At 37.9% G+C, this 144,179-nt stretch overlaps 1 protein-coding gene across 1 annotated transcript; it reads right to left on the bottom strand.

Annotated features, from left to right (window-relative positions):
• Positions 1–32,656: 32,656 nt before the first annotated feature.
• On the bottom strand, positions 32,657–138,318 carry LOC149156610 (uncharacterized). Its single transcript, XM_089444802.1, has 22 exons — positions 138,093–138,318; positions 110,397–110,518; positions 56,701–56,940; positions 38,659–38,703; positions 38,394–38,457; positions 38,165–38,294; positions 37,969–38,026; positions 37,429–37,683; positions 37,123–37,227; positions 36,936–37,025; positions 36,667–36,828; positions 36,480–36,539; positions 36,286–36,384; positions 35,921–36,099; positions 35,344–35,629; positions 34,949–35,065; positions 34,787–34,876; positions 34,511–34,672; positions 34,252–34,311; positions 34,059–34,157; positions 33,691–33,869; positions 32,657–33,400 (listed from the first exon to the last, which is right to left on the bottom strand). Exons 1-22 carry the CDS (start codon positions 138,316–138,318, stop codon positions 33,244–33,246), a joined length of 2,985 nt encoding a protein of 994 aa, XP_089300928.1. The 3' UTR covers positions 32,657–33,243.
• Positions 138,319–144,179: the final 5,861 nt, after the last annotated feature.

The raw sequence follows: 144,179 nt of genomic DNA, 5'->3' as shown, positions 1-144,179 counted from the left end.
ATCCTCAGCTAAAAAACCCACTACTTGTATTATCATACAAGGTGGAAATACATAGGAATTATACAGCTAGCCAGCTCTCAGTACAATCCTCACAGATGCTCACAGGCAAACTTGGCTTCTCACAAGCCTTCCTCTCTTCCCTCCAAGCCTCATATTTCCTTGCACAGTTTCTCCTGGGTGATCCTCCTGTTACCAAGTGGAAGACTCTCAACCAAGTGGAACACTGATCTCACACCCTGTCAGAATTGCACAATCCTCGAGGAACCTTATTCCTTCTACATGCATGAGTTTCCTTTATAGGAGAAAACATGCAACTGATAGTACACTTTCCTTGACTTTAATCTCAACTAGGTCTTTCTCATAATAGACATACATGAGTTTCTGATGAGGGAATCTTTAGTTATCTGGAGTACACTTGTTGAGTGCATGCATGCATCAACTCACTGATAACTCACAATTAGTTCCTCAAACAGTTTGGAACTAATTTAATGGACTTAACTGAGTAAACTAAGCTAACTAATTACAACTCAAATATAACTCAACCTTATCTCCTTAATTAAGGGATAATCTCCTTAATTTAAGGGATAACTATTGCATGACTTCACAAAGACTTCTAACTTGAATTTCTTCAACTAATTAATCCATAATGAATTAATTAATTATTTTTCAAGCAGCTGGTGAGAATAAATTCGAATTTTAGTTCACAATTTTAATTCAAGGAAAAATTAAAATTGGAATATTATGGATTCTATTTTTATCATTTCTTGTTGCTATTTTTAAGAGACTAATCGCAGCACCACTTCTTGTTACAATATTGATGCACAATTCATCCTACCTTGGCTCAATGGCCATCATTTGAATATTCGTTGCAAGCTACTGGTTTGTTTTCAATTGCATCTTCGCAATAAGGACGGAAAATTATTCTATCACATGATCAAAAAACTTACAATAGCTGCAGGTTGTCGTAGGGTTTTGACAGTCTCTTGCAAAGTGTCTTACTTGTCCATAGTTATAACAGATAATATATCCATGTCCTCGAGCAACTCCTCCTCCTCCTCCTCGAACAACATGCTAGCCTGGCTCCTCATGTGTATTTTTGTTAGCTTGCAGTCTATAAGCATTGGTAGTGTGCTCCATCATCAAGTCATAACTTCGACAATTTCTCTCATCATGGCCTATTGATTTACAAAAGTTTCAAAACAACTTCTTTGGGGCCTGTATGTACTTTCATAATAAATAACAATCTTCAAAGTGATGTTGGCCTCTCATTCTACAAATCTCACACCATAAATTTGATCCTAGTTTTATTGGATTAGGTACTCCACTTGCCAAATAATCTCTGAACATAGGGAATTGATCCTTATAATGGCCCTCTACTTTGCATTTTATACACCATACTTCTGATCTGGTTTCCTTACCTTTATTGAGATCTTGCAATTCCAAGGTCAAATTTGCTAGTTGGCTCTGAATCTATTGTACTCTTGCTTGAGTATCTCCAATCAGTGAAGCTTTCAGCTTCATCAGAATCTCCAATGCTTTAGCTTGAGTCACGATCCTACATTGCGTCAAGGGTAGCCAAATATGTGACAGTAGTGTAGCTATAAACCACTCTTTATGTTGTTTTATGGGTATGTTAAAGCTTACTTGTCCCATTAATACCTTGAGTCATTGATCCAACTCCCACATAGACTCAGTAGTTAACTGTTTGATTTCCTTCAGCTTCGTGATGCACTGTGATTCTAACTTCAGCTTCTTAAATTCTAATACCATCACTCTCTTAATATCATCCAACAAAGCTACTGGATTAGTCACATATTACTTCATGGACCATGTTAGCGCTATTACTTGCAACATCATGATGAGTTGCGCCTTCTTTACTGTTGGCATTATGATTCTGATATGGCTCTATGTTACAGGTGTTGTACTTGATGGCAACTCACTCAAGTGGCAATGCTCTATTCAGGCTCTCAAAATGATGGAAATTAAGAGGTACGCAGGTGAATGGTTCAAAAGGTGCGGACCCGCAGGTACGCCGGCCAGGAAGTGCGTTCATACCCGTAGGTTACCCGTTCATGAGGTGCGTACCCCCAGTTCACTCACTTCAAGGCAGAGAAGCGCGCTCACGTGGGGTTTCTTATTTTTGGCCCGTGGTATTTAGCCCGCCGTTCTCGATTCTATGGTTTTGGCCCGTGGTATAGGATCTAATTTAGCCCCGGTTTGGATCCCTTGTTTTGGCTATTTGATGGTTTTATCCCATGGTGTGAATGAGGGATTGACTATAAATAGGGAAGGAGATCACTTGGATAAGGTATCTTTTTCAAATTGAATATCTTAAGATCTGAAATATTGGGTTATCGGTTTAAAAGCTTGATCTATATAAAAGTGAAGTTGAAAGTGAATCTATGAAGTGTGATCTCTCGGGCGCATGATCAGATCTGGGCATCTGACTATCTGTGGCACACTGGTGGACTGCCAATTTGGCCCTAATCAGAGGTTCACAGGTGATTAACGGTGCAAGTGCGGGAGTACGCACAGCAGAAGAAGGCGCAGTGCGTGGGTACGCACAACAGAAGAAGGCGCACTGCGTGGGTACGCAGCGCAATAGAGGTTTAGGTGCGGAAGAACAGTAAAGGTTAGCGGCGTGGCAGAGGTTCAAGTGCGGAGGCACAGTGAAAGTACGCGGCGCTACAGAAGCTGCAGGTGCGTAGATACGCGGCGCGATAGCATCTGAGGGTGCGTGGCCACAGTAGTAGTACGCGGCGTGATTGAAGAAACAGTGCGTGGGTACGCGGTGCAGTGGAAGGCTCTCTGCGGGGATACGCAGAGACGCAGAAGGTGAAGTGCGAAGCCACGTAGTCCAGATAAAGAAAAATTGTGTATCTGTCCTAAAACATTTGTTGATCATCTTCTATTTATTGCTGCAGAGTTCTGGGTTTATATTTCTGGTACTATCTTTCTGTTTACAGCATTCTGAGAAGTTGGGTAATTCTTGGTTGATTGTATAAGGAGTTTGGGTAATTTGCATGTACTTGATGTTTATTTGACATTCTTGGATCCAGTTTGAAAATTTATGAAAAGTGGTCCTTGAAAGAAAAGAAGTAGGGGGTTGTAGCTCCCTTCCAGGAGAGACTGGAAAACGAGAGAGAGTTGTAGCTCTCTGCAGGTTGCAGCCTGCGTACTGGTAAAGGACTGCACCAGTACAAAATCATTGTAAAGGGAGTTTCTAATTGAAAGAAGATAGAGACATATTGCAGCAGGTGGTTTTCATCCACATTGGGTTTCCACCTTATATCTGGTGTTCTTTGGTGTGATTATCTGTTTTTCTTGTTCATGCTCATTGTTTTAAGGTACTGACATACAAGAATAATTCAAAGTATAAATAAGGAAGATTTATTAAAAAGAACTTGATAATACTGATTCACCCCCCCTCTCAGTATTATTTCCAACATTTACATCTTCGTCAGTGATTTGTCTCGCTTTCCATACTGCATCACCTACAAACCAGAACCGGTCAGGATCCTCTCATCCAAGCCCTTTATAGATAGGTAACTTAATGTCATTGGGCATTTTTCTTTTCGGGGGGCTAGGTGGACGGGGAGGGGGAGGGGGTTGTAGGGAAATTATGGGGAGGGGCCTAGGGAGTAAGGGGAGTATATGGATGGGGAATCCCAAATACGCCCTGATTTTTCTTAACTCCTAACTTCAATGCACCTTTAGAATGGGAGAGGGAATACTATGGGGTTGTAGGGTTACTTCCTTCTTCTTCACTCTCAAACCCACCTAACAAGGGACTATATTCAGTCTCAATAAAGTTCTTTGGTCCATGACCTACTCTATATCGCTTCCCATTTCGCGTAGATCTTAGTCCTGGTTCATACTTATTCCCTCTTTGTCCAAATATTAATTTGATTGCATTTGTAGTACACCCTTTTCACATAAAAGCATTTTAATCCACAACTTCAAATATTTCAAGTACTTACCTCGTGGACCCTTGAAAAATATTCACTCATATTCGTTGTAAGATTCAGTCATGTATATTGTGAATTCAGTAATAAATCCTACCAAGATACTGTCAATCCAAAAATCAACCACTCTTGAGATCATGTTGTTAGTTTTCCTTAGGTGATGTATCAATTCCAGGCTCCACATGGTAGGCTCATCATTCTTGAAACTAGTCTTATGCTTGGTCAACTTTGATACCCATTCATATAGTCCATTACCAAATGTCACGAAGAAGATCCCGCGTTGTTTTGTATAGAGATTCTTCTAAAACCAGGCTTTAGTCGACAATCACAGATATAAATTATCGCTCTTTTTGTTCAACCCACTCCTATATTTTATTCTTCGACAGACGCCAAAACATATACCTCAAATATATTCTGGTTCTGGCAACAAAACCATTTGTTGGTTTAAGGGGGCTTGACCCAGGTTCAAAGTGTACTACGAACCAACAAAACCCTCAACCATTGGCCCTTTTAGCAATGACCTGCAAGAAGATCGCAGTCTCACCCGAAGCGGTTATGGGAGGTTGCAGAATCATGTTTCTGCGGCTAGAGGGATATGCACACTGTGGCATCCATGAGTTTACTTATGTTTTGAACTTATATACAACTTGAGATACACAAATAACTTCGTGTTGATGATTTACTTCACATATTTGCACTTATCACATAAACATATCAGGGAATAGTATAATAAGTATTCCTTCACATAATTCACTAAAAAGCATGCATAATAGTATGTATAAACATAGATAATGAACAAATACACACAAGAATTTTCCAAATCCTCTTCTTCTTTATTAAGATGGATCTTTCTACACATGCACTTCTTTAGCCTGCCCACCCAGTTGTAGGTGGTCTGCGCACTTAGTTGCAGAATCCTCAAGGCCTCCTACGGAGCCTTCCCTTAAGGCCCTAAAATACATACCAAAGACATAAGATATAACTAATTTATCAACATCAGATCTGAATTATACTTCCTCGACAAAGTATTACATCTCCTTATACAAATTCCATTACTACAAAACTATGGTCCACATACTATGGATCCAACAAAACAATGAACTTACACCTAATTCCTGTTACCAAATAAGGGGCTTTGACCCACCCAAATCCCTTAGACACTACATGATGAATAGAACTATGTGGGCTCTACACTCTCTGCTCCTCAAAATGTTGTAGGTTTTAACCCTGTACAGAAATTACCTGCATACGAATCCTAAAAAATGGAAAATAAAAAATGGCAAGAGCATAAAACATAAAACATATATACACAGAGATTTTCCCTTAGATCCCAAAACTGGGACTACCAGATTGATTTTTCATTATATTCCTTTCAATGTTACAGCACATATATATACATTTCAAAGCATCCATAAACCCCAATCCATTAACCTTGGATTAGAACATAACCGTAGTTCCCTTAACCAGATCTACAAAATACCATGGATAAAAAACCATCATGCCCAAAACCATGTGCAAAATCCATGCCCAAAACCATAGGTAGGTCTGCTCACCTAATATAGGGTCCAAAAATATTTCCCAGGACACTGCCCCAAACCCATGCAGCGGGGCTACCTCCGCCCTACATACCCCCCAACAGGGGGGGAAGCCACCCCCCTGTGCGTGGGGTAGTTGTGGAAAGAATATAACACACACCAAACAAATGCAGAGACTTTGACCAAAAATGGACCAAGTTGGGTTGTGCACAACACCTTTGAATTAGATCTCTTTGGTGCCATGATTTTAGTAACTAATGAAGAGAAGTTCTCAGCAACTGCAATACCTATAGGAGGAAAATGCATTCATGGAAGACATAAATTAGCTTCAGCAAAATGACTCACAAAGAAAGATCACAACAACAAATACATGACTAAAGGGAAGGATTGCGTAATTATTGAGGTGAGGAGAGAGGGACTATCTTCCTGAACTGTGCATTGTGCAGTCTCAGCAACCAGGGGAGCAGCTTGACGCTAGAGACTGTGCAATGCGTAGCGCAAGCCTAGGCAGATTGAGGTAGAGACTACGCATTGCGTAATCTCAATGGCCAAGGGACATGCTTGAGACCTATAACTGCACAATGAAAATTTGGGCTAGCCAGGTAGTGTGCATTGCACAGACTCAGAGGCCAAGCATCAAGCTTCAAGCTTGGACTTGCACAATGCCTAGCTAGACAAGGTAACTTCTGCCCAAGGGAAGAGAAGATATGCCCGGAAAGAGTATGGGAAACTAGAAAATGTGAGTGATGGTGCATCTTAGAGTGTATATCTAACTAAGGATAGATGGATCAGTGCAAATCAAGTGCATAATATAAAGATGTAAAAGGGAAAACAAACATGCTTGGAGAGTTGCTGAAATGATGGCCACTGATGGGAAGCAATAAGAAAACTGATGCGACACTTATAAAAGGCGAACGATGGAATTAAACAACACTTGTACAAGCTAATATAAGTTCAAATGCCAGAAAACATGAAAAAAAACAAAAAAAAAAAACACTCATACAAGCGAAACAACAAAAAGAAACAGAGAAATCCACAAAAAACGACAAAAGAAAAACTCAACCGGAAAAGAATTGCAAACTTCACCAAAGGCTCCTTGATCTCCTTAGGAAGGTTGGAGCTCCATGATCAAATATACAAATGAGATCTATGGGCGTCCATTGTATAGATTTATACCGATTATGGTCTATGATGCACTTGCCTAAAATCAAGGAAAAAGAGACACTTAGCGAAATTTGAAAATAGAAAGTTGTGTCATCCTTTGAGAAACTAATTATCCACTCCCTAGTTTCTAGGGATGATTTTTTTTTTTCTTTTTCAGGAAACTGACTATTCACACTACTAAGGAAGATTATGTAGTTTTTGAGAGCAAGGATGCTTTGTGCAGTTTGTGAACTTAAGGTCAGAATGTCTCCCAGAATTGTGTAGTTTCTAAGCTCAAGGAAGACCTGCCATTATGGATTGTGCAGTTCAGATCATCAAGACTACCCTACCTTCCAAGATTGCAAATTTTCCAAAGGCAAGCCCAACAATGCTACAAGGTCAAGTCAAGAGATAACTTATGTCTGAAAGATATCAAACTGAGATCAATACATCACAAGTAAAACATGAAAAGATAAGTCTTTATTGTAGCATGAATAATGGGTGATAGTGAAAGGTAAGCTCCTGTGGATAAAAGGGAGGCTCCAAAATCAAATCACGGGAGAGATTTTGGAGGGTAGTTGTAGCGGCTATAACAAAACCATAATGCTAATCTCTATCAAAATCATTATAGAGAAGGTTCCGCATCCTATGGGAGGACCCATTTTTCCATGACATTACTCAAATACATATTATAATGGATAATAAGAGCACCCCCCCACACAACCCCCAAACCCCCACACGCTATTTATGGAGGTATCCTTCCTCCGAAATAATTTGGTCCTTTCCATCATGGTGTACCACAAGAAGGTCCATCTTATTAGGGACTTGCATTCCATAATTGTTGGAAATAATACTGAGAGGAGGGGGGGGGGGGTGAATCAGTATTATCAAATTCTTATCAATCTATCTTCCTTATTTATACTTTGAATAATTCTTCAAATATTGATCATTACTTTGTATGTCAGTATCATAAAATAATGAGCAGGAACAAGAAAAGCAAATAGTCACACAAAAGAACACCAGATATAAGGTGGAAACCCAATGTGGGTGAAAACCACCTGCTGCAATATGTCTCTATCTTCTTTCAATTAGAAACTCCTTTTACAATGATTTTGTACTGGTGCAGTCCTTTACCAGTACGCAGGCTACAACCTGCAGAGAGCTACAACCCTCTCTCGTTCTCCAGCTTCTCCTGGAAGGGAGCTACAACCCCCTTAGCTCTTGTACTAGCCAAGATACTAGTATGTAGGTGCTGGCCTACTGAAGGCTACAACCTTCTCTTTCTTCTAGGGACCACGTTTCATAAATTTTTAGACTGGATCCATGAACATCAATCAATCATCAAGTATATCTGCATCAAACAATCTCCTTTTCCCAATTAGCACTGAATCAAGTAAACACTTCTCTAACAGTTGTACCCAGAACACAGTAACAGTAACCACACACCAAATTCTAAACCCAGAATACTGCAGCAATAGACAGAGGTAGCTAGATCATAATTTAAAGATATACGCTACTTCAACAACCTGAAACCTGCGTGCAGATCTAGAAAGGATAATTCCTTCTTTCAAATATTCAGACACTAATTAACCCAGATTGTCAGATTTATAGATCAAGCATGCGCCTCATATAACAGATCAAAATCATGCAAAGATACTATTATTCAAGCATAAAGATTATGACCCATCAAAAGAACTTATCCTTCTTTATGTGCTAAGGTTCCTCCTTCATTCAGATCCAGATCTGCACCATAACCCAATCACAAATATTTCAGATCTAGCACTTATTAGATATTCAATTCATTCGATGATGCTTTGCAAAATGATCTCCTTCCTCTTTTATAGTCTTAGGCCTTCCACAATACCACAGTCCAAAACCATAGGATCAAAAAACTGTTGGACTAATACCATGAACCAACCATGAAAGAGCATGAGATCAATACTTTTGGATGCAATACCACGAGCCAAAACCATAGGATCAAAAACTATAGGACTAATACCATGAACCAACCATGAAAGTGCGTGAGATCAACACTTTTGGATGCAATACCACGGACCAAAACCATAGGATCAAAAACCGTTGGACTAATACCATGAGCCAACCATGAAAGTGCGTGAAATTTTCTCTTCATGAAAGGAACTTTTCTCTGCATGAAAGTGCGTGAACTTTTTCTCTACATGAAATAAACTTTTCTCTGCATAAAAGTGCGTGAACTTTTCTCTCCATGAAATAAACTTTTCTCTGCATAAAAGTGCGTGAACTTTTCTCTACATGAAATAAACTTTTCTCTGCATAAAAGGGAGTGAACTTTTCTCTACATGAAATAAACTTTTCTCTACATAAAAGTGCGTGAACTTTTCTCTACATGAAATAAACTTTTCTCTGCATAAAAGTGCGTGAACTTTTCTCTACATGAAATAAACGTTTCTCTGCATAAAAGTGCGTGAACTTTTCTCTACATGAAATAAAATTTTCTCTGCATAAAAGTGCGTGAACTTTTCTCTACATGAAATAAACTTTTCTCTGCATAAAAGTGCGTGAACTTTGCTGCACTATAATTTATCATCTGAGATGAGTGGGTTGCCATCAAGTACAACATATGTATCATAATGCCAATAGTCTCCCCCTTTGGACTTGATGGCAACAACAACCAATCACTCTCCCCCTTTGACATCAAGGGCAAAGGGTTATGCTCCCCCTAAGAACATGCTCCCCCTGACTATAAACCAGATCTGCAAAGAAGAACCATAATCCATCAAACACCATAAATGACCATGAAAGAGATAGAGACGTATTGCAGCAATATTCAGACCAGCATCCATGATCTCCTTCTGTACTTCCTCCATAATGCCAACAATGCATGATATGCTCCCCCTGAACCTGTGCCATTCGATCTTTGACCAATTCGCAACCCAGCACATGTACGCATATAATTCAGATGAACCTTGCGTACAAACAACAATCAGAAGAGATTCAACAACAAGATGATGCATCAACAACCCCCAGCTTTTTCCTGAGGTATTCAAAGGTCTCCCTAGGCAATGGTTTGGTGAGTATATCAGCAACATGTTCCTTAGAAGGAACATACTCCAACTTGACCTTTTGTTCAAGCACTTGTTCCCGGAGAAAGTGATACTTGATTGGTATGTGCTTGGTTTTTGAATGCATGACTGGGTTCTTTGAAATGCTAATTGCACTTGTATTATCATATAAGATGGAGATGGGTGGTGTACAAGTGATTTGAAAATCCTACAAGTTCTGCATCATCCAAAGGAGTTGAGTGCAGCAAGATGTAGCAGCAACATATTCTGCTTCAGCTGTAGACAAGGCAATCGAACTCTGTTTCTTGCTGAACCAAGATACTAATCTGGAACCCATAAAGAATGCACCACCACTTGTGCTCTTCCTGTCATCCACGCTTCCAACCCAATCTGCATCAGTATAAGCATGAAGTGTGAGATCTGTATCTCTAGGATACCATAAGCCATCATTTTGAGTCCCTTGAAGATATTTGAAGATTCTCTTTACTGCCTGAAGATGAGTTTCCTTTGGATTTGCCTGAAATCTTCCAACTATTCCCATTGCATGCATGATGTCTGGTCGGGTACCTATCAAATAAAGTAGACTTCCAATCATAGATCTGTAGGTTGGTTGATGTACTGCTGCTGATTCATCATTTTCACTGAGGCTACATCCTGTGACCATGGGTGTACACACTGGTTTGCATCTTCCATGCCATATTTCTTCAAAATCTGCTTGAGATACTTGGTTTGAGACAAGAAGATCCCTCCTTCCTTTTGTTGGATTTGCAGGTCAAGAAAATATGTCAATTCTCCAAGCAAGGACATTTCGAATTCTTTCTGCATCACCAAGGCAAAGCTTTGACTCATAGATTCTTCATTGCTGCCAAAGATAATGTCATCTACATACACAACAAGTATCAGCAATTTTTCATTTTCAATTTTTATATAAAGATTGCTATCTGCTGATCCTTTTGAAAAACCTTATTGATGAAGATATTTGTCCAAACGATAGTACCAAGCCCTTGGAGCTTGTTTAAGACCATAGAGAGCCTTTTTCAATCTGCATACAAGATTTGGATCATTTCCAAGAATGAAACCATCTGGCTGCTCAATGTATACTTCTTCTTGTAAATCTCCATTCAGAAAGGCTGATTTCACGTCCATTTGAAATACTTTGAACTTTTGAAAGCTTGAGAGAGCAAGGAACATTCGGATGGCCTCAAGTCTTACAACAGGAGCAAAATTTTCTTCAAAATCTATTCCTTCTTGCTGCGCATACCCTTTACAAATAAGTTTGGCCTTGTTTCTAATTACTTCCCCATTTTCATTCAACTTATTTTTGAAGACCCATTTTGTCCCTATAACATTCTTATCCTTTGGTCTAGGAACCAACTCCCAAGTGTTGTTCTTTTCGATCTGCTCAAGTTCTTCATCCATTGCTTTGACTCAACATTCATCTTTGCATGCCTCTTTTACATTTTGTGGTTCAGTGGATGAGAGTAATTCCAAATAGCTTGAAGCTTCTGCAATTGTTCTTCTTGTTTGTACACCTGCTTCTTTTTGCCCCAAAATCTGAGATTCTGGATGATTCTTCTGAATGTACCTGGATGGAGTCTTCTCTTCTACCCTTATCTGTTCCTCTGGTGCTTCTTGAGGTTCTTCTTCTTCATCATTCTTTCTTTGAGGGTAGTCTTCATCTTCTTCGATATTTTCATGATTTACTTGCCTAGGAATGTATCCTTTTTCATCAACCACTACATCAATGCTGTCAACAATTATTCCAAGTCTTTTATTGTAGCACTTATATGCTTTACTGTGTGGAGAATAACCAAGAAGAATGCCTTCATCTGCTCTAGGTTCAAGTTTGCCAAGTTGCTCATCAGTATTCTTAATATAGCATTTGCTCCCAAAGATTTTGAAGTGTTTTACCGAAGGAGTCTCACCATACCAGAGTTCATGAGGAGTTTGAGTGCTGTTCACTCGGACATTTGTTTTATTGAGAATAACAACCGCAGCATATGCAGCTTCACCCCAGAAAGTTGCAGGAGTTCCGGACTCATCAAGCATAGCACGGGCCATTTGTTGGACTGTTCTGTTCATCCTTTCCACCACTCCATTTTGCTGAGGAGTTCTAGCTGTAGAGAATTCCCTTCTTATCCCATGTTCTTCACAGAAATCGAAAAATTCATTTGAGGTAAACTCCCCACCTCTGTCGGACCTGAGGCACTTAATCTTGTAACCTGATTCATTTTCAACCAAGGCTTTGAAGGATTTGAATTTTTTGAATGCTTCGTCTTTGTGCTTCAAAAGTCCTAACCAAACAAACCTGGAGAAATCGTCAATGAATAATATCAAGTATTCTTCTCCTCGAGGTGACCTCGTCCTGAAAGGACCACATACATCTGTATGGACTAGTTCAAGAGGCCTGCTGGCTGATCCTTCCTTCTCCGGGAAGTTGGTTCTAGTTTGCTTACCAAACTGACATGATTTGCATATAGTGTTGTCTGGAATTTTGATATCTGGAAGACCACGAACTGCCTGATATTTTCATGCCTTCCTTATTTGTGAAAAGCTTAGATGCCCCAACCTCCAGTGCCATAACCAATGTTCATCATCCTTGCTCAAATAGCATTGTTGTTGTCCTTCTTCAAATATGTATAGATTATTTGGAGTTCTTCTACCTTTGATCATTGTTTTCCCTGTATCAAGATCACGAACGCTACATCCATTTGATCGAAATATTACCTTGGTTCCTTGATCGCACATCTGACTGACACTCAGAAGGTTATGCTTCAAGCCATCAACATACAAAACATTTCCAGCTTTGACCTTTTCTTTTAACTGAGCTGTGCCTTTTCCTTTTATAGCTGCTAGAGTATCATTTCCAAAAGAAACATTCTTTCCCTTTTCTAAAGCAGAATATGATTCAAGTTTTTCTTTATCACCTGTCATATGCTTCAAACATCCACTGTCGATGTACCATAGATTTTCCTATCCCTCTGCATAAAAGGCTATCCCACATCTTTCTGTTTGTGGTTCCTTTATTCTCCATGTTCTGGTGCTTGAGGCTTGTTCCTTTGTCTGCTGAAACCTGCTCCTGCATTCAGAATCTTCATGACCAAAGTTATTGCAAATAGAACATTCAACTTCATTTTCAAGAGTCGAAAAGTTGTTATAGGTCCTTTTTGTAATCCCGATCATACTTCTTTGTTTTTGAGCTTCTCTAGTCATGATTGTTTTATATGCAACACATTGAGCTGCTTTATGACCAAAGTTATGGCAAGAGAAACATTGCCCATTGAAGAAACTTCTGCGATTATCAAATCTACCGGCCAAATGATTGTAATTTCTATTGTCATCCATTCTTGAAGCAAATTGAGAAGATTTTACCTGTGGCTGGTTGTAGCTTTTGTTCATCCTTAAGACAGATTGCCCCTGGTTTACCTGATAGTCTTTGTTCGTTCTTGATGTAATTCGTCCCTGCTTTACCTGGTGATCTCCATTGTGCTTTTGCTCATTCCTTCTTGCTGCATCAAGATAACTCTTTGAGGTGGATGCTTGAGATGTTTCTCCATTATACCCCAGACCTGTCTTGTTTAGTGGAGAACGTTGTACATTGATGATCTCATCCAGAGTTTCAGATCCTTTGACAAACTTAAGATTAATAGCCTTTGTTTTCTCAATTTCTTTTCTAAGGCCAACAATTTCACCTTCTAACTTTTCAAGATATTTTTCTTTTTCATCAATTTGAAATTATAGAGTATCAATGATCATATTCTTTTCTTCTATACATGTCTTAAGTCTAGAAATCTCTTCATAAAAACTATCCATATCTATAGCATCCATGTAATCATCATCTTCAAATGCCATTAAAATTTTATAGTCATTACCTCATTCATCTTCATCACTATTTGATAGACCATCACTGTCTTCATGAGTGTAGTAGCTTTTCTTATTTGCATTCTATTTCTTGTTCCATCTAGCAGGTTCCTTTCCTTTGTCAATCTTATCCTTATGAGGACATTTGGTAGCATAATGACCTACTCTTCCACAAGCAAAACATTTAAAAGGTAGCTTACCTCTGAACCTTCCAGTACCCCGTTGAAGATTTCTGACAAAATTTGATTCTTCTTCTTCTTCTGGGACGTGACTTGATTCATAGTAGTCTCCTTTGCCTGAAGCCTTAAAAGCAGCTTCTCTTCTGTCTGATGGACCTCCTTTTCTCATTTCATAAGCAGTTAGAATTCCGTGTAGCTGAGACATAGTAAGAGTTCGTAGATTTTCCTTTTCTTCTATTGCAGACACTTTAGATTCAAACTTGGGGGACAATGATCTTAGGACTTTTTCAACCACAACAGCCTCTTTTATTTCTTCACCCAAGTTTTTCATACAATTAACAATCTCGTCTACCCGAAGGAAATAGTTAGCCACACTTTCATCATTATACATTCTGAGATTCTCATACTGAATCCTGAGGGTTTGAAGTTTTGCACGTTTTACCTGTTCATCTCCTTCGTAGCTCAAAACAATCTTGTCCCATATTTCTTTTGCGGATTTATATTGCATAACCTTCACAAATTCAGATTGAGATAGACATCCTAGAAGAGTATTAACCGCCTTTGCATTTGTTTCATATTTCTTCTTCTCAGCTGAATCTGAGGAGTAGCTGATGGAAAAGTATACCCTATTTCTATAATGTCCCATACTTCTGTACCCAAAGATTGAAGATAGGCAGTAACTCTTACCTTCCAATATACGAAGTTTGTTCCATCAAAAATCGGTGGCCTGATTGATGCTTCCCTCTCGTAGTTGCTCATGATGTTAGATCTTCCTTCAAGTGATCAAGCTTCTTCAAAAGGACCTGCTCTGATACCAATTGTTGGAAATAATACTGAGAGGGGGGGGGGGGGTGGTGAATCAGTATTATCAAATTCTTATCAATCTATCTTCCTTATTTATACTTTGAATAATTCTTCAAATATTGATCATTACTTTGTATGTCAGTATCATAAAATAATGAGCAGGAACAAGAAAAGCAAATAGTCACACAAAAGAACACCAGATATAAGGTGGAAACCCAATGTGGGTGAAAACCACTTGCTGCAATATGTCTCTATCTTCTTTCAATTAGAAACTCCTTTTACAATGATTTTGTACTGGTGCAGTCCTTTACCAGTACGCAGGCTACAACCTGCAGAGAGCTACAACCCTCTCTCGTTCTCCAGCTTCTCCTGGAAGGGAGCTACAACCCCCTTAGCTCTTGTACTAGCCAAGATACTAGTACGTAGGTGCTGGCCTACTGAAGGCTACAACCTTCTCTTTCTTCCAGGGACCACGTTTCATAAATTTTCAGAATGGATCCATGAACATCAATCAATCATCAAGTATATCTGCATCAAACAATCTCCTTTTCCCAATTAGCACTGAATCAAGTAAACACTTCTCTGACAGTTGTACCCAGAACACAGTAACAGTAACCACACACCAAATTTTGAACCCAGAATACTGCAGCAATAGACAAAGGCAGCTAGATCATAATTTAAAGATATACGCTACTTCAACAACCTGAAGCCTGCGTGCAGATCTATAAAGGATAATTCCTTCTTTCAAATATTCAGACACTAATTAACCCAGATTGTCAGATTTATAGATCAAGCATGCGCCTCATATAACAGATCAAAATCATGCAAAGACACTATTATTCAAGCATAAAGATTATGACCCATCAAAAGAACTTATCATTCTTTATGCGCTAAGGTTCCTCCTTCATTCAGATCCAGATCTGCACCATAACCCAATCACAAATATTTCAGATCTAGCACTTATTAGATATTCAATTCATTCGATGATGCTTTGCCAAATGATCTCCTTCCTCTTTTATAGTCTTAGGCCTTCCACAGTACCATGGTCCAAAACCATAGGATCAAAAAACTGTTGGACTAATACCATGAACCAACCATGAAAGAGCGTGAGATCAATACTTTTGGATGCAATACCACGAGCCAAAACCATAGGATCAAAAACTATAGGACTAATACCATGAACCAACCATGAAAGTGTGTGAGATCAACACTTTTGGATGCAATACCACGGACCAAAACCATAGGATCAAAAACTGTCGGACCAATACCATGAGCCAACCATGAAAGTGCGTGAAATTTTCTCTTCATGAAAGGAACTTTTCTTTGCATGAAAGTGCGTGAACTTTTTCTCTACATGAAATAAACTTTTCTCTGCATAAAAGTGCGTGGAATTTTCTCTCCATGAAATAAACTTTTCTCTGTATAAAAGTGCGTGAACTTTTCTCTACATGAAATAAACTTTTCTCTGCATAAAAGTGCGTGAACTTTTCTCTACATGAAATAAAATTTTCTCTACATAAAAGTGCGTGAACTTTTCTATACATGAAATAAACTTTTCTCTGCATAAAAGTACGTGAACTGCGTGAACTTTTCTCTACATGAAATAAACTTTTCTCTGCATAAAAGTGCGTGAACTTTGCTGCACTATAATTTATCATCTGAGATGAGTGGGTTGCCATCAAGTACAACATATGTATCATAATGCCAACAATAATAACCCTACTCCTCTTACCAATATCAATTCGACCCAAACTTCTCCATCTCAAAAGAACCAAACTTATAACCATCCCTATCAACTATATTAAAATAATTGAAAGGAGAAGGGTAAAAATTAAGAATATAATGCTCACAATTACCCAAACCAAATGTAGAAAGTAGGGGGCAATGAATCTAGTCAACGAAATAATGTTAGGGGCATCAATAATCAAAATAAGGAAGGAAATAGAACATTCATCAAGATGAATTTTTGTTGTGTCCTTTGTGGGTTATATGGACACTATACACATCATTGTTTATAAATACCTGAGATTCAATAGATGTAAGCAATGTGCGGCCTCTCAAACCCCTACTCAACATTCTAGGCTACTATTTTGTAGTAACCTTAGGTTCTTTAGAATCTATCTTCCTAAAAAATTAGAGTTTATGATTATAAGTATTGAGCCAAATTATCCTTTGACCCATCTCCAAATGGAAATACTATCAAGCATGCATCTAGATGGTTGCATCAAATGATATTCACCTCCACATACAGTCTCATGAATTTTGAATTCCTTGCCTTTAAATCATTTGGAAACAAAGAAACATACCACATGAATCCTCAAGTGTCCATGTGCACATATTTTGACCCATTGTTGATCCTCATCCACGTATACCTAAATCACCTTTGAAATAAATCGTACACAATTGACATGCAAGGGACCTACCACAAGTATGATATTGTGGATGATTTTTCTAGAATTTCCATCTCAACATTAGAGGTCCTTTTGACTTTCTCTTCCCAACAAAAGGATTTGTTTTCTACGTTATCACTCATTGACCCCTGAAATTTCTCAGTTAATGACTTATGATTTTCATAATATAGAGCCTTGGCTTCTCCTTTCAATAACTTTCCAGTTCCTTCTCACCATGCTTCGAAACTTTCTTATTCATCAATAACATGTATATGAAGGTATGCCTACTCATTAGGGGAATTTTGAGGTCTAAAAAGGCCTCCTAAGGAAAATAATAAAATAATATTAAAAATATTAAAATAAGATTTATGAATTTTTAAAGGAAAATAAAGAAAATTACTTTTTTATTTTATTTTTGACTTACATCATTATAAGTTAATTTAAATTTCAAGTGTTGTCACTCATTAGATGTAGAATTAAATTTTTCTTGTAATGATTACCCACTTCGCATAATTTTGAGTAGACCCACACCAAGAAAATGAAAATACATGAAAAAACATGTTTTTTTCAAGAAATATGGTCTTTTAATATATTTTCTTATTACGAGTCTACTCAAAAGTATGTAGAGTGTGTACTCTTAAACCAATGAGTGCCCACAATTGAATATGAGTAAATCTATATAGAGATAAAATAAAAATATGATTGAAAAAAGTAGTTTCCTTCTTTTCCCTCCAAAATATTTACCTCCTGAGGATGACATCGTCTTGAATGCTCTTAGTTCTTTTATAATTGAATTTTTTAGTACATTTTTCTTTTTAAGGTCCATTTTTTACTTCAAAATTCCCCTATTGTGTGCTACATCCTAATTTGTTTGAAATAAAATCATATCTTCAAAGTTAACCCCATCTACCATTACCCTACATTTTGATGATGATCACTCTTACCATCATATAAGACTTTACTAAAATGTTCTTGAAGATATGGAATTATCATTTAATTAAAACATATTAGAGAATTTTTGAGGTTTAAAATGAGCCTTGTAAGAAAAATTATAAAACAATAGTGGAAATAATAAAATTAGATTAGATTATCTCATCAAATTTTGGAGTGAAAAAATAAAAAAAACTACATTTTCAACTTATATTCCTACGATTTTACTCAAATTTCGAGCAATTGGATGCACAATTTTATTTCATATCCAAGGATTACTCATGTTAAATACTTTCAATGGATCCCACTACACAAAAATTGAGAAACAAATGAAAACACATTATTTCAATCATGCTTTTCATGTATTTCTCATTTTTCATGTAGTGGTTTTCATAAAAAATATTCAACATGGGTACTCCTTGGATGCAAAACTAAATCCTGCATCCAATGAGTGCTCTCACTCGAAATTTGAGTAAAATCGTAGGGAGATAAATTGAAAATGCAAGTTGAAAAAATAATTTTTTGTTTTTTTATCTTATTTTATCATTTTACCTTTTTATTCCAAAAATGGTGAATCATCCCCCATGGTTGACATCGTCATATTCAATTTTATTGGTTCTTATAAAGTCAATTTTGGTTGTACATTTTTATTTTGATGTCCATTCTTGCCCTCAAAGTTTCTCTAATGATCTTGTTATGTCACAGTTAAATTAGTCTTAGAAAGTGGCCACATTCTTGGTATTCTACACCATGCAATTCCTTCACGAAGGGAAAGTTGTTACTATTGATCAACCTTAGTCCTATAAACTAAATCCTACTTCCAATCTAGATCTATCTTTCCCACCATTGTTAGAAACACAACATTCTCAACATTGATGAACATTTAACATATTTATTGACTTGATGACAACTCTAACATAAAAATGAGAACTCTAGAACTAAAAAATGTAATTTGGAAAAAAATAAATTAAATCAACTCTTAAATCACAAAGTGATTATCCCAAAATCATATTTTTAAAAGTTAAATTACAACCTTTTGTAAGCATGGCCTTAAAAATCCATAATCTTATTAACAAAACCATAAAAATAATTCTTAAATTTAAAAGCAATGCTAACAATAGCACACTTCCCATTCCCCCTTGAGTAACCAAACCACTGTGCCTCCCTCTCCCCAATCCTTTTTTGGGCATGTGTGTGTGTGTTTGGTGGGTGCGAGATATTGCAACTTATTTGAAATCGTGGCTCTAACAACCAATAACATTACAATGAAAATTTTAAAATCAACACTTGAATTGAAAAGTGGTGCTACTAGCAACAAAATATTTCAAGGTTAAAGCTACAACTTTTTGAAACTATGGCCTTGTTAATTTGTACCATTGCAACATAAATATTACACACTATTAAAGGGAATATATTGCATTTTTAAACCTATTGATTTATAACCAATTTATTGAGTGTCAAGAGAAAATTGATACAAACAATTGGAATAAGCATATAAAAGTGCAATTAGTGGATATTATAGAAGAGGAATTCCCACGACTACACAAAGGAAGGGGTTGGGATTGCAAGGTTGGGCCTTATGTGGGTACATTCAATAGAATGAATTGAACCCTAAATCGAAAAGCAGTGTTACGAGTAACACAACATTCTTTTCAGGTTCAAATTACAACTTGTTTGGAACCACAACATTTACAACTAGTTCCACTACAACAAAAATATTAAAATCAAATCATGAATCATACAAAAATGCTATTAATAACACATATTTTTGGGGCTTAAAAATGGAGCATTTATACTGTTGCAAACCAAAGGAAAAAAAATACAAGAAAAAGAACTATAATAGAAGGGGGTGAAACTTGACCATAACTAGTGGAAAAAAATAAAACAAAATTATAATAGAAAAACACTTTTAGTTTATATAACACATATACAGTTTACAAAACAATTATAAAATAGAAACAAAGGTCTCTTTTTCCCTAAAAGAATGGGAAAAAAATCTCTCTCTAAAAAGGCTAAAAAATTAAAAATTAAAAAGAAAAAATAAATAATAAAATAAAATAAGATAATTTTTAAGCAAACTTTCAAAATAAAGTGAAATTAGACTTACCTAATTTAAAGTTTATGGAAATAGAAATGCATATGGTAAAAAAAATAACCTAAATGGGAAATTGTTATAGAACTTTGGGATTTGGACTTAAATCACTTGCAAAAGGAAAGAACTCTAATTAAGTTACAACCTCACAAAAAATATATCATTAAAAATGTGGATCTAAATTGAAAATGACGTGATCTATGCATTGCAAACAAGTCAATAATACAGATTTAAGATAAATGTTAAAATTTAATATTAAAGAAAAATTAAGTAATGAGAGATAGATAGGTTCTAGGATTTGGGTCTATATCTCCTTATAGGAATGCAAGGGCCTTCCTTAGGCCATACCAACAACTAGAACTATGCATTAAATTGACACCCCTACATGCTACATTTTTTTCTTTCCTCATTAAACTCGTGAAAGAAACAACAATTTTTTTTTAGCAAATTAATATACAAGCAAAGTAAAAGAGGAAGGAGGTACAAGAAGGGAAGGGAGAAGCCATTATCTTCCTCATGGAGGTTCCTTCATGAAACCCTAGCTTCGATACATGAAACACTAAACCCGCAAATACAAAAGAACATGCTATCAAATCAAGAAAGTAAAATAAAACTAAAATAGAAAGGAAGGAGGAGAAGGGAAGGAAGAAGCCATTACCTTCATCATAGAGTTTCCTTTGAGAAACCTTAACCTCTATGCATCAAAGCCTAGACTTACAAAAACAAAAAGACAATAACTATTAGTAATTAATAAAGGAAAAGCAATGTAAAAGTGGCAGAAAAGTGAAGTGATGGAAGAATCCATTACCTTATTCATAGAAGTTCCTCCATGAAACATAAGCCATAGCCTTCATGAGAATAAAACCCTAAGGGAGAAAGAAGAAGAGAGGAGAAGAGAAGAGAGAGGAAATGACAAAATAATGGGAGAGTATGGTTTGAAGGGTTTTTGAGAGGGAAAATAAGATAATTTACTTAAAATAGTAGAATCATAAGTGGTTTACTTTTATCCCTACTGGTTTCTTAAAATTTCTTCCGGAAATGTTTCTCCACTTTTGTTTAGTTCCTCATAAAACCCTACAATAAAGATTATGCTAATCCTGTTGTTAAATCCCTATAATTATGTTGGGTAATTTAATTGATAGTTAGGTTATGTAATTAAATTATCAAACTCGGGGATCATATTCTTATGAAGTATATGTGCACTATATGTGCTAGGAGGATTATTTTTTGTTAAGTGTTCTAAATATAAAGTGAAATGTAAAATGCAATTACTCAAAATTCATTCTTGTTAAATGAACACACATGTTGTTTCTTGAAAACTTTTGAAAACAACTATGCTAAGCGAAGAATCAAAATAATTATGTTAAGAACTAAATTGAAATTCTATTCTAAAGAGAAAAATGAAAGATAAAACTTATGCTATTGAATAAAATTGAAATCTTATTCTAATGAATGAACTTGAAATGCTATTTTAATGAGCATAATTGAAATTCTATACTAATGAGAAGAATTGAAATGCTACACTAATAAAAAAATTAAAATATTATGCTAATGGACAAAATGGAAATCTATGCTAATCATCAATTTGAAATCTAAAACTAAAATCAACTTGGAAAGGAAATTCAAGTCTTACTAAGATTACTAGTGTGCGCCATTTCAACTAGAACCAATCCAAAGTAACATTAAATCTGAGACTAAGCTATCAATTCAAGTAAACAATTGAGAAAGGAAATGTTTTTAGTGTTTTTATCTTTTAAATGAGTGCTCAACCTATTACATAACACAGAAACAAACTAATGCTTAATGGAGTGAAATGTAGTGAAACCATTTCAGAAATCAAAGCAAAATGAATCTAATGCTTGGTAAAAGAAATGAAATAGAAATAATACAGTCTCACACACTTTTTAGGGGGGCCTCCTGTCGAGTTTGAGTGTAGTCAAACTCAGATCAACAAGTTAACTCACAAATACATTTGCATCATAGTGAATAATATAGTGATTGTATTAAAAACAGTCTTAAATTCGAGAACCAACTAAAATATACAACCAAACTTTTTATTGTCTTTGCTTGCAAAGAAAAATATAATATCTTAATCTAACCTCTTCGAAGGCATTGAAGCTGAGAAACTAGTTTTTCAAATGACATATAAATATTCAAATGACAATAGGAAACATGCTTCTCGTGATTTGCTACGATAAGAGAAAATTATGAGAAGATTTCATTTTAACACATCCTCTGCTTTCGAAACAAGCTTTTCTTGTTTAATTCCATGCTCATTTGTTGATGACATTGCTCGCTTTCAAACTTCGCACAAGGATAGACTATTAGAACCATAGTTGACTTCTAGTTTGACCAACCAATTTCTCATGGTTTGTGATTTTCTAGGTAGGCTCAACAGGTGGTCACCCATACACTCAACATTTGGAATCTAACCATATTTCATGTTCACCTTCTAGCTCGGGGAAACCTGTTTAACCATGGGATGAGCTGCAAAATTTCTAGTTAGCTATGAAATTTGTTCATTTCAGTAGCTATAGGAATGTTTTCAATATTTTTCATAAAGAAAATACAAATTATAAGCCATGAATAGATGCTATCTTTTAATGTGTCTGAGCATGACCGAAATGACATGGTAGCTTGGAAATATAACAAAATTATTATTAAAAAGATGGAAGTAGTGGTAAAAGGATGTAAAAACTGAAGACAATTAATGACCTCAACATTCCCCCACATTGAGGATATTGCATGTCCTCATGAATCAAAATATCATAATTGAAGAAGTGTTGTTGTTACTGTGTTTCTTCCAAGGCCTGAATTAACACATCCATATTGCTTGGCATCCCTTTGCTCTTCACATTAATAGACCATATGGGTTTTCTCATCACAAGTCTCCCATCTAGTCCTTCAATTCTATGCTTGAGTATATTTTCATTTTCCTTCAAATTTTGATTCTTTTTATACTAGTTACGCATCCTCAATAACATGCTTTCAGTTTAAGCTTTCAGGATTTTGTTCTAAGTTTTAACAATTTTATTTTCTTCTTCTATGTGTCTATTTAGTTCTTTTAATGCATATATATCCTGTTTGAGAGTGTTAAGAATTTCTTGTCTGTCTCAAAAGTAACATTGATTTCAAGACTAATCTTAGGACTATTATGTAAAAATTCTTCACGAAGTTCTATTTCTTCAGGAAGACTCACCTTTTTTTGTGCTCTCTCCTCTAGGTTCTCTAAGTTTTCATACACTAGTTGTTGAACAAAATCAACTTCGGGGGTCCTTCTTGTTAAGGGTTCTTCACTGACTCTGTCTCAACATTATATTCTTCTTCAAGATTTATGGTCTCATGAGGTTCTTATTGTGTTTTATTAGTTGATTGTATAGAAATTTGCTTGCTCCTTCTCAACTTTTGATCAGATTGCACTACCTCTATCAAAATTGTCTTCTTTCTACCTTGCATATGTAATTTCTATGGAATTTCCTCAAGTTGTGTAGTATTTTGGCCAACTTTCTTTCTTCTAACATTATCTTGACTATTTTTCTATTTTACTTCTTTTAAGAACTGACCTAAGTGAACTTCATTCGTTGCATCTTCGTGTGGAATTCTTGTCTCTATTGATTCATCAATTGGCATATCTTCAATTCTTTCTTCTGTAGGTTCATGGCTAAGGTTCCAAAAAATCCTACATCAACTCTTCTTAGTTTTTGGTTGCTCTTATTCTTTTGAAACCTCTATTAAATGATTCCTTAATAACAATTCTTACCAATTATCATCAATAGACTTGAAATGTGATTCAATAAGTATCCTCACTAAACTATGGTGATAATAACCCTATCAATGTTTCTAGAATCTATATGTATGTTGAAGGTCGTTTTCTTCATGCTCGACATCAACTAGTAGAGAAGGTTTAATTATCTTCCTTTAAAAAAGTTCAATAACAAGATTTCATGATAAAAAAGGAGGGTTTCGTACATACTTTCACAAGTAAGGAACTTTTGGAGTACAAGCAACATGTTCCTCCATTTGGATTTGAGCATTGTGATCAAAATTCCCTTCTTGAAGGCCGAGGTGTCCATGCTTGGATCATGTAGAAATGTTTTCCTATGCTCATCTTTAAGTATTTGACTCTTGAACCAGCTTTCAGCATGGTGAGGAATATTTGTAGCCCCTATTATGAAAAAATTCATATTTTTTAGCCTAATGTTGCCTATCTCTGCCTCCACACTATCTAATGCTCTGGAAAATTCCCTAGTCACTTCAATTTCATAGTCATTGAATTTCTTAAATAATTTTAACCACCTTGACTTCTACAACTAATCCTTAGCTTGTGGATAAGCATTGACGAAATTCTTTCCATTTGGCTCGAAGCAAACAATGACACCCATTCTGTAGGGAAGTTGATCCTTGAATTGCCTCTTTTTGAGAGAGATGGATGAATATGGGTAGATGGTGATGGAATGAAGTAATTTCATGGTTGGAGTATGATAAACTGCCAAGGCGGTGGGTAATTCCCAATATAACTCTAGCTTATACGTTCATGATTTTCCATGATTTAAAAGATCTCATCCTTCAGGACCATTAGGAGTTCAAATGATTCAGAGAGGATTTTGACATGATGGATTATGATATGAGTATGAATATTGGGATAGGACTGTAAATCAGCTCATAATTTTGCTCATCATTATAAAGGATATATCATTATTATTCAATAGACTCATACATTTATTGTTCCTTTAATGAAAAATAATTTAACATCCTATTGCATACCTTTTAACATTGATGTCTTGTCTTTTTTGCTAATATGAAATGCCTTTGGAGACTTTAAATGTTCATTGATTTGCAGGTTCATTACTAGCTACATATTTTGAAATAAGTTGTAGAATATTGCAAATTTCGTAGCTAATTCCTCGATTTAACCATTTACTTGAAAACTTGTTGTTGTTGATGTGGTTGATCCTTAATCGTGTTGATGACGTTGATGACCTTTGATGACGATTTCTGACAATGTTGATGATGTTTCTCTGTTGATGATGTTGCTTCAAACTTACAAGTTTATTTTAGAGAAAATGTAGGATAAAAGAAAGTGGGAAAAGAAAAAGGGAAATGTGAAAATATACGCTGCCAAGGACCCCTTGTTTTTCAACTAATATTTTATGCATGGAAAATTTCATCAATGTTAGTTTTCATACCTATGCTTTTATTTTTTCTCTTTTTATTTTCTTTCTAATTCTAATTTTCTCTTTTATTATTATTATTTTGTTATGTAATTTGACCAATTCAAGATGTTTATATAACATAATAGGACAAGAAATTACGACATCTCTTTCATATTTTATTGGAGGGTGTCTCTCGATGCAATAATAATGTTAATAATAATTATAGTTGTAATATTATTGGTGTATTATTATTGGCACAAACATCTATATCATTATTTTTGTATGTATTTTAAAATGAAACTTTAATTTCAAAGGTTCATTTGTATCATTTTTAAGACACTTTTGTATTCACTTTTGCAAATAACAGTGGTTGTAGACTTCCCATGTCAAGGGAATACCATCATCATATAATTATTTAAAAAGTGCATTTAATGATATTTATTTTCAATAGAAGACCATCTCGTCTTTTTTTATATTGATCAACCATCACTCACACCATAGTTTCCATGGACTCTATTGTAAAGGCCACAAAATGCTCCTCCTTCAGATAACAGAAAGAAAACATTTCATAGCCACTCCCCTCCCACAATTAGGGAACGTCTATTCATTCATATAATTCTCATCATTCGATACTTTGACACCAATACCTACAATTCACTTCTAGCAAAAGAAAGAGAAGAAAAAAAGGAATAGTTGTAAATATAGATTCATATGGTTACTTGAAGAATTTTACTAGGGACCATAAATGTTTGGCTTTAATTATCCATAGGATTCTTCATTTTATATGTAAAATCATCCACTCCAAATATTTCCACATATCCAAATGTAAGGTAACTCCTCCCCCATCAATTTTCCACATATCCTAACCCAAGGTAGTCATTACACCATCCCTCGACCCCCCCCACCATGATTGACTACAACATTTGTAGTGATTTTAATGCGGGGAGGGCGTAGATGGTGATTTCACACTCAATTATTTATCTTTAATTAAAAAAATTCAAATACATCATTCCTCCAAAACCTCTCAAAATCTACATTAAATTCTAATTCTCAGTAGAATAAAGGACCATGTTCTCTTCTCTTGTGTGGAACTAAAGACTAGCTCCTCCCCTTTTCTATTAATCAATGATCGCCATTGTAATGGTTTCCACAAAATCTAAATAGAGGTGAAAGAAAAATACTCAAAGAGAAAACATTTCAAAATGAATCCCTTCCCCTCACTAGGAAAACTTTGCTCCTTGAATTAAATCTAATGATGTATCTAATATTACAAATCCACCACCCAAAACTCACCACCAAAAGAAGAAACAAAAGCAAAAAGTATCATCATCACAACCACACCTACTCCCTCCAAATATTTCCACGCATATAGATCTAGGGTAATTAACCCCTCATCACCACCCTCCCACCACACCATCCCCATACTATCCTTCCCACTCTACACCCTCCCGCCAAGGTTTTCCATTGATGCTCATCTCACCATGCAATAAATTAATAACTCCATTCACGAGGTGATCTACAAGGCCAACTCAAGGCAATATAGATAGATCTCAAAAGATCTCTAATAACTGAGCTTGTGCATTACTTGTAGTGTTAGTTGTGTCTCTAGGATGGTGAATTACAAGTTCTAAACTATCTCATTAGGATGATATCATGTTGCTTGGAAGTCCCCTTTAGCACAAATTTAGATTTGTCCCGTCGACTTTAGTGGGAATCAAAGCGCTATATTCCACATTTAACATAATCAAGTTTTCTTCAAAAGCACAAGTCCAAAGACTATTTCACTTGGTATGTCCTCCTTCTTATGAATTTTGTGGTTAACATCATCACTTGTTTAGAGATTCACGCAATACCTTTAAGAATTTTATAGAGTATAAAGACCATAAAATTATGCCTTTAATTATCCATGAAATGTTCTAATTTTGACATAAAAATATACCATCTAAATATTTCCATGATGTTGGATCCAAGGTTATCACTTACCCACCCAACCCCCAACATCCACCCACATATATGGATCTAGGGCAATCACCCCTTGATCCCCCCACACCTCAACTTCACGTCCTCACTTTCTCACTCCACACCCTTTCGCCAAGGTTTTATATTGATATTCATCTCAATATGCAAGAAATTAAGAAAGGAATTTATCAAGTGATATACAAGGCCCATGTGAAGTCTATATAATTAGATCTCGGAAGTCTCCAATAACTAAGTTCGTGCATTACTCCTAATTTTTAGTTGTATCTACGATGGTTGAACCCAAAATTTAGAGTATCTTAAGAGGATGATATCATGTTGTTAGAGTGTCCCCTTTAGCACAAATTTAGATTTGTCCCATCATCTTTAGTGGGAGTCAAAAAATCACATTCCACATGAGCAGGTTCTCTTCAAGAGTGCAAGTCCAAAGTATTTCACCTGGTATCCCCTCTTTTCTATGAAATTTGTGGATGCCATCATTGTTTGGTTAGAGATTCACATGGATCCTTTAAAAAATTTATAGAGTGCAATGGTAATATTATTTTTACTTTAATTATCCATATGATGATTAATTTTAGGCATAACCATCCCCTCCAAATCTTTCCACATATATAGATCTAGAGTAATCGCCCTTTGGTTCCTCCTCTCTCTTCTTACTCCACAACCTCCCCTTCTATTTGATGCTTATGCCATTACGCAAGAAATTCCCGATGTTTGTCACATCAACTTTCATTGAAATCAAAATATCACATTCGACTTTGTCTTCCTAAACCAAATCCATTCATTATTTCACTTCATAAATGCATTATACTTTATAAGTCCTTTATAAAATTCATAGGTCATCTGTAAATAAAATTCATAAGTCCTCCATAAAATTTGTGAATAAACCATTACATAATTAGAGATTTACATAATTCCTTCAAATAAATGATATTATATAACAATACAATCAATTATATTTTATAACCACAATTACTATTACCAATCCATAATCATTCTTATCTGCTCTTAAAATATGTCAGTGGTCTCGTGGTATTGATAAGCCATGGTATTGGCCCATCATATTATAACAAAGTCTATTTACAAATTAAGAATTTCTATGGTAAAATGGACATAAGTCTCCATGGATAATAATCTTGTTCCATGTGTTTTTTTAATGTAATTTATATATTAATTCTTTTTGTAAATAATAATAATAATAATTTAGTTTTTTTTTTTGGTTAATTTTAAAAATGTGAGATGTAGTATGAAGTAAGTTCTTTATTGCTTCTTATGAATTAATGCTTATGAGAATTTACCAACCATTTAATTTATATGGCTACCCTATTATTAGAATAAATATGAAGTTAATATAGTGAATACAAATTAATATATTGTTAATATTAGTATATTATCTTAAATAATAATATTTGGTTAATTAGTTAAGCTAGTAATGATTAACGTTAATATAATATTATTAATAAATTTAATATTTATTGTTGTTGTGTTATTATTATTATGATATGTTTATCCTAAATATTGATAATGATTACTCTTATTAATGATAATATTACAATAACATTGTTATTAAATTATTTAAATTTAAGATAATATTAATATTAGATCAATAAAATTTGATTAAAATAATAATAATATTAACATGAAATTATTAATCAATTTAATCATTATTTAGTATTAACATTATTATTAATATTATTGATGAAAGCCATAGTTTTAAACATTATAAAAGAAAGAACAACCATAATTTTAATCATTATAAAAGAAAGAACAAGATTACATTTTGTATATGTTGAATCCATTCAGGAGATACACCTCACAACATTAGTTCTTTCGATCTAGTAGATTCACCTAGGTAGATCGAGATTGATACCTAGTGGTGAAGGTAGCACCAAAGCAATGAGTTAACCTACAATATAGGGTCATAAGATGTTTCAGATATGTTATGTTGGGATGAAAGCCTTTCCTTTCACTACATCCTTGAAAGAGATGGATGTGTTGGGGTTTCTAGAGCTTGAAGCTAAGCACACAACCATAGATTCAAAATAATGGTGGCATTCCCCTTGATGCAATAGTCCTTCATTTTGAAGGAATCATGTCGCAATTTCCCTTCAAATAACATGCATTGAGAAGTTGCAGGGATGCCTAGAAAAATCTGGATGTTTTGTTTCAAGTTTTCCACCTGGTCCAAGTCTCTAATCCAGAAGATGGAGGTATTTCCATTTAGATTATTTAAGAAAACCTGAATATATTTCATATATGTTTATGTTTGTCTTTCAACTAGGTCAAAGAGGGGAAAACAAGGGAGAGAAATCCCAAGCACACAGATGTACTCTCAGTTGTGGGTTGCCAAAACAACTAGACTGTGCACACATAAGAAATCAAATATGTCGGCGAAAAAATTTATGAGAAGTTACCATCAAAGCAATCTTTGAGACACTTTTCAACACTTTGTAGATGATTTTCTTTCATAATATGGGCCCAAAGAGTGGAAGCTTCCACATAGTCGATCCCACACTTTCTCTCTTAGACCTTTGAGCATAACAAGAAGCTACCAAAACACCCTAATAAAAACCAAAAAACATCCATGGCTGTTGCCATGAAAGTAGCAGATCTTGACATCCCCATGCCTTGGCTCCCCTACATTGTTAGGAGTGAACACAAGGTTGACGATGGCACTTTGTGCAACACAACAAAGAGAAAGAACCCTAGCGTTGTGCTTCATTCTTCCAAACATCCCTATAATATTATTCATATTACTAATAATATTAATACAATAACATTAAGTAGTTAAGTTAATATTATGATTATTAATATTAATATAATATTATTAAAAGGTTTAATCATTAATTAGTATTATAAGTATTAACACTATTAATAATATATAATTGTTATAATAATAGATATTATTCCTATAAACTTATTAATATTGTTCATGTTAATGGTAATATTAAAATCAATCTAGATCCATCTCTAACTCTGGATCTACAAAGTGCCAAGAGGGATGAAATCTCTTTTCATTTTAAAAAATGTTTGCACCTTAAGAGATTTGATCCCTCTAGATGCTTGGTAGATCCAAAGTTAAGATGAACCTTGGTTGGTTTAATTATTATTAATTAATTAATTAATTTTATTTTTATTTTTATTTTTATGTAATTTGACAAGTCAAAATGTTTACATAACATAATAGGACAAGACATTACAACATCTCTTTCAGATTTTGTTGGAGAATGTCTCAACACACTAATAATGTTAATAATAACTATAGTTGTAATATTATTGATAATAATATTATTATAAGTATTATTATTATTAGTGTTTTATTATTGGCATAAATATCTATATCATTATGTTTGGATGTGTTTTAATTTGAAACTTTCATTTCAAAGGTTCATTTGTATCATTTTTAAGACACTTTTGTATTCACTTTTGCAAATCAATGGTTGTTGTAGACTTCCCATGTCAAGGGAAGAACACCATCATATAATTATTTAAGAAGACTTGCATGTAATGATATTTATTGTCAATAGAAGACCCTTTCGTATTTTTTTATATTGATCATCCATCGCTGACAACATAGTTTCCATGAACTCTAGGTTATCACTTACCCACCCAACCCCCATCATCCATCCACATATATGGAGCTAGGGAAATCATCCCTTGATCCCCCCACATCTCAACTCCACCACCTCACTTTCTCACTCCACACCCTTCTGCCAAGGTTTTATATTGATATTCATCTCAATATGCAAGAAATTAAGAAAGGCATTCATGAGGTGATCTACAAGGCCCGTGTGAAGTCTATATCATTAGATCTCGAAAGTCTCCAATAACTAAGTTCGTGTGTTACTCCTAATTTTTAGTTGTATCTATGATAGTTAAACCCAAACTTTAGAGTATCTTAAGATGATGATATCATGTTGTTAGAGTGTCCTCTTTAGCACAAATTTAGATTTGACCAATCTTCTTTAGTGGGAGTCAAAGAACCACATTCCACATGAGTAGGTTGTCTTCAAGAGTGCAAGTCCAAAGTATTTCACTTGGTATCGCCTCTTTTATATGAAATTTGTGGATGAAATCATTGTTTGGTTAGAGATTCACATAGCTCCTTTAAAAAAAATTACAGAGTGCAATGACAATAAGATTTTAACTTTAATTATTCATATGATGTTTAATTTTTGGCATAACCATCCCCTCCAAATCTTTCCACATATATAGATCTAGAGTAATCACCCTTTGGTTCCTCGTCTCTCTTCTTACTCCACAACCTTCCCCTTCTATTTGATGCTTATGCCATTATGCAAGAAATTCCTGATGTGATCTACAAGGCCCACTTAAAGCTAATATAGATAGATCTCAAAAAGCCTATAATAACTAAGCTCATGTATTACTCCCAATTTTAACTATGTCTTTAGGGTGGTAAAATCCAAGCTCTAGAGCATCTCAAGAGGATGATATCATGTTCTCTTAGAGTCTCCTTCAGTGTAGAGTTGATTTGTCCCCTTAACATTTGTGGGCATGCTAAAAGCACCACATTCCACATTCCATGTGAGTAGGTTGTCTTCAAAAGCCCAAGTCCAATGCCAATTTCACTTGGTATGCCCTATTTCCTATGAAAATTGTGGATGGAATCATTTATTGTTTAGAGATTCACATAGTTCCTATAAGAATTTTATAGAATACAAAGACCATAAAGTTTTGACTTTAATTATCAATGAAATGCTTCAATTTTGACATTAAGTCATCCCCTCCAAATCTTTACACATTTTTGGAGCTAAGGTGATACACACTCCCCTTCTCCCCTACCATCCCACTCCCTATAACAAAAAAAATCCTTCCCACATCCTTCCCCCAACAAAAGAGATCTTCCCCACACCCTCCCCAAAATGTTTTCTATTGATGTTCGTCTCAACATGTGAACGATTAATAAAATATTTATGAAGTAACACTGTTTTGAAAGAAAGAAACCCCTTCCCCACACTCTCCCACCAAAAACTCATATTGATATTCATGCATTAATCCCAATTTATATGCACTTCCAAAATGGCTAAATCCAAGCTTCAAAATAAAGAATGATGTTATGTTCCCTAAAACAACCCTTTCACACAGATTGAAATCAAAATATCACATTCAGCTTGACCAACATTATCTTCCTCAACCACTTCCATTCATTATTTCACTTCATAAATCCATTATACTTTATAAGTGAAAATAAAATTCATAAGTCCTCCATAAAATTCATGAATAAACCACTCCATGGTTAGAGATTTACATAATTCCTTCAAATAAATAATATTATATAACAATACAATCAATTATATTTTATAACCACAATTAGTATTACCAATCCATAATCATTCTTAGCTGCTCTTAAAATACGTCAGTGGTCTCCTGACATTAAGAGACCATCTTTATAAATAAAATTCATCATAGTTATTCAAAGTCTCTCGAGTCATATTCAGCGTCCATTCATTCTTAACTATAAATACATCACAGCTGTATCATTACCACAAATCCATCGTGTCAGACTGATCCTCGACTCATTCGTAACTCTTATTAAATGTATCATTGCTTCCCATTAAGTGACCATCTGTGACATATAAACAAATTTCATTTGAGTACATTGATGCACAAGTGACATTTATCGTCCATTTAGCAGTGGCTGGCATAGAATAATGCCTTGACGCCAACCTTATAATTAAAAGTAATCTGCAGGAGGCCAGGGGCCTGTACCGGGATCTTGTTCCAAGTTAAAATGCAACAGATATTGTATCCAAGTTTCCTTCATGCTTCTTGATTTTAGAAATTCACAATGGTTAGGAAAGGTTGAAGGAGTGGCCTAATACCAACATAAAATGCAAGAAAAATTGCATCCAAGTTTCATTCATGCTTCTTGATCTTTGAAAATTCACATTGGTTAGAAAAAGTTGAAGCAGCGAGCTAATTCCACTTCAACTCTGGACCCGCGCAAATTGACATTTAAACTGCTGGTCTATTGGCCCCTCTACTTTTATACAGAGATGAAAAACTCAACTAGAAGTTAACATACATTTTGTCAAGGGCTATTTACACGAACATAACTCAAAACAGCACCATCAAAACTGGGTTTCCACCCAAATTGAAGAATGGGCCACCTTCAATTAGACTCCAAAAGTAAATCTGGTGCACATTATTCATCAGTTGTTGGAACTGCAACTGTCTTCAGCAGATAACTTGGCAGGGCTTAAAAAAGCAACATAGCCAAAAAATGGATCTGAATACTTCTTATGAACAGCTCTCAGCTTATTTCCTCCCGCATTTAGGTGAAAATCAACCATGAAATACGCACATTCCCTGGAACAATGCACATAAATGTTATTACTTCAATGTACAGAGTTAACAAAATGTGCGTACGCCTCCAGACACTTAGTATGCGCATTAGTATTAGATAAAGATTCAATTCAGACAGGGTGTTAGTAACTGAGTTCCAACATATAGTTGATCAAGACACAATGTTCTGGCAGTAGCTGATCAACAATGCCTGCCTGTAATTGATGAGGAAATATAAAATGTCATTGGAGTAGGATTTCTCTAGAAGGATAAAATCACTAAAAGCATGATGCTTTAAAAATTGTAAGGCTTACTTCAGGTCTGCTTCAGAGTAGCCAGTATGAAGGGTAAGTGTTTTGTTCCAACATGGATCCTTCCTCAAAGTGCATCGAGCAGTGTAGACAGCAGCAGCAGCAAGCATTGATGGACTGTACTTGCTCATTATGTACTGAAGCAAACACAGTTCAACCAAGAAGAATGCCAGATTTTCCATCTGAAGCATTTTGATAATAGATAGTATGACTTGTCAGTACAGCAGATTATTATTAGGAATACAATGAAGAAAAGTAATTTAAAACATGAAGAATGCTAGATTTTATGAGGCATTTTTGAAAGCAGATTTGATCAAGGCCACACAAGCTGCTTTCAACAATATAAAAAGTGGTGTGATTCAAAACTTTACCACTTTGTCGGAACCAGCTGCCTTTAGAAACCTGAGGAGAAATACATATGGAGTGGGAACTGTAAGCTTGAAGTTCAGTTGCTTTAATATCGCAGACTCCTGCGAAGAGTTATTATCAATTGATCAGTCAATCTGAATGTTTGGAGACTACGTTGCAATCAATGACAAAGAATTATCAGTTAGAGCTAATTACCATGGCCACTATCTGTTCTGACATGCATTCATTTGGGAAGATGCGGATGAAGTCATTGACCTGTAGCCAAGTATAAACCAGCTCTTATCAATATTGTGTTACCCATTATAATATAACTTTTGTGCTGATTCCAGCATAAAGCGTAATCTTCTGTAGGAGTAGAGATTGCTGGTGCATGTACTTTTCAACAGCCAACAAAGTGTTCTTTTAATTAGATATATACACATCCTTCCTTACAGATGTCAGCAAGTCATCCTACCCGTGGAGGACAGACTTCTTCATATTTGCTAGCTATAAACATTGCAGCGATAGCCAGTAATGGCAAATTCTTCCTTGTAATACTCTGAACAGAAAGGTATCTGTCAATGATGTTCACAGTGAGATACAACGTCTCTGGCATTAGTTCCAATTCCAGATGCACCTGAAAATTTTAAGATTTTGATGTCAGGGCTAAGAGATGGACCATATAAATCTCTTTTAGATCTAAGTTTGACAGCAAATGGAAGTTGGAACTAGCATAGGAACAAAGTTGTACCTCAATCAACCAATCAATCACGATTGCCCTCATCTTTGCGTTGATTTTAACCTGGTTTCTCATATAATCTGGAGGTACGCAACTCATGTCCTGGGCATACATGAATACCAAATTTTAGTTAAGGAAAATAAAACTTTACCTTCACACTCACAAGAAACATACCTCAATTGTCCTGTAAAATTTGTATATATCTTCAATGTATTCAACAACTGCCAATTGGTTTTCAATGTTTCCATCATCAATGCTGGGGAGCACCTGATGGGAATCCCTGAATGCATCCTGAAATATACTTATCAAGATTATTAATCATTTTCAGCCAACTTACATCATAAATAAACACAACACTAACTTGAGGCTATCAAGATAACTAATCATTTTCATCCAACTTACAACATGACTAAACACAAAGCTATCTTAAGGTTATAAAACGTTGACTAAACACAAAGCTATCTTAAGGTTATAAAACTTACTAGTAATTTGGAGTGGACATGGATACTCTTTGGTTTGTGTATATTTGTTGAACAAGAACAAGAAAAGTATAAGAGAGTGACACAGACCTCACTTTGAGATGTTAGCATTGCAGTCAATGATGGTGCAGTGCGTTTCCTGGCTTTCAGTTGGCTAGGTCTTTCTAATCCCCCTTCTTGTGCACTTGAGTCTATGTTATCACTAATACAAATGACAGCGTCATTGCTGGTGGTGCAACTGTCATCATTAGGTAAGTTGGCAAGGCATAAAAAAGCAACATAGTCATGACATGGATCTGAATACTTCTCATGAACAAATCTCAGCTCATTTCCTCCTGCACTTAAGTGGAAGTCAACCATGAAGTTTGCACATTCCCTGGAACAAGTGAATCAAATGTTATTCCTTAACAATGTACAGGGTTAACTAAATGTGCACACACCCCAGACAGTTTGATGTGCATATTTGTCAATCTTTCCCATCTGCAGAATTAGATACAATTTCAGACAGGTTGCCAGTAAATTCGTGCTGTAGCAGGTCCACTAGGTTTTGGATATATAATCTACAGATTACGTAATTCATGGAAATTCCTAGTATATTTAAGAGTAAGTATCCTTTCTAAAGTTAAACTCATTAAAAGCATGGTGCCTTGAGAACTAGAAGACTTACTTGAGATCTTCTTTTGCGTAGCCTGTGTGAAGAGCAAGTGTTTTACTCCAACATGGATCTTTCTTCAAAGTGCATTGAGCAGTGTAGACAGCAGCAGCAGCAAGGATTGATGGACTGTATTTGATCATTTTGTAATGAACCAAACACAGCTCAACCAAGTAGAATGCTAGATTTTCCATCTGAACCATTGCGATAATAAATTTTAATTTTTAACAGTACAGGAGAGGATTATTAGGAAATACAATGAAGAAAAGACATTTAAACCAAAATCTCAATTTTCCAGAAGCATTTTGAAAGTCAATTTGATCAATACATCAGAAGATTATTCTGACAATACAAAAGAAACGTGGAGTTCATCACTTTACCACTCTGTCAGGACCAGCTGCCTTGAGAAACCTGACAAGGAATACATATGGAGTGGGAACGGTAAGATTGAATTCCAGACGATTTAATATTGTATGCTCCTGCCAAGTATCATTATCAATGTATCAGTCACACTGAATCTTTGAAATCTATTGTAATTTAATGAAACAGAAAGATATCAGTTAGAGATAATTACCATGGCTACTATCATTTTGGATGTGTATTGGTATCCTGAGATGCAGATCAATTCATTGACCTGTAGCCAAATATGAATTGATTCTTCTTATGTCAATATTCAACATCCAACGAGGTATTCTATCAATTAGATATATGAAAAAGGTTTCCTTACAGTCATGCTTATGGATGTCAGTAAGTCATACTACCTGAGGAGTGCAGGTATCTTGAAATTTGCAAGCTATAAACATCGCAGCTATACCCACTAATTGTAGTTCCCACTTTCTAGCAATATAAATAGAAAGGTATCTATCCATAATGTTTACAGTGAGATACAATGTTTCTGGCATTAGTTCACATTTGTGATGCACCTGCAAAATTTAATATTTCGAAGTAAAGCCTAAGAAATTGCCCACATAAAGTTCTTCTAAATCCAAGATTGACAGCAAACGAAATTAGGATAGGAACTAAATTGTACCTGTATCAGCCAATCAATCAGGGTTGCCCTCATTTTCTCATTGATTTCATCCTGTCTTTTCATATAATCTAGAGGTACACTGCTCATGTTCTGGACATACGGGACTGCCCATGATTACTAAATGAAAATTAAAAATTTACCTTCACATTCACACAAATCTAAATCTTTCATTGATAGAGAAACATACCTCAATCTTCTTATAGGACTTGTATATGTCTCCAACATATTCCGCAACTGCCAATTGGTTTTCAAGGTCTCCATCATCAATGCTGGGGAGAACCTCTTGCACGTCCTGGAATACCCCCACCAAAATTATTAATCATTTTTATCCAAACTACATCATAGATAAACAGAAATCGATCTTACAGCTATAAACCTCTTAGTAATTGGGCGTGGATGTGGGTACTTTTGGCTTATATATATTTGGATTTGAGCCAGTACATAAACCAAGAAAAGAATCAGAAAACTAATAAACTTAATCAATAAGACATACCTCACTTCGAGCTGTTACCACCACAGTCTGTGACTGTGCTATGGGTTTCTTTGCTTTGAGTTGGCTAGATGTTTGTAATCCCCCATCTTGTGCACTTGAGTCTACGCTATCACCGATAGAAACGACATTATCCTTCTTCCTAGCAGTGTCATTCTCAGCCTTCCTTCTGACAATCCGCCTCTGTTTGTTTCCCCAGACTGCCTTTGCCTCTGCTTTGGCTCCTGCCTTAACAACAATATCATCTGCTTGGAATTGCTGGAATCAAAATGGGAAAATTAAAGAGTGAGATTCCATGCTTGGGCTCACAGAAAATAGAGAACAGAATGAGTCCCGGAAATGAAAACAAAAAGCAACAAATTAAACATGCCCAGAAAAGCAGAATACTAGGCAGGAAGATCGAAAAAGCAGGTGGCTGAAAACAGAGGTTTTGCCTGGTTGCTAGTTCAATTCCCCAGGAGATTGTTCTTTATAAACGGTAGACCCAGTTCTCTACAAGAAAACAATAATTCAGCTTGCTTAATTGACTCTGATTAAACTTACCTGAGTGCTGGGATTGGCTCCCTTGTTGGCATTGACAACCAAGTTTACTTTAGGCCTCCTGAAACAGTAGTCAATCCAATAGTGTAGGACTTGACATTAGAAGCAGAGGCCACCAAATAGAAAGAAACAAAAACCCAGCAGCAGATTGATTCAATTTATACATCTAAAGGATAATAAATAACATAAAACAACATACTCCATCACCGCATCTTTGTTGATATCGCATTTGGGGTTCCGAGCTCCCACCACATTGCCAATGTCTCGTAAGGCCTTCCTATTATTCTTGCCTTGCTGTGCTTTTTGATTAGGTGCAACCATGGCAAGGTCTGCCATTTTGCGCGCACATATCATAGAAAATAAATAAATAAAATAAAATCTAGTTTAAATACTTATAAACACAAGATGTTTTCAATATACCCACATACCTTTTACTGCACCAGCTGGCTTGGGAACAGCGCACCTGTTCTCCATCTCACCGCGGTACTGTTTCTACAGCCAGAAGTACCAAAAACAAAATCATAAATGGTCTATATTTCCTATTGCGAAGGGTATTTAGCAGATCCAATTATGGGTTACCCTGGCAAAATTTTTATTTAGGAGTGCTGCAATTTGGTAATGTAGACTGTTTGGCAGATCAGAAAGCTGATATTAAGTACAACAAGAACACGTTTATGCTCCGTTTACTGATACCTGAGTTTTTCCAAAGACTGTCGCCCGTATCAGACTGATTATGCCCTACGTTCCAAAACGAAAATCTCCGGTATTAGAAAATCAGATGGTTGTTTAGTGATCTCAGTTACAAAGTAATTGCGCATAGGATGCAAAATGTACTAGGCCTGACTAGATGTTTAACCGCTTAGCACGCCTCTAATTTGAATCTCTAATAACATCATATCCATTCAAGTTCAGACTCCAAATTCAATAACTTCTGGCAAATTTTGCAGAGAGACACAAGGAATCTAGAATATCAATAATAAATCCAATAGCAGCTTTGTTCATGGCATGGAGCCAACCTGTGCTAAAGAAAAGGAAGCACTGACTGAGATTAAGTATAGAGACGTAGCTTGCAAGAGAAATGAAGGATTGATTTTGGATTGGAAATTCCAACGGGCATAACAGTCATTTACTTTCCATTTCCATGTTTCACGCAGTTCTTAACGGACAAGGCATGTTTATTTTTAAGATTAAGGGAATTTTTCCATTTCCATGTTTCAGGCAGTTCTTAATGGACAAGGTAGGTTTATTTTTAAGATTAAGGGAATGTTTTTTTGGAAGAATAATATTAATTTGAGATTTAGAATACTTGCGGCAAATGCAAGAAAAAAATGGATTTAACTATTTAAATATGCATATAGATCAATAGGCTAGACCCATATTGTTTCTATAAATAAAACCATATTGTTTGTATAAATAAAACAATTTCTTTTAGTGAAAATTTTTAGGAAAATAAATAGTAATTAATATATTTTAAAATATTATATATAAATTTTAATATATATATATATAGTATTATTAATATTAATTCAGTATATATTAATCACTGGTTTGAAATCCATTGGTAATTCCACCTGTTTAATTTAGTCAAAAAATATAATTGAAAAATTGTTTAAAGACAACTAATATTTAAGTGTGGGTTTCTCTTTTTGTTGTTATGTTTAAAGCTACTATTTAATATTCACATTCGCTATTTTTTGATATCCATTCACTTGCTTTATTTTGTGACATTATCTTCTGTGCTTTACAATTAGCCATATTGTAACAAGAGTAATTTTTGTGACGTAACATAGTCCATGTCACTATTGCTATTTAATTGAGTTTTTTTTGCATAGTGTTTTCTCGGTAATTGTGTATTCGTTTTCCAATAATAAAATAAAATAAATAGCTCTGCACAATGAGTTAAGTTCCACATAATACGTTGAGTTTGTCCCTTTCGCAAAATAGGTTAAGTTTCTCACACAAAAGTTATTAGTTGTTTTCTCGATATTGATGTATTCATTTTGCAATAATAAAGATAATGACGAATTCATTTTCCAATAATAAAATAAAATAAATAGTTTTGCACAATGAGTTAAGTTCAACACAATAGCATATAAGTTCTGCATAATGAACTAAGTTCCGCACAATAGGCTATATGCTCCGCACAATGAGCTAAGTTTCGCACAATGGGCTATAAGCTTCGCACAATGAGCTAAGTTTTGCACAATGGGCTATAAGCTTCGCACAATGAGCTAAGTTTCACACAATATGCTAAGTTTCTCGCACAATAGTTATTAGTTGTTTTGTGAGTAATGATGTATTTATTTTCCAATAATAAAGGTAATGACATATTCATTTTTCAATAATAAAATAAAATAATCCGATTTTTTTGCATAGTGTTTTCTTGGTAAGGACATATTCATTTTCCAATAATAAAATAATATAAATAGTTCTATAGAGTTATTGATAATATTTCAATTGTAAATAATTAAGTATATGTGCAGAAGTGCACATGAGTTGTATTATGCACAAGAAGCTTTCAATGTGTTTCTCGATAGCTTTCTCCGCATACCTAGTCATTTTCTTGTGTATATGTTACTAAATCCTTATTCGAGAGTGTTTATGGCACTTGCATTTTCTCCTTATTGTCGCCTTTGTTTTCTCGTATATAGATTATTAAATAATTATTCTAGAGTGTTTTTCACACTTTCATTTTCTCCTTATTTTCGCCTCCACACAACTTCAATTTCAATCATTTTTTACAATTTTTGTAGAGAGACACGAAGGAATCTAGAATATTTATAATAAATCCAATAGCAGATTTGTTGATGGTGTTAACACTCAGGTTGTCCCCTTTGACTCCTAAGGGAATACGGCCGAGGTAACCACTAACCAATCTTTTGGCCACAGGTCCTAGCCTACCTGTAACCAGAGAGGGCTCTCTCTTTATGATTTAACTTTGTTTGGATGATGTTTTAGGCTAGCTATGATGCTCAAGGTTTTGTTTTGAATTTGCTGGATGATGATTTCAGTCAGAACAGGTATATTTTTGCAGGGTGATCTAGGCCATTGGGCATGGAGTCCTTGATGTTGAATCGCTTGATATGTCTGTCTTGAAACACCAACGATGCTACAGAGCCAGATAAGTGTCCATGGAACAATTCTTTAAATATGTGATTGGATGGGATGGAATCAGGGCATGAAAGGCAACTAAGGATCTTTCAGTAAGTTGATATGGGGAACAGTGGGAACATCACTCAGGAGCATTGAAGAATTCCTGAATAACATTCATATTTATAGAACCAATACAAACATGAGAAATTAAGAATTCATGTCCATGATTAATTCTGAAGAAAACGTATTCAACAACAGAGATTGAGCACAGGGTGTAATCAAACATTTCCTATACTATTCTTTTTCTCTATTGCTAGACTAGTGAAACATGCATATGATTTAAGTAAACATAAGAAGACAAAACATAGTTCAGAATGACTTATTGTTCCAATAGACAGCACAGAAATTCTGTAACAGCACGCAGAGCATCATTTAGACATCAAACATTCAGGAGATAACAGACTGTTCCAGCCTTTTGCATTAGATCATCTGAAAATATACAACATATTGTCTCAGAGAGAAAATCACCAACCCCAAATACGTTGCCAGGGGAGGTATATATACAAAATTTAGATCAGAAATATCTAGCTGATGAATTAATGGCTCATAAATACTGTGCCAACTCCTGGAGAATTGCAGCTGAGAGAATAAATGTTGTAATAACTGCTTAGTGTATTAGCTGTCCAAAATTGTCAGAGAATTTTGACTTTGTGACCCATTGAGTCGGCTGGAGCCATATTGCCCAAAATCTGCGTGTTTCCTTTGACTTGGCTTTTTGTCGTGGTATTTACGCTGAGTCATCCTTTTTGGCCACCTTGCATGTTGTCCTGATTCTGCTTTTGACTTTGGTTGAGCTGAGGCTGACTAGGACAGACCAAACTGAGCTTACTGAGGCAAAATTTGCAGCATTTCCTGCCACCAATCTTCCTTGGGCAGTTGGTGTCTTCGTATCTTTATCAGGGTTTCATCTGCCTCTATATACCTGTAAAAATTTGGTGGGACCTCAAATAGGTGATTAATCTCATGCTCAATGTAGAATAGATTTTCAAGCTTGTCATAGAGGCTCTGCGCTGATGGAGGTCTTGTTTCTTCAGAAGTACTGGCTGATGCTGTGATCTGATTTTCAATAAAATTTGTCATTCTGGTGGCATATTGCTCACGGGTGAGCAGTCTCCCTGTGCCGGTTAATAGGCTGGGCAATCCTTTATCTTGCAATGCTCCCATTTTAAGCTTGTATTCATCCACCTCAGCCTGCATTTCATGACATTTTCTCTCCAGAGTTTGCACAAAATTTCTGAGGGTCAGCACCTTTTTAACTGTGAGGACAGCATCTGTTCTATTGATGATGTTCAGGGTTGCCAGCTCCTCCTTGGTCTGATTGTTAAGAAAATGTATCATCCTGTTGGCCTGCTCAGGCCTATTCCCTAGTGCTGTTCTGGCCTTCTGGTTTTCAACTTGTGCTTGGCCTATTAATTCCATCTGTTCGTGCACTGTTTTGATTGACTTCCACTGTCTGGCAAGGGAGTGGTCAATCCGGGCCCACAAAATCCTTTTTATTTCTGCCAGAGTATTTTCTAGTTTCAGTTCCTTCTCTAAGGCCTTTATTTTGTCTTTGAGGGCCTTAATCTCTCTGGTCTGTTATGCTACTGTCATCTTGGATTTTTCATACTTAGCTTCTAGCTCTGCCAATTTCTCCTTGGCTTGTTTGATCTCTGTCGCCTGAAGCTCCAGCTCTTTGATAACTTTTGTCAATTCCTCCACGTTTAAGCTGGACTCAGGAGCTGTTGTTGTTGCTGCTGCCGCATTTGTTGTTGTTGTAGCCGTTGCAGGGGTCGTTGTTGCCTCTGTAGTTGTGGCAGTGGTTGGTGCAGTCTGAGAAGGTTGGGAGGTTGATTCTCCCTATTTGTCTTGCAGTGCCCTTTATAGCTCCCTTTCCAGATCAATCACTCTTTGATTCAGCTGCATTATTAGGTCCAATTGATCTTCAGATTCCTTTTTTTTTTGCAATTCTGCTGTTTGAGGGTACTCAGTAGGAAGCAATTTCAGTCTCTTCTTCAATGTAGCAATATCATCCTCTTTCTTTTTCATAAGGGCCCTCACACCCTTAGAATCCTTAGGATCATGTCCTAAGTCCACAATGATGTCCTCTAGTGTTTTGATCCTGTTGTCCTTGGCCGTGGAGGACATTCTCTCCAAGTCTAGCTGAGTGTTGGTGTTCTTCAGAGATTCTTTTAATTCATGGGCCATTGTGGCCCTGTCTACCAGTGTGGCATAGACCATTTCCCCTGTTTGCTTATGCAGCTCTATCTGATCCATGGGGTGAATGTCTTTTGCCATGACTTCTAGCTTTGTTTTGACAAAATCTGCAACTGAGTGAGGCTGCGGTACCTTGGGTTTAAAATGGCTGAGGATTATATTTTCCTCTTGGATATCATATATTGACATCAGCCTCTCTTGTTTAGTCGGTGTTGCCTTGAGAAATTGTTTGTATACCTCCACTCTTAACAGCTCATTTTGTGCCTTAATCTCTTTGAAGGAAGCCTTGGTGTTGGATGGCTTCTTGCTCTGCTGAGTGGAGGAGGACACCTCCATGCCAAGCTGTACTCCTTGCTCTTATTGAAAAGAGCTTGTGGCTGTCTGCTGGCTGTCTTCTCTTTCTTTCCTTGGGCTCTCTAGGATTTCCTCGCTGATTTCTTCTATGACTGGAGAATCAAGCCTTTGTCTTTTGGCTTCGGGTTGCTGAGCGGATCCACTAGCAGGTGTGGACTCCTCTCGGTCCCGTTTCTTGCCCCTTTCCTTATGTGCAGGGGTCTGTAAGGCAGGCACTGTTGGTGCCTCTATTTGTGGTGGAGGAGTTTGCTCTTGCTGCTACCCAATTGAGGAGGCAGTGTTTTCTGTCACTACTTCTTTTTCTGCACCCATTATTCCCTTGCCTTTTTCTGTACCTGATGCTGATGTAGATGGCCCCTGGGTGACTGGTGCGGTTGCAGCAGTGGAGGTACCTTCTCCAATTGGATGCGGCTGCTTGAAAATTACCTCCTGCACAGAATCTAAGTCAAGAGTTTTTTCTAAATCCTTGACATTTCTTTCCATTATTTCTTCTTGAGTTAGTTCCTCAATTAATGTGCCTTGCAACCATTATTGTTGGTTGGCATACTGCTCAATTTGTGGATATTTACAGTGCTTATACCCTAGTAGCCTGTACTTGACTCTTCTAGCACTGATGAAGCCTTCGAGGTCATAAGGGACCCACCAGAAGCTTCTCAATAGCTTGTATTTATCTCTGAGAATTTGATCAGCCTCTTGCCAACCCTCTTTCTTATTCATGATAAAGGGGCCCAGGTGGTCTTTGAACTTGAGATGGGCTTTCTTCTTGGCACTATGAAAGTGGGTGAGGTCAGAGTTAATAAGTTGCCTATAGTATTCCAAGGCAAACATTCTCATTGGTACATATCTTGGGAGCCTATATGGACAGAGCTCACAGCCATAAATTCTGATGACTGTATGATTTTGGTATAGGTACCAATCACCTATTTTATAGTTCTTGGACAGCTGCAGAGTTTTATGGATTTCAAATGACAGTCTGGGAGGAGGGGATCTCATCAATAGGCAAGAGATCGGGTAGACAAATTGGTCAATAAATTCACAGTAAGAATATGGTGAATCTTGGACTTGGTGGAAAACTGATGACCAGAAGATGACAGACCTCCTCTCTCCCCTAGAATCTAGTTTCTTGATAGGGCATTGAAAAGCCTCAGACTGATAATACATGAACAAGTGGTAGATATATGATGAATATTTGAACACACCCTCCCTATCCACTTTCAAGAGCTGGTCATGTATTTTGTTGGCTATAAACTTAGCAAAGTTATATTTATAAGCAGGAGGCTGGCCTGGGCTGTAAGCAGCTAATAATACCAGCACTGTCTCATCAATGTGCTCACTGGTTTTGTAGCCCAACACATAGGAGATCATGTCAACTAGGAGCTTGCCCACATCAGTGAAATGGACATACAAGAAAGGAGGTGGCCCTGTAGGCTGGCGGTCAACTCTCATGAATGTCTTGGTGACCTTCTCAATGTTAGCAGTGGAAAGTTTGGCGCCTGCATCCAGTAAATAGTTCATGGAGAAGGGAAACATCAGCTGAGTTTGCTTGAAGTTGAGCATTTGGTTGATGGAGTCAGGATTGATGTGGAAGAGTATGCTCCCAGATGGAGACTTGACAGTTCTCTGAGTTGGTTCATAATTCTCAGCACATAAGCGGATGATTTCTGGAAAAATATTAACAAATGGAAGGAAATAGTAAGGCAGATTGGACTCCCATATCCCATACATGTCATTGTTGCTCAAATAGCTGTCTCTCAATTGGGGAAAGGTCTGTAAATGGTTCCTGTCAGCCACCAGGTCTTGGATGAGGTAATCTCTGTCAGCAAGAGGCATGGCCTCAAGCTCCTTGTTTGGTGGATTCATAGGAGTGACACTGAGAGCTGATGGTGTGGCCATTGGAGAAATTTGAAGTGTTTGATTATTACAGTGCAGATTCTTAGTATAGTCACCTGAATATGATAACTTATGAGGCTTAGAAGGGAGGTGGCAGAATGAATAGAGCTGGGGCCAAAGCTATCTTTTGAAAGAAGTAACTTGGATGATTGGACTATACTATGATTCCTTATGGTGAATTCTTCAGGATTTTATGGACAGTGAGGGCAAATTGCAGAGGAGAGCAGAATTACGACCTGGCGCAATGAAGTCTTTTTTAAATTTAAATACTCAACAAAAGGGAACAATGCCGGGCAGTCAGGAGAGTGAGTCGAAAATTAAGCCCGAGAACGACTGTGCAGCGGTGGAATTTTGAACAGAGGGTGCTTCTAGAAATTTTCAGGCTAACCATTAACTGCTTAACACCATTCTTAGGCAATTTAGTGGAGAAATTTGCAGACAATGGGAAGAATGGGGGCGAATGAGTTGGATTTGGCGAAATACCTGGATAAAGTAGCGCCGAGGGCTGCCAAATTGACTTGAAGACGGAGAATGTGGTTGAATTTGCAGGCGGCAGCGTCCAATCTGGTGAATTTTGAAATCTGGCGGCAGTTGGAGGTGGTCAGCTGAAAAGCGCGGCTACGTTTGTGCAATGAAAATGACAAAAAACAGTCTTTTTTGGCCTTTTTAACAACAAATTTGGCGCATATGCGCTTTTGGCGCTTTCTCGAGATGACATCAACATGACATCATTAGCGGGCCCTGGGTACGGATGGGTGACGTGGATGCTGACTGGGATGCCAGCGTGGCGGGACACGGTGGAGGCATGCGAAGGTGGCAAGACAGTGTGGAAGGCGACGTGGCGCAGCGGCGGGGGCCTCGGGCGTGACGTCATAGTGACGAGGGGCTGACGTAACGGGGGTGATGGTTTGCGGGGAGGTGGTTTCTGGTTTCCCCGCACCGCCTTTGGGGAAAGGTAGTTTCGGGGGGGGAGGGCTCCGAACAACCCCAGCTGCCGACGTGTGTCCTGTGTACGGGAGCAAAACCGCCTGCTCCTCGGACGCTAAACATCGACACCTCCACCGCCCAGATTACCCGCCCACCGTTGGATCAGGGGCGGTAGAAGATCGACGGTTGGTGGGTGCCCCGACGCGGCGTGCAGGTTTGGGTTGGGACCCGCCTCTTAATTAAATAATATTTAAATGCTGTGGGTTTAGACCTTAGTCCTGGTGGGTTTTGGGGGTTTAAAAATAGATGCGGGTTAATGCGAAGGGTTTAACAAAATATTTAAACATTGGGTTTGACCGCGGGGGTGAATTTTCAAAGGTTTTCGGGTGAATGGTGGGTAAGGGTTTAGTTATAGGCTATTAATCTTAACCAGGGGTTAGATTAATTCCAAGGTAAGGGTTGACTAAAGTCCCAGATGGACTAATGTCTCCCATGACAATGCTACTTAGCTATAATGCTAAGGGGGGGGAATATTTACATATTTTTTGGGTTTTTGCATAAAATGCTATAATAGTAGGGGGAGGGGGGGCACTTAGGGAGCTATATAGTAAGTTTAGAAATTAATATGGATTTGGGATGTGAAAGAGGAACAGAGAGCTAAGTTTAATGAGTAAACTTAGATTTAGAAGCAGATGAGAGTGAGGAATGATTTTACACAAGAAATGTGGCTTCTTTTCGGAGAAGAAGGTCACAACTTGACATGAATTTCACAAATGAGAAATGTAAGGAGGACTGTTTAGGCAGATCCTACAGTCCTCAAGGGGATGTTAGTAAGAAAACTTTTGAAGGGAATGAGGGAAGTTAGAGATGGTTTGGTAGTTTTCCATATAGGTCATTTCTCTTGCCTTTCTCTTATTCGTGGGATCATATATGATTTTCATATATCATGTGTTTAGATCTTGTTTTCTGCAACCTCCAACTACCTACCCTACCTAATATGCCTAACATTCTTTCTTCTTTTGGATGGGTGCACTTAGCCTTGCAAACCCTGATAATCCTCTTTTCTTTTTGCTGCCCTCCTATCTAAGTCTACCCTTATGTCTTCCAAGGGCCCAGATTAAGCAGTTGGGCTCCTTCCTTTCTCTATCCAACTAGTCATCTGCCAAGCTTGAACTGTTTGAGCAGGTACTTTCTCTCTAGTCTAGAACAGGCAATTTAAAGCATGGTATGGCCCAACTTGAACTGTTGGACCATCCATCAAGATAGCAGTGGCATTTTGGCTTAGCCACTTTCATGGTCTTTATTTGGGGTTCATTTCATTTATTTTTTCTTTTGACCAATTCATTTTCTTGCCTTTTGATTATTCTTTTAAGGCATACCCTCTTTACATTTTTTAACTGTCTGTTTCTTTCACAAAAATGGAACCTTTGTATCATGGAAGATGAACATTTTTGGCACTTCCACTGTCAATCATGAAAAATGAAAGCCTATTGGTATAGGAGGCTAACAGTGGCTCCACTTGGGGATGGCTTTTCCAGATGAAAAGTCAAGAACAACAGGTCAGATTGCCTTATTTCTCCATTCTTGCTGCAGTCTGAATGTTTCTTTTGTTGGAGACCATTGCTCTGACCCCTAGATACTTGTATGAAATACTCACTAAGCTGATTTGCTGTGAAATTACAGCTCTGTTTTTTACCTGTTTCTTTAAGTTTTCCTCATCACCTTGATAGTTTCCAAGTGTTTTCTCTTGCTTTCCAATGATAGGATCAAAACATATTTCAAAAATGGTGCAGTACCCTGATCTTTCTCAAAATCTGCTTCACTTGGTGCTTTATTTATCTGCTGTAAATGAAAATACTGAAAATACAAATATTTATGTACAACATATGACTGTGCAGTGTTTCATCAAAGGGGGTCGAAATAATGCTTGAGCATCCTCCCATTGACTGGGCCCTCCTCAGTGTTTGAGCCATCCAAACTCTTTAGAAAATAGGTGTTATTACCTTATACAACATAAATTACATAAGGCCCCTTCCATAAGAAATCAAATTTACCATGTTTCGCTTTGTCCTCCCTCATGGAATCCCATCTCAGCACTTTGTTTCCTATAAAGAAGTCTTCAGCTTTGGTTCTTTTGTCAAATATTCTTTTGAGCTTTTCTTGCAGTACTTGGGTTCTTTGATAGACTTCCTCTCTTGTTTGCTGTAGGTAAATTGTCTGATTGATCCTTCTTTGAATGTCATTGGGTTCAGCTTGTATTTCTTGCAGCAACTTGATTACAGGAATACCTAAAGATGAAGGAAACCTTGCTTCCATTCCATAAACTAGTTCATATGGACTTGTGCCAATGGATCTCTTGGTGGTCAGTCTGTCTGCCCACAGTGCATTCACCAACTTCTTATGCCAATTCTTTCTATTTTCCTCCAAAACTTTTTTAATGATGTTGATGAGGCTTTTATTGGAAGACTCAGCTAGGCCGTTGCCTTGAGGATAATAAGCAGTGGAATGACCTAAGGTCATATGATATTTGTGGCAAAAGTTGATCATTTTCTTGGACTTGAAGGCGGCAGCATTGTCTGTAATAATTTTGTCTGGACAACCAAACCTGGACAAGATGTTGGTTTCTAGAAATTGTATAATAATGGAGTCATTGGCTTGCCTACAAGGGATGGCTTCTATCCATTTTTTAAAATAGCCTGTAGTAGTCAGAATCCACCTATGCTGGCCAGAGGATGGAGGGTGAATTTCACCAATAAAGTCTAAACCCCATTGCTAGAATGGTCTCTCAGTTGAAACAGGCTTGAGCGGTAAAGGCAACAGCTTTCTCTTGCCTTCAAAAATTTGGCATTTGTGACAAGACATTACAAATTTTCTCACATCAGTAAACAAGGAAGGCCGATAAAATCCAACCCTTAGGATTTTATCAGCTGTGGACTTCCAGTATAAGTGTCCTCCACAGTCACCTGCATGAAATTCTTTGAGGACATTGTCAGTTTCATCCATTGTTAGGGAATTAAGTAAGATTCCTTCGTGATTTGTCCAAAACAAAACATTGTCTATGATACAAAACTTCGATGCTTTCATTTTCAAGAACCTTTTCTTGGTTCTGGACAACCCTGGAGGAGCTTGCAGGTTTAACAATACAAAACATATCTCAGCATACCAGGGAGATTGCATAAAGGCTTGGTTGATCTGTGGAGTCGCCATCTCCTGTTCGTTGTCCAGTTCATTAATGTCAAGGGCTTGAAAGTTGGTTTCAGTCATCAGCTTGGCTAGACCTTGTCCTTTTATTAGTTTGGTAGGCTTGATTTCGATGTCATATTCTAAGATATTGGCAATCCATTTGCCCCTTTTGCCTTCAATTCCTTCTTGGGTTAGAATGTCCTTGACCACTGCATTAGGGACATAGGCAATTATATGAGAGTACAGGATATAGATTCTAAAGTCCTTGATGGCTTTTACCAATGCATAGGCTTGCTTTTCCATGATCTGATATTTCAAGGGAGCATCTCTAAGGGCCCTACTGAAAAATGCAATGGGTTTTTCACATCCTTGGTCATCTTTCTGTAACAGAATAGCAACAATTGTATGCTCAGATGCGAAAGAAAAAATGATGAAATCTCTATCAAACCTAGGGCTTGTTAGGACTGGTGTGTTTGTCAATGCTCTTTTAATATCCTCAAAGGCTTGTCTAGCTTCCATGGTCCATTTGACCTTGGAATCCTTTTTCAACATATTGTTTAATAGTCTTATAAGATCGGCCAAATTAGGGATGAATCTTCTCAAGAAATTAATCTTACCTAAAAACCCTTGCAGTTCTTTGATATTTCTTGGATGGGGAACCTGAAGGATAGCTTGAATTCTGTCCGGATCAATCCTAATACCATCTCTTGAGATTATGTGCCCTAAGAGTTTACCTTCCTCCAGGCCGAACAGTGATTTCTTTGGATTCAAAGATATGCCATATTTTCTGCAAATTAAGAAAATTTTCCTTAAATGTTCTAAGTGTTCTTGATCTGATTTTGAAAAGGCGGTAAGATCATCGAGATAGACAACTAGGAAATCATGGATTTCTTTGGCAAAGGCAATATCCATTGCTCTTTGGAATGTGGCCCCTGCATTTTTAAGCCCAAAAGGCATTTTGACATATTTGAAAGTTCCCCAAGGTGTTGTAAATGCAGTTTTGTCTTGATCATCCGGGTGTACTAAAATCTGATTGAATCCAGAGAATCCATCTAATAATGAGATCCTAGAAGCTCCCACTACCCTTTGTAGGATATGATCCATTTTTGGTAAGGGGTAATGGTCTTTGAGAGAGACTTTGTTTAAATTCCTTAGGTCAACACATAGTCTAATCTCTCTCGTCTTCTTCCTAGTGGGCACTAGGTTTGAAATCCATTCTTAGAACCTGATTGGAGCAATGATTCCTGCTTCATACATATGTTTAACTTCTTTTTCAATGAGGGGAAGGAGGACCGGATTCACTCTCCTAAGCTTCTGTTTAAAAGGTTTTTGGTTTTCTTTCAAAGGTATTGTGTGTTGGATGACTGTGGTGTCATAGGACTTGAGGTCTTCGTAGCTCCAAGCGAAAATATCTTGGAATTCTTTGAACAGTTCAATGTATTTCAACTCTTGATCAGCTGGTAATGCCTTGGATAATTTTATCATTTTGGGACTATTTGTGGTTCCAATGTTACAGTCTTCAATTTCAGCATTCAGAGGTTGTATTTTTGGTTTTCTTGAGATGTCGTTTGAATCAAACAAGTCCTCTAAAGGGGTTAAACCTGTGGGCAGAAAATTGTCCTTTAACTCAATTACTTCGGCTTCTGTTTCAGCTGTTTCATCAAAATCTGTTTGCTTCAGCTTTTGTATACTTTCGTTGTTAAAGGTGATATGATGCAAAACCAGATTAGCTATTTCAGCTGATATATTCTGTGTAATTGTGTGTGCCTGTTGTTGATCATCTCTAGTGGTTGAATCAATGTTAATGCCGGAGAATTCCTCTTTCAGAGTAAGAAAGTTATTAATCTGTGTGTCACTCTCAAAGACTTGCCAATTCTTGATGTTGTCCGGAACTGCAGGTCTATGTTTGATTTCAGCAGTAAAAGTGTGATTGGGTTTGAAAGGCAGCTTGCAAGTGCTGGCGAAGGTTGCCAAGCTATGAGCATGTATATTGAGCTCTCTAGAAATTTTAGTTAACTGGGATTCTGAGAAGGTATCAAGTACCTAGATAGCTGCTGTTTTATAAGCTCTTAACCTTAGATAATTTGTGATAAAGTTTCCTTTTATCTGTTATATGATCAGATCTGAATCTCCTAAGATTGAAACTTTGGTTGCACCCAAATTTTTTATTAGTTTGAGACCTAATAGAAGGGCTTCATACTCAGCCATATTATTTGTGCATCGAAAATTTAGCCGATATGCATGACCTTCAGCTCTGTCATTATGCATATTGTGGATCCAGACTCCTGCTCCAGCTCCTAACTTGTTTACAGAACCATCAAATTCTAGGTACCATAAGGTTTCATGATCAAGATTTGGATCGAGATTTTTAGAAAGTGGGATCATGGGCAGATTGGCTTCTTGCAAGTTACTTGATACATCATGTTCCTTTGTTCTATCAGCTATACCTACAGTCCTTTGGTCTTTGGAGGCACATTGTTCATTCAACTCCTCTGTCTCTGCTGCCATTAATAGTTTAGAATAAGCTTTGTTGCAGATGTCGGCATTATAGAGAATAAATGAATCCATGTCAGAGTGTATTGAATAGATTGGGAAGTTTTGGGGCTTCTCTTGACTGCTTACCACATATTTCATTAATGTTTCGCGGTATAATCTCTTTGGCTATCCAAAGATTGAAATGGTAGCGTAGGACATATCTAATTGCAACGATCCTTGGAGTTTGGCCCCCCAGGATCTGGACAAAAGCATACCATACTTAGGAGGTATGTCAGCTACCACTACATCCATCAAAATTGTTTTGGTTGGGTATTGGACCAGGGAGACACACAAATCTTTAATCAAGCCTAAGCACCTGACTTGGCTTGAATCAAATGAGAATAAATCATTATAAGGTCTTGTGATGTCTAAGTCGAGTTTTTCCATTACAGATTTGGGCATTAAGTTGTGTGAGGCCCCGGAATCAAACATTGCATTGTGTAGAACCTTATCATGAATGTTTAAGCTGACATAGAAGGGTGGAACCCCTCCATTTGTTGTTTTTCCGTTTACCTCAGGACCAAACAATAACTCAGGTTGATCATCTAGGACATTCACAACATCTTTATTGTCTGATATTTGGAGTGACCTGTTAATCTGCTGTTTGTACACTTGATGTTTGGCCAATTCAGAAAGAGGGACCGATATCTTTAGCTTACTTATTTCTGTTTCCAAGTTAAAGGGCTTTTCCATTTGAATTTTGGCATTAAGTGCAACAGATTTTTCCCTTTCAACTGGGTTTTCAGCAGTCCTTTCTTCATGGTTGGTATGAGTTTTAGTGAAATTGGTACCATATTTATTTTCAGGGATGGTATCTGAGCTTGCCTTTCAAGGATGGGGTGGGGCTGGCTGGTTTTCAGAGGGCTGTTGTTCTGAGATATCCTCCACAGTGACTTCTGTGGTATGTGGGTTTGAGTTGCCAACGGATTCTGGAAGAACAGTCTTGTCATTGGTCTTTTTTGGCTGCTTACTGTCCCTTGGTTTAAGAGGTTCAAGTACATCTATAGTTCTACTCCTTAGTTTATACTGTTTATGTACCTCATAGACTGCTGCATCATAACCTTCTCTAAAATCAAATGATTCTCCTGACTTAGTGTGAAATTGATTGTCATTATAAACCTCTTGATCTTCTTGTGTTAAAAAGACCTGATGTTTACTGTCTAAACCCATTAGGTTAATGTGAGGCTCCTCAGTTGGTTCGCTAGATGTTGAGGCCTCAACATAATTTTCTTGGAAAGGAGGTCTATTGTGCTGGTCAAGATCAGTCCTTCCAACATTTGGATTTTGATTCTTTCTGAAATTTGGATTTCTAGCAGTGCTTGGTTGACCTTCCCATGATGATTTTCTTTCTATGGTTTCTACCCTGTCCCCAAGTCTATCCATACCTTTGAGGATTGCATCTAGCTTTTGCTCAAATGCTGAGAGTTCTTCCTTAAAAGTAGTTCTTCTTTCAGCTCTTGCCCGATTTCTTTTGGCAATCAGATTTGCCTCTACACTGACAGCTATGTTTTGCATGTCTGCCAGGGTTGCAGGGGCTCTTTCTCTTAGTTGATATGCCATATCAGCATCAAACCCATCCGGAAATTTGATTAAGGCTAAATCAGGTGGAGGCCTAAGATTTTGAGGAATGGCATCATAAACAGTATTGAATCTGGTACAATAATCTAGGACAATTTCTTGTGGGCCTCACCTTATGGTGTCATACTTCGATAAAATGTGTAGAGGATCCTTTTTCTTTTCCCATCTGTTTAGGAAGGATTGATAAAGAGGACCCGTATTGGCTATGGAATTTGCAGCAAGTGCTCTGAACCAAGTTCTTACTTCACCTGTTAAACTTTGGACAAAAATTTTCATTCTCACATCATCATCGTCTATTTCATAGTTTTCAAAGTAATCTTGCATTTTCTTGGTATGTTGTAAGGCAGTGTACGTATTGGTTCCATCAAAATAAGTGATCTTACTTTCATAGTCCTGAGGCATAGCCCCAAGATTAGCAGGTAGCTGAAGGGGGGCATAACGATTAGCCATATTTGCAGGGATCAATGGGACAACAGGTAGAAGGGGAACAACTGGAACAACAGGGGCAACAATAGCAGTTTGTGCATTGGGTGGAAGTGTGAATAATATGTTTTGGGAAGTGGATGAGGAAGAGGGGGAAGACTAGGTTATGTGAGGATGAACCGATGGTTTAGCAGGGGTTGGGATATAACTCTGCTGAACTGCCTCAGGGCTGGAATCAGCAAAGTCTTCTGGTTCCTTTTGGTTCCTAAGAGTCTTGGGAATCAAATTAGGATTATCGAAAATAGGTGGAGGATTTGGGTCAGGATTTGACCTGGTATGCCTAGTTCTCTTTTGAGAAGCCAGCTTCCAAACTTGTTTTTGGTATTTTTAAGAGTATTTTCAGAATTGTCAAAGAACTGCTCAAATTTTGGAACAACAATCTAAATCAGACAACAGTTGAAAAATTCGTTCTGTCCCCAGTGGAGTCGCCAATTATGTTAACACTCAGGTTGTCCCCTTTGACTCCTAAGGGAATACGGCCGAGGTAACCACTAACCAATCTTTTGGCCACAGGTCCTAGCCTACCTGTAACCAGAGAGGGCTCTCTCTTTATGATTTAACTTTGTTTGGATGATGTTTTAGGCTAGCTATGATGCTCAAGGTTTTGTTTTGAATTTGATGGATGATGATTTCAGTCAGAACAAGTATATTTTTGCAGGGTGATCTAGGCCATTGGGCATGGAGTCCTTGATGTTTAATCGCTTGATATGTCTGTCTTGAAACACCAGCGATGCTACAGAGCCAGATAAGTGTCCATGGAACAATTCTTTAAATATGTGATTGGATGGGATGGAATCAGGGCGTGAAAGGAAACTAAGGATCTTTCGGTAAGCTGATATGGGGAACAGTGGGAACATCACTCAGGAGCATTGAAGAATTCTTGAATAACATTCATATTTTTAGAACCAATACAAACATGAGCAATTAAGAATTCATGTCCATGATTAATTCTGAAGAAAACGTATTCAACAACAGAGATTGAGCACAGGGTGTAATCAAACATTTCCTATACTATTCTTTTTCTCTATTGCTAGACTAGTGAAACATGCATATGATTTAAGTAAACATAAGAAGACAAAACATAGTTCAGAATGACTTATTGTTCCAATAGACAGCACATGAATTCTGTAACAGCACGTAGAGCATCATTTAGACATCAAACATTCAGGAGATAACGGACTGTTCCAGCCTTTTGCATTAGATCATCTGAAAATATACAACATATTGTCTCAGAGAGAAAATCACCAACCCCAAATACGTTGCCAGGGGAGGTATATATACAAAATTTAGATCAGAAATATCTAGCTGATGAATTAATGGCTCATAAATACTGTGCCAACTCCTGGAGAATTGCAGCTGAGAGAATAAATGCTGTAATAACTGCTTAGTGTATTAGCTGTCCAAAATTGTCAGAGAATTTTGACTTTGTGACCCATTGAGTCGGCTGGAGCCGTATTGCCCAAAATCTGCGCATTTCCTTTGTCTTGGCTTGCTGTCGTGGTATTTACGCTGAGTCATCCTTTTTGGCCGCCTTGCATGCTGTCCTGATTCTGTTTTTGACTTTGGTTGAGCTGAAGCTGACTAGGACAGACCAAACCGAGATTACTGAGGCAAAATTTGCAGCATTGCCTGCCACCAATCTTCCTTGGGCAGTTGGTGTCTTCGTATCTTTATCAAGGTTTCATCTGCCTCTGTATACTTGTAAAAATTTGGTGGGACCTCAAATAGGTGATTAATCTCATGCTCAATGTAGAATAGATTTTCAAGCTTGTCATAGAGGCTCTGCCCTGATGGAGGTCCCGTTTCTTCAGAAGTACTGGCTGATGCTGTGATCTGATTTTCAATAAAATTTGTCATTCTAGTGGCATATTGCTCACGGGTGAGCAGTCTCCCTGTGCCGGTTAATAGGCTGGGCAATCCTTTGTCTTGCAATGCTCCCATTTTAAGCTTGTATTCATCCACCTCAGCCTGCATTTCATGACATTTTCTCTCCAGAGTTTGCACAAAATTTCTGAGGGTCAGCACCTTTTTAACTGTGAGGACAGCATCTGTTCTGTTGATGATGTTCAGGGCTGCCAGCTCCTCCTTGGTCTGATTGTTAAGAAAATGTATCATCCTGTTGGCCTGCTCAGGCCTATTCCCTAGTGCTGTTCTGGCCTTCTGGCTCTCAACTTGTGCTTGGCCTATTAATTCCATCTGTTCGTGCACTGTTTTGATTGACTTCCACTGTCTGGTAAGGGAGTGGTCAATCCGGGCCCACAAAATCCTTTTTATTTCTGCCAGAGTATTTTCTAGTTTCAGTTCCTTCTCTAAGGCCTTTATTTTGTCTTTGAGGGCCTTAATCTCTCTGGTCTGCTCTGCTACTGTCATCTTGGATTTGTCATACTTAGCTTCCAGCTCTGCCAATTTCTCCTTGGCTTGTTTGATCTCTGTCGCCTGAAGCTCCAACTCTTTAATAACTTTTGTCAATTCCTCCATGTTTAAGCTGGACTCAGGAGCTGTTGTTGTTGCTGTTGCCGCATCTGTTGTTGCTGTAGCCGTTGCAGGGGTCGCTGCTGCCTCTGTAGTTGTGGCAGTGGTTGGGGCAGTCTGAGAAGGTTGGGAGGTTGATTCTCCCTGTTTGTCTTGCAGTGCCCTTTCTAGCTCCCTTTCCAGATCAATCACTCTTTGATTCAGCTGCATTATTAGGTCCAATTGATCTTCAGATTCCTTTTCTTTTTGCAATTCTGCTGTTTGAGGGTGCTCAGTAGGAAGCAATTTCATTCTCTTCTTCAATGTAGCAATATCATCCTCTTTCTTTTTCATAAGGGCCCTCACACCCTTAGGATCCTTAGGATCATGTCCTAAGTCCACAATGATGTCCTCTAGTGTTTTGATCCTGTTGTCCTTGGCCGTGGAGGACATTCTCTCCAAGTCTAGCTGAGTGTTGGTGTTCTTCAGAGATTCTTTTAATTCATGGGCCATTGTGGCCCTGTCTACCAGTGTGGCATAGACCATTTCCCCTGTTTGCTTATGTAGCTCTATCTGATCCATGGGGTGAATGTCTTTTGCCATGACTTCTAGCTTTGTTTTGACAAAATCTGCAGCTGAGTGAGGCTGCGGTACCTTGGGTTTAAAATGGCTGAGGATTATCTTTTCCTCTTGGATATCATATATTGACATCAGCCTCTCTTGTTTAGTCGGTGTTGCCTTGAGAAATTGTTTGTATACCTCCACTCTTAATAGCTCATTTTGTGCCTTAATCTCTTTGAAGGAAGCCTTGGTGCTGGATGGCTTCTTGCTCTGCTGAGTGGAGGAGGACACCTCCATGCCAAGCTGTACTCCTTGCTCTTGTTGAAAAGAGCTTGTGGCCGTCTGCTGGCTGTCTTCTCTTTCTTTCCTTGGGCTCTCCAGGATTTCCTTGCTGATTTCTTCTATGACCGGAGAATCAAGCCTTTGTCTTTTGGCTTCGGGTTGCTGAGCGGATCCACTAGCAGGTGTGGACTCCTCTCGGTCCCATTTCTTGCCCCTTTCCTCATGTGCAGGGGTCTGTAAGGCAGGCACTGTTGGTGCCTCTGTTTGTGGTGGAGGAGTTTGCTCTTGCTGCTGCCCAATTGAGGAGGCAGGCTTTTCTGTCACTACTTCTTTTTCTGCACCCATTATTCCCTTGCCTTTTTCTGTACCTGATGCTGATGTAGATGGCCCCTAGGTGACTGGTGCGGTTGCAGCAGTGGAGGTACCTTCTCCAATTGGATGCGGCTGCTTGAAAGTTACCTGTTGCACAGAATCTAAGTCAAGAGTTTTTTCTAAATCCTTGACATTTCTTTCCATTATTTCTTCTTGAGTTAGTTCCTCAATTAATGTGCCTTGCAACCATTCTTGTTGGTTGGCATACTGCTCAATTTGTGGATATTTACAGTGCTTATACCCTAGCAGCCTGTACTTGACTCTTCTAGCACTGATGAAGCCTTCGGGGTCATAAGGGACCCACCAGAAGCTTCTCGATAGCTTGTATTTATCTCTGAGAATTTGATCAGCCTCTTGCCAACCCTCTTTCTTATTCATGATAAAGGGGCCCAGGTGGTCTTTGAACTTGAGATGGGCTTTCTTCTTGGCACTATGAAAGTGGGTGAGGTCAGAGTTAATAAGTTGCCTATAGTATTCCAAGGCAAACATTCTCATTGGTACATATCTTGGGAGCCTATATGGACAGAGCTCACAGCCATAAATTCTGATGACTGTATGATTTTGGTATAGGTACCAATCACCTATTTTATAGTTCTTGGACAGCTGCAGAGTTTTATGGATTTCAAATGACAGTCTGGGAGGAGGGGATCTCATCAATATGCAAGAGACCGGGTAGACAAATTGGTCAATAAATTCACATTAAGAATATGGTGAATCTTGGACTTGGTGGAAAACTGATGACCAGAAGATGACAGACCTCCTCTCTCTCCTAGAATCTAGTTTCTTGATAGGGCATTGAAAAGCCTCAGACTGATAATACATGAACAAGTGGTAGATATATGATGAATATTTGAACACACCCTCCCTATCCACTTTCAAGAGCTGGTCATGTATTTTGTTGGCTATAAACTTAGCAAAGTTATATTTATAAGCAGGAGGCTGGCCTGGGCTGTAAGCAGCTAATAATACCAGCACTGTCTCATCAATGTGCTCACTAGTTTTGTAGCCCAACACATAGGAGATCATGTCAACTAGGAGCTTGCCCACATCAGTGAAATGGACATACAAGAAAGGAGGTGGCCCTGTAGGCTGGCGGTCAGCTCTCATGAATGTCTTGGTGACCTTCTCAATGTCAGCAGTGGAAAGTTTGGCGCCTGCATCCAGTAAATAGTTCATGGAGAAGGGAAACAGCAGCTGAGTTTGCTTGAAGTTGAGCATTTGGTTGATGGAGTTAGGATTGATGTGGAAGAGTATGCTCCCAGATGGAGACTTGACAGTTCTCTGAGTTGGGTCATAATTCTCAGCACATAAGCGGATGATTTCTGGAAAAATATTAACAGATGGAAGGAAATAGTAAGGCAGATTGGACTCCCATATCCCATACATGTCATTGTTGCTCAAATAGCTGTCTCTCAATCGGCGAAAGGTCTGTAAATGGTTCCTGTCAGCCACCAGGTCTTGGATGAGGTAATCTCTGTCAGCAAGAGGCATGGCCTCAAGCTCCTTGTTTGGTGGATTCATAGGAGTGACACTGAGAGCTGATGGTGTGGCCATTGGAGAAATTTGAAGTGTTTGATTATTACAGTACAGATTCTTAGTATAGTCACCTGAATATGATAACTTATGAGGCTTAGAAGGGAGGTGGCAGAATGAATAGAGCTGGGGCCAAAGCTATCTTTTGAAAGAAGTAACTTGGATGATTGGACTATACTGTGATTTCTTATGGTGAATTCTTCAGGATTTTATGGACAGTGAGGGCAAATTGCAGAGGAGAGCAGAATTACGACCTGGCGCAATGAAGTCTTTTTAAATTTAAATACTCGACAAAAGGGAACAATGCCGGGCAGTTGGGAGAGTGAGTCGAAAATTAAGCCCGAGAACGACTGTGCAGCGGTGGAATTTTGAACAGAGGGTGCTTCTAGAAATTTTCAGGCTAACCATTAACTGCTTAACACCATTCTTAGGCAATTTAGTGGAGAAATTTGCAGACAATGGGAAGAATGGGGGCGAATGAGTTGGATTTGGCGAAATACCTGGATAAAGTAGCACCGAGGGCTGCCAAATTGACTTGAAGACGGAGAATGTGGTTGAATTTGCAGGCGGCAGCGTCCAATCAGGTGAATTTTGAAATCTAGCGGCAATTGGAGGTGGTCAGCTGAAAAGCACGGCTACGTTTGTGCAATGAAAATGACAAAAAACGGTCTTTTTTGGCCTTTTTAACAACAAATTTGGCGCATATGCGCTTTTGGCGCTTTCTCGAGATGACGTCAGCATGACGTCATCAGCGGGCCCCGGGTACAGACGGGTGACGTGGATGCTGACTGGGATGCCAGCGTGGCGGGACACGGTGGAGGCATGTGGAGGTGGCAAGACAACGTGGATGGTGACGTGGCGCAGCGGTGGGGGCCTTGGGCGTGACGTCATAGTGACGAGGGGCTGACGTAACGGGGGTGGCAGTTTGCGTGGAGGTGGTTTCCGGTTTCCCCGCACCGCCTTTGGGGAAAGGTAGTTTCGGGGGGGAGGGCTCCGAACAACCCCAGCTGCCGATGCGTGTCCTGTGTACGGGAGCAAAACCGCCTGTTCCCCAGAAGCTAAACATCGACACCTCCACCGCCCAGATTACCCGCCCACCATTGGATCAGGGGCGGCGGAAGATCGACGGTTGGCGGGCGCCCCGACGCGGCGTGCAGGTTTGGGTTGGGACCCGCCTCTTAATTAAATAATATTTAAATGCTGCGGGTTTAGACCTTAGTCCTGGTGGGTTTTGGGGGTTTAAAAATAGATGCGGGTTAATGCGAAGGGTTTAACAAAATATTTAAACATTGGGTTTGACTGCGGGGGTGAATTTTCAAAGGTTTTCGGGTGAATGGTGGGTAAGGGTTTAGTTATAGGCTATTAATCTTAACCAGGGGTTAGATTAATTCCAAGGTAAGGGTTGACTAAAGTCCCAGATGGACTAATGTCTCCCATGACAATGCTACTTAGCTATAATGCTAGGGGGGGGGGGGGGAATATTTACATATTTTTTGGGTTTTTGCATAAAATGCTATAATAGTAGGGGGAGGGGGGGCACTTAGGGAGCTATATAGTAAGTTTAGAAATTAATATGGATTTGGGATGTGAAAGAGGAACAGAGAGCTAAGTTTAATGAGTAAACTTAGATTTAGAAGCAGATGAGAGTGAGGAATGATTTTACACAAGAAATGTGGCTTCTTTTCGGAGAAGAAGGTCACAACTTGACATGAATTTCACAAATGAGAAATGTAAGGAGGACTGTTTAGGCAGATCCTACAGTCCTCAAGGGGATGTTAGTAAGAAAAATTTTGAAGGGAATGAGGGAAGTTAGAGATGGTTTGGTAGTTTGCCATATAGGTCATTGCTCTTGCCTTTCTCTTATTGGTGAGATCAGATATGATTTTCATATATCATGTGTTTAGATCTTGTTTTCTGCAACCTCCAACTGCCTACCCTGCCTAATATGCCTAACATTCTTTCTTCTTTTGGATGGGTGCACTTAGCCTTGCAAACCCTGATAATCCTCTTTTCTTTTTGCTGCCCTCCTATCTAAGTCTACCCTTATGTCTTCCAAGGGCCCAGATTAAGCAGTTGGGCTCCTTCCTTTCTCTATCCAACTAGTCATCTGCCAAGCTTGAACTGTTTGAGCAGGTACTTTCTCTCTAGTCTAGAACAGGCAATTTAAAACATGGTATGGCCCAGCTTGAACTATTGGACCATCCATCAAGATAGCAGTGGCATTTTGGCTTAGCCACTTTCATGGTCTTTATTTGGGGTTCATTTCATTTATTTTTTCTTTTGACCAGTTCATTTTCTTGCCTTTTGATTATTCTTTTAAGGCATACCCTCTTTACATTTTTTAACTGTCTGTTTCTTTCACAAAAATGGAACCTTTGTATCATGGAAGATGAACATTTTTGGCACTTCCACTGTCAATCATGAAAAATGAAAACCTATTGGTATAGGAGGCTAACAGATGGCATGGCGCCAACCTGTGATAAGGAAAAGGAAGCACTGAGTGATATCAGGTATAGAGATGTCACTGAAGATAAATGAAGGATTGAATTTGGATTGGAAATTCCAACGGGCATAACACTCATTTACTTTCCATGTTTCAGGAAGTTCCTAACAGATACGGTATGTTTATTTTTAAGATTAAGTGAATTTTTTTGGAAGAATTTTATTAATTTGAGAGTTAGAATACTTGTGGCAAAAGCATGAAAAAAAATGGATTTAACTATTTTAAATATGCATATTAGGCTAGACCCATATTGTTTCTATAAATAAAAGAATTTTCAATTTGATATGACAAATTACATGATAATAATTATTTATTGAGTAGTAACATGTTTTTTACATAAATATTATATACTAATAATATAGTTTTTAGTGAAAATATTTAGGAAAATAAATAGTAATTAATATATTTAAAAAAATTATATATAAATTTTAATATATATTTAGTGTTATTAATATTATGTGAATATACACTAATCACTGGTTCGAAATCCATTGGTAATTCCACCTTTGTAATATACCTAAAAAAATAATTGGAAATTGGTTTAAAGACAACTAATATTTAAGTGTGGGTCTCTATTTTTGTTGTTGTTATGTTTCAAGCTCCTAGTCAATACTCTCATTAGTTATTCTTTGATATCCATTCCCTTGCTTTATTTTGTGTGTCATTATCTTTTCTGCTTTACAATTCGCCATATTGTAACAATGGTACTTGTTGTGATGCAATATAGTCCATGCCTATACTGCTATTTATTTGAGTTTTTTTGCATAATGTTTTCTCGGTAATTGCGTATTCATTTTCCAATAATAAAATAAAATAAATAGCTCTGCACAATGAGTTAAGTTCTGCACAATGTGCTATAAGCTTTGCACAATGAGCTAAGTTCCGCACAATAGGCTATAAGAATGAATTAAGTTCTGCACAATAGGCTAAGTTTCTTACACAAAAGTTATTAGTTGTTTTCACGGTAATGATGTATTTGTTTTCCTATTTAATTAAATTTGTTTGCATAGTGTTTTCTCGGTAATGACATATTTTCTTCCCAATAATAAAATAAAATAATTACCTCTACACAATGAGCTAAGTTCTGCACAGTAGGCTATAAGCTTTGCACAATGAGCTAAGTTCCACACAATAGGATATATACTGTGCACAATGAGCTAAGTTCCACTCAATAGGATATAAGCTCCGCACAATGAGCTAAGTTCCACACAATGCGTTGAGTTTGTCCCTTTTGCACAATAGGTTAAGTTTCTCACACAAAAGTTATTAGTTGTTTTCTCGGTAATGATGTATTCATTTTGCAATAATAAATATAATGACGAATTCATTTTTCAATAATAAAAAAAAAAAAATAGTTTTTCACAATGAGCTAAGTTCCGCACAATAGGATATAAGTTGAGCACAATAGGATATAATTTTTGAACAATGAACTAAGTTCTGCACAATAAGCTATATGCTCCACACAATGAGCTAAGTTCTGCACAATGGGCTATAAGCTTCGGACAATGAGCTAAGTTTCACACAATATAATAATTTTCTCACACAAAAGTTATTAGTTGCTTTCTGAGTATTGATGTATTTATTTTCCAGTAATAAAGGTAATGACATATTCATTTTTCAATAATAAAATAAAATAATCCGATTTTTTTGCACAGTGTTTTCTCGGTAATGATATATTCATTTTCCAATAATAAAATAATATAAATAGCTCTGCAAAATTATTGATAATATTTGAATTGTAAATAATTAGGTATATGTGTGGAAGTGTGGATGAGTTGTATTATGCAGAGGAATCTTTCAATATGTTTCTAGATAGCTTTCTCGGCACGGCTAGTCATTTTCTTGTATATACGTTACTAAATCCTTATTCGAGAGTGTTTATGGCACTTGCATTTTATCCTTAGTGTCGCCTCTGTTTTCTCGTATATAGATTATTAAATAATTATTCTAGAGTGTTTTTCACACTTTCATTTTCTCCTTATTGTCGCCTCCGCACAGCTTCTTTCGCACAATTAGTAATCATCTTGTCTTTTGTTCATAATTAATATCTATTTTAGTTGAAATAAATTAAAATGAAACTATTTATTGGTAAAGGATAATAGTGTGGATCATATGCATTTGTGTGCATAATGAGCCTTATAAAATAAGTTCATAAGCTATGAAACTGGCAAATGTGAATCAAAAATCGGCGAAGGTGAATTGTTAATGCACAATTGATATTTCATTTTAATCATATCTAATATTGTAACATATAATGTAATCTATAGCATATTATGTTACATCATCTACCATTAGTTAACACACATAGATTAGTTATGAAAATATAATGAATCAATACTGTGAATACAAGAGGATCACAACATCATGGATCCTGTGGTTAAGCTATTAGGATAATGCTTTGGTATGACATCAAATAAGAACATACTAGATTAGCTTAATTTTATAGATTAGTGTTGAAAATAGCAACAAGAAATGCTAAAAAATGAAGTGCTAAAAATAGCACTGCTATAAATAGCATTTCGGGATACATTCTAATTTTAGTTAGTCCCTGAACTAAAATTGAGAATTAAAATTCGAATTTGATTTTAGCAGTTGTTTGAAAAATAATTAATTAATTCATCTTGAGTTAATTAGTTGAAGAAAATAAAATGTCATGAAGTCTATGTGAAGACATGCAATAGTTTCCCCTTTGATTGAGGAAGTTATCCCTTGATTAAGGAGATCAGGATGAGTTGTACTTTGAGTTGTAATTAGTTAGCTCAGTTAACTGAGTTAAGTCTAGTTAGATTAGTTCCAACAGTTTGTTGAACTGATTGTGAGTTTAGTTAGTTAATGCATGCATGCATGCAACTACTGTACTTCAGATAACTGAATATTCTCTCATAAATAACTCATGCGTGTCTTTTTAGTTAGAGACCCAGTTGAGATCAGATGATGGGACAGTGTACTATCAGTTGTAGGAATATTCCATTGAGGATATCTTTTGCATGCAGAAGGAATTCATTCCTTGGAGATTGCACAGTTACTTCTGAGTTTGGTGAGTTGTGTGAGAGGCCAATTCACATAGGTGGCAGCCAGAGGACTCAGGAGAAACTACACAAGGAGATAGGAGGCTTGGATGACTGAAGGAAGGCATATGTGTTGTCTATTATGTCTATGAGAAACATTGAGGGATTGTACTGAGAGCTTGATAGCTTGTGAGCTAAAGCTTTGTGTAATCCAGACATATTTCCACTTGTATGATAATATAGAGATCAGGGTTTTTAGTTGAGGCTTTCCCCAGAGTATTCTTCTGTGTTCATGTGTGATTGATTTCTCATTCTCTGTTATGTGTGTTTTATTTAATCTTGCTCAAAATTGATTAAGCTTCCACAAGTTTGCTTGTAGAAGTAGATAAAGTATTTTTCTTTAGTATATTGCATCATCAGGTGAACTACAGTGAGAAATTCTACATGGTATTAGAGCAAAGGTGATCAAAGAAAAGAACAATATACAAAGAAGGGAGAAGTTCGAAGTTTAAAGTTCCTGATTATAGAATTCAAATTCTTATCACATCTCAAATTTCACCAATGGCGTTTAACGGTTTGAGACTTGAGTATGCCCTTGATGGTAGTTCGAATTATATAGGCTGGAAGGATCGCATGGAAGCGGTATTAATGGTTTGAAGGACTTTATTGATCAAGAAGTCCCAAAGCCAACAATTGTTAATGCCCAAAAATTGGCGGAATAGAAGAAATGGGTGGCTAGAGTGAGGAGGATTCTTCTGGAGGGAGTTCGAGACCACATAGTCTCGAGTCTCCATGGGAAGGAGACACCGTTTTCAATGTGGAAAACATTGAAGGATCTATATCAAAACAAAAACGATCAGAGGAAGTTGGCATTGAAAGACAAGCTTCAGAAAATCAAATGTGAAAAGAACGACATGATCTCTACATATCTGAACAAGCTCACCACCTGCAAGGATGAGCTTGGAAGTGTAGGGATCACAATAGTCAATGATGACATGGTGAGTCTTGCTCTCCTCGATCTTCCTAAGAGATGGCATAGCTACCAAGACTCGGTAAATGGAAGAGAGAAACTGCTAGATTGGGAACGACTTTGGTCAGATCTGATGTAGGAGGAGATAAGGAGAAGCACCAGAGATGGATCTTCATCAAAGCAAGATGATGAAGAAAATCTAGCCTTAGCGAGTAAGGTGAGGAAAGGGAAAGGGAAGAAGATTGACAAATCGAAAGTGAGATGCTTTCATTGTCTTGAGGTGGGCCATTATGCTACGAATTGTCCACAGAAGAAATCCAAGAAGGGATCCTCGAAGGGATCAGATGGTGAGGAATTGGCCTCACAGTTCGAATTGGATTTCACCCTCATCGCATGTATGGTTTCATTGATGGTGGGGTGTGTTTCGTACCTCGACAGTGGAGATTCATTCCACATGACTGGTGACAAGAATCGTTTCAGTACCTTGGAGGAGAAGGACCTCTAGATGCGGGTTGAGATGGGCGATGATGGAAAGTACTGTGTTTCAGGTGAAGGTACGGTTGTGTTTCGGAGGGAGCATGGAGCTCTTCTCACCCTAACTGATGTAAAGTATGTGCCAGGTCTGAAGAAGAATCTTGTGTTCATCACTATGTTGGAAGAAAAAGGCTATGATGTAGTCTTTAGTAAAGGAAAGGCATTCTTGAGGCATATCGGCACTCGAAAAACCAAGAGGATTGGGATTCGAGTAAATAATTTCTACAAGATGGAGGTAGATGACTGTGCTGCATTGAGTTCCAAAGCAGAGTTGGTGCAGAGCCAAGATGTTGGCGAGCTATGGCATAGAAGATTGGGCCACTTGCACCATGGGGCCTTGAAGATAATGCAGCAGATTTCTACCGGACTTCCCAAAGGAAAACTTGAGAAAATGGATACATGTAAAGGTTTTACCTTGGGTAAGTATGTGAAATCATCCTTTCAGGATCGAGACAGTAGAGCTGGAGAAATATTGGAGTGAGTTCATACAGATGTGTGTGGACCATTCTCTACAGCCTCCACCGCTAAACAAAGGTACTATGTTATTTTTATTGATGATTTTTCTCATAGATGTTGGATCTACTTTATGCAGAAGAAGGATCAAACCTTCTCAAGGTTTTTTGAGTTCAAAGCCTTGGAGAGTATGTATCCCAACAGTTTAAGGACTTCTGTGTAGCAAAAGGAATTAAACAGGAGTTGACGACACCCCATAACCCACAGCAGAATGGGGTGGCCGAAAGGAAGAACAGATCGATTGTGGGAGAAGCTCAAGTGATGTTGCATGACCAAAGCCTACCACTTCATTTATGGGCTGAGGCATGCAATACAATATTATACTTGCAGAACAGAAGACCGCATCATATACTGGGAATGAAGACACCAATGGAGGCATTTTTCGGGAAGAGACCAAATGTGAGTCACTTCAGGATCTTTGGATCATCGGTTTATTTCCATGTGACCAAAGATGCCCGGAAGAAGCTAGATTCAATAACTGAGTTGGGGATACTTGTGGGGTACATTGATACATCCCACAACTATTGGGTGTTCTTACCTACCAGTTAGAGGACAGTGGTACGCAGAGATCTAAAGTTCGACGAGTAGAAAGCCATGCGAGTATCACATGAGAGGGAGCTCAAGTTGCATGCAGAGGAGGAATTTTTAGTTCCTAAGGAGGAGGAGCCTCAGACTGATGTGGAGCGGCCACATGCAGAGGACTCGGGAGTGGAGACATCCACTCATGCAAAGTCTTCCAGAGATGGGCGGAAATGCTCAAGGGAAGCTGACAGGTTGATGCTAAATGCGAGAGAGAATGTGAGACAACCATCTTCTCAGCACAGACAGAGGAGGTCACTCGAGCGGTACACTGGTTACATGGCCTTGGTTGGGGAGTGTGTAGAGACCGAACCTTCTTCATTCGAGGAAGCAGTGCAGCAACCAGTTTGGGTTGATGCAATGGTGGAGGAGTATGACTCCATCATTCAGAACTGTGTTTGGGATGTTTTCCCAAGACCGGAGGACAAGTCAATGGTAAGTTCCCGATGGCTTTACAAGGTAAATCAAGCAGCTGATGGTAGTGTTGAGAAACATAAGGCAAGGTTTGTTGCCCGTGGTTTCTCACAGGTCAAGGGGATCGACTACGATGAGGCCTTTGCTCTTGTAGCAAGGTACTCATCTATCAGATCGATGTTGGCACTATCAGCTTAGATGGGTTGGAAGATCCATTAGATGGATGTGAAGACTGCGTTCCTCAATGGGAATATTGAGGAAGAGGTGTACATTGAGCAGCTGGAATGTTTTGAGACCTTCGATCGTGAGTTACATGTGTGCCAACTCAGGAGGACTTTGTATGAGCTGAAGCAAGCACCTCGTGCTTGGTACACCAGGATCGACAGCTATTTCACCGGGTTGGGCTTCACCAAGAGTGAAGTGGATGCGAACCTTAACCACATCATGGTAGAAGGTAAGCCATTGATCATTGTTCTTTATGTTGATGATCTGATATTGACAAGGTGATGATCAGTTGATCAAGTCTTTCAAGGAAGACCTTGCAAGAGAGTTTGAGATGAACGACATGGGTCTTATGCACTACTTTCTAGGCATGGAAGTGTGGCAAAAGGTTGGGGAAGTGTTTGTGTCTCAAGGTAAGTATGCCAATGAGATACTCAGGCGATTCCACATGGAGAAGTGCAAGCCCATGTAGACTCCTCTAGCTAGTAACTGGAGGAAGGAGGATACTACTTCAGGTGAGGTAGTAGTTGCTACTATTTATCGGCAACTTGTGGCTTCATTAATGTATCTAGTGAACACATGACCAGATTTGTGCTGAGTCAAGCTATGGTTCAACCTACCAAGCTGTTTTGGAAGGTAGCGAAGCATGTGCTTAGATACCTTAGAGGCACATTTCAGTATGGATTGTGGTACATATGGATAGAGGGAGTGAAGCTTCAAGGCTTCCCAGATGCAGATTGGGTAGGGAGTCCATCAGATCAGGAGAGCACTTCAGGAGGAATATTCAACCTTGGTTCAACTACAGTTTCTTGGTACAACAAGAAACAGGGGTTAGTTGCACTTAGCTCAGGAGAGGCTGAATACATGGCTGCCAGTCAGGCAACATGTGAGGCCATTTGGATGCGAAAGATTCTAGTTGGATTGTTTGGTCAGAGGATGGATCCAACTGTGATCTATTGCGATAATCAGATAGTATCAAACTCTTTGAGAATCTAGTATTTCGTGATAGGTCCAAGCACATTGATATCCAGTGTCATCATCTTCGAGATTGTGTGGTGAAGAGGATCATGTTGTTGCTATATGTTTCGACCGAGGAACAGGATACAGATATTTTGACTAAGGCATTGTCAAAATGCAAGTTTGAGTTCCATAGAGACAGGATTGGGGTGACAGATAATCCCTTTCTTGTTGAGAGGGAGTGTTGAAAATAGCAACAAGAAATGCTAAGAATAGAAGTGCTAAAAATAGCACTACTATAAATATCATTTCGCGATACATTCCAATTTTAGTTAGTCGCTGAACTAAAATTGAGAATTAAAATTAAAATTTGATTTTAGCAGCTATTTGAAAAATAATTAATTAATTCATCTTGAGTTAAGTAGTTGAAAAAAATAAAACATGAAGTCTATGTGAAGACATGCAAGAGTTTCCCCTTTGATTGAGGAAGTTATCCCTTGATTAAGGAGATCAGGTTGAGTTGTACTTTGAGTTGTAATTAGATATCTTAGTTAATTGAGTTAAGTCCAGTTAGATTAGTTCCAACAGTTTGTTGAACTGATTGTGAGTTCAGTTAGTTAATGCATGCATGCATGTAACTACTGCACTTCAGATAACTGAATATTTTCTCATAAATAACTCATGCATGTCAGTTCAGTCAGAGACCCAACTAAGATTAGATGATGGGACAATGTACTATCAGTTGCAGGAGTATTCCATTGAGGATATCTCTTGCATGCAGAAGGAATTCATTCCTTGGAGATTACGCAGTTACTTCTGAGTTTCGTGAGTTGTGTGAGAGGTCAATTCACACAGGTGGAAGCTAGAGGACTCAGGAGAAACTACACAAGGAAATAGGAGGGTTGGAGGACTAAAGGAAGACATATGTTTTGTTTATTCTGTCTATGAGCAACATTGAGGGATTGTACTGAGAGCTGGATAGCTTGTGAGCTAAAGCTTTGTGTAATCTGGACATATTTCCACTTGTATAATAATACAAAGATCGGGGTTTTTAGCTGAGGCTTTCCCCAGAGTATTCTTTTGTGTTCATGTGTGATTGATTTCTCATTCTCTGTTATATGTGTTTTATTTGATCTTGCTCAAAATTGATTAAGCTTCCACAAGTTTGTTTGTAGAAGTAGATCAAGTATTTTGCTTTAGTATATTGCATTATCAGGTGATCTACAGTGAGAAATTCTACAATTAGAATATGTGCCTAAGAAGAGGCTCCTAACTTAGGAGGTCCTCATTGTCCTTCCTCACATTTCTAGTCCAACAACATTACCATTGCATCAAATCATAAACTGAATTTCAATAAACAATTCAAGAAATGCAAAAGGATGATTTTTAGTTGTGATTCATAATTTGATAGAAAGAGAATTTAACTTAAATCCTTGGTTTTCCTTTCGTACGCAAATTAGATTTTAAACCAAAATCATCCAAAAATCATACATAAATCATAATACATCTAAGTAACTGAATCATAAAAATAAAACAAGAAATATTGAATCAAAAGTATGCTAATTTATACAAAATTTAACCAAAGTGTACTTAGCTTGGTATGGGGACCCTCCAACCTTTCCTTGTACACCTGAAGAACTCTTCAGCTACAGCTAACTTAATAAAGCATCCACATCATGAACAACAGATAGAACAGTACAAATGATTCTTCAAATTATCTCAAAAGTCTTCAATAATCTTAATACAAAATTACACTCCCTTGAATGGTCCATAAACTCTATTTAAATAAGAAAATCATAAACAAACTTTGCTATAATGGCTCTAACAACCTTATCAATCCTAATCCATCCATACAGGTCGAACTCATCAATTCTGGTTTACAAAATCAGGAAAAATCCCACAAAATAATAAATTTTCTCCTCTTTACTAGGAATTCCTCAATGACAGGTCAAGTTTGACTATCATTGACCGGGCCTCTTTTTTCTCAATTTGACTGAACCAATAGGTGTTTCTTCATTAGTGGTTCCCAAGCTTTCCAAATATGCACTTAGATCTCACCCAAGTGTCCTGAAATAGAACAAAAAAATGGAAACAAACGAAAACCCAATAGCATATTGATTCAATTTATACATCTAAAGGATAATACATAACATAAAAAAACATACTCCATCACCGCATCTTTGTTGATATTGCATTTGGGGTTCTAAGCTCCCACCACATTGCCAATTTCTCCTAACGCCTTCCTATTATTGTTGTTGCCTTGCCATGCTTTTTGATTGGGTGCAACCATTGCAGGGCCTTGCATTTTGTGCATACATATTTTAGAAAAATAAATAAATAAATAAATGAAATGAAATCTAGTCTAAATACTTATAAACACAAGAAGTTTTCAATATACCCAGATACCTTTTACTGCACCAGCTCGCTTGGGAACAACGCACCTATTCTCCATCTCGTTGCGGTACTATTCCTACAACCAGAGTACCAAAAACAAAATCATATATGGTCTATATTTCATATTGTAAAGTGTATTTAGCAGATCCAATTATGGGTTATCTTGGCAAACGTTTTATTTAGCACTACTGCAATTTGGTAATGTAGACTGTTTGGCGGATCAGAAAGATGATATTAAATACAATAAGAACACGTTTATGCTCGGCTTACTGATTCTTGAGTTTTTCCAAAGACTCATCTCCTGTTACAGACTAATTATGCCCTACGTTTGAAAATGAAAATCTCCCGTATTTTCTCATTAAACATAGGAAAATCAAATGGTTGTTTAATGATCTCAGTTTCAAATTAATTGTACATAAGATGCAAAATGTACTAGGCCTACCTAGATGTTTATCCGCTTAGCACACCTCTAATTTGATTCTCTAATAACATCATATCATTTCAAGCTCCAACTCCAAATTCGATAATTTTAGACAATTTTTGCAGAGAGACACGAAGGAATCTAGAATATTTATAATAAGTCCAATAGCAGCTTTGTTCATGGCATGGCACCAACTTGTGCTAAGGAAAAGGAAGCATTGAGTGATATCAAGTATAGAGACGTAACTGAAGATAAATGAAGGATTGAATTTGGATTGGAAATTCCAATGGGCATAACACTCATTTACTTTCCATGTTCCAAGGAGTTCCTAACAGATACGATATGTTTATTTTTAAGATTAAGTGAAATTTTTTGGAAGAATAATATCAATTTGAGAGTTAGAATACTTGTGGCAAAAGCAAGGGAAAAAATGGATTTAACTATTTTAAATATGCATATCGATCAATAGGCTAGACCCATATTGTTTCTATGAATAAAACAATTTTCAATTTTATATGACAAATTACATGATAATAATACTTTATTGACTAGAAACATGTTTTTTAACGTAAAGTTTATATACTAATAATATAGTTTTTAGTGAAATTTTTTAAAATTTGAGGAAAATAAATAGTAATTAATATATTTTAAAAAATTATATATAAATTTTAATATATATTTAGTATTATTAATATTATGTGAATATATACTAATCACTAGTTTGAAATGCATTGGTAATTCCACCTTTGTAATGTACCTTAAAAAAATGGTTGAAAATTGGTTTGAAGACAACTAATATTTAAGTGTGGGTTTCTCTTTTTTTGTTGTTATGTTTCAAGCTCCTAGTCAATACTCACATTAGTTATTTTTTGATATCCATTCGCTTGCTTTATTTTATGTGTCATTATCTTTTTTGATTTACAATTAGCAATATTGTAACAAGGGTAATTGTTGTGATGAAACATAGTCCATGCCTCTACCGCTATTTAATTCAGTTTTTTTGCATAGTGTTTTCTCGGTAATTGCGTATTCGTTTTCAGTTAATAAAATAAAATAAATAGCTCTGCATGATGAATTAAGTTCTGCACAATAGGCTAAGTTTCTTGCACAAAAGTTATTAGTTGTTTTCTCGGTAATGATGTATTTGTTTTCCTATTTAATTAATTTTTTTTTGCATAGTGTTTTCTCGGTAATGACATATTTTCTTCCCAATAATTAAATAAAATAAATAGCTCTGCACAATGAGCTAAGTTCTACACAGTAGGCTACAAGCTTTGCACAATGAGCTAAGTTCCACACAATAGGATATATACTTTGCACAATGAGCTAAGTTCCACCGAATAGGATATAAGCTCCGCACAATGAGCTAAGTTCCACACAATACATTGAGTTTGTCCCTTCCGCACAATAGGTTAAGTTTCTCACACAAAAGTTATTAGTCGTTTTTTCGGTAATAATGTATTCATTTTTCAATAATAAAGATAATGATGAATTCATTTTCCAATAATAAAATAAAATAAATAGTTTTGCACAATGAGCTAAGTTCCACACAACAGGATATAAGTTCTGCACAATGAACTAAGTTCTGCACAATAGGCTATATTCTCCACACAATGAGCTAAGTTCCGCACAATGGGCTATAAGCTTTGCACAATGAGCTAAGTTTCGCACAATATGCTAAGTTTCTCTCACAAAAGTTATTAGTTCTTTTCTGAGTAATGATGTATTTATTTTCCAATAAGAAAGGTAATGACATATTCATTTTTCAATAATAAAACAAAATAATCTGATTTTTTTTCAAAGTGTTTTCTTGGTAATGACATATTCATTTTCCAATAAGAAAATAATATAAATAGCTTCGAAAAATTATTGATAATATTTGAATTGTAAATAATTAGGTATATGTGCGGAAGTGCGGATGAGTTGTATTATGCAGAGGAAGCTTTCAATGTCCTTATTGTCACCTCTGTTTTCTCATATATAGATTATTAAATAATTATTCTAGAGTGTTTTTCGCACTTTCATTTTCTCCTTATTGTCACCTTTGGACAACTTCTTTCACACAATTAGTAATCATTTTGTCTTTTGTTCATTATTGATATCTATTTTAGTTGAAATAAATTAAAATGAAACTATTTAATGGTAAAGTATAATAGTGTGGAGCATATGCATTTGTCTACATAATGAGCCTTATAAAAGAAGTTCATGAGCTATGAAACTGGAAAATGTGAATTGAAAATCGGCGAAGGTGAATTGCTAATGCAAGATTGATATTTCATTTTAATCATATATAATAGTGTAACATATAATGTAATCTATAACATATTATGTTGCATAATCTACCATTAGTTAACACACCTAGATTATTTATGGAAATATAATGAATTAACATTGTGAATATAAAAGGATCACAACATCATGCATCATGTGCTTAAGCTATTAGGATAATGCTTTGGTATGAAATCAAATATGAACATACTATATTAGCTTACTTTTATTGATTAGAATATGTGCCTAAGAAGAGGCTCCTAACTTAGGAGGTCCTCATTGTCCTTCCTCACATTTCTAGTCCAACAACATTACCATTGCATCAAATCATAAACTAAATTTCAATAAACAATTCAAGAAATGCAAAAGGATGATTTTTAGTTGTGATTCATAATTTGATAGAAAGAGAATTTAACTTAAATCCTTGGTTGTCCTTTCATATGCAAATTATATTTTAAACCAAAATCATCCAAAAATCATACATAAATCATAATACATCTAAGTAACTGAATCATAAAACTAAAACAAGAAATATTGAATCAAAAGTATGCTAATTTATACAAAATTTAACCAAAGTTTACTTAGCTTGGTATGGGGACCCTCCAACCTTGTCTTGTACACTTGAAGAACTCTTCAGCTACGACTAACTTAATAAAGCATCCACAACATGAACAACAGATAGAATAGTACAAATGATTCTTCAAATTATCTCAAAAGTCTTCAATAATATTAATACAAAATTACACTCCCTTGAATGGTCCATAAACTCTGTTTAAATAAGAAAATCATAAACAAACTTTGCTATAATGGCTCTAATAGCCTTATCGATCCTAATTGATCCATACAGGTCGAATTCATCAATTCTGGTTCACAAAATTAGGAAAAATCCCACAAAATAATAAATTTTCTCCTCTTTACTAGGAATTCCTCAATGATAGGTCAAGTTTGACTATCATTGACTGGGCCTCTTTTTTCTCAGTTCGACTGAACCAATATGTGTTTCTTCATTAGTGGTTCCCAAGCTTTCCAAATATGCGCTCAAATCTCATCCAAGTGTCTTGAAATAGAATAACAAAATGGAAACAAATGAAAACCCAATAGTATATTGATTCAATTTATACATCTAAAGGATAATACATAACATAAAACAACATACTCCATCACCGCATCTTTCTTGATATTGTATTTGGGATTCCGAGCTCCCATCACATTGCCAATTTCTCCCAAGGCCTTCCTATTATTGTTGTTGCCTTGCTGTGCTTTTTGATTGGGTGAAACCATTGCAGGGCCTCACATTTTGTGCACACATGTTTTAGAAAATAAATAAATAAAATAAAATATAGTCTAAATACTTATAAACACAAGAATTTTTCAATATAGCCAGATACCTTTTACTGCACCAACTGGCTTGGGAACATTGCACCTGTTCTCCATCTCACCGTGGTACTGTTCGTACAACCATAAGTACCAAAAGGAAAAGCATAAATGGTGTATATTTCATATTGCAAAGAGTATTTAGTAAGGTACGATCCATGAGATAAAACCTCTCAATGGACCGTGCCCAATTTCATCCTTCTTGGGACTATCACTTCACAGCGCCCTGCCTCATACCTGGAGGTATGGCTGCATCTGATCCCTCTGCCCACTTGGATCGAAATTCCCCCCTAATGGAGGTATCTGCATGAGTGGATGCCTCCACTCGGTCTCCTCTTAGCATCTCCATTTGTGGCTCCTCCGCATGTGTCTGAGACTTCTTCTGGGGCTGCATGTTGAGAGGTAATGTACTCTCACTCTCAACCACCAAGTCTCTAACATTTGCCTTGTTCCTCAAGGCTATGCATGCATCTTGAACCTCAAGTGCATATATGTCCTTAACTCATGAACCAATCTGTTTCACGTGTCTTGTGGTAATGTGTCTAAGGAAAACCTTTCTATTACTAAAAACAACATTGTAGCCTTTGTCCTCCAACATCGCGATCGATACCAAATTCTTCTTCAGTCCAAGCACATACTTCACATCTGTCAAGGCGATAAGAGCTCCATGCTCCCTCTGAAAAGCAACTGTGCCCACTCCTGAAATACTATACCTTTCATTGTCACCCATCTCTGTGCACATCTTGAGGTCTCTCTCCTCCAAGGTATTGAATAAAATTTTATCGCCGATTATGTGGAATGAGGCTCCAGTTTCAAGATACCAACCACAACCCATCATCGACGACACCCTGCATGCGATGAGGGTAAAGTCCATTTCGAACTGAGAGGATAATACCTCACCTTCATATCCTTCTGAGGATCCCTTCTTGGACTTCTTCGATGGGAAATTAGTCGCATAATGTCCCATATCATGACAACTAAAGCATCTCACTTTAGACTTGTCAACCTTCTTCCCTCCATGAGAAGAATTTGATTTGGAATGAGACTCCTTCTCCTTCCCTTTCCTGGCCTTACTTTCTAAGGCCAGATTATCTTCATCATCCTTGGATGAAGAACCATCTCGTGTGCTCCTCCTGATCTCCTCCTGCATGAGATATGACCACAGTCATTCCCAATCCGACATTTTCTCCCTTCCATTCGCAGAATCCTGGTAGCTATTACCGCTCTTTGGAAGGCCAAGGAGAGAGAGGCTCACCATATCATCATCAGCAGTTGTTATTCCCACACTGCTAAACTCATCTCTGCAAGTGTTGAGATTGTTCAGATATATTGAAATAGTATCGTAGTTCTCCATCTTGATTCTTCGAAGCTTATCCTTGAGCGCCAGTTTCCTCTGGTCACTATTGTTCTAGTAGAGGTCCTTCAATGTCTTCCACATTGAATATGGAGTATCCTTCCAATGGAGACTCAAGACAATATGGTCTCAAACTCCCTCAAGGATGATCAGTCTCGCCCTCACCACACACTTCTTCCACTCAGCCAACTCTTGTGCATTAGTTGAACCTGGCTTTGGGATTTCTTGATCAATGAAATCCTTCAAGCTGTTGTCTTCTAATATAGCCTCCATGTGATCTTTCCATGCTATGTAATTTGAGCTTCCTTCCAGCATACTCAAGTCTCAAGCCATAGAATGCCATTGACCAACCTTGAAGTATGAGAATAATTCGATTTTGAACCTGCAACCCTGAACTTCAAACTTTGAATTCTCTTCTCAGTATACTATTCATAGCTTCGATAACCATTGCTTTGATACCATGTAGAAATTCTTACTGTAGATTAACCTGATAATGCAATATAAGTAAAGAAAAATACTTTAATCTACTTCTACAATCAAACTTGCGAAAACTTAATAGATTTGAGAAAGATCAAGCAGAACACATATAACTAGAAGAAGAATCAATACACATGAAACAAAGAAGAATACTAAGGGGAAAGCCTCAACTAAAAACCGCACTATCTGTATTATCATACAAGGTGGAAATATATCAGAATAATACAAAGCTTTAGCTCTCACAGCTAGCCAGCTCTCCGTACATTCCTCCTGGATGCTCACAGGAAAATAAGGCTTCTCACAAACCTTCTCCTCAGCCCTCCAAGCCTCCTATTTCCTTGTGTAGTTTCTCCTAGGTGATCCTCCTATTACCAAGTGTAACATTGATCACTCACACTGATATTACACCCTGTAAAACTATGCAATCCTCAAGGAACCTTCCCTTGACTACATGGATGAGTTTCCTTTATAGGAAAACACATGCAACTGATAGTACACTGTCCCTGTCTTTAATCTCAACTGGATCTTTCTCAGAATAGACATGCATGAGTTACTGATGAGAGAATCTCCAGTTATCTAGAGTACACTAGTTGGATGCATACATGCATTAATTAACTGAACTCACAATCAATTCCTCAAATAGTTTGGAACTAATGTAACTGGACTTAACTTAGTAAAATGAGCTAACTAATTAAAAATCAAATACAACTCAATCTTATCTCCTTAATTAAGGGATAATCTCTTTAATTTAAGAGATAACTATTGCATGACTTCACAAAGACTTCTAACTTGAATTTCTCCAACTAATTAAATCAAGATGGATTAATTAATTATTTTTCAAGCAGCTAGTGAGACTAAATTCAAATTTTAATTAACAATTTTAATTCAAGGACAAATTAAAATTGGAATATCTGGATTCTATTTTTATCATTTCTTGTTGCTATTTTCAACATTTCAGACACTTGCATTTTCTCCTTATTGTTGCCTCTATTTTCTCATATGTAGATTATTAAATAATTATTTGAGAGTATTTTTCGCACTTTCATTTCCTCGTTATTGTCGCCTCCGCGCAACTTCTTTCACACAATTAGTAATCATTTCGTCTATTGTTCATAATATTATCTATTTTAGTTGAAATAAATTAAAATGAAACTATTTATTGGTAGAGGATAACAGTGTGGAGCATATGAACTTTTCTGCATAATGAGCCTTATAAAACAAGTTCATAAGCGATGAAACTGACAAATGTGAATCGAAAAGTAGTGAAATTGAATTGTTAATGCTGGATTAATATTTCATTTTAATCATATCTAATAGTGTAGCATATAATGTAATCTATAGCATATTATGTTACATAATCTACCATTAGTTAACTCACCTAGATTAGTTATGGAAATATAATGAATCAATACTGTGAATACAAGAGGATCAGAATATCATGGATCCTGTGCTTAAGCTATTCAGACTTTGCTTTGGTATGACATAAAATACAAATATACTAGATTGGGTTACTTTTATTGATTAGAATATGAGCTGCTTGATGATGCATAATGAAAACAACCTTGCACATCTTATTTCGGGTCTGAAAAGCTTTGCCCGCATAGCTAGTCGTTTTGTCGTTTAAACTGTCAAGTTTCCATTGTATGCACTATTGCATTCAATCAACTGAACTAAAACCAATATCAAAATGCATTGCAATTAAAAGGCTCCTATGCATTTTCTTCATCTCGTGCAAATTCTGCACATGCATTTGTTTTTCACATAACCTCCTCACATGAATAACCATCCCTGCATAGCTCCTTCCCTAAACAATAATTAAAAAGTTCATTGTACGGAATAAGATTTCAAGCTTTCTTTGTATGATTATTTTTGCCTCTATCGCTATTTTATTGATTTTGTTTACATAAAGCTTTTCATCATACATTCACATTAAAGGATTTTAATTGCCAATAGTTTAGTATTAAAAATGAAAACTTCATGCTTATATTATTGATAATATTTTAATTGTAAAGAATTAGGCATATGTGCACAAGTGCGTATGAGTTGTCTTGTTCGAAGGAAGCTTTCAATGTGTGGATCACCTCACTTAGCACAAAATATTTTTTATTGTTAATAATTTATTGAGTATTAAATAAGGCATATTTTCTCAATAACATTGTCTATTCTTATATTATTATTTAATTGATTATATCTGATAAGGCAAATCAAGGTTGCATGGCCTCGAAAAATTAGAACATTGGAACAATACCCTATGGACCACCCCACACAATGGTAACCAACAATATTAATAATTTCACAAAGATACATAGCTTTAAAAAAAAAATTCCTATGTAACTGCTCTTCTGCACAAACTTCGTAAGAGCAGTTACATAGGAAACATGGTAATTCTCTCCATAAACATTCATACAATAGATGATTTGAAAATTGAAAAAATATCTTGGCACAATGACTTGTGTAGTGTGTCATCACCCCGCCCCACTTATCTTATTAATAATATTTTAATTTATGTGGAACTGCAAAGAAATTTCATTGGAGGAAGCTTTCATGTATGATAAATAATGTGTATATGTTTGTCTCTACATTAAGTTAATTGGGTGTTTCATTTCACCCACATTTCTGTGTCAGTGCATGGGTATGCTATACCAAAGATACTAGTTATTTTAGTAAACCATTGACATATATGAAGTTATTGCTAATATTTAAATTGTAAATATTTCAAATATTTGTTTCTTTAAGCTCTTGTGCAGCCATATATATGCACTTTGTACTAACTGCTATTATTGTTGCTCATATTTTAGTTATAACAACTACTATTTAAGTGATTATGTACAAAAACCAAATTAATATTGAATGTGGGTGTGGTTGTGAGTGCATATTTCGCCCACATTTTTGTGTCAGACTATGCATGTTCCATTCTCCTTTCTATGCATAATGATGCCTACAAAGCTTCGTCCACACACGCTATATCTTTATGCTTATGTTTGTATCTCCAAATATGTTTCAAATAAGGTATTTGTCCTGAAGTGCATACATCGTCTATTGTGCAGAGGAAGCTTTCAATGTGTGGAATATCGCACTTCACACTAAAGGTTTTTATTAACTAATATTTTAGTGTTAAACAATGCATACTTTTTGTTCACAATAAGGCCGAGGAAACTACTAGACTTATATGATATTGTTGTTAATATTTTAGTGATAAATAGTTGTTATAGAAATTTTTGGGCCCTACAACCCCAAGCATGACCAAGGGCTCCTAAGTCCCTAAAAGTGTTGTTCTAACCCCTAAAGGAAAATGGTCAACAGATTACAGCTTCTCCCAGAAGTTCTCCATGAGAAACTGCTCAGAATTGGTCAAAACAGGATCATTGCAGCTGCTCCACTGGCTAAGTGCGTTGCATCTCACCCAAATACACTGTGAGGGTGCATTGCATTTCAAAAGTCCCTTCTATGGGGTGCGATGGGCGAGAAATGACAAATGGCAGTGTAATTCCGCGAGGTGGAGAGACAATGGAAGCTTCCAGAATATTCTCCTGTGACACTTGCCTCACTGAATTCGACCAAGGATGAGTAAGAGGCCATCAGTCTCCAAGTGCAAGCAAGAACTATCAGAGAGAAGACACTAATCAAATCACAAGTTGACTCATCCCCCTTACAGATATCTATATATGGATCCCTCATCCCAGAGATCCAGAGGCTGAAATTTTGCATATTGTAAGGAATTGTTGTTGGTTTCCTGAGACAAACATCAGTTTGTTGGGTGATCTAAGATTTGTTTGAGGTGAAGAGGGGCTTCTTTGCTGGGAGGTTGATGCTGGGTCAGAACAACCGGTTGTAACTCCTCTTGGCTCTTTTCTTGTTTATCAATAAAAGCTATTTGAGTTTTCCTCCATGCTTTTGTGTCATTGATGCTTGTTACATTTGTATGGTCAATTTACATCTGACCCTAAATTGTTTATGATTATAGATCCATGTCTTTGTATAGTGCTATGCTTCTGTGATCTTACAGGTACTTTGTGAAGCTGGGCGTGCAAGGGAGAAGGTAGCTGAGGACTATCAAAGAAGAGAGGGATCAAATCAGGAGATTGGCGCAAGACAGAGGTTGGTCTTTCTGTTCCTCTCTATCTGTAATTCATAAAGGAAAAACAAAAGTAGCTTTTCCCTGTTTGTTTCTAAGGCAGGTGTCACACCTTAGTGGGATAGAGCAGTTCTAAATAGACACTTTTCCTTGTAACAAAATGGCGACTCCGCTGGGGAAATAATTAGTTTGTTTGTTTATCATTCTTTGTTGTTTGTTTGTTTATCATTCTTTGTTGTTTGTTTCATAAACTTACAAGTAGCATTCGAACTGCATTTGCTATAACAAATGCAAAGTAGACAGCTGCTACTTCAATCCATCTACTGGATCTGTTTATGGTTTAAACAACTGATTCACAAACTATCTGATTACCCTTGTGATAGCTCTTAGATCCTCCTTAGATCTACCCCTGATTGTTGCATTACTGATTGCTTTTTGCTTGGCCAAAACCCAAGAACTGAACTGCAAACTGTGACCCGGAACCCGAACAGAGTCTCATTTCTGGCCCAGCGCAGGTACTGTTCAGAGATTCTGAATTTCAGTGCACCTCCCGAGTGGAAAACCTACGCTGTATTTCAGATTCTCTATGTTACAGGTGCGCTGATCAGACTAGCTCTGTGCAGTTGTGGCTTCTGTGATTCATTCTTTCCAGTTCTATTCCTGAATTTTGCTGCCTGTGATCAGTATATGTCTGTTTGAAACCCCTTTTCCTTACTGTTATTCCGCCTCCTTTGTACAAAAGAACTGTAGATGTTTTTGTGTGTTTGTTGAGTCGTTTACAGTTCTCCTTTGCAAAAGTAGCGTAATTGTACTGTTTTCCTTTGATTTGAATTTGTCGCAAGTGTTGATTTCAATCGTAGGAAAGAGTTTGATTGCTGTTGATGGTCGATTATCCTGTTACTATTGCTTTTGGTCTGAATTTGTAATTTTCTAGTGTCGAGAACAAGTATTCATTTCAAAATCGTAAGGTGTTGTAATCGTCTCCTTTTTTTGATTTTGAAAGAAGCTTGTTGATATTTGTCGCTTGAAAAGAAATTCAGATTTGTGCATCAACTTTCTTTTTAGCATTCATATATTAAGAAATTCGAAAACAAATACATGCATGTGCATTTGCATATAGACAGTCTGATTGGCTTGATTTAGGAAAGTGCATTTAGAGTGTGCTTTTTGCTCTTTGTGAAAAGATTCTGTCTTTCTTTTCCCTAGTAGCTAGGATTTTCATTGCATAAAGAAGATAAAAAGTTTGTTTATCATCTTAGATTGCATTTTAGGAATTACATCTACATCTCGTGGTGAACCCAAAAGGCAAACTTCATAAACAAGATCAACTTAAAATAAATTCAATGAATCTAACAACGCTTTGGAACTTAACGCACAACATTTAGAAGTCTAGGCTAAAGACGTATTTCGGCGTCGTAAAGCCTGGTAACTGTTGTTCTCACTGATGGTTGGGTGATTCCTCCACTTTGAGATGATAAGTGCCAATACGGACTTGTACTCCCACGTACCGTCGAGTATATTTTGGGAGACCCCAATAGGCTTAATCCTTTATCCATAGGAAGCCGTGTCTGCCACCCTATCGATCGCAATGCATTGAAAACAACATTCGAGAAGATTGACTGCCGTACCGTAAAAAGTATTCTGCAGTTTTGCGATTGGTTTGGTAATCTCTCTACCTAGATTTCCATAGCAGTCCCTTTTATTCCTTTTCAGACTCCTTAACAGAAAAGGTCCATCTGAGCACTTGTCACTTCAGGCTCATTAAAAATCGAAGGAGACTAGAGTCATCTTTTGTTTTTTCTCGACTCTTCAAAATTGAAAAAAAAAGTTGTGTCAAAGCGTCTAAAATTTATTTTAAACGAAATATTCATTACCCTTTCCTACGTTGATCTTGGGTTGAGAAAATGGAATCCACCAACTAAGGAATTCCCCTTGGAGGAAATCCTAGTCCCTTCTCCTCTTGGGGAGATGTTGGTGCACCCCATATGGCCACATTGTCGCTTCCAGGACTGACAATTGGTTTTCCTGTATGGCTCTTCTCAACCTCTATTGTTCAAAACACCACAATTCCTGAACAATCGAATCAACAATTAGACGAGTCCAGAGTTACCCACCAACCTTCTACTTTCTCTAATTCTTCTTCTCCTCCTTCCTCTTCGCTTGATGGGGCTGGTAAAGCCAAAAGTCAAGTACCTAAGGAGAAGAAGGAAAAGAAGAAGAAAGAGAAGAAGAAGAAGGAGCCAAAAGCGAATGGGGGCAAACGAGTGTCGTCTAGTGAAAATCCACACACTGCACCGACCAGGCCTAAATCACCATGTGTCATTTGCAAAGGAGACTGTTACACTAAAATTTGTCACCATGACTATTTGCAATCAGTATGGCTCCATCAATAACCATATTGTCCTCCTTGGCAAGTCTTATACCTCTGCTCCTCATGTCAAACTCCAAAAAAGAGAGAAAGCCTTTAAAAAATCAATATAACTCTGGTTCCGCACTTTCTCTTACTCTTACTTGCGGGCCCGCACCTTAAGTACATAATACCTGCGTACTTGTACGCTCTGTCTGTAAAGGGGTGGGTGCGTACCCCTGTAAAAGTCAAAGGGCGCAAGTTTTACTTCAAAAAACTTACTTGCGGTCGATTCTAGAGCATTCTAGAAGATGGTTTGACGTGGATTGAGCGCCTCCATATGGTTCATGCATCCCAATGAAAGAGGAACTTATCCCATGAAGAGGGGAGCTATCCCTTTGAAAGAGGGGCTTATCCCATTGATGGTGGACCTGTTTAACTTCCTCCAAAGCATTATAAATACAGGCATTGGGCCAGAGGCAAAGGAGGTTGAAAGCTGAACATTCCTAAGGGTAGATGCTGCTGAAATTAGGACTCCCTTATAGAGCTTGAGAGGAGAGATCACATTCCTTTCTTAGCTTCATTTGGAAGTGGGTGAGCTGATCAAAGTAGAGGAGAACTGTTGCTGGACCCTGGGAGGGACCTGCACAACACCAAGGCGCTGGTTGTAAGGTTTCTTTTGTTTCCAATTAATACAATTAAGTTCATTTTTCTCAACAAGTTGTTATATATAATTTGTTTCATAAACTCCTTGGTCTTTATGATGAATATGTTTTATTATATGAGTTATTTAGGTGCTATGTAATCGTTTTCTTGTTTGTGTATGCAGGCTTCAAGGAGAGGAGCTCATCTGGATCGAAGAGGCTTGGCCGCTAGAAACAACATTGGACTAAAGGTAAGCCTTAAACACCTGGTTGCTTTTATTTTAAATGCATATTTAGGGAAGGATAGTGCTTGATTGTTTTGTTTGTCACTAGAAAAGCCTTAGTTTCTAGGGAGGTCGGTTTTGTCCGCAAAATTGACTCTTTCCGCATGACAAAATGGCGACCGTACTGGGGACTTGATTGTTTTCCTTGTTTATACTTTGACCTAAGAAACTGTATTTTCTGTTTCTGTTTTTGACTTGATGATTGTGGGATTGGGTGAATTTAGTTAATTATGAGTTAGTTTTTATTTTTCATAGTTTTGGGAGAGGTACGCACCCTCTGAGTTAAGCACAGTGCGTACCTGTACGCACTTTTGCTTTGTGCACAGAGCTTGACCACACCTATGTAAGCAGGCTGCCTGCGTACCCTGTCAAAATTTTGAGAAATTTTAAATTTTCTTCCTTTTATCAGTTTAGAATTTGTTTATAGGTTTTAGCCATTGCCCAGACTTGCTTGTTCCCTGTCAAAAAACTTTCCTTGGTTAATTTCATTGGCATTCCTACTTTAAGCTTTTATCAATTGGGTGTTTTGAGTCTCTTTTTTGAGAAATTCTTAATTTGATTTCCTTTGGTCATTACTTGGAGGTTTGTCTCAGTCTTTTCACAATTTTGCATCTTTTTGCTTTTGTTTTTGCAAAAAAAATTTCCCCTCATTCGCCGGGGGGGGGGGCTAAATTGTGTATGAGTGTTAATCGCCTTTGAGTGTTTTTATTTTTGATCTTTGGAACTCTCACCCAATTTTCTCGAATTGCACTTGATTGGTTCTTAGATTACATTAGAATCATCTTGTGTTTGAGAATTCTCTTGCATAGATCACATTTGCGTAATTAGAATTCTCATTTTCAGAATATGAATGAAAAGTGTGCATAGATTACATTTGCATACTATTCATGTGAACTGTGCATAGATTACAATTGCATAGTTTACATTCTGAAGAATCAATCGTAGATTTAGATCAGCTTTCTTTGATTTGAATTTACATATTTTTATGCTTGTTCTTTAACACATAAAAATAAAAATAAAAATAAAAACAATGTTTTGAAATTGATTTGCATTAGTTTTTCTTGATGAAATTAGTGCATTAGAGAATTTGTTATATTTTCTCTTAGTGATCAATTTTTGCATTGTTGGAAGTAAATGGAAACTCTCTCCTTACTTTAGTTAGGATTCATCGAATTGAAAAGATTACATTATCATATTCGATTGCATTCAGTTTTGGGTCGGGTTATAACCCCATTGGTTTCATATCCATTTACCCATTTGAGTAATAACAGCCTTAATAACACAGCGCTTAATTAAAATTTATCTAGTAATTTTTACATTTTTAGGGCTCTTTCCACCAATCTAGCTTAGGCTAGTGTCTTGGAATAGGTTTTAGTTAACTCTCCAAGACAGTAAAACATACAAGTAGCTGTATCTTGTGGTAGAAAGAAATCCCATTGTTGCATTTATACTCTGGGAAAGCTCCTCTTAAAGGAGAAGCACGAGATCGTGTCCGAACCAGTGTGGGAATCAATCCTTCCTCATTGGGAATGACGCCAGATATTCACGTATTAAAAACGGTAAACCTCGGATTAACCATTGTCGAGGAGCCTGGGGTCACTTGTTGGTAAACCTTGGATTATGTCAAGGAGCCTTCAAGGGGATTGAGCTTGCTACCCTGCCCTTGCGTGCGTATCGGATCGTAGACTATTCCCCCAGGTATATTTTTTTCGGTTGGTAACCTTAGTGACCATATTCTTTAGGATTCTTCCTAAGGTGACAGTGGTGGGAAGATCCCACTGTACCTGGAGCAAACATCGGCTAGACTCACTTGGATTTTTTGGGGGGTTCTCTTCACTCGAGACGGTTTAGTGGAGGAACTTGTGCCAGTCTATTCATTAAGCAGGTTGCCAGGGTAACTGTTCCAACCGCTATTTCTGTATTGAATTCTGCGACGTTGGATTTCATCACCAACTAGTGTTTTCGGTACGGAAAGTTACTGTTTGTGTGTGGTTTGACTCCTAGATTTGATAGTGCGTGTTAATTTGTTTGTTTTTACTTTTAGAGACCATAGGTGTGAATTGTGAATTATTAATTATAGTTTTAAATTGTTAATAAAATTCGCTGAAGTTGAATATAATGGCAACTGTTCCAGAATTTACCAACCAAGGAACCCCTCTTAACGAGAATCCTAGTACTTTTCCTTACATTGGAAATGTTGGTCCTCCTTATATGGCTACTTTGTCATTACCTGGATTTACTATAGGTTTACCGATATGGTTATTTTCAACTTCATTGGCCCCAAATACTCCAATTGTTCCACCTGAATCGAATGCTTGAACTCAACAGAGTTCACCATCTCAACATCACCAACCTTCTGTTGACCCTTTACCTTCTTCGCCTAATTTTTCTTCCTCCATTTCTTCCTCTTCGCTTGGTAAAAGACTTGATGCTAGTAACCAGGTGGCTAAGAAGAAGAAGAAAGGGAAGAAGAAGAAGAAGAAGAATAAGAAGCAAGATAAGAAAGAAGTCAACCAACCAACCATGACTGAAGTGTTAGTTGTGTTGAGGAAAACTCTGACATGCATCGTAAACCCAAATACCCTTGCAGGCTTTGTAAGGGTGACCAATTCCTTGTCAATTGTCCTGGTATTCCAAAGGTCTTGGAACTATGGTCAGAAAAATCTCATCAACTTTCCATTGATCCATCAACCAGTGATAGTCAGGTTCCTGGGAAAAAGGGTAAAGTTAGGTTTCCTTGTAAGTTATGCAAAGGGAGTCATCAAACTCACATTTGCCCTCACATGGATGAAGCCTCAAAATTGTTGGAAAACCTTATTGTTCCACAGCAAGAATTTCCAACTGGTTACTGTAAACTTTCTCCCAACCTACCGTCAACTGATGGAGTGATTGATCTAGTTTCAAGTACAGTCGATCACACTCTTCCATTGGAGAGTGAAACTCATATCACTCAGGTTGATGATCCATTAGTTGATCAAGTGGTTGATTCAATTTCACATTCGGTCGATCCCACTTTCCCTTTAGAGAGTGAACTTCATACCGCTCAGGTTCTTCTTGTTACATCAGATTCTTCTATGCCGGGGGGCATTTCACCTATTTCTATAGAACCCCCTCCAAGTACTGAGGTCTTTTCCTTTGATTGGAATAGACTGACAGAACCTCGTCTTCCTTCCTCCATCCCTTTCCAAATCATAGTCAAGGTTGGTGGTAGGGACATACGCCGCACACAGGTAGATGAAGGTGCTTTTGTTAGTATTTTATCTTCAACTGCTTGGAAAGCTTTGGGTTCCCCTCAGCTTGTGCCTATTACGCAGAATATGAAAGCTTTTAACAAAACCATTAGTGAACCTTTAGGGATCCTTCCTAAGTTTTCTATTACCTTGGAGGGTAAAACTGTCTGTATTGATCTTATGGTAGTTCAAGGTCCCTTGGATTTCAATTTACTCCTTGGGCGAGACTATGTTTATGCAATGAAAGCTGTCGTATCGACACTCTTTCGCGTGATGTCTTTCCCTCACAATGGCAGTATTGTGACTGTAGACCAGCTTTCATTCCCTAGTCTTGTTTCAACTACCAATAATATGACACCCCTAAATGTTCCTGATTCTAAAGTGGTATCTACCTCGCCACGGGTTAATTATGTGGCCACTAGTCCCATGTTTTCAGTTACCGATGTACGTGAGCCTCCCACTGTTTGCTCATCTTCCTTTGATTTAGATCTGGTAATTGACATGGAAAATTCTATGGGATTACTTGAACGTGATGTTCTTATCCCTTTTGAGTCCCTTGACATGTGTTCCTTCCAGAGAACTATTCTTCCTTCTGATGAAGATCTCTTGGAAGGCATGATCAAGGTGTGTCCATTGACATGTCTTTCTTCCAGTTGGAAGCCATGATCAATGAAGCTTAGAGCATAGTTCCTTGTCTTGTGTCAAGCTCATTAAAAAATGAAACAAGGATTTTAGAGCATAGTTCCTTGTCTTGTGTCAAGCTCGTTAAAAAAAGAAACAAGGCGTCATGAGCATAGTTCCTTGTCTTGTTTCAAGCTCGTTAAAAAATGAATCAAGGTTTTTAGAGTAGAGTTTTTGTTAGGTAGATTGTAGAGAGTAGAAGCGAGGATAGTTCCTTTTCCTATGCCAACCTCGTTAAAAAATAAAACAGGTGTCCACGAGGATAGTTTTTTCCTGTATCAACCTCGTTAAAAAATGAAACAGGCTAGTATGAGGACAGTTCTTTTCCTGTGTCAACCTCATTAAAAAATGAATCAGTTGGTATGAGGACAGTTCCTTTTACTGAGTCAACCTCATTAAAAAATGAATCAGGTAGGTTTTAGGTTATATAGGTAGATTGTAGAAAGTAGTTGTTCGAGGAAAGTTCCTTTTACTGTGTCGACCTCGTTAAAAAATGAATCAGTGAGTATGAGGACAGTTCTTTTCCTGTGTCAACCTCGTTAAAAAATGAATCAGTTGTTTGAGGAAAGTTCCTGTTACTGAGTCAACCTTGTTAAAAAATGAATCAGGTTCGAGGATAGTTCCTTGTCTTGTGTCAACCTCGTTAAAAAATAAAATAAGGATAGGTTATATAGGTAGATTGTAGAGAGTAGTCATGAGCATAGTTCCTTGTCTTGTGTCAAGCTCGTTAAAAAATGAATCAAGGTTTTTAGAGCATAGTTCCTTGTCTTGTGTCAAGCTCATTAAAAAATGAAACAAGGATTTTCGAGCATAGTTCCTTGTCTTGTGTCAAGCTCGTTAAAAAAAGAAACAAGGCGTCATGAGCATAGTTCCTTGTCTTGTGTCAAGCTCGTTAAAAAATGAATCAAGGTTTTTAGAGTAGAGTTTTTGTTAGGTAGATTGTAGAGAGTAGAAGCGAGGATAGTTCCTTTTCCTATGCCAACCTCGTTAAAAAATGAAACAGGTGTCCACGAGGATAGTTTTTTCCTGTATCAACCTCGTTAAAAAATAAAACAGATTGCTATGAGGATAGTTCTTTTCCTGTGTCAACCTCGTTAAAAAATGAATCAGTTAATCGAGGAAAGTTCCTTTTACTGTGTCAACCTCGTTAAAAAAAATGAATCAGTTGGTTAGAGCATAGTTCCTTATCTTGTGTCAAGCTCGTTTAAAAAATGAAACAAGGGTTTTGAGGATAGTTCTTTTCCTGTGTCAACCTCACTAAAAAATGAAACAACTCCCACAAGTCTTTCCAAGATCTTGAAAGTAAAGCTTCATTCCATCCACCTCATTGAATGCAATGAAGCTTGGGGGGCATGTACCTCGTTTTGCGTCATTATGCTGGGGGCATGTGAACTTATAACAAGCATAGTTTTTCGTTTCAAGCTTGCATAAACATGAAACCGAATCCGAGCATAGTTCTTTTCCTGTGTCAAGCTCGTTAAAAAATGAAACAAATCCTCCTCTAATTGAGTTGAGAGTTTGACTAGATCTCATAAATGTTAAGTTGTATATTTAGGTTAGTTATTTCAGTTTTTGCATAATTTTCTTACGGTTTTAGGTCGGGTCTTTCAAATGATCTCATACATGAACCTTCATTCCATCCAGCTTGTACTTAGTTGAATAAAATGAAGCTAGGGGGGCATGCACTCTAGTAGTTATGCTTAGGGGGCATCAAGCACAGTTTTATCTCTGTTTCAAGCTTGTGTAAAAATGAAACTATTTTGAAGCATAGTTTTTCTCTGTTTCAAGCTTTTGTAAAAATGAAACCTATCTCAAGTCAATTTCAGTTATTTTCAAGACTCGTTAAACTCATGAAAATCCCGAGATTATTTTGCTATATTTCATTCTCACAAAACAAATGAAAATGTCGAGTTCTTTCCGTCTTTTCCTGCTCGTAAATTAAATTGAAAGTCGGCCATATGAGTACATTTTTATCATTTTTTCGAACTCATTAAAACTTACGAAAAATGAAAACCATGAGTACATTTTTATCATTTTTTCAAACTCGTTAAAACTTACGAAAAAGTGAAACCTTAGAGTCACCTTTAAGCTCTTTTCTGACTCCTAAAATGTGAAAAGATTGCCGAGTTTTCCTTTTAGCTCGTTAAAACAGAATTAAAAAGACGGTCCTCTTACAGCCCTTTTCTGACCGTAAAAACATGAAAAGATTGCCGGATTTTTGTCGTTTCAAATTTGATATTGGAAATAAAACGACGTGTCCTTAATCGCTTTCTACTTTTCAGATCAGAGACACTAATCATGAAAGGACTCCTTGGTCGTAAAGATCAAGCGGTTCTCTCAAGTATTATTTTATACTTTTTCGGGCTTGGGAGACACAAATTTACAAAAAAGGTCAACCCTGGAGTCTTCTTAAGTTTTTCAGACTCTCTAAAATTGAAAAACACTGAGTTTCTCCTATACTGGACTCGTTAAAATTTCACAGTAAAGGACCTGTTCAATTACAAATAGGAACGAACCACTCCTTCTTAGGGTTCGAATCTAAACTAAGTTGGACTCATTCGAAGGATGAGCTTATAATCAAGCAAATGTTATCCTCCTCAAGCTTGTAAAAAATAAAGAGGTACTTGCCAGAAATGGTGGGGGAAAAGAGAGAAAAATGAGTCTGTTTGTCATACTTTGTAACCACTCTTGAACACGACACTTTTATTCAGCTGGGTTGGGAAATCCTTTGCCTAACAGTTGATCAAACCACATTGAAAGTCTTCAGCCGGTTTCTGGGTATTAAATTTGGGTCAATTGTCACCAAGCCATCTGTTGTGTCATTATGTGTTCAAGAGGTCACTGCCAATAAACCATTCATCTGCAAAATATCTGTCATCCATCTTGACCATCCCTGAGTCAGTCCTTACAGCTACATTTCTTCAACTTGATCTATGATTTCGTGTTGTGGGCTTCCTTGCAACGGATCACTTTCTATCGACTTTAGTTCATTATCTAGAAAGATGATCTAGAAATCATCAGTACCTTGGGATATGCATGCCTCAATGGCAGGTTTCTCGCCTTTGACGACAGGTTACATCAATGACCTTCGATCAAGGGATTCTGTGACATGTTCGATGTCAACACATTCATTCACATCTCATGGATTGTACTGGGTACTTTGAGAGCCATTGACATCACTGGTGGTCTCTCTCACACTTATTAACAGTTTACATCATTGACTGGTAATCAAGTGGTTCCATGTTCGACATCAAATCATTTATTCGCATGGATAGAATCGTACTATTTCGGGAAGCAGAAATGAAGACCCTAGATCTAGTTTCCGCCATCCAGGCTGCGAGGAGTTTTGTATTCATTATACAGTAGACTAATTATAAACATATGGCTGCGTCCATACTGTGTCTACATGTGTCTATGATTATGATGTATTGCGAAATCATTCCTATATCAGAGTAGTAGTTAGTTTGTTAGTTAAGTTTTTGATCTGAGTATGGGAATGCCTACCTCAGTGATGATATGATCTCATATATGTATTTTGTGTTGAATATTTGCAGGTTCTGACTGGGCTCTTGATGAGCCCCAATTTTTGGTACAATTTGGGCTCATTTGGCCTACTTGATTTGCTCAAACCATTCATCTTTTATTTCTTATGCATTCATTTATTGGTTTATTCGTGTTGTTTGTAGGAAGAAGGGTAGGCATTCTATCTACGTGACTAATACATGATGATTTCAGGTTTTTGGCATTAAAAGGGAGCAAAGACCACGAGAAAGGAGACAAGGAGACAGTAAGGTGGCACTGCTGGTTTTTAGGAGAGGATGTCCACAGTCTTGGGGACCTTCCTCGTGATTCCCACCATAGCTCCGAGCTCCACCCAATCTCCCCACTGAGCTTAGAGGCAGCCAACCGTTCTACAGGAACAGCAGTTACAACTGTTCTACAGGATCAGCAGTTTAACCTTCAGTTGGACAGCCGAGCTCCACAAATCAAGGAAACCTGTTGGATTATCATTTTGCATAAATACTGAGGTCGTAGCCTTTGAGAGAAGCTTTTTGAACTTTTGCATTACTCTTGTAATTTCGAAGTACGAGCTACAGCTCGGTGTTGGTTCTTTTTGTAAGCCAGTTTTGGCATGACATCAGATTTTTGGTTATGAATAAAGGCAGGCAGATTTTGATCTCATTCTGAGTTTCTAAGGGAGCTATAGCTCTCAGGTTAGGGCCCAACCTGAGAGCAATATATCTCCTCGGTGTTGTAATGTTATTTGCCTTTCGTTCCAGCACTTCGTTTCTTTACTTTGACATGCAATTCGAATTTACAGTCTGCTGATTTAGTTTTTATGAGATTGAATAGGATTAGTTTATGGTGAATTTGCTTCCAGTTGCTTAGGATAGAAGAGGATAGTTATAATTCATTGGAGCTCCAGAAACAGGTTGTTAGAGATCACTGCCATCTCTGCTTAGGGATTGGGGTGCAGTCCATATCAACCACCAAAAAGAAACGCAGTTCTTTTCACGTAATTGCAAGCTGCAACAGTTACTTTAGTCGTAGATCCATCCATGCACTTTGGTCTTGATCATTACTTCTCCATTCCACTTCCATGCACGAGTTTCTTTCACAAATTGCACTGCTGTTCATTGGTTCAAAATAGCACAGTTAACATAGGTTAAAGAGTTCTCGTTTTTGGTGACATTCATAGACAATTTGTTTCATCTACACTGCTCCACACCATTCCATTATCTTCCTCTTCTTTTCAACCACACCTGAAGCCACTCAACCGACCTCTATTCAGCTCGTTTACCTTCCAGCTCTCCCATTACTCACATAGCTCCATTTACTTAACCTTTCATTGATCCCATCCTTCCAGCCATCAACCCACTGCATGCACTCTTTCTCCATCTGACTTCTCTGCTCCTGAGCCAACACCAGTTCCATCTCCATCTCACCTATCCTCCCACACCACTTCATCACTTCACCATCTCCCAAAACTCCCACGATTGAACATCCTGTAGAATTTCACAGACTTCCTGTAGAACCCCTGAGTTTCCTGTAGGATCCCCTGCAGAATTCCTGTAGAAGCCTGCAAACTCGGTTGCTGAGCATCCGAACATGGTAGACTTCTGTGGACTGATGCTAGAGACCCTCTGGGACCTCTCCTAGCCATCCTGACCTTGCCCATGCTTTCCTTCCATTCAAACCGCTCCTGCACAGCCAAACCCTAATCAAAAACATCATCACAATAAATCCAACCACTTAATGAAAAAATACAAAAACATGTCTTTTCAGATGCAATTAGCTTAGATGCATGTATTTCATCTCACTGCAAGTAATGGCATCATTGGTAGAAGTTTCATTCATAGTTTTGCATTGTAAGGGCCTAGCCAGTCAAATTAGGGTTTACTAGGGTTTTCATGCTTTGTTGGCTTTCAGTTTCTTTCTGCAAATAGATTAGCCTCCTTTGAGTTAGCTTTCATCCATCACTCATAAAGCTTCTTCTGTGAGCATATAGAAGTTGGCTTGAGCCCTAGCGGACTTGTGCCAGCTGACCAAGTGACAGCTGCGACAAGAGCTAGTACTTGTGCATACAGCACCGCCGCTTCCAAGTTTGTACGAACTACCGGGTTGATAAAATTAGAGATAGGAAGCTCCAGGAGTTGTAGCATTATTGCTACAATACTGGAGCCCACCAGCTCTCCACAAGATAATCCTCGAAATGATAAAGTGCTTCACCCTTCCTAGATGATATAAAACCCTGATCTACTACAGACCTCGCACTTTAGGGGGCAATCTGTTACACTAAAATTTGTCACCATGACTATTTGCAGTCAGTATGGCTCCATCAATAACCATACCATCCTCCTTGGCAAGTATTATACCTCTGCTCCTCATGTCAAACTCCAAAAAAGAGAGAAAGCCTTTAAAAAATCAATATAACTCTGGTTCCGCACTTTCTCTTACTCTTACCTACGGGCCCGCACCTTAAGTACATAATACCTGCGTATTTGTACGCTCTGTCTGTAAAGGGGTGGGTGTGTACCCCTGTAAAAGTCAAAAGGCGCAAGTTTTACTTCAAAAAACTTACTTGCGGTCGATTCTAGAGCATTCTAGAAGATGGTTTGACGTGGATTGAGCGCCTCCAGATGGTTCATGCATCCCAATGAAAGAGGAACTTATCCCATGAAGAGGGGAGATATCCCTTTGAAAGAGGGGCTTATCCCATTGATGGTGGACCTGTTTAGCTTCCTCCAAAGCATTATAAATACATGCATTGGGCCAGAGGCAAAGGAGGTTGAAAGCTGAACATTCCTAAGGGTAGATGCTGCTGAAATTAGGACTCCCTTATAGAGCTTGAGAGGAGAGATCACATTCCTTTCTTAGCTTCATTTGGAAGTGGGTGAGCTGATCAAAGTAGAGGAGAACTATTGCTGGACCCTAGGAGGGACCTGCACAACACCAAGGCGTTGGTTGTAAGGTTTCTTTTGTTTCCAATTAATACAATTAAGTTCATTTTTCTCAACAAGTTGTTATATATAATTTGTTTCATAAAATCCTTGGTCTTTATGATGAATATGTTTTATTATATGAGTTATTCAGGTGCTATGTAATCGTTTGCTTGTTTGTGTATGCAGGCTTCAAGGAGAGGAGCTCATCTGGATCGAAGAGGCTTGGCCACTAGAAACAGCGTTGGACTAAAGGTAAGCCTTAAACACCTGGTTGCTTTTATTTTAAATGCATATTTAGGGAAAGATAGTGCTTGATTGTTTTGTTTGTCATTAGAAAAGCCTTAGTTTCTAGGGAGGTCGGTTTTGTCCGCAAAATTGACTCTTTCCGCATGACAGAGACCACTATCACAGAGATTGTCTTGCATCCCTCAGATCTTAAGGGACTGGTCTCCTCGTTTGCACAACCCAGTGTCGTCAACCTTTGATGATCATGTTGAAAACACACCGTCAACTAGTGAAAGTGAAGCCCCAGGACAAAAAGGAAAATATAGATTTCCTTGTAAACTGTGCGAAGGCGATCATGACGTCCACCGTTGTCCCTTCTTAGACGAAGCTAAAAGAGTTTTGGATGATCGTCTGGTTTCACCGTTACGACTTCCCCCTGGATATAAAAAACTCTTGCCGAGTCCGTCACTAGTTGAAAATCTGGCTGGCCCACTCAGGTGGTCAGCCGAAGCATCTGTCATTGAAGATAAACCATCTGAATCCATACCAGATGAAAATCAAAAGGTCGAGGTGGCAGTTGACCCAGTCTTGCCTTCAGAGGTTCCATCTTTAGATGATACAATCACTGAAGAGAACAAGGATGACACCGTCCAAATTTTTTTCATAAGCACAGACTCCAACGAACATGGGGGAAATTTACCCGTTCCTTTACCGCAGGAAGGAAGTTCGTCAGAGTCGTACCCGACCGTCTATTCAGTCCCACCTCCAAGCAACCTAGTTGTCTCCTTCGACTGGAATCAACTAGGTAGACCCCGTTTACCAGCTAGTATACCATTCCGAATCATTATTCAAATATATAGAATGGTTATGGCCGGTACCATCATAGACGAGGGGGCTTCTGTGAGTATCCTTTCCTCAACTGCTTGGAAAATGCTTGGTTCGCCATCGCTTTTGCCTGAAATGAGAAATCTAATAGGTTTTGATAAAGGAACCAGTCGACCGTTAGGGATCCTTCCCAATGTGCCCATAACATTGAGAGGGAAAACCGTTCACATGAACGTAATGGTAGTTCAATGACCCCTGGATTACAATCTACTCCTTGGACGAGACTATATTTATTGCATGAGAGCCATTGTCTCATCACTCTTTAGAGTGATGTGTTTTCCGCACGAAGGAAGAGTGGTCAAGCTCGTAGACCAGCTTTCATTTCCCAGATCACGCATAGCAAATAGTCATATACCATCCCTGAATGGTCTTTTCACGCAAGAAATGTCTCAATCTCCAGTCCGTCCTCCCGATGAGCGCGAGTGATTCGGGGGGACATGACTGAAACCCAGGGGGCATGCACCCTGGTCTGCTTCGGCAGGAAAACTTCGGGTATAGGGTAGGTTTCCACGAGAGAATATGACTAGTCTGTACCCCCGTCTGTGATTGGAAGAGGGGGTTATTCTAGAACAAGATTCTCTTGTCAAAGTTATGTGAGTGGAGTAGCCTCCTTCACTCACCTTTGTCTATTTCGGTAGACATCGCCGAAGAAGTGTTTTGTTTTCGCTGTAAATGGAACAATCTTTGGTAACCTGTAAGAGGTAGGCCTCTCTCGGTAAAACAAATGTTTTAACGGACTAAAGAAGGGGTAACCTTGAAACTCTGTTTTATACCTGGGGGCATGCAAGCCTTTTGGCGTGCAAGCGAAGAGCGACTATTTTTTTTTTTTAATTTGTAGGACCTCTAACCCTTTAAACTCGTAGGATTGGTCGTCTCCTAAATTGCATAAAGAAAGGATGTGGGGCAAAACTCTAAAAGTTGCCATTTTATATGAGACATTCTTATCACACGACTGGATTAATCAAGCAGTTTTAGCACATAGTTCAGGCTCGTTAAAAAATAAACATAAGACATGAGAAAATGTTTCCCCCCGCATTTAAGCTCGTTAAAAAATGAACTATTCCCCGGTAAATAACCATCGTGAATGTAGTACTTCAGCCGTTAAAGCCTTGGTCATGTTTGCACTGTCACCTCCACTTTTTCATTGGCCGATCATTCACCTCCATTTGATTGTTTACCCATTTTGAGGAACAGCTGCGAAGAGTGATTTCACTAGCCATCCTTGTGACACTGCCGTGATTGGAAAATTCCAAACCTTACCTGGAATCAGCTGCTACCCATTTTATCACTCGTTCCTCAAAAGACGAGTCTCCTTTAAGCTCTTTTCAACTAACTCGTAAAATATGAAAAGATTGCCAAGCCATTGTCTTCTCCAGCTCGTTAAAGGGACAGGAAGTGATATCCCTCCTCTAGATTTTAATCTTTTTGGACCGGAGGGATTATTACACAAAAATATCGAGCGCTTGTTTTGTTAGGCTCGTTAAAAGTATCGAAAATCCATCCCTTCTGTATTGTTTTATACTTTTTCGGACTTAAGGGATTAGATGACGAAAAAGGAATTTTGGAGTTACCTTTACGTTCCTTTTTAGACTCTCTAAAATTGAAAAGCACTGAGTTATCGTTGTCGTTAAACTCGTTAAAAAGATTAATAGCGACAAACTTGTCTTTAGACGAGAACGAGTTTCACTATCGCTAGGATCGTTAAAACATAGCGATGGGTTTTCCCGAAGGGCAAATTATAGAACACGCATATATTATCCTCCTCAAGCTTGAAAAAAATAAAGGGGTACTGGTCAGCAATGACTGGGGAAAATTGGGAAGAAAACTTGAAGAAACTTTGTTGGTAGCAAGTCACTCTTGAACATGACACTTCCACTCCGTGTCCGAGTCGGGTTGGGTTGTTTCATTCACCGGTCACATCACCATGGTCACGCCATACCATCCACATTTGGGGTTAATGCTACCAATCCATCACATTAGTGTCGCCGATATGTTCAAGAGAAGTCATTCAGAGAGTTCACCTGTGTCTCACCCACTACCATACATTATACTCCGTTCTTTCATGACCGCCACCCTGAACCTTATATCACTAGATCGTTTTCACCTCCATTAAAATCATTTGCTCCGTTCCGTGTCATTGATGTGGGATTCATTAAGGCCCTCCTGTGACAGATCACTTCTTGTTGACATCAGCTCATTATCCAAGAAGTTGATCTAGGAACACCCCATTCAGTACTTTGAAGCTTGCATACCTCAATGGCAAGTTTCTCACTTTCGGCGACAGGTTTACATCAATGGCCTTCGACCGGAAGATTTTGCGTGGTGTTCAACACCAAGTCCTTTATTCACACCACGTGAATTTTACTGTAGTACCTTGAGGGTCATTATCATTATCGGTGATTCCTCTCGCGCTTGTTAATAGTTTACATCATTGACTGGTAATCAAGCGATGTCTTTCCATGTTCGACTTCAGAACATTTCTCACATGGATCGACTTGTACTTTGAGTGAAGATCGGACGAGATTGAAGACCGCGGATCTAGTTTCATCCGTCCGGGCTGCGATATATATTCAGGGAAATAAATACATTAAATGTACATCATTGCTGCACAGATAATCATCCACTCAAAAGGATGATGGCTCTATCAGAATCATCAGTCTACACTCAAACGATTGTTTGTCCTATGTACATGAAAATGAATTTATAAAGTTGAGCATGGGAATGCCCGCCTCAGCTAGATCATGAAAATAGTATGAAGATAATGTATTGTATTGTATCTTATTACAGGTCTCCTCCCAGCATTGAAAGAACCTCGGATCCTCATAATAAAGCATTTCACCCGACACCAAAAGATTAACGACCTCATACTTTAGGGGGCAACTGTTATAGACATTTTTGGGCCCTACAACCCCAAGCATGAAATGTCCATAAACCAAGGGCTCCTAAGTCCCTAAAAGTGTTGTTCTAACCCCTAAAGGAACAAGGTCAACAGATTACAGCTTCTCCCAGAAGTTCTCCATGAGAAATTGCTCAGAATTGGTCAAAACAGGATCATTGCAGCTGCTCCACTGGCTAAGTGCGTTGCATCTCACCCAAATACACTGTGAGAGTGCGTTGCATTTCAAAAGTCCCTTCTGTGGGGTGTGATGGGCGAGAAATGACAAATGGCAGTGTCATTCCGCGAGGTGGAGAGGCAATGGAAGCTTCCAGAATCTTCTCCTGTGACACTTGCCTCACTCAATTCGACCAAGGATGAGTAAGAGGCCATCAGTCTCCAAGTGGAAGCAAGAAATATCAGAGAGAAGACACTAATAAAATCATAAGTTGACTCATCCCCCTTACAGATATCTATATATGGATCCTCATCCCAGAGATCCAGAGGCTGGAATTTTGCATATTGTAAGGAATTGTTGTTGGTTTCCTAAGACAAACATCAGATTGTTGGGTGATCTAAGCTTTGTTTGAGGTGAAGAGGGGCTTCTTTGCTGGGAGGTTAATGCTGGGTCAGAACAACCGGTTGTAACTCCTCTTGGCTCTTTTCTTGTTTATCAATAAAAGCTATTTGAGTTTTCCTCCATGCTTTTGTGTCATTGATGCTTGTTACATTTGTATGGTCAATTTACATCTGACCCTAAATTGTTTATGATTATAGATCCATGTCTTTGTATAGTGCTATGCTTCTGTGATCTTACAGGTACTTTGTGAAGCTGGGCGTGCAAGGGAGCAAGTAGCTGAGGACTATCAAAGAAGAGAGGGATCAAATCAGGAGATTGGCGCAAGACAGAGGTTGGTATTTATGTTCCTCTCTATCTGTAATTCATAAAGGAAAAACAGAAGTAGCTTTTCTCTGTTTGTTTCTAAGGCAGCTGTCACACCTTAGTGGGATAGAGCAGTTCTAAATAGACACTTTTCCCTGTAACAATAGTGCATATCCTCCTGTCTTTGCAACTAATTAAGTGGGGTCAACTTTTCGTCACACTTCACACTATTAGAACAACAATGCCAACCACACTTGATAACAATCTTTGAATAGTCATTGACATTCGAGTTTACACACACTACTGATAAGAATTTTACTAAAATAATAAAGATAGTGAGGAAATATGATGTACCATAGTCCCTGCCTCTACTGATGATTAATTGATTCTCCCCACACAAATATTTCTTCACAATGAGAATTTGTTCTCTGCACACACGTCCTCCACATAGCCACCTCTTCACAACTTCTTCTACACTTCTTGCACAAAGCTCTCCGCACAGTGAGCATTGATCGCTGCATACACTTCCTCGCATAGCAACCTTTGCCCCAACTTCCTCTGCACACACTTCGCATAATAGAAGATAGCTTTGGAATCTTGCATGCAAAATAAACTTGGAAAATAAAGCCAAAAAGGAGAATCATTAAGTTGGCATGCCACATTTTGTTGTTGTATTGATAGCATTTATTGTTTAGTAAAACAAAGCACAACGTAATGCATAAGTCTATTTTACCATGCAGGTGGTTTTTTTTAGGAAGTTAAATTTAGTTTTGCATTTGAAGAATATAATTTATATGAATGTCACAGCTCATCAATAAGATTTTTACGGTTTCTTCATCAATTAACGTGTCTTCATCAATTAACATGTAAGTGCTTCGTGTTGTTCAAGTTTCAGTGTGTGTAGGTTTACATTGTGCATAGGTACGGAATTGTCTTAACCCATGCTTGTTCTGCATTGGTTTCTCCACCCAATGATGTCTACACAACTTCCTCCAAACACACTATATCTGGAGATAGATGCGAAGTTATTGCTAATACTTTTAAGTGTAAATAATGTTTATTTTTGAATATTTGTTTGTTTAGGATCTTGTGGAAGCGCTCTTTGTGTGGATTTGAACATTTTGAACCAATTGTTAATATTATAGCTGATATTTTAGTTAAAAATAATCCATATTAGTACTCAATTCAGTAAAAGATAGGTAATCCGATAATTTCAGAACAAAAAAATACACCTTCATATAGGTTTGACCATACAAATTTTGTACAAAATTATTTTATTGATAGTATTATTGCTAATACTTCAGTTATAGATACTGCATATCACTATTTAATTGAGTAAATTTTATTCGGAATGCAAATAAACTTATGTACAAAACCGCATTTCATTGATGAAAAGCTTTGTTTGTACGAAGGAAGTTCAATGTACGTAGAAAGTTTTTTTGTTCATAACTCTGTAATTCACAGTAAAATCTTTTGTTGCTAATATTATTGGTAATATTTTTTATTGGTAAATTCAATTTTCACATCATTGGACACATTCGTAGTTCATTCTTCAACGATTTAATAAAATCTTAAATCAGATGGATTAAATGCATACAATCATGAAATTGTTTACAATAGAAAATGTAGCATTTAATGGTTGTTACCATGATACATTGGTAAAAAATAAAATAAAATAAAAATAAGGATAATTACATCCCATTTAATTCTAGTTAATCTAGATATATGATGGTTGTTGTCCTAAAAAATTTACCATTTTACGCATATTGCAATAACACAATAGGAGATAAAAAATTTTTAAAGCATATTGTTGAATACAAATAATTTTTTTATTATAAAATCGATATAATCAAGTGGTTTTGAATGCAAAATAGTTCCTCCAGTTCAATTTGTAAATAACAACTAGTTCACAACATGATTAGATTTAAGACAGAAACTAAAAACAATTTTTCATAACAAGATGAGAACCAACTTAATTTAATTTATATCTATGTTTTTCGGATTTATAGTTTTTTTTTAAGTACGATATTCCTTGTCTAAATATTTGACTATGCGGAACTTTCATTGTAGTATTTTATTATTAAGAGATATATGTCTAGAATGTCAAATCATTGTGAAATGTTCAATTTCATTTAAAGGAATAACACAATAGTAAATCTAAAAGAAAAAATGAAAGCATATTTTTGGAAATTTATAGAAAACATTATCTCAGAATAAAATGTCAATAAACATGGCCATAACTCATATTTATACAAGAGATTTTTCAGAATATGGTCTTCAAAGACAAAATTGCTAACTAGAGTCACAATTGTCCAAAGAAAATGGTAAAGTAAATGGATTTATTGTAAAATTGGTGTTCTGTTTCCTTAAATTATATATGCAACTAGAAAACCATAATTTGTAAGATGTATTATGAGCCCATGACTCGTTGAAGAAAGACATTGATTGTTGTTTTAATGTAGTCCTCGTTGGGGGCAATTGTGACTTCCATTTTCACATTTTTGGTGAAAATCTCTTTTTAAACTTCTCCAGTTTCTTCCTACACATCTACAATTGATCTAGAATTCTGCTTATTGTCCTTGGAAAAATTAATTATCCATGTGTGAGTACGTTATGCGTAAAATCAATGATGCTATCAAACTCCGCTGCCATTTTCTATTTTCTCTCCTGCAATTAAATCTGTAACATGTCCTTTGAAATTAGCTTAGAATCCTACAACATTCATGGGCCGTCTAAGCCTTTTATAATGTCCATTTCATTAAAATAGGCATCATCTATCCTTCTGGATAGTTCACTACATGTAGAATTGACATTCTCATGTTTAGTGACCGTTTCTTCCCATCTAGATTTCAATTGCTTCACTTGTTCAACATTTGATAACTATTAGCTTTTCTTTTCAAAATTAGAGTGTATTGCTAGCCTACGCTTGAAAGTATATTATTCATTGTCAACGAATTTCTTGTCTTCTGTAAGATTACTATTGTTAGAGTCATATAATAGGAATTACTGGTATTGGTTTCTCACTATTCATTTTGGTCAATTTATCCTATGAATCACTAGGTCTCATAGCCTAATTATTTACTTGTCAAAGGTGTCATTCTGTCCTTGAAGTCCTATGGTAAAAAAATGAGTCCAAAGTTGGGAGGGAATTTTGTATATAATTTTTCGTTCAGATGATATTGCAAGTGAAGTCATCAGATGGAGCTCAGAATTATCTTAGATATGGTATATAGAACTTCCCAAAAGGACCCCAAAATCAAAAGCTATAGCAGTTTGAAGTTCCCCTTTTAGAACTAGAAAACAGAGGGAAAATGCCTAAGTATAGGTCCCAAGTACCCTGCATCCCGCATCGTGGAGGTTTATGGTCAGTCGGAAATTGATGGGGTTGATAATCGATGATTTATAATGGAGGTAGGATGATCACATTTCGAAATTTCCAGGATTGCAAGAAAAATCCTGTAGTGTTAAAATGTCGGGAAAGGCCAATTTTTTTTTACAAAGGAATAGTTCACTGAAACAGAGAAGGTCGGGCCTTTTCTCTCCTCCCAAAGTGGAAGAATGTCAGGAATAGATTGGATCTGATAAAGGATGTGTGGTAGTCAATTATTTGATCTGATAAGGGCCACGTGGAGGATGACATCAGAAATGATGTGGATGTATAGTGGGCACGTGGCAGGTGGATTCGGTATTTTTAAGGGTCGGAAGGGGCAAAAGATGGGTGACATGTGTCACCAATCACAGGCTGACATGTGGAAGGGATACGGTCATGACAGAACACAGGAACAACTTCTCCTCACCCACAGGGGTACCACACAAGTTTCAGGTGGGAGACAAAGTTTGGTTGCATCTATAGAGAGAACGCCTTACCAGAACCCATCAGAAACTCAGACCACTCCGACATGGTCCTTACAACAATACCAAGGCTACGAGCAACAATGCTTTTAAGCACAACATTCCTCCATTCCTTCGCTTACACCTAGTGTTCAATGTGGACCATTGTCGACCATGCTTTTTACCATTTCTGGACACATCAGAGATTGCAGAACAACTCACCAGATACCCAACTCAGCAAAAGCTTCCTCATCTCAGGGAGGAACTCAACACAATGGGGACCATTCTTCCTAAGGGGGGAGGAATGATCTAGGTGGATGGTGGTAGCCACCCACCTATTCCATTTGGACCCCTACAACTATCTCTTTCAGTCTTTTTAGTTTTCTAAACTGTAGCACAGTTTACTATTTTTAGCAGTTTTTCAGGTCCTAAACTTCCGGAGCCGTTTTGAGGCCCTAAACGACATCTTTTGGGAAATATAGGGGCAACATGGGTCCATGGACCGATGTTGCCCTTCCCAAAGTGATATTGCTCGAATAGATCTTTCTAACAAGCTATCGTATTCGTCAAACGGAGATCGTATGCCAAAGTTACGACCTTGGTAAATTGATGTACCAATTTACCCAAACGGGGCCCACAATTTGGGCGTTTCATCTTCTAGGGTTAGGTTTTGGGATGTGAAGGGTTTGCCATTGTTTCTCAACAATAAATAGGCCTTCGAGCCTCATTGTAACACAGTTCAGAGGCATGTAGCCACCACATCTCTTATCAGAGATAAGCTACCATCGTCCTAGCTGGTTTATTTCCATTTCTGGTTGTAAGCATATTTCAGTATTTTCCATTAATGAAATGAAGTATTATTTCCATTGCATCTTTGTGTATATGGTTATCTCTGTATTTTGTTGCGTTCCTGTTTAAATTTGGATCAATCATCAAAAATAAAAAATCTAGCCCTTAGACTAGTGACTACACATGATGATGATCATGGTAGCATACAAGAGCACATGCTACTCATCATAGTAAACAACTGATAGGTCTAGGAACCCCTGCAATATGCCTCTAGTAGCATAGAGGTAGATCATCTATCATGACATCTGGGATGTCCAAAGTCAACCTCTTGAGGTTGTGCTTTATCTCTTTCAGTGTCTCTACTGCCTTCAAGTTATGTACTTTGGGAGCTGTTGCTTTCTCACCATGTCGACCATATCTACGCAATCCAACTGGTCTCACTGGGGCCACATTTTCATTTTCATTTTAGATCATTATCTTTGGATGCCAAAAATGAAAAAAAAATAAAATAAAAAATCAACCAAAATGTGAAGTTTTACCTATAGCACCCCACTGCATCCTAGGAGGCAGTGGCATGTCTAGATATCCTATATAGTCCATCCCTGCATATGGAAAATCTTCAATCATAATGATCTAGTTTTCCAACCAATCGAAGAAGTCAGTAGTAAATATGATCTTTGGTCCATTGCCACCTCCATGGCATGACATAAGTGAAACCCATTTCAACATCTAAGGGTCACAAGGTCCTCCTCTCTCAATAGCTACCTGTGGAGGTAGAAGAGGAATCCACTCAAAAGAAAATGAAATAACAAAGGCACCATACCCAAAGTTTTTGAGCTTGCATGTTCTGACCCTGGTTAGTTGCCCCTTTAGATTGATAACTACAACCTAACTCTAGTTGAATATGGTACATCGAAAAAAATCCACAGCGGTTTGCATTTGAGCCTTCAAGAGAAAATGAAAATTTTCACTACCACACAACCATGAAATAGTGAACTTGATGACTTTCAAATGAATTTGTGCTATGATCTTGATGTTAATCCTGCAATCTTTGAGAGTTGCCCCTCGAGTACAGTGTTGTAGCAAATAGGTGGCATTTGTTTCACCACCTCGCTTATGCCCATACAAGTTGATTTCCACCCCATGGTGTGGAAGTCCACTCAAGAAGTAAATGTGTTAAAATTGGCAACTAGGGCCAAACTCCATGTTATGGACAAATTGTTAAGTCAGCTAGCAACTTATGTAGGCTCAGAAGCCCAATAGTCATGTCTATTCAACCTCTACGTTTTAGTATAAATAGAAGAGGACTTCAAGTCATATCTACACACACTTAGATCTCTTCCTCTCTCTACTTGTCTTTGGGTTTTAGTAGGAGGAGAGATCCTAAGGAAAAGCCAGAAAAGTTGGAAATGCCGGAACTGTTGGAAAAGTCGGAAACACTAGAAAATCCAGAACTACCGGAAAAGCCGAAAAAGCTAGAAATGTTGGAAATGCCGGAAATGCCGGAAATGTCGGAAGTGCCGGAAAGCCAGAACTACCGGAAAAGCCGAAACTGTTGGAAAAGCCGGAACTACTGGGAATTTCCGAAACAGCTGGAGCATCTGTCTCCGAAGGAAGGCAGCATGATGTATGAGATCATGGGCAACATAATAGGCAGCATGATGTATGAGATCATGGGCAACATAATAAGTAGCATGATGATATGAGCATGGGTAGCATAATGATGCATGATGATATGAGCATGGGCAGCATAATGATCAATGAGATCATGAGCATGGGCAACTTGATGATGAATAAGACCATGGAAGATGCAGCATGATGAGCAGCATGAAGATGAGAGCAGCCCAATCATCAAGGTTCAACACATGTGACAGTACAACAAGGTGTCACACGGTAATGTGCAACAAATAGATGAGATGCAGCACTATGATAGGTGAATGAGACACCTTAGAGAATCAATTGATGCAATATGTCTTCAATTGATTTCATGAAAATATCAAAAGTCAAAGTGATTGAATTCTATTGTAAATGTACTATCTCTCTCACTTTCTCTACTGAACTTTGAAGAACATAAAAGAAGAATTGATCAAGGGTTACCCCACCTTGTGGGGTTTGTCCCTGGCTAGCGCCACATCTTGTGTCCTCTTGTCTTGGCTTGTCTTTTGCGATTTATATTTATGTTCTATCTGCAGTTTACTTTATGCTGATGTGATTGCTAATGTGGAAAAGAAATTGAAATAAATTGCCCTAGCATAGAACATACCTAAAATTAACATGGGATCGAAGCTGAGGTGAAGACAATGCCCAAGCAAGAGTGAAAGAGAAATCACCAAAGACAATAGGGACAAGACAAAAGGATCAATGAGTTCCACATCTCTCTTCTAAGTTCACTAAGGGTGAAGTGGAAGCAGAGAATATTATCAGAATGGCACAGTGGAAGATCACTTCATTGGGAAGTTCAGATCTAAGAGTGGAAGGAAAGGAAGATGCCTTGGTTGCAATAAGTTTGGCCATCATGCAAAAGAGTGTCCGAATAGCAGAGACACGTATCTTTATGAAGATAAAAATCATTCCAGGGACATCTTCAATGATCAGAGGAATGACAAGTAATGCAGGTCATCAAGGAAATGGTCGACTCTTCAAAGAAAGCAAGGAACCCCAGAATCTCTTTTATGTACCTGATCACAAGAAGAACCTGGTGTCCATCTCGGAAATGGAAGTTTAAGGTTTTAGGGTGGCACTCATCGATGGAAAGGTATGTGTTTGAAAATATATTTTTAAAAGATGTTTTAGAGTTCAGGGTTGTATCAAGTCCACTAGGGACCATGTCCATTGACTCAGCACTGGAGGTCTATGAGTCAAATGGTGACCGGGATGCCTAAATTCAAAAAGAGCATGAAGGCACATGTCTGAGATGTACCGAAGGAAATCTCTCAAGGGGACCATTCCCTCATGTAGCAGGTCCACAGGTTTGGAACAACCCGTGGAGTTTGAGATTCATGAATGGGAATCTCATGTATATAGGTGGAAGAAAGCCCTCTATAGCTTGAAGAAAAACACCCCGGGCGTAGTATGAGAGGACTGATAGCTATTTGATGATGCTGAGATTCACTAGGAGTGAAACCAATCCACCATTACCAAAAGGTTGTGGATGATAGACCTCTCATACCGACACCTTATGCGGACAAACTATTTCTGACAGGTGCAGACCCTCTCATTTACAAAAGTAAGAGGGAGTTGGATTCCGGACATATGGTTTGCAATTAGCATGGTGAGCTCATATTTGCTTGAGCCTCACTGGATTGATGCCAAGAATCTTCTGAGATATCTTTGGGGCACAATCTCTCGTGGATTGAGATACACTGCTGAAAATATATGAATGCTGACTGGGCAGGAAGTGCGGAGGATCACTAGAGCACTTTTCAGTGCTGGTTCTATTTGGATTCTACTTTGATATCATGGATGAGCAGGAAGCAGAAGTCAATTGTTATAAGTACCACAAAGACCAGATACATAAATATGAGTATGACCTCATATGAAGTTGCCTGGTTGTGGAAACCCTTCAACGAGTACACATGATGAATACTACTGTGATTCTCTGTGGCAACCAGAGGTGGGATTCGATTATTGAGGAATCCCGTATTCAATGATTGCTCCAACAGATAGACATCAGATACTGCCTTATTTGGGATATGGTAAGTCGATGAGCAAGGAGGCTCCATCGCGCTGAGATGATGTACAGGTCGCTACACTTTGTCAGAGCCCTGGGGAAAGATCAAATTTGTGATTTTCCTGAATGACTTGGAGTCGTCGAGAGACCCTTGTAAAAGGGTCTTGCATGTTGCATACATTGAGCTCTAGGAGCTCTGGGGGCTTGCGGTTATTACTAGAGCAACATATGACCACAGGGTGACTCACCCTCCCCTGGTGGTGTGCACTAGGACAGGATGATTCGCTCTCCTATGGATAGGATGATTCGCTCTCCTATGGAAAAGATGATTCGATCTCTTGTGGGACAAGATGATTCGCTCTCTTGTGGGACTAGATGATACGCTCTCCTGTGGATAGGATGATTCGCTCTTTTGTGAACAAGATGATTCGTTGTCTTGTGGGACAAGATGATTCACTCTCTTGTGGGACAGGATGATTCGCTCTCCTGTGTAGCAGGATGATTAATTCTCCTGTGAGGTCTAGATGATGTGTTCTCCATGACGATTGTGTAGCAGGATGATTAATTCTCCTGTGAGGTCTAGATGATGTGTTCTCCATGACGATTGTGTAGTGGGATGATTAATCCTCCTATGAGGTTTGGATGATGTGTTCTCCATGACGATTGTGTAGCAGGATGATTGGTTCTCCTGTGAGGTCTGGATGATGTATTCTCCATGACAATTGTGTAGCAGGATGATTATTTCTCCTGTGAGGTCCAGATGATGTGTTCTCCATGACGATTGTGTAGTGGGATGATTAGTTCTCCTGTGAGGCCTGGATGATGTATTCTCCATGGCGATTATGTAGTAGGATGATTAGTTCTCCTATGAGGACAGGATTGATTAAGTTCTCCTATCGAGGCATCCTACCCATGCATTCTGGGACTCATGGGAAGCACCTATCATATGATCAATGAGCAGGGAAATGAGGATAGGGACCATAGTAGTACCGATGGATGCATCATTGTATCTACCATACTCCCTATGCTAGGATGACCTTCATTGATTTGGGATCAATGATACTGGTCTGGGACCAGTGGTAGGAGTTGTACCCACTATGACACTGACTTTGGGTCGGTTGAGGACTGGTCTGGTACCAGTGGTACATACTCTGAGACTAATTTTGTGTCAGTAGATTACTGGTCTGGGACTAGTGGTAGGAGTTGTACCAACTATGACACTGACTTCGAGTCGGTTGAGGACTGGTCTGGGACTAGTGGTACATACTCAAGACTAACTTCAAGTCAGTAGATTACTAGTCTGGGACCAGTGGTAGGAGTTGTACCTACTAGGACACTGACTTTGGGTCAGTTGAGGACTGGTCTAGGACTAGTGGTACACACTCTGAGACTGAATTCAGGTTAGTGGAGAATGGTATGACACATTTTTGATCAATTCTTTTTCTTCATGGTTCAGCAGAGCTAAGTTGAGTAGAGCAGAGCGAACAGATCTAAGCAGAGCTGAGCTGAGCAAAGCAGAGCCAACAGAGCTGAGCAGAGTAGAGCAGAGCCAGCAGAGCAGAGCAGAGATAGCAGAGATGAGCAGAGAAGAGTAGAGCCAGTAAAGCTGAGTAGAGTTAGCAGAGCTCAGCAAAGTAGTGCAAGGCACTGATGGCAGAGATAGTACAGTTGGACATATGGATCAGCGGATGGAGTTATCCCCAGTTGAGAGGGAGTGTTAAAATTGGCAACTAGGGCCAAACTCCATGTGGGTCATATTATTTATGGCAGTTGATATTTTTATTGGATCCCTCTCATTGAGAGGTGTAGGATTGATCTAAATATCATCTGATTCTGATAAGTATTTATGAAGTTATGACTTTATTTATGTTATGGACAATTGTTATGTCAACTAGCAACTTATTTAGGCTCAGAACGCCAACAGTCATGTCTATTCAACCTCTACGTTTTAGTATAAATAGAAGAGGACTTCAAGTCATTTCTACACACACTTGGATCTCTTCCTCTCTCTACTTGTCTTTGGGTTTTAGTAGGAGGAGAGATCCTAAGGAAAAGTCGGAAAAGCCAGAAAATTTGGAAATACCGGAAAAGCCGAAAAAGCTAGAACTATCGGAAAAGACGGAAACACTAGAAAAGCTGGAAATACCAGAAAAGCCAGAAAATACGGAAAGGCCAGAAATGTGAGAAATGCCAGAACTGTCGGAACTGCCAAAAAAGCCAGAACTGTCAGAAAAGCCAGAACTGCCGAGAACTGCTGAAACAGCCAGAGCATCTATCTCCGAAGGAAGAAAACATGATGTATGAGATCATGGGCAACATAATAAGCAACATGATGATATGAGCATGGGTAGCATACTGATGCATGATGATATGAGCATGGGTAGCATAATGATGAATGAGATCATGAGCATGGGCAGCTTGATGATGAATAAGACAATGGATGATGCAGCATGAAGATGAGAGTAGCTCAGTCATCAAGGTTCAACACATGTGAAAGTATAACAAGGTGTCACATGGTAATGTGCAACAAATAGACGAGATGCAACACTATGATAGGTGAACGAGTCACCTTAGAGAATCAATTGAAGCAATATGTCTTCAATTGATCTCATGATGATATCAAAAGTCAAAGTGATTGACTTCTATTGTAAATGTACTATATCTCTCACTTTCTCTACTGAAATTTGAAGAACATAAAAGAAGAATTGATCAAGGGTTTCCCCACATTGTGGGGTTTGTCCCTGGCTAGCGCTACATCTTGTGTCCTCTTGTCTTGGCTTGTCTTCTGTGATTTATTTGTATGTTCTATTTGCAGTTTACTTTATGCTGATGTGATTGCTAATGTGGAAAAGAAATTGAAATAAATTGCTCTAGCATAGAACATACCTAAAATTAACAAAATGGAATTATCATCAATGACAAGTATATGGTATTCAACTATGAAACATTCTTCGTGAACATTCCACTTGCCCACCATCCATTCTAGCAATTCTAATTTGGCCTTCATGCCTGGAATGGTGAAAACCTTGTACAAGCCACAATATGTCAAGGCCTATATGGTTGCAGGATCATTTAGAGAATCTATGTCTTGCTCTTTGTGCTTACACTCTCTCCATTCCATGTTTGCGGTTCAAAAGCCTACAATTAAAGATAAAATATCATTAGAATAAGTCATGGAGAGAATTAGTAAAAAATTTGGGCATTTTTATCTTATATTCTTTCCCTCGGTGATGTGTGCGAACGACTATTGTGGAAAGTGTGCATGTGCACAAATTCTTCCTTTGAAACTGTGCACATAGTGTTTAAAAACTAGTTGATGTGTGCAGGACCAATAAGCGGCACCTGCGCACATCGAGGGCGAAAATAATTTTGAAAAAACCTCCCCAAAAAAACTAAATATATAGTGAAAAGCTAAATAAATGACATGAAAATGAAGAGCTCAAAGAGACAATCTACCAGGCGAAGACAACACGTGATTTCATCCAACGGTTTGCCGAGAATCAACTTCGGAAGTTTCTGGGAAAAAATGACTTCTATCACTCTCAAAAGGATAAAAACAAAAATGGTGAATTTTTTTTCACTTTTACAAGTTTTTAGGGATTTTTAAATATTATTTTTTACCTATCAACTTTTAAAATCCAATTTTAAACTATTTTTTGCTATATTTTTTAGTAGAGATAATTATTTCGAGCTTCAATGTGCAGGTCACAGGTCATTAATAGAAAACAAATCATTTTGGTACTAAGTACATTTTATCACTTTTTCAAACTCATTAAAACTTACTAAAAAGAAAAATCATGGAGTTCTCTTTACGCCCTATTCAGACTCCTTAAAAACAAAAAGATCGCTAAGTACTTGATTGTTCGAACTCGTAAAAGTAAATGAACAATTGTATATTCAGTATAATTTTACCCCTTTTACGAACTGAACCAGATTATTTACAAAAAATGTATACGTTGACTAATCATGGTCAATAGTGTTCTCTCCTGCATTATTTTACCCTTTTTCGGGCTTGAGGGACTCAATTTATGAAAAAGGACAATGTGGAGTTTACATATATTTTTCTCATGACTCCTAAAACTAAAAACCATTGAGATTTACTTCCTCTGGGCTTATCAAATTTTTAGGGTGAAAGAACTAAACAAGTTTCCTTTTCGTGTATTTTCAAACTCTTTAAACATGAAAATGACATCGAGTTACCCCTTTACTGGAATCGTAAAATCTAAATAGTACAGGACCTGTTAAGAATGACGAGATCGAATCACTCCTTCCTATGGTTTGTTAAAAATAATTTGTAGGATTCATCCGAAGGATGAGTTTATAGGACACGCATATGTTATCCTCCTCAATCTTGTAAAAAATAAATAGGTACTTTCTAGTAATGGTGGGGGAAAAAGTGAGAATGAATCTTTTCTTTGTTTAGTAAAAGGCAGTATGTTGCTCTTGAACATTGTGTTGGCATTATGGCACAGGTTTGGAGCTATGGCACAGGTTTTGTCCTTGATGGCAACTCTCTTTGGTAACAGATCTTAGTTCAGGCTTTCAGAATGAAGGAAAAGACATATACGCAGGTTCATCTAGACGAAGACGCGTATACACGCGGGTTAGACGTTTCAAAGGCGTGTGTGCGTATACACACACTTTCATGCAAGGAAAAGCGTGTATATGTTGGAGAACTTACCTTTGGTCCGTGGTAGTTAGTCCTTGGTATTTGAACCTATGGTTTTGGACCATGGTACCTCGTCAGATGTGTTGATCCCAAGTATTGGGTCCGTGGTATTAGTTTATTATGGTTTTGGACCGTGGTATTGTGGAAGGCCTAAGACTATAAAAGAGCACGGAGATCATTTGGCAAAGGATCATCAGAATTATTGTTGAATACCTAATAAAGTGCTAGATCTGGAATACTGGTAATTGGGTTATGGTGCAAATCTGGATCTGAATGAAGGAGGAACCTTAGCGCAAAGAGAAGGATAAGTTCTATTGATGGATCATAATCTTTAAGCTTGAATGATAATATCTTTGTATGATTTTGATCTGTTATATGTGGCACTTGCTTGATCTATAAAACTGATAATCTGGGTTAATTAGAATATTTGAAAGAGCGAATTATCCTTTATAGATCTGTACACAGGTTCAGTGAAGCGAAGGCGCGTATATACGCTAGTTCAATGAAGGCAAACAACGTATACGCAGGTTTTTCCATACGCAGAAGCGTATGCACGCAGGTTTCAGGCTATTAAAGTAGCGTATATATTTTGAGTTGTGATCTTGCTGCTTCTGTTTATTGCTGCAGTGTTTTGGGTTCAGTTTTGGTGTGTGGTTACTGTTATTGTGATTTGGGTACAGTCGTTAGAGAAGTGTTTATTTTGATTGGTGAAAAGGTGATTGGTTGATGCAGAAATTCTTGATGCTTGATTGATGTTATTTGTGGATCCAGTCTGAAAATTTATGAAACGTGGTCCCTGAAAGAAAGAGAAGGTTGTAGACTTCTGCAGGCCAGCACCTACGTACTAGTATCTTGGCTAGTGCAAAAGCTAAAGGGGTTGTAGCTCCCTTCCAGGAGAAGCTGGAAAATGAGAGAGGGTTGTAACTCTCTGCAGGTTGCAGCCTGCGTACTGGTAAAGGACTGCACCAGTACAATTGTAACAAGAAGTTTCTAATTAAAGAGAAGATAGAGACTAATTGCAGCAGGTGGTTTTCACCCACATTGGGTTTCCACCTTATATATTGTGTTCTTGTGTGCGATTGTCTTTCTGCTCTGTTTTACTGTTTTTGGTTACTGGTTATTTGATTCTCAAACACAAATTAATAATCATCACCACAAAGATAAAGTCATTTAAAAGTTTGCATAGTATACACTGGTTTCCTTCTGCATAGTTGCGTATATACGCGGGTTTAATTAACTGAAGTAGCGTATATCATTTGATTTTGAAAAAAAAAAAAGGAATATTTGACTTGATAATACTGATTCACCCCCCCTCTCATATTATTTCCAACACATTGCATTCCATCACTTTTAGTGTTTAGATTGGGAAATCCATTTGCCTCTCAGTTGACCATACCTCTTTGAAAATATTTAGTTGGGTTTTATTTTTGAGTCAAATTCTACCAAATCATCATGTCATGTCTCTGATATGTTCAAGACAAATTTAACCTTAGTCAAATTACTTTGCCAATCTTCGCCTTCAGTTGCATTGACCATCCCTGGGTCAATCCTGGATTACTCTAAATTGTTGTTCTTCAAAATTTTACATGAGTTTCGTGTCATAGGCCCTCTTGCAATGGATCGCTTCCTATCTACTTCAGCTAACTATGTGAGAATTTGATCTAGAAACCTTGAGTACATTGGATCCTACATGCCTTAATGGCAGGTTTCTTGCCTTTGACAATAGATTCTCGACATTGACCTTTGATTGAATGACTCTATGAGTGTTCAACTTTGAGACATTCACTCAACTAGCTAGATTCATACTATGGATCGAGAGATGGAGATTTAGACCCTCGATCTAGTTTCATCCATCCAGGATTCATGGAGTTATTAAATATTCATGATGTCAAATATAGATCCATTGATTGTTACATCCATATGTCATATTTTGACATGGATCTTAAGATGTATTTCCGTACTATTCTTTAAGACATTTATGTTATGAGTATGGGAATGCCTACCCCATCGATGATATTATATTTTGCATTATAGCATTTGATTGATTGTTTCAAGTCTCCGACTGTAGTTTCTAACCCAAACCTTGGCATAATAAAGCACTTCAGTCATCATATATCCCTTCTAACTTTCCTCTTTAGTGGGAAATATGTTACATGTCATTTTGTCACATTAGGAAAATGACCATCGGTTTGGATCTTTCGCTATCCAAAAATGTGTCCCAAGAACATTCCCCTACAAAGTTAGAAACTAAATCATCCCAAATAAAGTGGAATTGTTGGATCCCATAGTACAAAAACCTTGTTTTGGCTACCTTCATAGTTTTCTAGCTAATTTTTATGCATACACAAAGAAGACCATTAAAAGTTGCGCATAAGTATGCATTGTCTTACACTATGACCTACGAACATGACTCAACGAATGTAAAAATAGAAAGTAAAGTCTAGAAACATTATTGGTAGCATTTATTCCAACCAAAAAGCTTTGAATGGGTTCCTATTCAGCCCTGATCCCTCCCATCATGGATTAACTCCCATTACTTTGCGGAATCCCTATCCCAGTAATAGTGGATCTCATCCCTTGGAGAATGAATCCATAAATTCCCATTCTTGGCCTATAAAGCTACTGCAAGTTTGAGGATTGGGGGAGGATTTTTTGAAGTAGGTTTATGCTATTGAATTAGGTTGTAAGGATTTTATTACAAGCGAGATGATTGGAGATCGCAGAAGGGACTTGCAACATCAAGGCTATATGGTTGTAATGATTTTCTCTAGTTTATCAATATAAAATAAATTGTTCTTTCTCAATTACATCTTTATTGATCTAATTTGTAGGATTCATTAATCACCTACATGGATTGTGATTGCATATTAATCAATTTATGCTATATAATTGGTTAATTAATCAATTTATCTCTCTGATTATATGATGGATGCTTTGATCTCTTGTCTTTCTTTGTCTATGCAAATCTCTTTCAAGCTGTTATGGAGAGATTGTGGGGAGAAACGAGAGGGATTATAAAGCATTGAGGAGCGAATGGATAGAAGCTTTGAAACGGACTTCATCAATCATTTCGTTTAATTGGTAATATGCCTCTATCATTGTATTTTATTTTAGTCAATCAATGTCTAGGGAAAGATAGTAGTTCCTTTTGTTTGTTACTAGGTTTCTTTGAAGTCTAGGGAGATCTCATTGTCTGCAAGAGGGATTTGTACACATAACAATTGCTTTCAAGGTTTTTCAAATTTTTCAAGTGTCATCTTCATGTTTTCTTCCTTTCATAGGTGTCGCTTTTGTTGTTTTCAATCCTACATATGTCGTACCTTTGTGTATCACGAAAGTTAGTTCTAGAGCCACCTTATGAATTACATGGTCCTACATATCATTAGAATATGTGCAAGACACATTATTGCAACTTAATGCACGTTTTTTCCATAGTCGTCACTCTTGTCGTAACTTGTGTTCTAAGTTATAATGTTTCATTTCAACTATCACACTTAGAGATGGGTGTTGATTTGTTGTTGTTTTAAGGTGTGACTATTATTCATGAGTCATGTGCATTCTGTTGGCTTGTATTGATGACATTTATGTCTGCAGTCCATGTTTTAGTTGTGTTAGGATTCATTATTTTCTCCTAATCTATTGTACCCACACTTATCCATTTTGAGAGCTCTTCCTGGTCCTTCAACCCATTGCAAGCTCTAAAGGTGTTAACCCTCTTACTAGGTGATGAGCGCAACTTATTCATGAGCCTAAATGACGTATCTTTCCTCTCATTCTTTTGCATTAAGAATTTCCTAAGGTATCCTCCCTCTCACAATACATTAATACTTCCTAATGATAAGTCACACAACCTTGTGTTACCTCCCACAGTGAAAACCACATTCCAAATGAATAGGTATCCACTGTTGGAGAAAGCTACACCATCACAAGCCTAAGCACACTTCAAAACAATGAAGCACACTTTGGAACAATGAATGATCCTCTAACTATATAAAATTTCATGGTGCACTCATGAAGCATGAAGTCTTCATCCTTCCCTTTGAGCACATGGTTCACTCATGAAGCTTGAAGCCTTTGAGAACATGGCACACTCTTGAAGCCTGGAGCCTTTGAGCACATGGTTTACTCTTGAAGCATGAATATTTAATCCTTCTCTTAAATAGAACATGGCGTAATCATGAATCCTAAAGCCTTTATTTGAGCACACTCATTTGACTCAAATAAATGTGCCCTCCTATTTCTTCTTGAGTGCAATGTGAAGGCTTGAAGCCTAACCCCTTCACTCCTTTGGTGTGTTCCCTTGTGCCCTCCTTTTTCCTATTGATTGCATGATCACACTTGGAAGGATTGAAGACTAACCCCTTTGTCCCTCCGGCATGCACTCTTGTGCCCTCCTTAGCTTCCTTAAGCACATGAGTGCATCTTGATCTAGCAAATGATTCTCATTCATGCTTTGGACCAGCAGCCTACACCCTTGAGTTCTCTCTCTCTCTCTTTATTGAGAACAAAATTTCACCTTGAAGGCCCCTTGTGAGCCTTGATGAGTTTGATTGTGATATTCTAATCAATACTTTTTCTTTTAGCCCTCTCACAAGCCTATCATGACTTGATCATTTCATGATCTAGGTAATGATAGAATATATGCATGTAAGATTGATTTTTCTTTGTCATGGATGATTTTCATTGGCAGGAGTAACTCCCTAGCATGACAAGGTAATGCTCAAAGAAGATATCTAGGAGGAGATAAAGAAACACCTCCGAAGAAGAACAACAAAAGAGAGCTATCATGGAGACATGAAGCAGATCATGGACCGAAACAGAAAGAAGACATTGCATGATGACTCAAAGGATTCCAATGTTGATCCAAGACCCTTTGGAGGGTGAAGATAAGAAAAAAAGTGGATCTTTCATGAAGATGAAGCATAGATCAGATCTATCATCAAGAATGAAAGATGAAGTAGCAAGGAAGACAACTTGGCATTGCTACCTCATCATGAAGTCCATGCCATCTTTGTCAAGTTGTGACTTTCACAAGTGTCATCATAGTGGTAAATGTATGTCCATGTGTCATGCCACATCATCATGTGGAGTGTAATGATGCATTCTCAAGAAAATGACAAAATGTAATATGTGGAAGTCTAAGAATCATATGTGGAACATGAAGAGTGACTTCGTCATATATGGACAAAATTTCTTTAGGATAAATCCAAAATTTATTTAGAAGTTCAAGAGTTTCATAAAATTCCAAAGGTCATAGGATTCCAAGAGTCACGAGCATCACTCAAGGGTCATGTGGATATGAATGGTCACACCCCTTGTTATAAAAGGAACCTCATAACTCAAGAAAGGGGATTTTGGAGGCTTGATATTTGGAGAGATATTCTTGGATTCTATACTTTCCATAGGAGAGAAAACTATTCTTTGGAGAAGCAAGAAGTGACTTTATGTTCCATTATTGGAACTAGTGCCTCACCATTGTAACTGTGTACATGGATATTTCACCTTATAATTGAAGCTTGATGAGCCAACACATTTTCATGCATGTATTTTGAATATATTAGGACTATTCTTTAGATGTTTTCTATATATGTTTTGTTCATATGTACTAAGGAAATTGAACTATTTTGATGGCTTGGGTACATATCTTGTTGAATGTGTGTTGTATGTTGTTTAATGATAATTATGTCGATGTGAACTATTTCAATAGATGACTAAGGAATAATTATTTTCTCATGTGTATATATTATGTTAGTATTATTACTTCCTTCTATAGGCTCACTTTTGTCTCCCCCATCATGAAAGTCTCCTTTTACACGTTACAAATCATGTTTCACAATGTCAAATTACTTTCTTGTTCAAGGGTTATGCATATAATAGCTTATATTATTAATTGAAAATTTGAAACCAATGTGAACCTTACAGTTATGGCAGTCAGGCCAATACTCCAGATGGGGCTCCTACTCAAATGGTGTGAGGTATAATTGGGATTTCACATTAGGGAGACCCCTTGTTTGTTGGCAGCATCCAACACAGTCAACATTATGGAACTAAAAGGAGGGATATATGACAAGTTGTGCCCATTGAGCCTGTTTGAATCTCTTAACTTAAATGGACCTTTCCAAAATCATAATCCCAGAATTTTTTTCTAAACTATCCCCTTGAAAACTTTCAGTCTCTGTAGAAATTGTTCATGTCTTGTGTCAATTCAATTTTTCTAGCAAGGGTGGTACATTTTTATCCAAACACATAAATGATTTTCCTGGGTTTTGTAAATATTAAGAAATAGATGATGATGATGTTTTGTGTATTCTATTCAACCTCACTCTCAAAGGTCATGTGAATCGATGGTGTCATACCTTACCATCTGCGTTTATTCATTCTTTATTTCAATTTCTTATCGATCTTCATCAAGATTTTGATCGGTATGATTACTAAGACATTTGTAAAATAATCAATCAACTTAGAATGGAACCTAATGAATTAGTTGAGGATTTTTATAATATATTCCCGAACTTATGTTATGAGTTTCCTGAAGAAGATATGGATTGGGATTTATTTAAGAAAATTTTTGAATATTTGGTTCAAATCTCTTTGAATCAGTTTGAATATAAACACTTAGATGTTCCTCTTTCCCCAACTTTTGTAAACTATGAGACACCTCCAATCATAGAGGAGGAACCTATTATTTCTTTTGTTCCTTGTCCTCCTCCTTTTCTAGTACCAATTTGGGTGCCTTCTAGTGATAATGTTGAAGTTGGGAAATCTATAAATCAAATTCCTAATCCATCTCCTCAATCTTCTTATGCTTTTCATGATTCAGATCTAATGGAGGAAACCTTGGAATGGTTCATGAAGCCTCATGTAAAGTTTAATCCTTACATTCATCGAGATGATATTGACACTCATAAATTTAGTTTTGAATATGATTTGGATTCCTGTCGACCTCTATCATCTCTTTCTCATGATCCCTTGCACCTTGATTTTCCTGATCAATCTCTTCCAAATTTAAACAGTGATTAGGTGAAAGGTAGTCACTCTTCATGGGTAGAGGAGGAGGAAAGTGAGGATTCTTTTAATCTTTCTTATATTTTTCAAAATCCTCCATCTCAAAGTTACATTCTTAGATCCTTGGTTGATTTTGACTCTAGAAATATCGGTGATGAATAAAATGAAGTTGATTTTCTTAATCAATGATGTCTTAGACAATCATCATTCTAATAATTTTGTTTCTACTGATGTATGTAATGATGGTTTCCCAAGTTCACCATTTTATCTTTCGGTCTCTAAAGAATATTATGATTTGAAATATTTATATCTTGAATATGTTTCTGTTAAAGAATACGTTCTTATGGAAACTTCACCTTCACCTCACTATCCCCTATGTTCTACTTTTTGCAATGCATTAACCTGTGATGAGATACTCTATGCTCTTCAATTTGATCATCTAATGAGTTGGATTTTGAATTGACACAAGGTAGTGAGGTCATACATGATGAAGAAGAAGGTAAAAATCTTATCATGTATCCATTCATTCCTTATCATTTCTAGTTTTGCACAAGGAGGATTCCTTAGTTTAGGTTACTCATGAGATTTGTCCAATCTATCTACACTTGGATGCCCAATTAGAAGAATCTTATTAATTTGGTAATTTGTCTGTTGAATATGTAAATTCTGATCAAATTAGTGATGTAGATGGCCGCAATTTGGATAATAACGATTAGTTGAAATTATTGATGATAGTCGTCCATGCACCATGCATGATTTGATTCAGTCTTCAAAATATAATTCTATAATTCTAGAACGTTCTAGGACTCATCAATAACTTGAGGCACTTCAAATTCTATTGAGGGTTATGTTGGGTTCTGACGACTCTGGTAAGATACCTAAAATAGGTCAGATCTGGAATTTCTCGCAAAATTATTTTCTTTACATGGTTATTATAGATACATTTGGGCACATCAATCCCAACATTCAAATCAGTACTATTAGGGCTCATCAAACCCTAATCCATTTGCTACATGCCCTAGACAAGTCATCACTTTGAATGCCTCCTTCCCTGAAAGTTTCCTGGCCTGAAGCCCTCCAAAAATGCCTCCTTGAGGGACCAGCGCAACCTTGGTCAGGGGTAAATGCGCTTCAGTGTAGGTAGGCCCATGTAAGGGTGCATTTCAGTGCACTTAGGCCCATTTTGACCTACGCTGGGTGATATTGAGTGAATTCTTCATAGGGTTCTAGGAATATTCTTATATTCTTGAGCATTCTAGAATATTCCCACACTTATCATCTCCTATGAGCTCTAAATTGGATAGGGAATGAGTTAAGTAACCTCCTATCCTCTCATCCCTTCCTCCATGGAAACTAACTCTAAGTTTGGAAGGCCATTTAATACCCTTATTTATGACCAAACCACCAGCAGAGCATCAACTCACCATTTATGGTGAAGGTGGTGGGATGACGAAGCTTGGCATCATCTCACCACCTTCACCATCACAAGCATGTCAAAGAGTTGGTCTCATCACAATGGACCAAGTGTAAATGATGTCTTTCATGGCTTGCTCAAGCCATTTTGTCTCACATGAGTACATGTGCATTATAATGTTGAGTCATGTCAAGTGTAAGTCAATTGTCAATAGTTGGATGTAACAGTGATAGAGTAGGTGAAGAGTCATGAGGGTAGTTGAACTGTCACAAAGTGGAATGTCAAGGGTCAACCCACCCTTTGTTATAAATAGTCCAAGATTTCTTCAAGATAGCCTTAACAAAAGCTTGGCTGACCAAAAGCCTATACAATGAGTTATGAGGGACTATTTATAACAAAGGGTGGGTTGACCCTTGACATTTCGATTTGTGACAGCTCAACTACCCTCATGACTCTTCACCTACTCTATGACCAAACCACCTCCATTTTCCTATAAATTGAGTACTCATCTAAGTGATCAAGGGCCGGCCTTTGAGAATTTGTAAGGAGATACTATTGGTGTGAGGTTTGAGATTGTAAGCAAATATTTTTATGCTGCAAGAGTGTTGTGCTTTTGATGTGATGTTGGATGGAACTCAAGCTGGAGGAGTGACATTGGATCAGACTTCATGGTTGTAACTCTTCCTTCTACTTAATAAAGTTGTTTACACCTTTTACCATATTCTTGTCTTTATGTATGATGATTATTTGTGTAAATGCTTTCGATTCCATTTTCTTATAGTAGATAGATCTCTTGTTTGATTGGTTTTTGTACTCTGTTTATGATTGCAGGTACTTGTCGAGTGGATTAAGTTCGAGAAGGAGCGACGGGAGTCATACAAAGGAGACAAAGGGAAAGAAAAAGATAACAAGTAGGTCCCTTGTCTATTTATATTCTATAGAAAAAGGTTAAATGATTTAATTTTGTTGTTCTAGGTGTAGCTACCCACCTAGGGAAATTGTGTTTATCCGTAGATGAAAAATTCCACATAACAAATTGGTGACTCCACTGGGGAATGATCATCATTCTGGGTAGTTTACCTTCATCCTAGTACACCCTAGTAGACTTTAATTGCTTCCATTGATCTTGTTTCAGCCTTTTTGAAGTGTTTTTTGGTAAAAATTGTGCTTGAAAGCCCCTAGAATGGCCTCTCTGGCACCAGCATAGGCTTGGTCAAGACACAGAGCACTGCAGAGCACCCTTGGCTTGAGGACAGTGCTCTGAAGTGCACTGTCTCCCATTTAGGGCTATGTTGATCCTCCTTAGGTAAAAAAATCCCACCTTTGACTTGGTTTTCGCAAATTTCCTTCTGTTTTTGCTTGCTGAAAGATCAATGATTGTTGTACTTTTGAAATCAAATTGTGTTTCCTTTCCTAGCCCTACTTTGGCCTTGATTGTTTAGTTTTTCTTAAATAATTTCTTTATCACTATGAATTCATTGTCAAAGTTAGATTATAGTCGATTAATCTTTGTTCAAAAGAAAGTGTCGTAAAAGTTTTCATTTCTTTCGAAAAGGAACTGTCATAAAGGCTTCGTTCTCGCAAAAATATTGATTGATTGTATGTGCATTAGTTTCCTTTTGTTCATTTCAATATTAAGGGATTGAAAAGAAAAGCTTGCATTGTGCATTGAAAAAGTTAGTGTGTGCTCATAGGAATAGTTTAGGGAAATTGCATTAGATGTGCTCTTTGTTCTTTGATTAAAAGAATCTGATTGCTCTATCCTTTACTAGTTACGGTTTTCATTGTTAATTGAACTAAAGAATGTTTCTCATGTTAGTTGCATTCTAAGAATTGTAAACATACATCAAGTGTTGAACCTTGAAAGGAAAATTCTTAAGAAGATCAACTTAAAAGTTATCTCAATTAACATAATGGAGCATTGTAACTTAACACATAACATTTAGAGGTCTAGGCTAGAGACGTGTTCTGGAGTTGTTAAACATAGCAGTTGTCACTAACTTGTCTGAGATACATCCCAAGTGCGATACCTCATTCCACGTACATAATTATATCATAGCTTGTCCACGTACCTTCAGGTATATAAGGTGGTGTTACAGTACATAAAGTATAATGGAATTCTCTCACTATGTGGTTTCACATTAGATAGCGCTAACATGGATTGGGACTCCACGTACTTTCGGGTATATATGGGAGGACTAAATTAGGTTTCTATCCATCCTTAGGTAACCGAGTCAACCGCCTTGTACACTTTTATACACTGAACACAGCATCCGAGGAAATTGCCTACACGTATGTTAATTCCTTGGTTTACTGAGGCAATATATTGTAGTTCATAGTTGTTTGGTAATCATTTTGCCTAGATTATCCCTCTTTTGTTTTATTATGTTATTTTGATTAAAATAAAATTAATTGACCAAGGATAACATCCTCCATGCTCACTCCTTAGTTGATGTTAGGTTGAGACATATGGCAACAACTTCAAAGTCTGTCGATCAAGGAATTCCTTTTGAAGGGAATCCTAGTCCTTTTCCTCCTTTCGGAAATATTGGTGCTCCTGATATGGCTACATTGTCCCTTCCAGGATTTACCATTGGCTTTCCAGTATGGTTGTTTTCAACCTCATTGGTTCAAAATGTCATGATTTCTCCGCAACTGAGTACTCCTCCAACTAGACAAAATCAACCTCCAGTTGATCCTAAAGTTGACCCTTTGCCTTCTTCCTCGGTTTTTTCTTCCTCCCCTTCTTCCTCTTCGCCTGGTGAAAGTATTGACACTAGTAACCAGGTGGCTAAGAAGAAGAAGAAAGGGAAGAAGAACAAGAACAAGAAGAAAATTCAGTAGGGGGCAACCAAGTAACCATTACTTTGAATGCAACTTCTGATGAGAAACTGTCCGATAAGCCTCACAAAGTTCGATATCCATGCAAACTTTGTACGGGAGACCATTGTCTTCGAAATTGTCTTGATATTCCTCAGATCTTAGAAAAGATAGAAACCAACTCACAAAAAGATAGATCAACGCCTTAGATTTCAGCGTCTTCGAGGGGGCAACCTCCTTTACATTACATAAATGAACAATTCTAGATGATTCAAATGACAAAACCTCCTTTCTATATATAGGAGTCTAAGGAGTCACAATATAACCTAGCCAACCTAACAATAATATATAAAGCCACAAAAATAACAATAGATGGATTCTATGGGGCACAGTAATAACAATATGGGGACAATAGGGGCACAACAATATTAATAAGGGATACAACTACAATAGTAATGGGGCAATCACTAGTATTATAGGGACCTAACATGCCCCTCTCCTTCAGAAAAAGTGTTTTCCTCAACACTTGAGTAGTTCTGGATGCTTCTGTATAAAATTCTCATCCTCCCATGTGGAATCTTTAGCAGATAAGTTCTTCCACTTGATGAGATAATCCGAAATTGATTGATTTCGTAGCTGTTGAGTTCTTGTTTCAGTGTCTGCTTTCGGTTCCAATATAATTTTTCCTTCCTCATCAAGTTTTGGAAGCTCCAATTTGTATGCCATAGTACCAATCTTTTGCAACACCTTGTACGGACCATAATACTTTGGTGATAATTTATTATCCTTCTTAGCTTGCTTGAGGGACATTTGTTTATATGGTTGTATCCGTAGGAATACCCAATCACCTACATCAAAACTTCTTTCACTGCGATGTTGATCTGCCTGTTGTTTCATTCTATTCTGTGCCAACACGAGGTTATCTTTTAAGAGTTGGAGGACTTGTTGTTGATGTTCGATGTGATGTTCCACTGCTTGAAACTTAGAATTTTCTCTTAAATATGATGTGATGGATGGTGGCTGATATCCATAAAGTGCCTAAATGGAGTCATTTTTGTTGCTATATGGAAGGAAGTGTTATACCACCATAAGCCAGAGGCAACCATTTGACCCATTATGTCTGTTTATCAGATACAAAGAAACGAAGATATCCTTCCAAACATTTGTTTACTATCTCAGTTTTCCCATCATATTGAGGATGATAAGATGAGCTGTGAGTTAACTGAGTACCAAGACAAGAAAATAATTCTGTCCAAAAATTTCCAGTGAAAATGGGATCTCTATCACTTACAATAATCTTTGGATTTCCATCTAGCTTTTGAATTGTTTCCATAAATGCAGTAGAAACTGTATTGGCTTTAAATGGATGTGATAATGCACAAAAGTGTGCATACTTGGTAAGTCTGTCAACTACCACCATGATGACACTCTTTCCCTTAGACTTGGGTAAATTCTGTGATAAAATCCATCAAGACCTCCTCCCAACGTTGGCTTTGAATGGATAAAGGCTGTAATAGACCTGGGATCTTAATTGTTTCAACTTTATTTTGTTGGCAAACCAAACATTCCACCACAAACTTTTGAATATCTAATTTAAGGCCATCCCAAAAAAAATCCTTCTTAACCCTGTGGTAAGTTTTTAAAAATCCTGAGTGCCCTCCTAAGGGAGAAGCGTGCAATTCCATAAGAATCTTTTGTTTGAGTTGGGAATTCTTACAGAGGTATAAGTGATCTTTGTACCATAATGAATCATTTTTCCAGCTAAATGTATCAGATGTACCGGAATCTTGCTGTAACTTTCGAATAAGTGCCCACACTTCTTCATCATTCTTCCATTCCTCCCTTGCTTCATTTATCCAATCTGGTTGGATAATAGAAATGGCGCACAACAATGGTTCCACATCCTCATCCTTTCTTGAGAGTGCATCTGCCACCACATTTTGCTTCCCTTTTTTGTAGATGATTTCAAAGTCATAACCCAACATCTTTGTGACCCACTTTTGTTTCTCTTCAGAGGATAATCTTTGTTCTAAAAATTATTTAAGGCTATCATGATACGTTTTTACCTTGAAGTGTCTCTCCATTAGGTAGGGTTGCCATTTCTTAAGTGCATGTAGTATTTCCAACATTTCCTTCTCATAAATAGCTTTGTGTAAACACTTTCCCTTGATTGGATGACTTTCAAAAGCAATGGGTCTTTCATCTTGCATTAAAACAGCATCAATTCCATTTCCCAAAGCATCACATTCCACAATAAAGGTTTTTGTGAAGTCCGATGTAGCTAAGACCGGTGCTTGGCACATTGCTTCTTTAAGATGTTCGAAGGCCATTGTTGCTTCTGGAATCCATGAAAATGCATCTTTCTTCAATAATGTTGTTAGAAGTGCTACTATTCTCCCATAAATCTTAACAAACTTGCGATAATAACCTGTCAACCTGAGAAATCCTCGCAGATGCTTTATGGATGTGGGGATTTTCCATTCCTTAATGGCTTTAATTTTGCTAGGGTCTACCTTAACTCCTTCATGAGATACAATATGACCCATATATTCACCTCTCGTACTCCAAAGAAACATTTAGATCTTTTTGCATATAATTTTTTCTCCTCCAATAGTTGTAGCACCCTGTCAACATGTTCAACATGATCCTTCCAAGACTTTTTGTAGATTAGTATATCATCAAAAAATACTAACACAAATTTTCTAAGGAAGGGTTTGAAAATGAAATTCATCAAACCTTGAAATGTAGAAGGTGCATTGGTAAGGCCAAAAGGCATGACCAAAAATTCATAATGACCCTCATGAGTTCTAAATGATTTTTTTAGAATGTCTTCAGTCTTCATTCTGATTTGAGGATATCCTAAATGAAGATCCAACTTGGTGAAGTAAATTGATCCATGCAATTCATCCAGTAATTCATCAATGGCAGGAATGGGAAACTTATCTTTAATAGTGAGCTTGTTAAGCTCTCTATAATCTGGACACATGCACCATGATCCATCCTTCTTGTGCACCAATACTACTAGAGCAGAGACAGAACTTTGACTAGGTTGAATTATACCAGCCTCTAGCATTTCTACAACCATACGTTTAATTTCACTCTTTTGGGCATAGGGATATCTGTACGGCCTGATGTTTGGAGGAACACTTCCTGGAATCAGATGAATAGCATGATCATGATCACGAATAGGTGGGAGACCTTTGGGAGTCTTAAATACTTTGGAATGATTGTCCAAGACTTTTTGGAAATCTGGAGAAATAGATGATTCTGATGTGGAAACATCTAGCGAACATAATTGTGAAATTACACCTCTTTGTCCCTTTTTTAGAAGCTTTGTCATATTGTTAGAGCTTATTATCTTTCCTGGTTTCCCTCCAATACCTCTTAATTCAACTTCCTTTCCTTCCGCAGAAAATTTCATGAAAAGTTCTTGAAAATTAAAAGCTATTGTACCCAAGGATTATAGCCATTGGACTCCTAGTACAACATTAGCACCCCCCATTGGAATGGAAAGCATTGGGCTAGTCAATACATACTCTCCCATGGATAGCTTGATATTATGGCACTTTCCAGAGAAATTTATCATTCCTCCATTTGCAATCATCACTTGACACTCTGGTGCTAGATATAGGAAGCAATTCAATTCGTTTGCTACCTTACAATGAATAAAATTGTGGGTGCTTCCTGAATCAATCAACACTATTACCTTTTTCTTCTTGATTTGTCCTTCTATCTTGATGGTTTGAGGAGTGGTAATTCCAACCAATGCACTACAAGATATGGTCGGATTCATTTCTTCTTTATCTAGGATTTGTTCCTGGAGTATATCCTCTTCTTTTGACCTTTCTTGCTCCTTTTCTTTTTCCTCTTCACAATCTATGTAGAATAGTTTCTTCTCAGCACACTTATGACCTTTAGTGTATTTTCTATCACAACTGTAACAAATCCATTTTGCTCTTTTTGCTTCCAATTTTTGTGGTGTCAGCCTTAGAGGTTGTGGAAGACTAGGGGCAACAATAGTTGTGAGTGGTATGCTTCCTGGTTGCCATAATTTTTCTTTCCATTTTTCTTGCTAACCTGAATGCCTTCTCTAATGAATCAGGTTCCCAAAGGCGAAAATCATGTTGGATATTATCCTTTAAAGTATGTTGAGATTGCAACAAGATGATGGAGCTTAGTGAAAAGAGTCGCCTTCACTAACTGGGCCCGCAGGCTATTTTTGGCGCAAGTCTATTTTTAGACTATGTCTATTTTTAGACATATGGATCATGTCTATGGATTGCAGGTTGCTGTTTATGGATGATTGGTTGTTAGGCCCCTATACTACTAGTGTAACCCCTTATTGTTATTAGTACAACCCACTTATTATATTGTTGTACCCATGTAGTGCCCATATTGTTACTATTGTGCCCCATAGAAGCCCACTATTGTTATTATTATGCCCTTACATTATTATTGTTATGTCGGCTCTGATTATGTTATGACCCCTTAGACTCCTATATATAGAAAGGAGGTCTTTTCATTTGTATCATCAAAGAATTGTTCATTTATGTAATGTAAAGGAGGTTGCCCCCTCGAAGAGGCTGAATTCTAAGGCGTTGATCTATCCTTTCTATCTTTTCTTGAGCTGATTTCATAACATTGGTCAAGTTGGGAAAAGTAGATGGACTTCTATTTTTGATCAAAGTGTGAGTGATCACAGTGTGAGTGATCAAAGTCTATTTTTAGACTGGCTGTCAAAAATAGAAAAGTCAAATATTATTATCTCATAATAATATTTGGACTATAAACTTGATCTTATTCTCTTGGAGCACTTCAGTTTGAGCTACAGAGGTGGCACATGCAGCTGTCAGAAGGAAATACGCTTTTCTTATGAGTCATTTGAGTTGTTGCATGCATGACTTTAGTTAGAACTCAATCAGTTGAGTTTGGTGGAGTTGATTATGGAGTTGATGGAGTTGTGTTCAGTTTGACTTGGTTAAACTAGTTGTAATTAGTCTAACTGCAAATAGACTAATGATGAGTTGTTAAACTAATTATTAACACATGATGCAACTAATGAATACATCAGTTAACTCAGTTGCATGTCAGTGCATGTTCAGTTCAACAGGGACAGGTGGTAGAGAATCAGATTGCTATCAGTTGTGACTATAGTTGTGCACCAGATCTTGCACAATCAAGGGATTGAGTATGCCAATGAGTTTGCTCACGTATTTGCCCAGTATTGTAGCCTTTGCTCACGTCCAAAAAAGTGTGAGTGATTATTTTGAGGTGAAATACGAGTTTGGTAAGCCATTCTCATCAGTTCTTGAGCAGGTATTGAGCAGTGGAGGCAGGCAAACAGTGGAATAGGTTTGGAGATCAGATCTGAGCTGTATTGTGTGTAACAGGTGGAGCTGGTACTGGATTGCTTGTGATAAGCATTGTAATTTGTAATGTTACATGTTCTCAATCATTAATATATAGATAGTTTGGGTTTTTAGCGAGATGCTTTCCCCGGGTTACATACTGTGTTAATGTGTGAATGCTCTTGATGTTTTATTGTTATTGATGATGCTATATTGATGATCAACGTAGAGGAGCTTATGTATTGTGTATGTATTCCGCAGTAGTACATGATCAGGATAATCTCTATTGAATATGAGTTAAATTATTCAAAGTTTCTACATGGTATCGGAGCTGCTTGATTTGTAGAAGAGATTTTTACAGGATATCAAGCGAGGATTGATCATCGGATCTACTATTCAGGAAGTGTTTACATTCTATTTCTTTAGGCAGAGTCTGTAATCGGGCCAGGTAGCCTCTGGATTCATCCTTCCTTTGGAAGGTGAGATATCCGGTGAATGCCCATACAGTCAATCTCTGTATGAGAAATATTGTGTTCTCACGAATTTTAGATCGGAGGTGGTTGAGTTTGGAGTTTGTGGAAAATCGAATTTGCAGCAGTGTTGTTGAAATGTCTTTCAACGGATTGCAAATGTTATTCCAAAGCAAGAGCGACCTGGCGCTCAAGGATAAACTCAGAAACAATAAAGGTGAGAATGGATCTTCATCAAAGGTATCTGATGAAGAGAATTGTGCTTTGGCTGCCAAAGCAAAGAAAGGGAAGAGCAAGAAAGCTTCTCAGTCTGGTGCGAAAGGCAAGAAGCAGGATATGTCCAAGGTGAAGTGTTTTCACTGTCACCAACACGGACACTATGCCACCAATTGTCCGCAGAAGAAGAAGAACAAGCAGGCTGCTGGATCTTCAGCAAGAGAGGCTCTAGCCTCACAGTTTGAGCTTGATTTTTCATTGATCGCATGCTTGGTTTCAAGTGTGATGGGATCAGTGTGGTTCTTGGACAGTGGTGCGTCTTTTCACATGACCGGAGATAGAGATTTGTTCTCTGATCTGGAGGACAAAGATCTTGGAGTGCACATCGAGATGGGCGATGATGGTAGATACAGTGCGACCGGTATCGGTACCATTTCCTTTGAGAGGGAGTCTGGTAAACCCTTCGTATTGAAGGAAGTCATGCATGTTCTAGGATTGAAGAAGAATCTTATCTTAGTGGCGATGTTAGAAGACAAGGGGTGTGATGTTGTTTTCAGCGAGGGAAAGGCTTTCCTGCGCAGCAAGACAACTGGTGAGACCCAGAAGATAGGGGTTCGAGTGAGGAACCTTTATCAGTTGCATGTAGATGGATGCGCAACAATGGCGGGCAAGGCAGAAGGATTGGTGAGCCGGGATGATGGCGATTTGTGGCACAGGAGATTGGGTCACCTTCACCATGGAGCCTTGAAGATACTGCAGCAGATCACTACAGGGCTTCCTAAAGGCACACTTGCGCAGTCATATCAGTGCAAGGGGTGTACTTTGTGGAAGTTTGTGAAAGCCACCTTTCACGAGAAGGATAGTCGCGCCATGACGATCCTTGAGAGAATTCACACAGATGTGTGTGGACCTTTCTTAGTTGCTTCGACAGCAAAACACAGGTATTATGTGATTTTTGTTGATGATTTCTCTCGTAAGTGCTGGATCTTCTTCATGCAGAAGAAGAGTGAGACATATTCAAAGTTCTGTGAATTCAAAGCACTGGTCGAGAAGGAGTCGAGGAAGAAGGTGAAGGCTCTTAGGAGCGATAATGGTGGTGAATACATCTCGGACGAGTTCAAGGATTTTTGCAAGGCAGAAGGGATTCGTAGAGAGCTCATAGCTCCCCATAACCCACAACAGAACGGGGTAGCTGAGCGGAAGAACAGAACGATTGTGGGCGCTGCACTGGCAATGTTGCATGATCAGGGCCTACCCCTTCACTTGTGGGCGGAAGCATGCACTACAGCAGTTTATGTGTAGAACCGTTGTCCTCATAGGATACTTGGCATGAGTACACCCGAGGAGGCTTATTATGGTAAGAAGCCTGATCTTTCTCATTTGAGGATTTTTGGTGCTAACGTTTACATGCATGTGACGAAGGATGCCAGAAAGAAGTTGGAGCCGACCGCAGAGGTTGGGATATTTGTGGGGTACACTGATACGCCCCACAACTATCGTGTGTATTTGCCATACAGTGGTAAAACTGTTGTGCGACGGGATATAAAATTTCAGGAGGAGAAAGCCATGAAGTGTTCGCTTGAGAGGGAGCTACACTTGCATGCAGATGAGGAGATATTAGTTCCTAAGGATGAGCTTCAGGACGTGGATCAGCCATAGGACGAGGTTCATGGAGTGGAAGAGACCACTCATGCAGCTCCAACCATCAGAGGGCGAAAGCGCTTGACAAAAGCTGAGCGACTGGCTCGAGATGCAGAGAAAGTTGTAGGACCACCTACAGCCCAACGCAGGCAGAGACAGTCACCTGATCGGTACACTGGATACATGGCTCTTATGAGCAAGTGTGTTGTGACTAAGCCATCCTCTTTCGAGGAGGCTGTGAAGGATCCCGCATGGGTAGATGCCATGGTGGAAGAGTATGATTCTATTGTCAGAAACAGTGCATGGGAGATTGTTCCTAGACCGGAAGGGAAATCAGTGGTGGGTTCGAGATGGATCTACAAAGTTAAGCAGGCAGCTGACGGGAGTGTGGAGAAGTACAAGGCAAGATTTGTTGCCCGAGGCTTTTCACAGATTGAGGGGATCGATTATGAGGAGACCTTTGCACCTGTCGCAAGGTATTCTTCCATACAGACGATTCTTGCTCTCTCAGCGCAGATGGGATGGCACATTCATCAGATGGATGTGAAGACTGCGTTCCTCAACGGAGTCATTGAGGAGGAGGTGTACATTGAGCAGCCCGAAGGCTTTGAGGTCTTCAGCAGCGAGTTGCATGTGTGCAGGCTCAAGAGAGCGCTGTATGGGTTGAAGCAAGCACCACGTGCTTGTTACACATAGATAGACAGCTATTTCACAGGACTTGGATTCTCCAAGAGCGAGGCGGATCCTAACCCAGATTGTGGTGGAGGGTAAGTTGCTTATCATTGTACTGTATGTTGATGATTTGATTCTAACGGGTGATGAGCTGTTGATACTGTCATGCAAGAAGGATCTTGCTACATAGTTTGAGATGAAGGACTTGGGCCTCCTTCACTATTTCCTAGGATTGGAAATATGGCAGCGCAGTGGTGGAATGTTTGCTTCTCAGGGCAAGTATGCTCGGGAGATACTGGAGAAGTTCAACATGCATGGCTGCAAGCCTGTTGATACTCCTCTTCCTGGAGGTTGGAGGAAGGAGGATGCTACTTCGGGAGAATAAGTGGATGCCACTGTTTATCGACAGTTGGTGGGGTCGCTGATGTATTTGGTCAATACACGACCCAATATATGCTATGCAGTTAACCAACTTTCACAAGCTATGGTTAAGCCTACAAAGCTCTTCTGGAAGGTGGGAAAGCATGTATTGCGCTACTTGAGAGGCACATCAGGATATGGTTTGTGGTACAGACAGGAGGATGAGGTGAAGCTATGTGGCTTCACGGATGCAGATTGGGCAGGGAGCCCAACGGACAGAAAGAGCACATCAGGAGGGGTCTTTAGTATCGGATCGACATCAGTTTCTTGGTACAGCAAGAAGCAGAGATCCGTGGCACTTAGTTCAGCGGAGGCCGAGTATATGGCAGCAAGTTTGGCTGCATGCGAGGCTATATGGATGAGGAAGATCCTGGTTGGTTTGTTCGGTTCTCATTTGGATCCTACTGTGATTTACTGTGATAACCAGAGTTGCATTAAACTCTCGGCTAATCCTGTATCTCATGATAGATCTTAGCATATTGACATCAGGTACCATCATATCAGAGATTGTGTGCAGCGGAGGATCATGTTACTTTCATACATTCCAATGGAGGATCAGGATGCTGATATTCTAACGAAGGCTCTCACAAGGAGCAAATTCGAGTACCACCGAGGCAGGATAGGGGTTGCTGATAATCCATATCTTGTCGAGAGGGAGTGCTGAGATTACAACAAGATGATGGAGCTTAGTGAAAAGAGTCGCCTTCAATAAGTGGGCCTGCAGGCTATTTTTGGCGCAAGTCTATTTTTAGACTATGTCTATTTTTAGACATATGGATCATGTCTATGGATTGCAGGTTGTTGTTTATGGATGATTGGTCAAGTTGGGAAAAATAGATGGACTTCTGTTTTTTTATCAAAGTGTGAGTGATCACAGTGTGAGTGATCAAAGTCTATTTTTAGACTGGCTGTCAAAAATAGAAAAGTCAAATATTATTATCTCATAATAATATTTGGACTATAAACTTGATCTTATTCTCTTGGAGCACTTCAGTTTGAGCTACAGAGGTGGAACATGCAGCTGTCAGAAGGAAATACACTTTTCTTATGAGTCAGTTGAGTTCTTGCATGCATGACTTCAGTTAGAACTCAATCAGTTGAGTTTGGTGGAGTTGATTGTGGAGTTGATGGAGTTGTGTTCAGTTTGACATGGTTAAACTAGTTGTAATTAGTCTAACTGCAAATAGACTAATGATGAGTTGTTAAACTAATTATTAACTCATGATGCAACTAATGAATACATCAGTTAACTCAGTTGCATGTCAGTGCATGTTCAATTCAACAGGGACAAGTGGTAGAGAATCAGATTGCTATCAGTTGTGACTATAGTTGTGCACCAGATCTTGCACAATCAAGGGATTGAGTATGCCAATGAGTTTGCTCACGTATTTGCCCAGTATTGTAGCCTTTTCTCACGTCCAACAAAGTGTGAGTGATTATTTTGAGGTGAAATATGAGTTTGGTCAGCCATTCTCATCAGTTCTTGAGCAGGTATTGAGCAGTGGAGGCAGGCAAACAGTGGAATAGATTTGGAGATCAGATCTGAGCTGTATTGTGTGTAACAGGTGGAGCTGGTACTGGATTGCTTGTGATAAGCATTGTACTTTGTAATGTTACATGTTCGCAATCATTAATATACAGATAATTGTGGTTTTTAGTGAGATGCTTTCCCTGGGTTACATATTGTGTTAATGTGTGAATGCTCTTGATGTTTTATTGTTATTGATGCTGCTATATTGATGATCAACATAGAGGAGCTTATGTATTTTGTATGTATTCCGCAATAGTACATGATCAGGATAATCTCTGTTGAATATGAGTTAAATTATTCAAAGTTTCTACAAAGTCCCTATGAACACATCAATCTTATGCTCCTCTGGAATGTTTTTTACCCTTATCTTCAATTTTTGGAACTCCTCAATGTGCTCCATTATTGAACCCTTTTGTTTGAGACTTATCAATTGGCTAAAAAAAGTGTTTCTTTTTGTATCCTCATAATGTGCTGTCAATTCTTCTGTAAAAATTGCCCAAGTGATAATTTGTTTACGAGAGCAAAGCCATTGATACCATACAAACTGATTTGGTTCCAAATATAAAGTTGCAATACATACCTTTTGTGTGTTTTGCACATTATTGAGATCAAAAAATTGCTCCATCTGTAATATCCATGTTGCGGGATCCTTGCCATCAAAATTCCTCATATCGATTTTTGGAATATGGTGGGTCTTCGATCCAACATTAGAGTCTATGAAATCATGATTAACATTTATTTTGTTCTCATCATGAGTTTCCTTTACTACCCTTTCACCATTAGTAAGCATTTCTTGTAGAAACTTTGTTAAATCTGTCTTCAAATCTTCCACGCCTGTCTTCAAGTCGTCCATCTTAGCTTCCACGTAATTCATCTTAGTTTCTACGCCTTTCTTTAAACAATCCATCTTAGCTTCTACGCCCTTCTTTAAACCATCCATCTTAGCTTCTACATCTTTCTTTAAACCATCCATCTTAGATTCTGTTGCTTTTTGTGCAAGTGACACTTGTTGCACTTGGTCTCGTAATTTTGATATATCATGTTGCATTTCTTTCTCTTCTTCATGAGTCATGCTAGAGCTTTCAGGTTGTTTACTAGGTGTTTGCATTTTATTTCCTCGGGTCATCAATTACCGATAATAATGCTTTACTATGCCCTTTCAATTCCTTCAAACTAATTTTCAAACCAAGCTTATTAAAAAATTTGTAAAAATTACACACCTTTTTTCACTTTGTAGGAGCTAGATATTGAATCTGATGTATCTCTGTAATTTCGAATCATCTAGTTCTAAAATTGTGACCTGTGGTAGCCCTCTATGTCCTCTTTCCAATGCCACCAGTCCGATCCAAATTGGATTCTCCAGGGAAGAGTTATGCCAAATCTACCACAGTGACCTGATTATAGACTAGTTCAGTAGAGCAAACTTGTACGACGTGCCATGAGTCACTGTTTCAACCTTTCACTCTGAAAAAGATATGCAAGAAACCAAAATCCATCCTCTTTCTGTAACTTCTTACAAAATTTTAATCCGACGTGCAGAGAGAAAGTTATGACAATTTTCCCTAGGTCACCTGTTTGGAATGTAATTTAGGTCTGCAAAAAGACCAACTTCCTCAGATCATATCTATGCAAACATAGCACGAAAATCTTTGAAATTCAGACCCAAGGTTCACCGTGATGTTTTCTCAAATGGGTTTTTTTTTAGCTTCTGAAACGTCGCAGAAAAAAAGTTATAGCGAAAATTCCACAATGACTTATTTGGAGCAGCGTAACCCTAGAATCCAAAGCTCTGATACCAAATGTTATGAAACCAGCTCACAAAAAGATAGAAAAAATAGATCAACGCCTTATATTTCAGCCTTTTCGAGGGGGAAACCTCCTTTACATTACATAAATGAAAAATTCTTGGATGATTCAAATGACAAAACCTCCTTTCTATATATAGGAGTCTAAGGAGTCACAATATAACCCAGCCGACCTAACAATAATAATATAAAGCCACAAAAATAACAATAGAGGGATTCTATGGGGCACAGTAATAACAATATGGGGACAATAGGGGCACAACAATATTAATAAGAGATACAACTACAATAGTAATGGGGCAATCACTAGTATTATAGGGATCTAACATCCTCCAACTAGACAAAATCAACCTCCAGTTGATCCTAAAGTTGACCCTTTTCCTTCTTCCTCGGTTTTTTCTTCCTCCCCTTCTTCCTCTTCACCTGGTGAAAGTATTGACACTAGTAACCAGGTGGCTAAGAAGAAGAATAAAGGGAAGAAGAAAAAGAACAAGAAGAAAATATAGTAGGGGGCAACCAAGCAACCATTGCTTTGAATGCAACTTCTGATGAGAAACTATCCGATAAGCCTCACAAAGTTTGATATCCATGCAAACTTTGTATGGAAGACCATTGTCTTTGAAATTGTCTTGATATTCCTTAGATATTAGAAGAATGGTCTTCTCGTTCACATCGTCCTGTGTCATCAACTTCTGGAGATCATGTTGGTGACACACCATCAATTAGTGGTAGTAAAGTTCATGGAATGAAGGGTAAAGTTAAGTTTCCCTGTAGGTTATGTGAAGGGAATCACCCCATTCACCTTTTTCCCTATCTGGATGAAGCCAAAAAAGTGTTGGATTACAATCCTGCTTCACTGCAGCGACTTCCATCTGGTTACAGGAGACTCTCCCTTAATACTTCACTAATTGATAAAGTGACTGATCGTAATAAAAACAAAAACAAAAAAAAATAATAAATAATAAATAATAAATAAATAAATTTAAAGATATACATAATTAACAAAGCATGATATACTTTTAAATCTATCTAATGGTCTATATATTTACAATATCACTAATTAAACCAAAAATAGATTAAATAATAATAATAATAATAATAATAATTTAATGATTTTAATGATTAATTAGTCATTTATAAGATGACATCAAATATTTCTCTCAATTAACTATTAATAGCTCCATGTTTCATGCTCTCTCATCTCAAAATACAAATCACATTGCCATGATGATGGACTCACTAAGTTAGTCTAAAACGTTGGTTTCAAACACTGTTCACAAGTTTTTTCACAAATATTAAAAATTCTACCAACCTGTATGGACTCTCTCTTTAACACAATTTAATTAGGAGTTCACCCACAACTCTTGGGCTACATCTCTATGAGCTCTAGTCAACTCAACTAGTCTCTCTAGGATTATGGTGTAAGTCCTTTTTACAAGATCTTGACTAACTCCTACTGTCCTACATAGAAACAGTGGGTTCAGACACCATTTTATCCCTTGGCTCTTGAAGCTATGGCTGTTGGCTCTAGCTCTTGGCTTTTGGTTCTATCTCTTTGGCTTTGACTCTAGCTCTTCAGCTCTGGCTCTTCGAATCTAGCTTCTTTGGCTCTCTGTTAATTTACAGCTCTCTGGGCTTTTCACTTGAACTCCAAGTGACTCCCTTGGCTGCGTTTTTGCTTGTACGATGCCTCCTTCGCCTCAATTTCCTGCTTTGGCTTCACTGTCAGAAAAAAAAACAACCTCAGCAACCCACAACAATCAACAACAGCCAAAAAACTCCCTGTTTCTGTTGTTCTGTGGCTTTTCAAGCCGTATCAACGTTGTTGGTTCATTTTCCCTTTCAAGCTCTCTGTCTTCCTGTTTTGGTCCGCTCAGATCCCCTTTCTGAGTGTTAGCAATCATTGCTAAAAGCCCTTGGGGATGGATGCCACCTATTCGGTAACGGATGAGTGTATCGAGCTTTGTCAAATCCTTGAAACGACCATTTGTCATTAACACAGAGAAATGCTGCAAAAATAGCGGGAAGTCCTCCAAAACACTGTTCATCCAGACTTTAGATATTCATAAACGCATCCTATTCTCCTATCAGGTCCACTTGCGTAGTGAGAACACATCTCCACTGTTGATCTAGGAAATCCAGATCCAATGGTCGTGGTTCATTTCGAGCAGCCCTTTCGTATGGGGGTTAACCATCTGATGAGGGTGGTTTCCACTCTCCTCAACCTAGACACATGGCAACCGATGTATGGTTTCGGGCTGAGCCTAGCCCAAACCGCTTTCCACCTTTGGCCCACTCGAAATCCTGCTTATATCGTGAATTTCCTTTATATTAAAGCGCTAAAAATCCCACTTATCAGACTTGAAATCATATGTAACAGTGTTAATAAGCCCTTTCAGGTCAATAATATCACATCAACGCATTTTCTTTGTTGTTTAATAAACAAAATACAAAAAATACACAGAAATCCACCGTTTGACGGATCTCAAATCATATCAAATAGAATTTATATTTGTTATCAGGTCCGGCTGATCGCATTGCACATATATATGTGTATAAGCCCTGTTCCATTGTGTTTCTCTGATTGCGATATCGCAATGCGATTAATTGCAATCGCATATTGCTCATGCCCTGGGCTAGTGTAGCACTCTGTTATGGTCACCGATTGCACTATTGCTCTGTTTCAATCACCGATTGTGATGTCGCAATCACAATAACCATAGATTGTGCTCTGATATCCTCTGATAGCCACTGCCGATTGCAATTACCAATCGGATCTGGACCGTTGATCTGCCAGATCCGATGGCTCCTATTCACTCACTGTTCAAGCCTCTGATAGGACTCATTTCCACAATTTCTTCATATTTTTGGGTCCCGATAATGTAATCCGACTTTTTAAGAGGTCCTCCTTTTGCGCTGGTTTTGACCTTTTAGGATATTTTGAAGACTTGGAAATCTATAGGGTTATCCAAGATCCATTTTTGGATCACGCCTTCCCACTAAGAGAACTTTTGGTCTCCAAAAGACTGATATATTGATTTGAATAGTAAATGAGAGTGACTCAGCCTCTTCTTTCAGCCTCCCTATACTTGCCTTTGCATAGTGGCTCTGAACCAAAGTTTCTGACTGCTTCCCTTCTTGGATGGGTTGGTCTTCCTTCTTGCCTTCATGCAAAATTTCTTCTTAATAGTCATGGAAGGTGATTTGAACTTATTTGCCTTGATCATTGATCCAAGGTGGCTCAAACAAATGTGAATTTCATCTGCCTCACAAAAGCTTTCATTTGCACCTATTTGAAAAGATGTCAACAACAACCGTTAACAACAACAGAAATACAAACAACAACTGGATGGACTAACTCCTGCTTCAACAAAGAAATAGATTTCACATCTTGTGAAGACCTCCATGTCTTGTATTTGCATACAAATGATGGACTAGGTGACAAGCCCACAAAACATGCCTTTAAACAAATGACCCTTCAAGTCAAGCATGTAGAAAAAGACCATTAGGACTCTTTTTCAAGAGATGAAGCACTTCATCGTTATCTCCATTTGGAGACCAATTTAACTTCTCCCAAGTCAACATGGCATCACATGCATGTAAAAGCAATCAACCCTGCAAGTTAATTACACATACATGTTCAAAAACAAGGAAATCATCAACATCCCTGTGTTCATGCATCTCATGCTCATGCATGTATTTCATCCTTCAACTTTCACATAATCACACTATACTTTCAAAGCTGAAATGAAATATAATGTAGATGCATCAAGAGACATGCAATCTCAATCGGATAAGAACTCTAACCGTTCCTTACCAATCCCTTTCAAAGGTACTACCTCTGTCTGCACATCAGCATCATCATGTGAATCATTCTGAGACACAACATTCATGGAATCTTCACGTCCATTTCTGCCATCTTCTCTTTCCACTTTCTTCAGCTTTTGTGGAAGCATTGTTGGATTCAAAGTCCAACATTTTGCAGCAAGATGCCCTTGCTTATGGCAATAAGTGCACTGCATGTGCATCCTCTTGACAGCATGATTTTCCTTGTCCAATGGACCTTTGGCTGCTTGCTTCTTTTCCTTCAAAAGTTTCTTGTATGTGGCCATTCTCTTCCAACATCTAGAAACATTATGGTTATCCAACCGACAAAAGGAACATACAATTATTTTCCAATACATATGTGGAAATTTATCATGCTTTGCACAATCAAAAGGAAAATGTTTAGAACAAGATTTATACCTTTCTCTTTCACCTTTATCGCCTTGATGAGGAGGTGAAGCAAATGAAGAAGTGGCTCCCTTTGGAACACCATCAATCTCTTCAAGGTTGTCAGAGTCTCCCCAAATCTCTGGTTCAAGTGTGTGCTTCTAAACACCTACATCTTGCAAATGATGTTTCAAGCTATTGCATTCCTCCTTTATACAATCTACACACTCTGTAATGCAACTCCTTCTTGGAGCTGTTTCAATGGCCTTCATAGAAATCTTAGAACTTTCTACATAAGCTTGTCCATAGCCAAGACCCAAATACTTAGGCCTTTCCTCAATGATTATTGGCTCAACAATACCTTGTGCATGTCTACCCAAGCCTTTTCATTCATAGCCCATCTTGGACATTAGCTTGGAACCTATGCCTTTAGTATGTTTTTCAAAAGAACCAATATAAGCATCCTTAGAGGAATTTGAAGACAAACTGGAATGTTTTACCTCTTTTTCAAGTTGATACTTGACTAAGGATTCTTGGGCAATGAAGAGCTGTGTTTCCAACTCATGCATCCTCTTCAGGTTCATATTTGCAATATGACATTGCCTCTCCAGCAGTCTGTCAGTAAGCAATTGCTTCTCTTCCTTCATGGAATTCAGCTGCTTTCTAATCATGCTACTCTTCCTTCCATCCTCATACATTTCTCTCACCATATCCATCATGGTGGACAATTCTTGCTTCATGTCTTCATCAAAGAATCTTGTGAAGAGAGCAGAATTTGAGGACCCACTTGTAGAAGTTGTCATTATCCCAATGAACAAAAAAACTTCAACAAGATAAATAAAGAGCTTATTTAAGCAACCTCTTGCAACAAACCTCTTGTGCTTTGGATTGCCTTGAGGTCCTTTGGGATAGAAGAATCCCTTCAGCCCTTCTTCTTATTTGTCCTTCCTAGACTGAGCTATCAGTAGCCTTCCCTTCACCTTTGCAAACTCAGAAAATAGTTAGCCTGCAAAACAAGCATACAATCAGCCTCTTGCTATTCGAGCACCTTTCAGACAAGCAGTCTTTGCTTTGTCAATCAAGCATTCTGATATAACTTTCCTTGAAGGTGGGTTTAATCAAACTTAAGCTCTGATACCACCTGATCTGAAAATGGGCACTTAGGCTTCTTGTCTAACTTACAAGAACCTCTCCCACTTCCAAAGCTTTAAATTTTCCCAAGTCTTCTTGATTAACCAATGCGGAATTAAGAAATGCTTGAAATTATAGGTGTATGCTTATGCTTGTGTTAAACTAATTATATGCTTTAATTTCTGTTGTTGTGTTGTAAGTTGATGTACTTAAACTGATATATAAATGCATATAACAGTAAATAAAATAGCAGAGACAATGCAGCAATAAAACACACACAGAAACAACAATTTAATTAGGAGTTCACCCACAACTCTTGGGTTACATCTCCGTGAGCTCTAGTCAACTCAACTAGGCTCTTTGGGATTATGGTGTAAGTCCTTTTACAAGCTCTTGGCTCAACTCCTATTGTCCTACACAATAACAGTGGGTTCAGACACCATTTTATCCCTTGGCGCTTGAAGCTATAGCTCTTGGCTCTTGGTTCTGGCTTTTTGGCTCTAACTCTAGCTCTTCGGTTTTGGCTGTGGCTCTAGCTTCTTTGGCTCTCTATCAATTTACAGCTCTTTGTGCTTTTCACTTGAGCTCCAAGTGACTCCCTTGGCTGCTTTTTTGCTTTTTCACTACCTCCTTCACCTCAACTTCCTACTTTGGCTTCACTATCAGCAACAAAATAACCTTAGCAACCCACAACAATCAACAACAGCCAAAACCTCCCTGTTTCTATTGTTCTGTGGCTTTTTAAGCCAAATCAGCATTGTTGGTTCATTTTCCCTTTCGGGCTCTCTGTCTTCCTATTTTGGTCCACTCAGATCCCCTTTCTAAGCATTAGCAATCATTGCTAAATGCCCTTGGGGATGGATGCCACCTATTCGATAACGGATGAGTGTATTGGACTTTTTCAAATCCCTGAAACGACCATTTTTTATTAACATAGAGAAACACTGCAAAAACACAGGAAGTCCTCCAAAACACTGTTCATTCGGACTTCAGATATTCATAAATGCGTCCTATTCTCCTATCGGGTCCGCCTGTGTAGCGAGAACACATCTCCACCGTTGATCTGGGAAATCCAGATCCAACGGTCATGGTTCATTTCGAGTGGCCCTTTCGTACGGGGGTTAACCGCCCGATGAGGGTGGTTTCCTCTCTCCTCAACATAGACATGTGGTAGCCGATGTTTGGTTTCGGGCGGAGCCTGGCCCAGACCGCTTTCTGCCTTTGGCCTGCCTGAAATCCTGCTTATATCGTGAATTTCCTTTATATTAAAACACTAAAAATCCCACTTATCGGACTTGAAATCATATGTAACAGTGTTAATAAACCCTTTCGGGTCTATTATATCACATCGGTGCATTTATTTATAATTCATTTAATAAACAAAATACACGAAGTACACATAAATTTTTCGTTTGATGAATATCAAATCATATCAAATAGCGTTTATATTTGTTATTGAGTTTGGCTGATCGCATCGCACATATATATGTGTATAAGCCTTGCTCCATTGTGTTTCTCTGATTGTGATATCGTGATGTGATTAATCGCAATTGCATATCGCTCATGCCCCGGACTAGTGTAGCACTCTGTTATGGTCGCCAATTGTGATATCGCTCCGTTGCAATCACCGATTGTGATGTCGCAATTGAAATAACCATAGATTGTGCTCCGATATCCTTCGATAGCCACTGTCGATTGTGATTGCCAATCAGATCTGGACCTTTGATTGGCCAGATCCGACGGCTCCTGTTCACTCACTGTTTAAGCCTCCGATAGGCCTCATTTCCACCATTTCTTCATATTTTTGGGTCCCGATAGTGTAATCTGACTTCTTAAGAGGTCCTCCTTTTGCACTGGTTTTGACCTTTTAGGAGATTTTTAAGACTTGAAGATCTAGAGGGTTATCCAAGATCCATTTTTGGATCACTCAAGGGGGTAATACTTTGATTTCTATGGTACCCCCTCCAAGTAGTCTGGTCACCTCCTTTGATTGGAATCGATTGACAAGATGTCGTCTTCCTTCTTATGTGCCTTTCCAGATCATAGTATAGGTTTGTAATATGATTATACCTGGCACTATTATAGATGAAGGTGCATCTATGAGTATCCTTTCCTGCACTACTTGGCAAGTGCTTGGTTCGCCGCCACTTGTGCCTATTACCCAGAATCTATTGTCTTTTAACAGAGGAACCAGTCAACCACTAGGGATCCTTCCCTAGTTGCCTATTACTTTGGGAGGAAAAATTGTTTATCTCAATGAGATGGTAGTCCTAGGCCCTTTACATTACAATTTACTTGTTGGGCGTGACTATGTTTATGAAATAGGAGCTATTGTTTCAACACTCTTTCGAGTGATGTGTTTCTTGCATGAAGGCATAATTGTCACTATTGACCAACTTTCATTTCTCAATCCAAATATGGCTTTTGGTCAACCATCTTCCCTAAATGGTCCTTTTGTCCCAATGGTATCTTCCCTGCCACGGGTTAATTATGTGGCACCTCATTCCATGCC

This window comes from Pinus tabuliformis, chromosome 9, assembly GCF_031772625.1.
Source record: "Pinus tabuliformis cultivar Carrire ecotype Pingquan chromosome 9, CPIR1, whole genome shotgun sequence".
NCBI classification, from domain to species: domain Eukaryota; kingdom Viridiplantae; phylum Streptophyta; class Pinopsida; order Pinales; family Pinaceae; genus Pinus; species Pinus tabuliformis.
Note: the sequence above shows the minus strand (reverse complement) of the source record. Positions and strands in the feature narration are given on the sequence as shown.

Coding starts and splice junctions, on each gene's coding strand:
- LOC149156610 (XM_089444802.1), bottom strand. CDS start 138,318: ATGACAAATGGTCGTTTCAAGGATTTGACAAAGCTCGATACACTCATC. Junction 110,519..138,092: donor AAACAGGGAGTTTTTTGGCT/GTTGTTGATTGT, acceptor CTTTTTTGGCAG/TTCCGACAGTTCTGGCATTT. Junction 34,158..34,251: donor CAGAACAGATAGTGGCCATG/GTAATTAGCTCT, acceptor AACTCTTCGCAG/GAGTCTGCGATATTAAAGCA.